Source organism: Melospiza melodia, chromosome 1, assembly GCF_035770615.1.
Source record: "Melospiza melodia melodia isolate bMelMel2 chromosome 1, bMelMel2.pri, whole genome shotgun sequence".
Lineage (NCBI taxonomy): Eukaryota > Metazoa > Chordata > Aves > Passeriformes > Passerellidae > Melospiza > Melospiza melodia.
In genome coordinates this window covers 145,393,009-145,504,340 of record NC_086194.1, presented here as the reverse complement: position 1 = coordinate 145,504,340, position 111,332 = coordinate 145,393,009, and the positions used below count along the sequence as shown (strand labels likewise).

General features: G+C 39.6%; 4 protein-coding genes across 5 annotated transcripts; 3 read left to right on the top strand and 1 right to left on the bottom strand.

Moving 5' to 3' along the window:
* Positions 1-32,608: 32,608 nt before the first annotated feature.
* Positions 32,609-59,465, top strand: SNX16 (sorting nexin 16). Of its 2 annotated transcripts, XM_063170935.1 has the most exons (8): positions 32,609-32,650; positions 37,169-37,633; positions 41,561-41,647; positions 44,991-45,139; positions 49,725-49,794; positions 54,284-54,420; positions 57,272-57,388; positions 57,650-59,465. In XM_063170935.1, the coding sequence occupies exons 2-8, from the start codon at positions 37,262-37,264 to the stop codon at positions 57,753-57,755; spliced, it is 1,038 nt and encodes a 345-aa protein (XP_063027005.1). In that variant the 5' UTR covers positions 32,609-32,650; positions 37,169-37,261; the 3' UTR covers positions 57,756-59,465. The 2 variants fall into 2 exon arrangements, with proteins under 2 accessions (XP_063027005.1, XP_063027012.1); XM_063170942.1 differs by lacking the exon at positions 57,272-57,388.
* An 8,610-nt stretch (positions 59,466-68,075) lies between these two features.
* On the bottom strand, positions 68,076-84,970 carry CHMP4C (charged multivesicular body protein 4C). Its single transcript, XM_063170923.1, has 5 exons — positions 84,716-84,970; positions 77,317-77,494; positions 75,997-76,111; positions 73,274-73,382; positions 68,076-71,110 (listed from the first exon to the last, which is right to left on the bottom strand). Exons 1-5 carry the CDS (start codon positions 84,909-84,911, stop codon positions 71,046-71,048), a joined length of 663 nt encoding a protein of 220 aa, XP_063026993.1. The 5' UTR covers positions 84,912-84,970; the 3' UTR covers positions 68,076-71,045.
* Positions 84,971-86,243: 1,273 nt separating this feature from the next.
* Positions 86,244-92,795, top strand: ZFAND1 (zinc finger AN1-type containing 1). The gene is made up of 8 exons (XM_063170912.1): positions 86,244-86,325; positions 87,347-87,389; positions 88,675-88,714; positions 89,077-89,204; positions 89,290-89,381; positions 90,171-90,295; positions 92,129-92,284; positions 92,428-92,795. The coding sequence occupies exons 1-8, from the start codon at positions 86,271-86,273 to the stop codon at positions 92,596-92,598; spliced, it is 810 nt and encodes a 269-aa protein (XP_063026982.1). The 5' UTR covers positions 86,244-86,270; the 3' UTR covers positions 92,599-92,795.
* A 4,146-nt stretch (positions 92,796-96,941) lies between these two features.
* Positions 96,942-106,818, top strand: IMPA1 (inositol monophosphatase 1). Its single transcript, XM_063170902.1, has 9 exons — positions 96,942-97,037; positions 97,136-97,217; positions 98,558-98,691; positions 100,593-100,697; positions 101,956-102,001; positions 102,145-102,253; positions 102,963-103,071; positions 104,491-104,642; positions 105,069-106,818. Exons 2-9 carry the CDS (start codon positions 97,155-97,157, stop codon positions 105,185-105,187), a joined length of 837 nt encoding a protein of 278 aa, XP_063026972.1. The 5' UTR covers positions 96,942-97,037; positions 97,136-97,154; the 3' UTR covers positions 105,188-106,818.
* The last annotated feature ends 4,514 nt before the right edge of the window (positions 106,819-111,332 follow it).

Sequence of the window (111,332 nt, the reverse complement as noted above, 5' to 3'; positions counted from 1 at the left end):
ACTCCTCAGAAATTAGCTGTGGTGACAAAACCAGCACATATTGCATGTATTAAAATGCTGCTGAACTTTCTGATTGCAAAGGAAACATTTTAAGATCCTCATTGAATCACATGCACCTTCATTGGAAAAGAAGGGAAAAAAGAAAAAAAAAAGAAAAAATACTCTCTGTGAACTGCTGCTATCTACTGGAAATTAAATAGAAAGGCATTTGGTTTATATATGACTAGAATAAGTCAAACCAAGGAAAATAAAGCAGCATACTCTCTACAATACTACCCATAATATGTGCCTTGCTGACTTGATCTAATAAGAAAATAGTTTTAGCTATTTGTGCTATTGCTTCAGCTAGATTCATACACAGATTTGTCTGAACTCCTGGGCTTTGTGGGCTTTATTTTTGAGTTTGTTTTTTTCTTAAATGGTCTCAGATGGTTTATTCCGATATATCACCTTCTCATCACTCAATAAACAAGCTGTTATTTATACTAGGTAGTACATTTATACTAGATAGTACAGTTCTTCAGACTACGAATATGCCTCTTTTTTTACAATACCCTGAACATCAAAGGTTCCAGCACATGGCTGAGGTAACACTTCAAATACCAAGAGATGCCCCTCACTGAACTCCAGCTGTCACAAAGACCAGCGTCAAGTTCAGTGTTACCATTGAGGCTTCTCTGCAGTCAATGGAGAAAGACAGACACCTCCAGAGCGTGATTCACCTCCTCTGTTCCAGGAGAGAGAAAGCACTCACTGGAAGTACCTGCCTCTCTCCTGAGGTGACCAGCCAGTCCAGAATGGATAGCTAACCCTCCGACACCTTCAGTTAAATGAGATGACTCCCACCCTGGCTGCCTGAGGCTGTACCTAATTACCCAGAAAAAAAACAGGGCTTACTCCAGGATTTTCATTGTTGATCTGGGATCTTCCAGGACTTTGCTTGGTTTTCCTTTCTGCAGAAATCAGAGCAGCGAGATGAAAGGAGGAAGCAGCCTCATGCACTCCAGGGTCACAGCCTGAGCAGGAGGCAGGATGCAGGCTCTGACAGCCCCTCAACAAGATTAGCAATGGCAGCTTACAGCTGTACAACCTTTCCCTGCTGGAGGTGTGCCTGCTCAGCGTGGTGCAGTGCTGCAGAGAGAGCCCCGAGGCTCCCTGGAACGAGCCAGTCCAGAAGCAAGGCAGCTGCCTTGACCCAGCCCTGTGTATCAGCTTTTCATCACAGCTAATTAGCTACTTTAATTCAGCACACTATCCTTGTTATACAGGCTCTATTCAGTTCAAAGACAGCTTGGTTATATCTTCATTTTGGATTTAGCCAGAATGCCTGGGAGCTCACACAGATTTAACTTACTTGTACTTTTAAAGGTGCCTCTGCAACTAAAGGATTGGAAACACATTTTCCCCACATGAAAATTTATTTTCTGGAGCATACTTCAGGCTCAGGGAAGATAAGGGAGGAGACCAGTACAAGGACAAGCCCTGAACTACAGGGCTAGAGACAGTCTTCAAAAACACAAGTAAAAGATATTTCCACATTCAGGAACCTCCACAATTCCAAGGTCAACCTATTCCCAGTTCTTATAGGCTCAGATAGGCTTATAAAGTAGAGGTGGAAAACAAGTGTCTCTATCTATTCCTTCAAAAATATTGAATGCTAAAAATTTCAATCATGTGTTACAACCTGGTATTATGTAAATTTTTTTCCTTTTTGATCTATGTTTCAATTAAGAGGTTTTGAGAGGGACCTTTGCAATCTCCAGCAATGACAGAGCCGCCACTCCACACTTAGGTCTGGATGGCTGAGGCATGGGCTCAGAATCACCAGAACCAGTGAGTTCTGTGCAGTGTCCATCCTGCACAGCTTGATTTCTTCCAAAAACTGGCATAAATAGTACAATTACCTAGGATAGTCAGTGAATTCAGTGCACAGTGATGGTATATATGCTGTAAGTCTTTCCCACACATCATCTCTTTCTTTTGTTGGATTTAGCCTGTATGGTTTTTGGGAAAGAAGGCTTCTGGCTCACAATACACCGAGTCAACAGTGAAATGACTTTTTTGGCTGGTTTTGTCTGGGGTAGAGTTAAATTTCTCCACAGTATGGGGCTATGTTAACAGTGTTGATAATTCAGGGAGGTTTTTGTTATTGCTGATCAATGCCAAAGCTTTCTATACCTCTCCCACTGCCCCAGCAGTGAGCAGGCTGGGCATGCATGAGGAGTTGTGAGGGGAAATAGCCAGGACAGCTGACTCCAACTGACCAAGTGATATCTGATACCATATGACATCATTCTTAGCATAAAAAGCTGGGGGGAAGAAGGAGGAATTGGGCAGATATTCAGAGCTGAGCTGTTTGTCTTCCCAAGTCACCTCTGTGCCATGGAGCCCTGCTTTCCTGGACATGACTGAACACCTGCCTGCCTATGGGAAGTGGTGAATTAATTCCTTGGTTTGCTTTTCTTGTGTGCACAGCTTTTGCTTTGCCTGTCACGCTGTCTCCATCTCAACCCACAGGTTTTCTCACTTGTACCCTTTTGATTGCCTCCCCCACCCCACCAGGGGTGAGTAAGCAAGAGCCTGTGTGGGGATTTATTACTGGCTGGGGTTAAACCATGACACTTTCAGAGTATTCATGAGCAGACATCAAAATTACATAGAACTTAACTTTGATATGTATATTTTTCTCAGTTTCTGAGGGCAAGGAGCAGTTTAATACATCTACAATATGTAAGGCCAAATGCTCCACTTCCACAGACATGTTCATAGTGTGAAGAAATGAGTTGTACATTCCTCCTTCTCATAACCCCCCAGGTAAAGGGAGCTCTCAGAAGAAACAGGCCCTCAGCATCACCTTTACAAAAGGCTCTAAAAACAGTGATGTGGACTGAGAGGAACACAATATCTCCTGGCAGTCTCCAGCTAGTATAGAAGATACTGCAAACTCATAAAACACTCAGCTTCAAGCTTCATATTGCCCCACCACCAATAATGGCAGCTGAGCAATCCTCCTTTTTTCTTTTTCCACACAGCAGAAGAGAATCCATTCCAGAAAGATTTGATCCTTTGTCCATTAGGAACAATAACAAAATTTGCTAGAGATAGATGTGGGCTTTTGATGGTTCAATGAAGTTATATCTGTGCAATAAAACTACCTAGCTTTGAATTCTGTGTTCTGAAGATGATTTGGTAGGATATGAAAAGGAACCAGTATTCTTCCATGGGTTTCTGAGCACAGTAATTCCACATTCTGAAAGTTTCCATTTTCACCATCACAATAAATATACCAGACCACTCACTGACATCCACTACTGAATATGTATAAGTCTTCAACAAAGTTTACTTTGCTGAAGCCTGATACACTGTGTCAATGAAATCCAAGTGCAGTTTATTCAGGACCTGTAAGAAAGGGTTCTGAGGTATATCAGCATGCTCTGACTCTCAGCACAAACAAACTCAGTCACTGAATAGAGTAGCCCAGTCTGCTAATACAGTCTTGGAAATAAATGTCAGGCATGCTTTCATCTACACTCAAAACTGAACCAAGTTGTCTAAAGGAGCTACATACCCTTTCCCATACTCACCAATCTAGAATGAAACACTTTCACCATGGTACATGAGACTAGGGAAAAAAAATAAGAAACTAATTCCAACTCTGAGAGGAACTCTTTTTCTTGTTTTGTTTTTAATTTACAGATTTTCACACATTACTCTCTCTGTTTAGTTTAAAATGTCTGATGGAAATTGGCTTCAGAGTTGATGACAAATCTTGATCTCATGGGACATAAGGAGACAACAGCTTGAGCTACAAATGAAAGTGCAATTAGAGTTACTTACATCATGCTTTAATTTTTAGTCACCCCACAGTATCAATCACACATAGTTTGTACTGGAAAATAAACACCAAGGAACTTGGGTTAAAAATGATGTAACTAAAAAGAAGTAAAAGGAATCATCAGTACCTTTCTACCCCCCCCAACCTTGGAGGGAGGGGCCTGATTCCCCCTGAGAAAGATAAATGAAGATGTGTTTACTGTCTTCAAGAAGGATGCCTTGCCCCACAAAGAGACTCGGTGCAAATCAGATTCAACACACATATTCCTTGAAGGAAACAGTCACCTGCACCAAATATAACTCAAATTTTCTAAAATACAGATAAGATTTTTTGAGAAGGGATATACAGTTTGTACAGTCTCTTCCCTGTACAACTAAAATATTAGCAGATTTTTATTTTTAATTAATTTGCTGTTTGGATAGTTCTAATTCTAACTACCCTCACATGCCTCCTACTAATCATTTATTGAGGAAAAACATATATTTATCAATTCATATTTCCTACACAATAATAAGAATCCTAGCTCCTCAATGTTCAGGAGAAATGCCTAAGAGCAAGCATTTTGTTTAAACACAATTTGGTTAAAACTAAACATAATGCAATTGCCCATAGGTGATGAAACAGCTAAAACAATCTCCAGCTCCCTTCTGGTGGTGGGGGGAGAAAGGAGATTCAAAATGAAAAATTAGTTTCAGATTTTAAAATGAAATTACGTGAGCCATCCAGACATAGTGTAAACACCACTGAACGTTAAGCCAAACAGATAATCCTCTGCTCAGGGAAGAAGAGAGAAATTCTATCTAAATTAATGTTCAAGCATGGGATTAAGTAAGTAAAATTACAGTCTAACCTCTGTTCCACCAACTCCAATCATAAGCAGCCCAGTTCTGCAAAGAAACAAGTACAGTGCTTTCACACTGAATGCCAGTAAAGCCAGTGTTTGCCAGGGCTGTATCTTGGGTTGTTGTTTACGCCATGTTCACAGTCAGCAGCGACTGGCAAAGACACCAGACCAGACCTGACTCCCAGCTGGGCTGTTTGCCTTACCATTGGTTTAGCAAGACAGAAACAGGGAAGAACTAGCTGTCTCAATTTCTCAGTTTCTGACAGTAGCTGCTGACTCCTCCTTTGCAGACAAGGGGACAAATTCCCAATTTAACAGGATTGCAGAGTAGTTTCACATGCAACCCTAGCAGAATCATGATGAAATCAAAGAGAGAGACCATAAATGAATCCTTCAGTGTGATAATAGGAATCTCAGCCCAAGCTCTAGGCACACTGTGGTAGCAGAACTGATGTAGGTCCATCATCCACTGTTCACTGAGGTGTGAAAGCGTTTGTGCAGACATGAAGAGAAATCCTTTTTCCAAAGAGAACCCAGGATAAAACTAAATTTCCTCACTGTGTGGTGATTATCCCAAGTGGCCTTGTACCAAACACCCTTCACAACCATTTGTACCACTCAAACCTTCTGAACTCTCTCTCCTTGCAGGTGCCCCTATGTAGCGTACAAGCACAGGCACACTCTTAGGGTGCTTCTTACCTTAAATAACCTTCAGTCCATGATCCTGGTCCAGGAAAGGATTTAATGGCATATATCTATGCTCTTTTAAGCAAAGCAAGAAACATGCATTTAAAGATCTGATTTATTGGCATTTAAGTTATGTGTAAACATTCTGCAAAATAAGCTTTTTCTAGAAGAAGAATGGGAGAAAGGATGAACTATCAACACTCCTCCTTTCTTTTACCAGACACGGAAGGAGGCTCAGGACCAGTCAAAATGTCTTTAGAAGAGCTCTTGGTACTAGTCTTACTGTTGGTAAGTTTAATAATTTTAACATCAAAACATTTTATGAATTAGAAGAGTAATTTTAGCATGCAACTGGATAGAAGAGTAGGCAATAAGGTGGAATGCAATACTACAACAATAAGAAACCATGCCTCCATCATTAAAAAAATGTGAAAGCCAATATAAATGTTTTACCATAATATACCCATTTTTTAAATGTGTGGCCTACTAATCAGATAGAAAAAAATCTTTCAACAGACCAAGGCTGTAAGAATTCAAAATTATCATTATGATCTGCAAAATATTACTAAAATATTACTATTTTTAAAATTCTGAATTATGATGTCAAACATCTGTACTGTTGTGTGTGTGTCAAGAAAGTGAAACATTCTTATCTGTGTCTCAGGTAAACAGAGGACCACATCCAAGGAAATGGCAAAACCTTCCAAGCACACCAATTAGTCCAGACATACTTTATTATTTTTTATTCCTTGTAACCTGTTAGTCAGGTTTTTGATTTTAAAATAAATTTTTTCTCCCTCCTTTCACTTCAAGAAAAATGGACAAAAAAGGTTCAACAAAAATTCCTTTGCATTTGTAAAATATATCTTTCCCTTCAGCTAGAACTCATAAAAGGACATTTTCCTTATGTCAAATTTTGCCACAAAAATGTAATTCTGGCTCAGTTACTTTAATTTCTCTTCTCACCTGCTTGATCAATTCAAATTATACAACTGGCAAGAGTTGTTAACTGAGCTGCAGCTTAGTTAGTTCAAAGGCAGCTGGGAACAATAGGTATCTTCCAGGACATGCCCAAAGAAGAGGACAAACCTTCACATTTTGCAGGGGAAAGTCAGACTACAAAAGTTTTAGAAAGAATTAAACTAGGCAGGAATAATGTTCCATTTTGCCAGATGCATTCAACATTTTTAAACTGGCAGAGTTGCAAGCTCAGGATTTCTCCCCTGCTGCCTGCCAAGCAAGTCAGACCTTCAGCCCTTTCTCTTTACTTCAGTCTACTTAATGGATGGCAACACAAGACAAAATCCCTGATTCAGTTCTGGGCCCATTTACAAACCATCAGTCCAAGAAAGAGAGTAGATCCCGAGTGTTTTGCTAATAAGCTAAACTCAAAATAAGCCCATCTTTGTCTTTAATATGCAGACATTAGAGAGAAGTGTCATTTTCCCAGGAAAAATACAACAGAGTTTTTTTAAATAACTGGTGAAGCTGCAATGAGCTTCTACATAATATATCATCAAGTCTCAACATCAATGTTTACATCCATATTAAAAATTCCAACTTTTAAAATCACAAATTATCACTTGTTTTTACCTCCAAAGACTCAGCAGATGCAAAATTCAGTTCTTTTGAAGACACAGGGCAGAGGCCTTACTCAGGTAAGGGGATGTACTAGCAAGCTAGGTGAAAAAAAAATGTTAAGCTAAACCTAATTTCTAATGAAACTTCATTACATGCAAAGATTTCCAGAATGAAGGATTTGTACTTTTCTGTTGGAAGCATGTCTTAGATTTGTTTGCAATGTTAGAGAACTGATGAAGAATGACCTAGCTGAAGTGCCAAATGGCAAATTGTATTGTGTTGATCTCAGAAAAGAGACAACTATGTTTAAGTCTTTATTTCAGGCCAAGGAAAGCAGAGACTTTTATTTACCATTATGTACTTTTAGTGTCCTAAACCCCTGAATAGTTCCTGTTCCATTATAGCAGGCTTTCACCTTTGTATTCATTATTGTCTAGCAAATTTCAAAGTATCTCAAGTGTTCCTTATGTTCAACCAAGGCTAACAAGCAAGGTTTATTTCAGATGGTGTTCTGTGCACTCAGAAGCTTTGCAAACCCAGCTCATAGCTCACTATACCACACTCAGCTCTGCATAAGCAATTCCATTGACTTGAACAGATTTGTGCCCAATTCCTCCAGGTCTGACTAAACAGTGATCTCTAAAACACTCTAGAGCAGACCTCAGAGCTGCTTCCATTTATTATTTTGTCCCACAAGCAGCTATTCTACTATCCAGCATTAACTTTAAATTAATTGCACAGCACCGCAGCCAGCTAGTTATCTAAATATACCTGAGGTAGGTAAGGAGTGAAGAGCACACAGAAGAAATTCATCACCAATTCAGATGGATATCAAAAAAATCTATAATCAGCAAGATACTGCATGAATATATAAGAACTTAGACCCATTTTGTGAGTTAATTCTCTTATATTTCATTATGAACAACTTTCAATCATTTCTTTTTCTCATATTAATTGGTTGGAGTGAACAAGACAAAAATTTTTAAATAGTGTAAGTCTGCGCACAGAGCCCATGATGTAGTCCATAAAAATCAGTGATTTATTTTTTTACTGTTCTTGACAGAATTATTTCAATGGCAGGCTCCAGCCAGCACCCAGACCATCTGGCAAATTTTGTCTTGGCTAGAGTCTAGGTGTGGATTTCACTGGTGAAACTCCCCACATGGATTTTCTCACCATCCTCCAGCCCATGACAGCAGCTCCAGCATCACAGCAGATCCCAGGCACAGGAGAGCAGATTGCACAGCACATCCAGACCTGGCACACAGCTTCAGGCAGAGCAGACCCTGGCAAGAGCAGCCAGCAAGTCACCAATAATGGACTGAGGAGCAGCAAATAAAAAGGGAGGGCTCAGAGGGACCAAAAAATGGGACAGCTCCAATGAAAAACCAGCACAGGTGGAAACTCTGATGCTGTTCTCAAGCCAGGCACTCTGAGAACGAGCTTAGAGATGTTGTGGAATAGACCAGGAACCCTGAGTGAATCTTGACAATTCATTTGGTATATGACATATCTATTAGATAATAAGAGCAGCTCAAGAGCAGTAGGAAAAACATGCTGAAGGAATACTCCTCATGATCCAGAGCAAGCCAATGAAAACAATAGGGAGTGGCTCCTTTTCTCTTATTTCAGCTTCCTCCCATGAGAGTTTTCTTGGGTCTTAGAAGCATTTGGATATTTATTCTCCTTATTTTATAGATGCAAAGACAGCTGGAGTTACAAATTCCTCTTATATACTGGGATTTCAATTTTGTGCCACACATGACTGCAGAAAAGCAAGTAATAATGAAAGACTGTGGAACATCTACTGTCAGTCAAAGCCTCAAATCCACTCCATTTGTACAGTAGATTGGTTTTGATGCTTCTTTTAATTTAAGGGCAATAAAAAGTTTTATTTTAGAATGAATAACATGCAAGGCTTTGGAGCTCTGCATCCAAACAAGGCTTTAGCAGTGAAAGCATACATTCATGTCTTATTCTTGCTATTATTACTATCAATATTACTGTTATGTGATTTTCTTTCCCAAAGCTTTGTTACCTGGGTGAGTTCTACCCTTATCTATCATTGGAATAATTTATCAGTCCCATACCCATTGGAAAAGGACAGGTCTTCTTTTCTTCTTCCTTGAATGTTGTCTGCTCCAAGATAAAATATAAGACCTGCTGTTTTCTATCAAATATGTATGAATAGGGGAAAAAGTAACACTATATTTGATATTGTACATCTTTGTGAATGTCACATACTTTTCCATGTAATATACAATTAAGCATACACACAAGAAAAACAAAACTAAAAATAAGGATCAAGCTAAGTCTGCTTTTCTAAGCAAAAAGAGAAGCAAATGTAGAAATTGGTCATTTTACAGAAGCTCCTGGCCCTACAGGTCAGCAGAGAGGCTTCTGATGGGTGCTGGGAGTTATCGGGAGGGCAGGGATTGGTGTGCTGCAATGCCCAGCCCACCCCACAATGGAGATCCCAGCCCTGTGGCACCTGCAATGAGCCAGCCTTTGGGCTAACACAGCCTCAGGAGTGCTCACTGACAGGGGTGCTCACCTCACTGTATGTGTTAATGGTGGATTTGATGCTCTTGGAGGTCTTTCCCAACCTTAACAATTCTATGATAAACAGTATCCATACCCTTTTGTAGCATGAGGGAAGAAAAACACTTTAACAGACACTTAAACAAACTAGAAAGGCCAGAGTGATTCTGGGGCTGAAGAAGAACTTTGACACATTTTGCATCCCATTTTGTCAGATGCTGGATCGTGGTGAGGATGCAAGTCTGTGCCTGTGCATGCACCCCACTTTCTTTAACACGCACAGACACACTCTGGTCCCCTGCAAACATCTGCTGGCACTGAGTCCTTGTGCCTGATGTACCAATGCCCTGGTGTCCTTGCCCAGATGTGTTTATTCCAGAAAAAACTGCAATCTTGAAGAGGATACTGAAAGCATCCCATAATTTTCCCGTTACAAACCATACCCTCAGCAAGAGCACTTTGATAGCAGAGATGAGCACAACTCCACCAGCACATCCATACCAGCAGTGTCTGGCCTGAGGTCCTGCATCTTGACCTCTCTTTCGTCTTCAGCTTTCACCTGTCTGAATTACCACCTTTCACTTTCTCTTACAGCTTTTTCCTTCAGCCTTGATCATCAATTTCCCTGCTGCACAAAGGATGCTGAGGCAGGATAATGTGCACTAAGATTTATTAGCAGGATGCACTGCTGATGACACACATCAACTCTAATAGACAAAGTAATCTTGAGGGAAAAAAACAAAAACAAAAGCAGAGAAGGGCAGAGAAAAGAACAGGAGAGAGGAAAATGCAGAGATGGAGAGAAAAAACTCCCTGACAGCCAGTTAGTAAGGGCAGTCATGAGGTCCCAGATGAGCCTCACCCTGTGGACAGTGTCTCCAGTGATGATGAAGGAGGAGGACATTTCTCCTCATCCTAAATGTTTCACTGAAACACACCTAAATTCCCTATGGACTGCTGCTGCTTATGATGGTGTTAGCACAGACCAGAGTACACTAATATGATTCAAGCACTATACATCAACTGATTTTTAAGTTTTTTTTCCACTTATATTATTAGATAATGTTTACTGAGCATTTGTATTACTATTATCTACTTGTTGTACAAAGTGCTCGTTTTCTCTAATATAAATTAAAGCCTATTCATATTTTATTGATTGTAATTATCTCACAGTCTTTCCTAATATTTCTCTCAACTTCTACTGAGGTAGCAATGCCAGAACTAGGCATCTGTCTGCAGATTAAAACAGAACAGAGCTTTCTGAGTTCCAAAGACTGAAACCAGAATTTGGACCATCCTATCCTTGAATTAAACTAGTAGGCTCATTACATTTCTAGTTATCACAGGCAGGGCAGGTTTGTATACAAAAACAGACTCCAAACCAGCAGGGGTGTCTCAGCAAGGAGGCCAAGGACTAAATGCACATGGTGAGTAAATTATCCTCTCATCTTCCAAACTGCTCCCTCTGGATGGCATTAATGGCATGCATTAGTTGTGTGCACCAGCACAGAAAAAATTGAGGCATGTTTCTGAATGATTAATGATCACTTTATCAAGATGGAACAGGTGGACTACATAGGATGGCAGCAGCTAGACAAATAAACCAAATTGTGAAATAAACAATTTGTGAACTTAATTTTATTTCCAAGGATTAGCTCTAATCACTCCATTTGGATTCTGTCCTCAGCTTCCATTACAGCAAGGTAAACTCACAAGTGTTTGAGATATGTGCAGCCTTGCTGAGCCACTGACCATGTTTCTCTGAATAAAGACAGGATTCTATTACTAGCATTCAAAGGTTAATAGGAGAAAAAAAGAAGACAGAAAATTACTCAGAAAGTTCCAGAAAATGCACTGAATGTCAAAGACTGCAATCCAAGCAGTTACTTTCTATCATAACATATGATTAGATGACTAAATCTACCTGTCAACATTACAGGTTGCTAAATATGGGAGGCGACCACTGAACCTGAAAGATCCAGAGCAAGACAAGACAAGGCAGACAAGCTTAATTACTCCAGTCCCTGAAAAAGTTACAAGTGATTTGCTGACATTGGCATAGAGGGAAGAATACAGGCCCACTACCCTGCATCAGGATAGTGTCTCAGCCCACAGGGCATCACCTGGGCACAGGGACAGGCAGTGACAGGCAGAGGGGCTTCCAAGAAGCCCACTCATTCCACAGAAGAAGGGAAATGGGTCAGTGCAGCCCATTCCCTGGGAAGCACACCTGTGCTTATCTGGTGATCCAGCCAAGCAAAGCACGTGCCACTCCCCAGAAACAGGGCCTGGAATCTCAGTTTCCCTTGATTCTTGTGCAGAAGATGTTGACTTTCAGTGTTCCCTGACTCTTATGGAAGATGGGTGACAATTCCAACACCAGACTGGAAATTAGGACCACCCTGTGTGTCCATTGGGATTCCTTTCTCAGATGAAACGTCCCAGTGCGAGTGAATTCCAGTCCACACTGGGGATGCTCCATTCCCTAGGCTGCCAGTAGAGAGAGGAAGGAAGACTTCACATTAGGAAGACTATATCCTCATTCAATGCTGGTGACTTTCCTTATGCCAATTTCAAGACATTTCCACCCTTACTTAGAATATTCAAAATTCATTTCCCAAGTGGTGATATTTGTAAATATTGATCTCCTGGGTTTCTTCTAAACAACCCAAACTAAACCTGATACAGCAGCACTCCAGCAAACGAAAATGCTTAGGTGATAGTATCTTTTTTATTTCATGAAGAATATATGAAGTTCATTTGGAAAAAGAACAAAAGACAGGACAAAAAAATAGGCCAGAAGGGTAATTTCAGAAAATTGGTACCAAGAAGCGAGTCTTTCAGCTCCCACAAACCCCATAGACACAAAACCATTAAAGCACATACTGTGGCAATGGAATAATTTGCCCTTCAGGTACCTATAAAAACTCAATTGTAAAAATATTGAATATATAGTATGCTGTTAACTCAGAGGATTACTTGTGTGCCATCTTTTACAAGAAGCTGTTATTCATTAAACAATAATACAGAAAATGGGACAACTGATTTATATTCCAAGAGGCTGTAGTTGCAGTTACAGATAGGATGGATGATCATCCTGTACTCTAAATTTCACCATTACAAAAGTTTGGTATAAACCAGAAAGTATCACCCAGTTGGAAAGTTTTATAAAGAAGTCTTGAAAAAGAATAAACATAAAACCATTTCCAAGAAGCCTCCAGGTCCTACTGAGATGTGCACTAACCTTTGGAGAATCAATCTACACATAGTCCTCAGCCACATTGTGCTAGTGCTTAAAACTAACAAACTCTTGCTAAAACTGTGATTTAAATTGTCCTGGGTTATCTTAAACTTCTCAGACAACCTCCTACTGCACAGCACCACAGGAGTGAATTGGTTTAAAGCACATGACATCCTCCAAGTACAGAGTTACCACCAGAGCCTTGTTCCTGACCCAGAAACTGAGACTGCCTTTTTGTTACAGAACAGATGGTAGCAGGAAATCAGCACTAATGCATGCATCTTACAATTGGCATTTAGCACTGTTTGTAGTTTCTAAATGTGGTTTTCCTCTAAATAAATGCAACCAAAGCATTGTGAGAATTGCATTTTTGTCTTCTTATAGATTTGCAGGTTAAATATCTCAATATACCAGCACAGTTACTTTTTCTTCTAAATCTCAGGCCCACAAATTCACTCTGGGGAACAGGAAGTCAAGCTGGGTTTTTTCCATCTTAAACATTACTACCAGAAATAAAGGCTTCACAAGACAAATTTAACTCTCAGCTGTGCTTCTGTAAATTCCCTACCTTTAAAGCAAGCTTCTAGTTTTGAACACCACATCAGGTTAACTTAAATCTTAGATGGTTCTCAGGGCAAATATTTAGGTTTTGGAGCTGAGTTTGGAGGGCTAGAAGTTATAGGAACACATCTAATGCAGGGACTTGGGACGCAGATGCATATTGTCCAATGAAGGGTCTCTGCTAGTGGTCAGCCCCACTCAGCACACTTGAGTCTCTGAGCATGACTTGTTGCAATGTCTGCTGGTTAGCCCTCAAAATCTTTTGGCCTTCAGACTCCTGACACACACAGAATACAGGATCAACTAGGCTGGAAAAACATCTAGTCCAGCCTAAGTGATGTAACACCACCATGTCAACTAAACAATGGCACCAAGAGCCACATCCAGTCTGTTCTTAAACACCTCCAGAGATAATGACTCCACCAGCTCCCTGAGCAGCCCATTCCAATGCCCAATCACTCCTTCTGTGAAAAACTTTTTCCTAATGTCCAACCTAAACTTCCCCTGGTGCAGCTTAAGCCTACGTCCTCTTGTCCTATTGGTGGTTGCCAGGGAGGAGAAACTGACCCCCCTTGTGTTACATCCTCCCTCCAGACAGTTGTAAAGAGTGACAAGGTCTCCCCTGAGCCTCCTTTCCTCCAGGCTGAAGACCCCCGGCTCCCTCAGCCATTTCTCACAGGACTTGTGTTCCAGATCCTTCACCAGCTCCATCATCCTTCTCTAGACACAATACAAAACATCAACATTCTCCCTAAATTTAGGAGCCCAGATCTGGACGCATGGCTCAAGGTGTGGCCTCACCAGTGCCGAGTATAGTGTAAGAATCACTCCTCTGGTCCTGCTGGCCATTATTCCTGATACAGGCCAGGATGCCGTTGGCCTTCTTATTGGAATAAGAATCCCAGTATTACCAGTTAGATTGTGCCTGGGCCAGTCTGACCCTTGCTGCTGGGCCAAAGGCGGCAACTGTGGTGTATCACCCCAGAGATACCTTTAGCTTGCTGGAGATTGCAGCTGGGCATTGAAACAAGTCCAGGCTTGCTAGGAACTCCGTTTACCTCAGGAAGAAGGCTTCAGGCGAATGGTGAGGAAGAAGGAGACGGATTCTGCCGGAGGGTAAATATCCAGAGCTTTATTCCATGGTCACAGAGGTCTGAATCTTGGTTACAGCTCCAACAGAATCCCGAGCACATGGTCTCATTACCTTTTTAAGCTCCTGGGGGAGGGGGAAGGAAGGGGCAGGTGAGCCACCAACCAGGTGAGAGGGGCAGGGTCTCAGGGGAGGATGACACCCAGACAGGCCAATGACCTCTGGGCATAGGGGCGTCTTTTGAACTTGACCAACCACACGACGACCTTCCTGGAATGTTAAGCCTGATTGACAGGACTCACTCAGCAAGGGGGCGAGTGGGAAGGGAGAGAGGTATAGGCACACCTGGGAAGGGACCCGGAAGTTTAAAACAGGCTATTACAACACACCGCAACACCTTCTGGCAGGGGACAGATGCTAAGCACAAGCAGGCACACCCATGCTTAGCTGTCCTTCCTAAGTGAACACTCAGCTCAGGCTAAAACTTTACACAGCTCAGTTAGTATTCTCCTGCACTCCTCAGAGCTTGTGGGAAACTGCTTCAGCATTGGCTTGGGCTCAGTGAATTTGGCAAAGTCAGTTTGGGATCAAGTGCAAGGTCTGGCCCACACTGGCAGCACATTGTAACCATTGCACTGAGTTGCATAAGGAACAAAGTCATTTCATGGGCAAGCAAGGAAAACTATTGCCAGACCTGCCAGTGTGGGACACTTCATTAAAACTAATTTCTAAGCTCCCAAGTCTTTAGTAAACCCCTTAGGTTTAGACCAGCTCTAAAACACTGCAGCACAAATTCCAGAAAGCCCAGAAATTCTTTGAAATAGCATCTTTACCTGTGAAATGCTTCCTAATAAAGCAGACAGTGTCTTGACTGAAGGGAGCCCCTTTTGAAGAGAAATCTGCTAGACCTCCTTACTTATTTGGATGCACAAAGCTCCACAGCAATATTGGTACATTTCTGAAAAAGCTTATGGCAAGCCATGTTTATTTATTTGTTCAGGTCTACAGGTTCAAATCGCCTCAGCTAACTTATTTGGAACTAATGCCATTATAAATATTTGTAAATGTCAGAGATTATCCTCCTGGTTGATTTTGTATTACTTCCTCTTCAGTGCTTTAAAATGATACAGTGCTGTCCTATTTAAAAGTACTTTCTCCAAGTACATGCAAATGCATCAAATTCAAGAGTTTCCTATTGTTTTCAAGTTTTTCAAACGGTGGCAAAAATCAACGACCTGATTCCATAAAGGAAGCTTCATTGTACTATCATTGCATTCATTTGTGAAAAAAAATGCAATAAATAACTTTGGACTGCAGAACTGGTAATGTTAAGGTTCTTATTGTCTATCAGAGAACAGACATAATTAAATATGCAAAACAGTATACACTAAAGATTTGCTGCAGTTTAACCCATCTACCCCAGAGTTATCAAAAGAGAAATGTAAACAGACCAGTAGCACTTACTAGGGGAGAAGCCAAGTGTTTGCTTTGAAAAGAAAAAATTCTCCCCACTATTTCATCTCTAAAGCCCCTTTTAGACAAATATTCAGAAAGGGAACGATTATGAAAATTAAGACAGAAATTACACCAAAAGTAGGCCAGGTAATAATACAATCAATCTTGTCATAACCAACACCTACCATCACATAATGGATACAGCTTCAGTGCATATTATGCTCCATTTTTATTTTTGAGTTTTAGGTGTACTATACTTTGCTTGAAATATAAATAAATAGGGACTAGAACTGTCTAAAGACACAAAATCAAAACTTTAAGTACTAAAAATTGCACACTTCTTGTGTACTTAAAATCAGCTTGACCCTTACTACTTACAGAATGGAGCTATATACAAGACATAACAATAGGAATTCATGTATTCAAAGTTTGTTCATTTTTCTGGTTTTGCTTCCTTTTACATTCTTAAAAAAGGCTAATAGTCATGGATGCATATCACTGTAAATACTTGATAGCACAGTAAAACACAACATTCTCATTTTAATCCTAAAATAATGTGAGCAATAATCTAAGGAGCAGCCCATGTATTTTTTCTGTCAGACCACTTAAAGAAAATCAGGTTTTACAAAAGCAAAAAGTGGCACTGGAACAAAGCAGCAAAGAAATTACTTTGAAAGAGCACATCCAGCAAAGCATTTCTATAACTTTCATTGCTCAATAAATTGCATTAATGTTTGGATTTATCAGCTAATGACTAATTTTGGTAATAACACTACATCCATTCTTGTAAGAGGAGTCTCACTGTTTGGAAAGGTGAATGAGGTAAAAGACTGAGAAAAATCAGGGGAAGTAACTTTGAAATTATGTATTTGCCAAGACCATTGAGTGTTCTGTATTGAGCAAAACAACCTACTAAAGCAGCCTCACTGCAACACATACTTCTTCCAAACTAGACACAGCTTATGCAAATCTTAGCACTGATATACTTTATTGTGTTCAGGAAGCCACTACATAGTCCATGGTAATTCCATATCTCTAAAATTTTCCCATTTGAAAATTATGTTTACATTGGCAACACTCCTAATCAAGATAACCAGATGTTAAAAAGAGTTTTTTGTGAATACAGTTAATTCCATTCTAAGATACAGATTATATTTTGATACCAAAAGAATTCTTTTCCTGGTATAATACATATCTTCCTTGGAAGACATGGGGGGGTTACCAGAAAATCTTTTAAAATGATAACAGAAAGCAATACTTCTGACACCCAAAAATGATAAATATGCAAGACACAAAATAAATTCTTTATTATCAACTTGCGAATGAACGAGAACATGAGGGTTTTTATATGCTGGATGAGTACAAGATATCTCCCTTACGGTTTATTTGAACTTTTCCAGAGAAGAAAAATTATTTGCCTGGCCACATTTTATTACTTATAGCACAGATTAGAGAGAATCTTCCCTCCTCCCCGAGATATATTGCAGGTCTCTGCCGATGTCTCCTGAACACCCTTCTTTTGTGGGAGTCTTTCTTCAAAAATGGCAAAGGTGACCCCATGTAGATGAGGGATGAGCTGCAACCAAAAACCTTAAGCATCATTAGCTATGGAGATCACACTGTTTTAGGCAAACTACCAAAGATGAGCAAGCAGTTTGCTGGAATGTTCAAAGTATTCTCACCAAATGTAAGGAGAGTTAGTGATACATCCATGAGAAATGCATAATGCAGGATCAGCACAAATGCACACCATGCATACCAATTCAAATTGCCTTCCTAAATTCACAGAAGAGCACCTTCCTCATTTGTTCCTCTGTACAAGAATTGTTCTATACAGACAATAACTGATATTAAGAACTTTCCTAGGGCCGCTAGATTCAACATATTATGTAAATGATGGAATCCATAACTTTTCTCCATCTAAAATGCAATTATAACTCTTATCTGTGATGTAGCAACAGAAAATCCTTTCCTGCAAGGAGATGATCCCAAGCAGGTTAACCTGAATTTTGACATTGATTTGCATAGAAAAAATATTGGGACTCTGACTACTTATGCATGAAACAGCAGTTATCTGCCTCCAAGACATTTCCTACATTGGTACAGATCTGTCACCTTGCATGACTCTCCAAGCTTCCAAATTGAGCTTCTGAAGTGGTCTAATTTTCATATCACTGTTCCAAAGTCAGCAGCTATTACCCATAACTAATATAATATGACAACACTCCTCAATGTCTCACTCTTCAAATGCCCTTAGTCATTTCCATCACTCAAAATTTAGAATTATGCATGCTGGGAAAATGTAGCTCAGAAGCGTAGAGTCTCTTATGCACAGAGATTCCTCTCAAACTTTTAGTCTCAAGTTTTCAGAGGTAATATGAGCCCTGTGGATGCAACTTCTTCTCAACAAATACATTTCAAAGCAATGTTTTCTTCTATGGGAAACATCCTTGAAAATACAATAGAAGACATTTTGATCAAATTGCCTTCTGTTTTCCTGCTACCAATCATACTCAGTTCACATTAGTTAAGCCATCCAGTTTACCTGGATGCCAGCAACCCACTAGAGCTAATCCCAAGCTCTGCAACCAATTTTGCCAACACAGCTCTATATTACAGAAGGGAAATATTGACAAATAATGAAGTATGATTACTGCTTGTGTTCCTCAAGGTGTGTTATCCTACTGACTTCTTCTTTCTCTCCCAGAATCAAACTTTTCTTTTATGACAGCTCTTCTTTCATAGCAGACTGAGTTAATATCCTAACACTGGGCTCAAGCACAAGTAACCCAATTTTGTCACCCCCTCTCACATAAACAGCACTTTGTTACGTAAACAAATACACTGACCCTACAAGCACTTTTACCTGAAATGAGTCAGGTGACAGAACCAAACCCTTCCTATTTAGAGGGGGCTTAACCTGTAGAATACACACCACCACTGCCTGTTCCACTGCTCTGGCAGTACAAAAGGGCCTTGAAATGAGTGCAAATGCAAATGTCAGATCAAAACCAGCACTGTCCATACATACTGCAGAGTCATTAGCAAGGCACAGAGTGTGAAAGATGGGCACAGGTGTTGTTCCTGTGCACAGCAGACAGACCACAAGCGACTGATGGGTGTGCATGGCTGAATAACAGGAATGAAAGGAACCCAACAGTCAGTCCTCCACCCCTTTATCAGAGGTTCAAATGCCCAGATGTAGATACTTGCCGAGAGAGGGGAACAAACGTGCCCTACAACAGCAGCAACTGCAACTCAGACCACCAGTGGGAGTCACTGAGACCACAGAAGCATTCCTAATGCTTTCTATTACAAACTTTATAAAAATCTATCATAAGCATTGAGACATGACTGGGGCCCAAAGAAGCATGGCTCAAAACTCAGCATGAGAAAGCCGTCATCAAAAAAAAGTAAGCACCACCTGAGAAACTCCCTCCGAAGGAAATTAGCTCATGTTCTAAGATTAGGTTAAAAGACTTAAGCATGAACTAAGTAAAAGGCAGAAATGTAAAAGTGGCTTTGGGCAAAAACCTATCTCCTAAAAAGACTTGTTTCACATCACCTGACTTCTTGGCACCTAAAGGTGAGAGAAAGCATTAACAAAAGCAACATTTTCCCCCTACCCTGAAATCTTAAGACTGTGATTTTGTCAGTCAACTGAGTGATCAACTTACCTTCCCCCCATCATCAAGTATTTGACAGGGTGTTATTTTATCAGTACTAAAAAGCCCTGATGTCTCAGTCCATTACAGAGTTTCTGAGAATAGAAGTCTTTTCAGCCTGCAGAAACATGTACAGAAGTGTCTAGAGAAATCTTTAAAGACTTTTTAAAAGTAAACCAGTCAATTTCATGTACTTGACTTGTGCCAAGTTTTTACTGTCGTGATCGTTGGAAGCATCCTCTGCATGAAGGATAAAAAGTAAAGAGTATTTAATTGTATCAAATGCAAACTTATATGTGTCAGTGCAATGACATACAATTTATTAATCTGCAATAAATAAAGTTTTTGGGTTTTTTCCCAGTGGAAATAATTTAATGGACTCAAACATATTGAAGCAAATTAAGTAGAAATAGAAGACAGTTCTCTCAGAACCAATATGAACCCATTTATTTAACAATGTCTTTTTCCTTTTTGGGATGCTAACCTAACTAAAGATCAGGTAAATTTTGCTTTGCCTTAGTTTTAAGGGTTAGAAAAGAAAGCAGGCAAAAATAGAAACAACAAATTTGTCAGACTATACTTAACTGAAAACATAGCCAAAGATCATAGCAAATGCAATCAAGAACAGAAGAGTTTTAAACTAAGCAAGCAGACAGCAATTAAATGGGGATAAATTTAGAATGAGACTAGCAACAAAAAAAAACCACCCCAAACTCTCTAAAATCTCAAAACTTTTTCTGCTGAACAAGAAAATACTAAGACAGGCCAACATGGAGAAAAAGATTAAAGAGAGCAATATACATTCCTAACAGTTAATGTGATGCCGTATTTTTTGTAGCAAAAAGGAGAAATTTGTTCTGTAAGTAGAACTAGTTAGTCAAGATTCAAAATTTTGCCTATAAACACCTATAGTTCATAATGGTAGTAATTTTAAAAAAAGGTGGAGACACTATAGGTGATATAGAAAGCTAAAGTGTAAAATAACTATGAACAAGATCTAAAAGTTTTGGAAAATTGTGAACTTTTTCCCCAGTGTGATTAAATTCAGTGATGATTAGTGCTAATTTTCCATTAGAAACCCTTTTTGAAAATGAATGATGGACAATTCATTACACATTGTTCCTCTTTTATGACTTCATAAAATAGATAATAAATGTATTGCCTTTTATTTTAAAAATCCTGTTGAAAACATACAAGGTAGCTTGTTACACCTTTCAGCACTGACTCAGCTACAGGAAGACAGCGGTTTTGTCACCCAGGAGAAGTGCCTGAATTATTGATCTGCTCTCAGTGGGGTCTAAGTAAATATCCCAGCAGTCATCAGCAAATCACACAGCATGCTCTATTCAGCACCTACCACTACATTATCTTTTAGGGACACACACTGAGATTCCATTAGTCCTATTTCCAGCTTTTAAAATTTGCATTCAGGGACTTCTTGAATCTTTTTTTCCTTTATGGGGATTCTTAAATTCAGATATGAGGCTTAAAGGAAAGCTCAAGTATGTTTGTAGAAAAACCTGAGGGGAGATAACAGATTTTTTCAGACCACCCAGAAAGCTGGGATGCCTCATCCTTTTCTTTAACCACACTGACTTAAAATCACACATGACAATAGGAAGTTAGCACAGAAAAAGATAGTCTTCTAATTTCACACAGCTTTGTGAGAGCATTATTCTTTCACTGTTGGAAAGCAGAAGGAAATGGCACCCATACCCATTGCTCCTGAAGAGGTTGCTGAGATATGTGTAGAGATTCACACAATTGAGACTGATGCTGCAAATTGCAAAACAGTATCTCACTGAAAAACATAATGAGCTATTTCAGGAAGCCAAAGTGGGAACAGAGAGTGTTTCAGTGCATTTATCTAAGCAATCACAATTCAGACTTCAAGGCAATAGAAGCAGTAAAATAAGTATAATCAAAGAAACTCACTTGTCTGGGTACATTTAATAAAAAAGGATGGATGTGGTCCTAAAGAAAGAGTGCTAATCTGTTGGTTGGTCTTCACCAGCATATTTTCTTCCCTAAGTCCTGGTAGTGGACAGGCTATATAATATTCTTTTCAATGTGAATAATTGTGAATTCTCTGCAATACAGAAAATACATACAGCTGCTAGGGGTAGAGGCAAAGATGGACCTTCACCCAGAAATCAATCATGTTATGGCTAGTTACCTCTTTCCTCATTAGCAGCACTGGCTCCAGAACAAACATCTGGTCCAGACACATGGATCTTTAACAAAACATGGCAATAATTTGTTTTTCAATTTCCCACAACATCCAAATATATAACCAAGAGCTCAGCTCAGAGTAACCCTTCTCCTCTGTATTTTCCCTCTGAAAATGAAAAAATAAAATAAAAAGAAAAAGAGAAAAGAAAAATTAAGGCAAAAAAGAAAGCAGAAAGCACAAGGGAAGGGTCAAAAGTAGCAACTGAAAAACTTAAAAACTTCTATCTTGGCTGATTGAAATGTGATAGTTAGGTATTTAGGTCTATAACACCCACTTCAAGAGATCTTGGTGCTAGTCTGGGCCTTTGAACACATACAGCACATACCTACCACTGTTGACCTGTAATTCAACACTGAATTCTTAAGTAACATTTTCTGAGAGAAAATGTTACTTCTGAGAGAGATGGAAAGTACTGTTTTCCCCATTTTCTTGACTCCAGAACTGAAACAGACACCTCAACAACTAATTTGAGGCCCCTGAAAGAAAAGTTATTACAGACAAGCTTTCACTGCAGAAAGTCATGGAAAGTCCATGCTCTTAAGTGACAGGAAACACTGCTTGCTGCCTTCAGAGTGAGTTTCATCACTAACATTTTCAGCATGAATATTTAACACTCACTAAAATGTCACATTCTCCTCTTTTGCTTTTCTTTTTTTAACAGGAAAAATACATAATACATCTTCTGTTCATCACTGCTCTTAATCTTGTAGCTCTCATGGAAAAGTTTAACCCAAATGTCATTTTCCCTGAGAGTTCTTGCGTGCATTTCCTCCCTGGCCATAAAATCAAAACTAAGACCCAGCCAACTGGAGAGCAAGATTTATGTACATGGAAACCTATGCAAAATGATCCAAAAAGAATCTCAAAGAAAGGTTATCTCAGAAAAACTGAAGTCCTCTGAAAATGCTTTTGTTTAGTGCAAGCTACTAGGGATATCCACTTTGAACAAAACTTTGTTTAGATGGCTAAACAAAGGTAAGAAGCCTTGTTCCTGAGAGGGTAGGAAAGATGTGACAGTAGACCAGATGGCACAAGAAACCAGTCAGCAAAAAGGACACATTTTCCCACCACTCTACATCACTCAACTTTTTCCTACATCACTCACTTTAATTTTTCCTAAAAGGACTGTCTACCATGTTAACTACAATTTTCTGTGCAATGAATCCTCAACCACTGCTTATTCCTTGGTATCAGTTGGGTGCTATCACTCCAAGCAATCTTTTTTTTTAATTCAAATATCTATCAGGAATGAGAACAAAACAATCAATTCAAATTCATACCAAATAGACCACTGAATCATCTCCTGAAGAAGCCAACTTCAAACCACTATTGATATGGCTGGAAAAGGACCCATGATTTAGATAAGAAGGATGCTTTATGATATTGGCAATCCTTTTGCCCTCTACTTGCCCCCACAACAATCTTTCTAAAACTTTCATCAGGGAAGGAGATTAAGGAAAGATGGCTTGTAATGCAGTATCAGATACAGTGCACCAAAAATTTTAGCTTCTAATCACATTCCATTTTTAATAGTCATATCCCAGATTATTTATTTTTCAGACAGCAGCTTAAGTTATTTGAACAAATTTGTGAGCAATTTCCTTTACCCCATTTCTGCAGACATTTGCAGTAATTTCACAGGTACTACCTCTTTACATTATTTTCTAGCTCATCACTTTTACTATCATTTTTGACTCAGAGCTCATTTCTTTGATGTACAATAATTTGTTGTGAGAGCACAGGATATCAAAGGACAGAAAGATCTTCATCATCTAATGTGCAGCATGATCTACATGTCAGAAAGAAATAGCAAGGTTATTATTTATGCTTCCTCTCAACAATCTCTCTTGCACAATAGTCAGATTGCTGCATTCAAATTACAGCACAAAATTCATTTCACACCAAAGAAGATCCATTTAATACCAGGCAAGGAGCCTTGTGGTGTAAAATCTTGTATTCTACATTGTACAGAGTAAGAAAAGGCCAGCTGCCTTTGTCCCAAATTGTTCACTGCTCTTTAGATTAACCTGCAACACCATCCAGAATACAGCATTTGGGTCCTATATGTAACATTTCTTCCTTTTTTTTTTTTTTTTTTTTCTTGCTGTGGTTTGTTTTTGTTCTTCCCTATTTCACTTTTTCTTTTTGGTGGAAATCTGTTTTAGCCAACCAAGACAGAATCTCTTTTATTTCATTGTCCACCCATGCCCTGAAAGGTGGTTGATGCAGGTTAGCCTGGGTTTTGAGCTGCATGCAGCAATGGCATAATGTACCTGTCATTCTAATTCATGAAGCTGAAAGATAAAAATCAGCATCAACAATAAAAAGTGCAACATCAGCTTTTGTTGTTTTCCTCCCTTTTATGTCTATTTGTCTTGTTTGGTTTCCAGCAAAATTATATCAGAGCATAAACTTGGGAAAACAATAGCTTTAATCCATTCAAGGTACATTTTCTTTTTCCAAAAAAGACATTTGATAAACTCTACAATTCTACCTTTAATATAGTTTAACTAGAAGAACTCCCTTCTAAAACATTTTTACATACAAAGGAAAGCAATTAGGGGATGCCAAATAAATGAAAACTTCTTACTTTTTATTGTATTACCTATTTTTACAGATTTTATTTTAAAATGTATCTTTTAAAATCCCACTTAAATTATACTTCAAATTTTCCAACTACTTTTTTTTCATACCTTAATTAAAAGATTAAAACACTTTGCAGTGTCAATTGTGGAGCTAATAAATCAAGGTCTTCACACTGAAACTTCACTATTGTACAGTGAGTGAGAATAACATGAGACCATTTAGGAACACTTACAAAAGTAACACCATCAAAAATAAGGGTTTTTTTTCAATTATGCCAATAGTATGCATTTATAGGGATGTGGGTATTAGTGCCTGTAGTGGTGAAAGGCAATATTGGTTTCTGATTAAAACCTGACTGTTCTAATATTGGCTTTGTTCCATCACATGTCTCCTTTGAAATACCCATTTACAGTTCTGACAGCAAACCTCCACCTAACATTGCTTACCTTTCTTACAGCCACCCTTGTTTTCTGCCACCTCACCCTACACTTACAACACCAGCCCTTCCAGCCACAGCAATGTTTTCATCCGAAAGGCATCCTAATGACTGCCTTCCTCATGGGCACATAAAGGATATTATTCACTCATACAATTGTCCAATTTCCCCCTTCATTTAAAATTGTTGAGTTTTGGGGAATGCTGCAATATGCCAGCAATCAGCTGTGTCTATGTTCCAAGGTGAAACTCTGCCCAGTCTTGGTGTGAGGCTACCAGCAAGGTGGGAGCATCCCAACTTCTGCCTCCCTCCCTTACTCTTACACTCATTGGAAATTAGGCATGTGGGCAGTTCAGAAGGAAGGTATTGGCATTCCAGACCCTGGAACCATGTCCAGATGACATCAAGACAAGTGATGCAGAAAAAATTGTGAGGCAGCCTTGCCTCACAGTTTCTGTGATTGGAGGCTTCCTACCATAACTCCTCGGTGAGACTTGACACAGCTGAGATCTGCTAAGGCATTCCCTCTAGAGCTCGTCTCTCCTAAGAAAAGTCTGCTCCATGTATTCATCCATCATAAATAAATACTGTCTGATAATAAATTCTATGTCAAGGCCTCAGGTAAGTGAATGATCTTCCTGTGATAACCCTTGCTCTCTCTTATCAGCTTGTCTGAAATGGTTTTTATCATCACTTGTTTCTTCCTGTTCAATATAAAGTTACAAATCCGTCCAGAAACTAATCATGTTTTTCAATGTCTCTGCAAATGTTTAGCACACCTGTGTGCTCTGCAAGATAACAGGAACAATAACCACTAAACAGTAGCCTCCAGTCCTAGAATAACCTGCAAATGTTAATGCTTAATTAACATGTCACTGTGCAACATATCCTTTAATTGCAATTCACAAAGAAAGGTAGAAACAGAAAAAGACCAAAAGGCTAAATAAACAGAAAACAATAGAAAGCAAAGTTCTTCTGAATAAGAGATTTTATTCTTCTTCAAAGCCAGAAGTCCAAATTATCTGCAGGGCTTTTTACAATAAATTAAGTACACTATTGTATAATACTCATCTAAAACTAACTCCATATTGCTACTTCACAAGAAAAAGATAAGAGTATGATTCTATCCAACTTTACATGTGTGGATGTCAGGTATAGCAGTATTATTTCAAACTCGACTTCTAGCACAGAAGGTAAAGCTGCTAGAATTTTGGCTGGCTGAACAGAATTTGAGCACAATGCAGAAGCTTACTTAAGTGTGGCAGTACTGAACACTGCCACCCTGGCACTCACTGAAGCACAGGGTGTGCTCATTTCCATATCAATGCGACACATGTTTCTCCTAGACAAAGCTGTTTCACACCACTGCAGCTATTTGAACTTTGGAAATAAATAGAAAGGTTTCTGCGTTATTGTTAAAAAAACAATGAAACTTATATCCTTTGTGCACAGGATACAGTTAAAGAACTCTGTCCTTTGTAGCGCTGTATTAGTGATTTTGGGCAAAAGGAACGCATTGTAACAGAGCTGTGTTGTGCAGGAAAGACAAGCATCACTTTAAATCAGAACACAGTGTTGCATAAGTAATAGCAGTGCCTTTCAGATTTAGAAGATTATATTCACTGCAACTTTGTTCATCTGCTGAATAAGCCTATAGCAAAACCTGGGAATCGACAATAAAGTGAAATTTAAGTGATTTGTCCAAGGTCACAGAGAAACACTGGAAACAATTAACAGTCTGTCCCACTTGTGTGTCCGTTCATGTTTTAATAAGACCAAGTTTCTTCTCCTTACCCCACAGAGAAAGAAATACTTTTCAGGCTGTCACAAATCAATACTAAAATACACTGTACTGTACAAAACAGTAAGCTGTAGAGCATTTGGAAGGAAAACCAAAACCTTCAAGAAAAGCTGTATCAAAGGACCAGAAGCTTTGTCACATCACATTAAAACCCAGGGTCTCACTGCATCCAAAAGGGTATTACAGGGAAAGAACCACATCCTCCCTGCAGTGAAAGCAAGCAAATGGTTCAATGCTGTAAAACCAAGACCATTTAAAATCACTACTTTTAGCTAAGAGCAAACTAACCATTTTTAAACTTGAAGCTTCACAGACATATAAAGAACTCACTATTGCATATGAATATGACTCCTCAATCTAAATGCCTGTAATCAATGGCACAATACTTTTATTTAGATTGAAAAGAAATCTAGTCTACTAATGTAATCTACTAAATTAACAACAATTCCTTATTCTATGCTCCCTGGGTTTTCCTTACAATAGTCTTTTCACAATGATTACAGGGAAGAAAAAAAGAAGGCGAGAAAAAAGTACTTTATTCAGAAAAAAAAGTATCAGAAAGTACATTTAAAGATTACTTGTCAACTTGCCACAAGTTGAATTTTATTTCATGACACAACAGCAAATGAGAACAATTTTTTCTCCCATGTTCTTTGAAGAATAGATGCTTTTAAGAAAACAGAAATAGAAATGGTGCTGGTACCTTTTTGTTCTTCAGCAACAGCAGGATGGAGGGTCTCTAAGCTCACAAAATCACAGAAGGGTTTCTGATGAAAGGAATCTCTCAAAATCTTCTAGTCCAGCCCCTGCTTAAAAGAAGGGTCAGCTAGAGCAAGTAGCTCAAGTCTGTGTCCAGTCAGGTTTTAAATATCATCAAGCAACAGCTTCTCTGGACAATTTATTCCAGTGTTTGATCACCCTCACAATAAAAATGTACTTTCTTATGTTCAGATGGAATTTTCTCTATTTCCACTTGTGCCCTCTGACTCATTTCCTGTCACTGGGAGCCACTGAGAAAAAGCCTGGCTCCAACTTCTTTGCACACTTCCATCAGGTATTTCTGCACATGGGCAAGGCATCCTCAAACCTGCTCTTCTCCAGGCTGAACAATTCCAGCTTTCCATTTGCAGATGAGTGCTTGCATGTCCTTGGCATTGGTGAGGCCGCGCCTCAAGTGCTGCGGCCAGTTCTGGGCCCCTCACTTCCAAAAAGACATTGAGGTGCTGGAATGTGTCCAGGAAAGGGTAGCAAGGCTCATGAAGGGTCTAGGAAATGAGTATTATGAGAAGCAGCTGAGGGAGCTGTGTTTGTTCAGCCTCAAGAAGGCTCGAGGGGCACCTCATCCCTCTCTACAACTCCCTGAAAGGAAGTTGTGGTGAGGTGGGGGCCCGTCTCTTCTACCATGCCTGAAGTGAGAAGAACAGAGGGAACTGCCTTAAGCTGAGATGGGAGATTCAGATTAGATACTAGAAAAATTTCTTCCACTGTTAAGGTAGCCAGGCACCAGAGTAGGCTGCTCAGGGGAGGAGGAGGAGTCGCTGTCCCTGGAGGTGTTCAAGAAGTGTCTGGATCTGGTGATGGATGATCCAGTTTAGTGTTAGGTGGATGGTAGGACTAGATAATTTTGAAGGTCTCTTCTAAAATTGATGGTTCTATGATTCTATTTATTAATGACACATCATTATTAGCTGTTGGTGATCAGAACTACTCGTGTATTTTAAAGCTGAAGCAAGATATACCCAGCCAGGACAGGGGCCAAAAATGCTAATGGTAAGGATAAGAAGGAAGAGAGAAGGACACAATTTTCTAGTAATTTCAGTAACTGCTACTGGCCAGACCAAATGTTATAACTCAAATTATTTTAAAGTTCACATTTATAGTTCATTTGTCTGAAAACTCTGCACATAACATCCATGAGTTTCTCTATCCAGATGCAATCCCTGAGAGAAATATTCCTTATAATTCAAAGTAGACTTAGCCTCTGGCAGGCAGAATTTTTTAACTCCCTAGAGGCTTTTGCTTTCTTACTTGAGGACTCCCATCTAAGAGAGAAGCACAGCAGGCACACCTGAACAGAAAACTGTTTAGTTCCATTCATAACTCAGTGAATTGCCCAGACTAATACACAGCAGCTGAACCCATTATTCCAAAAAAGACTACCAAGTCTGCCTTTATTCGATAAATGGACCATTATCATTATACCACATTGGAACCAATTTAGGTGTAGCAGGACATAAAGAGTAAGGTAAATGACAAGCATCAGAAGACGCTATACAGGTGTTGCCAGGCTGGGAGTATTCAGTGGGGTGCCATAGAGGTAATGTCTCCCACACCTGAAGTCATGGTCAGGGGTCAAGTCTGAAATTCAATACCTGAGCCAGAAACCATAAAGAACTACAGCTAATAAAAATGGACTTTGGGAAAGCCCAGTCCTCAGCATGCTACTTTAAACTCTGAACAAGACTGCAGGCTTCCAGGAGCCCACACTGCACAGGCAAGGTGCCCCACAAGGATTTCAAAGGAAATTTGAACGCAGTCAGCCACAGAGCAGTGAATCACAGAGGCAAACCAAACCTGCAAAGAACCAGCCCACAATGGAATCCAAATCCTATCTCTTACCTCTCCCCAAGGCTGGATATCTGAAATGGAGTACTACAACCTCCCAAGGACAGAAGCTCTCAAAGGATGTGTGAAAAAGGTCATGGCTTTTTAGCTTTTCAAAAACCAAGGTCCTTCTGAACACGTGCTGATATCGCACAGGCACAAGAATATTAAAATACAACATACACACACAGTGATACACCCCCTCTGAAGTGGAGACATTAAAATGACAGAGCAACTGCTGAAAGTAATTACAAGGATCACAACTTAGGATCTGGATGCCCACATGAAATTCCTGCTAGTACAAAATTCCCAGTTTCAATGCTTAAGTCTTTCAAAACATCCAGGTGTACATTTTTAAAATTGTGCAGTTTTTCGAATTTGGAAGGAATTAAAGAATTGCCTTTAGAAGAAGCTCCATCAGTTCTAACACTGAAGGCTCTACAGCTGAGAAAGAAAATTGGCTGTTTTGTCATAAAACAAATATCCTCCAAGTCACAGATTTCACAGTATCCTTACAGAGGAAGGTCCAAATCTCACTGGAATATAATGGGATTGAATGCATGCATTCTAAACTACAATGGAATTTAAGTGCCTACATCCAATTGAAGTGCAATTAAATTTGAGTACCTAAATCCCATAACCTGATTGAAAGTCTACCCTCAGTGTTTCACAGGATCATGGAGGCAGGTGGGACTTTGAAAACATACCACATTATGACTCAACTAGAACAAGAGAAGCTGCATTTAATTCAATAAGATTATTTCACCCTTCTCACATATAGGATTATTTTCTTGGGTTTTATTCTTTTACAACAGAAGGTGGCATTGCTGAACTACCAGTGTTACACAATTAGCAGATCCTGCATTCTCCTTCCCAGCAGAGAAAGTGCTGGGAAGTTCACAGAGGTTGCATAAAGTTGACTTACATTAATAAGCTTTCCTGATTCTGCAAGCCCAAGGTTAAAGTAAGCTAGTGGGCCAGCCAGCATGAGCAAAAATCATGGGTTTGGCATACAGGATTACAACGGCTGCACAGATTTTGATCAGGCCTATAATATATATATACACCAGTCCTTTGGAAAAATAAATAACTAGCAAACGGAGGCAGAACACACGACAGCTGGAACCAATATATGCCAAAAAAAAATAGCTAGGAAATACTTTCCACTGTTTTACACATTCAGGAACTAGTTTTGTCGTCCTCTCGCCTCAATTGCAGGGTATTGCCACAGGGTGGCTCATCACGCCTGCGATGGAGTCTCAGCCCTTTCTGCTGACACAAGCAGCCGGAGCAAAGCCGCTCTTTCTCCAAGCCGGATTGCCACAGACCGAGCACACAGGAAAAACAACTACAAAGAGAAAACCTGGAAAAGCACAGACCCAATTTTCATTCACCTTAGCCCCGCACAGCTTCTCTCCCGCCAGTGAGCCAACAATCATCCCTGATGATTTTACAGGGGGACAGAACCGTGTGACGCGAAGGCAATGAGCCCACATTCCTCAGCTGCCAAAATTCCCACTGACTTCCTTGGAATGTCCAAATGGCCAAAACGAGTCAGCCTCACGCCTTGTTCCTATACCTGCTCACTGTGACTAAACAGATCTCGTTCTCTTCAAAGGGCATGGGATAGGAATCCTGTCCGCTCGACAGTGCCATTATGGAAACTGACATCACTGTCACCTCGGGGCTGGTAAAAATTTGGTGTTAACCTCTACAATAAAACAATGAAAAAATTGGTGCTAACCTCTACAATAAAGCAATGTCACAAACTGTTAAGAAAGCAGACTAGCCAGCTGAAAAACGTGCACTTTTAACTATCAAATGATTCTAGATGTGAAAAAAACTTCATTTTTTTAATAAAAGGAGCTTCATACAGGTATCAAACTTAATAAGTAACTCTTTACAGTTAAATAAATTCAAACATGCGTATGCGACTAAATTATTGTAATGATCAAACACTATTGACTGCTATAACACAAAAGTGTTCTGAACAACTGGAAATTAGAATTCTCTTGTTTTTAAGTTTTTTTTTCTTTTTTTGCTGCTCTATGTTAAGGAATATTTTCATCCTGAGTGAAACAAAGTTTAAAGTTATTATGTACTTAGCATATTTGGTTTGGTAGTGCAATTTTCAAAATGCAATTTAATCAAATTCCTCAGATTTATATTTTATTCCTCAGAATAATAGCATTTTAAAACCTAGTGCATTGTCTCCTATCAGTACTACATATTTAAAATAGAATAGGATCCAAAAAAGTTCCCCATTGCATGGCTTCTGAACTAGTCATTCACAAATGCTTTTTGAATGTATTAATTCTATTCATGATGAATACGAGCTACCCTGCCAAATCTGAGACTATTTCCGAAAAGACTAACATCCAGAAAAACCACTAAGTTCAAAATTAATTCCAGACAGCCCAATGTGGGGCTGAAATAACATGACAGAGCAGGGGAAAAAAACCAAAAAAAAACCACTGAGCACAGAAAAAAATTTCATTAACATCCTAAGAATATAATCCCAAGGAAAGACTCACGCCGCGGTGGTAACATTGGCCCCCAGGGCAGTAATAACCCCGGGCAATGGGCAATGCCCCAGGCCAGTCGTGTTTGCCGGCACAGCCCGGATCCCCTTACAGCCGCTCTACTCTCATTTACGTGCCCGTGCCATGCAAACGGTGCTGAGTTTATGATCAACAAGCAGAGGAGCTGTGCAGCACAAACGAGAGGTGCAGTGTTTTCCAGAGCCATGAACACAGGAGAGATCTCAGGGAGCGGATATTGCGTTCTTAAGTTATGTATCAAGAATGTAAAACTCATGAAGAAAGAGTACTTTTTAACAAAAATTGTGCTGTATTCGACTTCTTCACAGCACCGCACTGCTGCTAAGGTACCCTAAGTCACTGTGAGGTACTGATTTATTCCCACCCTAAGTCACTGTGAGATACTGATTTATTCCCACCGCTATTTACGAACAGTGCTTTCCACCCCATCACCCAGGAAATTCCCAGATCCCTTCGATCCGTGAAATTTCACACGGCGCTCCACAACCACTCCTGCCGCGCTGCCCTGCGCACACAGCTCGCGGTTCAGCGGGGACAGGTGAAACCACATTCAGAGCCCGCAGAGGCTTTGGCTTTCCTGTGCCCTTTGGCAGAAGCCGAGGACTTTCCTTTGCCCAGGAATCGGGAATAGGGAGACCCCCAGGCCTAGCGCGCCTTCCCTCCCTGCGCGGCAGCGCTGCCACCTTCAGGGGGCGGCCGCACCCCGCAGGACCACACCGCCACATACAGAACTACAAGCCCTATAATGCACCGCGCCAGACACAGAAAAATGACGCTCACGTTAGCTGGTGGGGCACGCTGGTCTTTGTAGTCCCTGCGCGGCCCCGCCCCTCCCGCCGCTCTGGGCAGGCCCCGCCCCCTGCTCCGCCCCCCGCGCGGGGCGGGCCCGGCGGTGGCGCGGCGGAGCGGGGCGCGCGCGGCGGGAGCAGGTGAGCGGGGCCGCCGTGCGGGCGGGTGGGAGCGCCGGCACCGGGAATCAGGGGAGCGGGCAGGGAGGGCCTGAGGCAGCGGGCAGCCCGTGCGGGAAGGCTGGGGGAGTGGAACCTCCCCGCTGCCCGTCCTGCGCCGGACGAGAACGGCCCCCGCCGCCTCCGCGCAGCTGTCGCAGCTCCCGCGCACCTGTGGGAGGCGGCGGCGGGCGGTGGCACCGCGGGGTCCGGTCCCGCTCGGGCGGGACGGCGGCTACGGAACCACCCCGTTCCCCGGGGCGGGGCCTCGCCGCGCCTCCAGGTGTTTCCTCGGCCGGTTCCCGCAGCCGTGCGGAGACACCGGGAGGGTTCCCCGGGCCTGCCGGTGTCACGGGCTCGGGGCCGCCCCTGGAGTTACGTAAAGCGGCAGCGCTCCCCGAGCGCGGCCCCTCGGCGGCGGGGCCGGGCCGGGCCGGGCGCTGCCCCGGCGGTGCCGGCCGGTCTGCCTTGGGTCTGCTCGGGTTCAGAACCGCCAGAAGCGGCGCTCCCCGACGTGCGGGTTTGCTGCGAGGCACCCGCGGCTGCTTCCAGTTCCGTAACAGACTCTGCGGGGCAGGAGTTACTGCTCCGTGTGTGAGGTGTGATAAATAGCCCCCCCCCCCATTTTAGGTTCATAAGCAGGTAAAAAATGCTGTTAGGTAATTTGGCTGAAATCGGCACAAAATGATTATTTTACAAAATCATGAAACCTAAGTCTGGAAGTTTGTTTATATATTCCACTCGTTCTCTAGCCGACTTTCCTCAGTAGCACTTAAACCCTCAGAGATCAGCTTGTCTGCGTTGCCCAAACAGAGGCAGAATATATGTAACCAGATCACATATAGTATTGCATAGCTGAAAGTCTTATAAATCCAATTACAACTGTTAAGTACGGATTGTTTTGTTTCTAATCTTTTATCCTGGAATCGTGTGGCTTACATCTTTCTCACTGAATATACAAGCCATTAGTTTAAAATGGTTTGGATCTGCGATAGCTGCAAGCTGCAGGCAAACCCTTTTTAAGTGGTTTTATTACAGCCTATTTGCCTCTCCCGCAGAAAGGGAGGCGGCTGCTGTAAACACCGGGGTAAGTCGGTGTCGTGCTGCTCTTGCAGCATGTGACGGCCGCGTTCCCGGGACTGTCCTATCCTGTTTCAGATCCTGCAGTTCAGCCCTTCCAGCAAATGTTCTCTTCCTTCTCTTTTCCTTCTTAACTCGCACTTGGGAATCAAACTAAACAAAATACATGTCCCAAACAGGAAGCAAATTTCTTGCAGAAAGTCAAGTAAATAGCTAGACAAGAAAGTGCAGTGTCTGGGGTATCTCATAGGTGTTAGGAGGGATTTGCTGTTAAAGTTGGTGTGCTGCAATGATTATGCTGGTTCTGTGCAGCTGGGGTAAGAGCAAACTGAGCACACAAACCCTCCTTGCTGCACCGAGGTAAGTAGGGAGTGACTTGGTTTGTCTAAAAGGATTCTTTTTTTTTTTTAATGAAATTGTTCTCAGTTCCTTCTATTGCATGAATTGGCAGTAAACTATATTAGTAGGTAAGGCTGGATTCCTAGGGCTGTGACCCTTGTTTGAGCATTGTATTTTCTTCTAATATTTAGTAGCCTTCATAAAGTGCAGATTGATTTGATTTTGCACCTTGTTGTAAGTATTTTACATACTAGGAAATTGTGATACTTCTACAGTTGGATTTATGTATGTATTTGGAAATGTGTTAGTGAGTCTGGTAATATTTTTGTATATTTCTTTCAACTTTTTTACAAAACAATATTCAAGTTAAGTGAAGCTGTGTGCTATTTGCTCACTTGACCTGACGTTTCTGTTACTCAGAGAATACTTTCCTGTTACTTTTTAAAGTTAGAGGAATCTGTGTGTGACACAGGTAGCATCATCCCCTTTTATTTTTCTGTGGGGATGTTTCCTGTGTCAAATTGAGTCAAGAATGGCCTTCAGAAGAAAACAGTGTCATCATCACCTTAAATACTCATTGACTCACAATTTGGGGTGGCCTTGCAGGGAACAAAAGGGACTAAACCAGAAAATGTACCCTGGGAGCAGGCTTAGTGTAGAACAGCTGCTAATAAGTATCCAGGCCGTGGTACCGAATTAGAGCTGGTCTGGAGTGGAAGCTGCTGAAGCACACGCAGTGCAGGTGTTGGCCTCTCAGCACCAAGGGCTTTTTCCTCAGGGTGGGCTGTGGTGAGCTCTCTTGCTTGCCACGTTGGTGCAGCTGCTCAGAAACTCGTGTGCAGTTAAGAGTAATGTGTAGTAAGTAAACAAGCTCAAGATAGTGAGTTCTTGACTGGCATCTCACTTGAAATGAAGAAGTTCTTCTAGGAAAGACTGTTCACAACTATTGTAACTGGTGAAAATGTCATTGTGGGGTTTTAGGTTTGGTTCTTTGTGAAGTGATGAACAGCACAAGGTTTTTTTAGCATCTTAAAATTGCATAAACTCCTAGGTTAGCTTCAACAAATAGCCCCTGAGATGTGGGTTTATTTTCCACTCCAGGTACACAGTCATGCAATAGAGGATAATCACTTTTTACATATAGATAGATTTTTTTGTAGTCTAGACTCATTTAGGTTCTTCCTTTCACAGGAGTTTAATCCTATACCTCTCAATAACATATGTCCCACCCAATAGCTGGGTGGGACATTGTTTAAAGCCATGCTCTCAATTCCTTGTGCTGGTAGTATGGAAGAGTCACTGAAGTGGCAAGTGAAAAAGTAGTTACCTTTTTTAGTGTTTCATTTAGATATTGTTCAGAGAATATTAGTAGAGAAAATTTATCAGACAATGCTTCACACCTTGCATAAAGAAAAATTACTGCAGAGCTTATTGCTTGAGGCAGAAAATAGATTTTCTTACTGAGATGTGGGTGAAAAAAGGGATTTAGATGTGGTGTAGCTCCAGGAGAACATCTTGTCCCAGGACAGGTGTGACTCGCTTCTCTCACATGGAGTGAGGCTGAGGCAGGTCAGATGTCTGACACGTGGCTCCCCTCCCACAGCCAGGCACAGGGCTGTGCTGCAACAGAAGCTCTGGATGCTTCAAATCCCATCCCTGACCAGCTGAGTGAGTCAGCAGGGGTGTATGACACTGACACTTCAGCTCCCTCAGATGCTGCTGAGTGTTCAGCCACATTCCACAGTGAAGCAGAGATATTCATAAGAAATGACTGCCAGTTTGAAATTGTTCTCCTGGTCAAGTTAACTGAGTTTTCTGACCGGCAGTGTGTGACAACTTCCTGATGTAGCTGACTAAGTTTGTTTTTCCTTTACTCAAGGAATTTGTTCAAGAGAATTTTTCAGTCTTCCTCATGCTGGTTCATTTAAAATTTATGTCTTTATTCCTGTGCTCCAGTATTAATTTAGAGCAAGACAGGGGAAGCATCACTTCATACTCACAGTGAGGAATCTCATTTGGTTTTACTGCAGCAGGTGATTGATTGTCTGGTGTGAATCAGGTTGGCGGTTTCCCATTTCACAGCTTCCTGCAGCCTCCTGGTTGATTAGTTTATTCCTGGGTAAATGGATCATGGCTCAAATCCTGTTAATCCAAAGAGGTGGCATTTAATTTGCATCTTGTAAGAGCTCATCTTTGGGTACTTTGTTAAAGTGAGGAGATGGTGCCTTTTTGGCAGTTTCATACTGCTGTCTTACTTTTACTTTGCTTTTTTTCCAGAAATGTATACACATGCACACAAAAGACTCATTTGAAATGTTTTTGTTGAAGAAAAAAATACTAATTTTTTTTTTTTTCTGTACACCTTTTTTTTTCATTTTAATCTTCTGGAATGGAAAACTACCTGCTGTAACAACCCTGCTTCTGTTGTGCATGCTTGTAAAACTTAATTGCTGCAATTCAGACTCCAGAAAATGTGCACATTTTACATTGTGACAAATATCTGCAGCATTATATACAATAGAGTTGTTTTGAAAAAATATTTTGCATTGGAAACAGATCCACTGTACTTCAGTGAATGTGTAATATGCAAATATGTTTTCACCTAAGTTGTTTACTGTCATGTCTTTTGATTCATGCCGTGTATATTGTTGCCTGTGTGTTTGGCTTGCATGGTCTGCAGTGGATGTCTTACAGAACCAATTCTGTGAAAACCTTCTGTACTGCTTAGATAAAACAGTCACTGAAACTACTTCTTGTATGCCAGAAAAATTGCTGACTCTTTGGTTAAAACCAAATAACACTTAATTCTTAAAGGACAAAAGGATTTTTCTGTTTTGTAATCTTGCTTTACCTCTTTGCCATTTCAATAGCCGTGGAAGACAGAACTCCTGTAAAGCTGTCTGTCAGATGGGTGAGATATAACCTAAAAGCACCATTTTATACAAGCCAGATTCTTTGTGAAAGTGTTTTACCATCAATACTGCTAGGTACCATCTCAGAGCTAATACAGATTCTTTCCCAAAGCTCTTAGTGGTGCTTTGATTTCAAAATGACAGCAGTATTTTCTGTCCTTAATTGCAGGTGCTGTTCCTGAAAACAAGAGCAAACATGGTTTACACAGTGAATGAAGCTTAAATTCCTGGACCAAAAACTGAGGGCTTGTTTTCATGAAGGATGGCAACACCATATGTTCCTGTTCCTATTCCTATTGGAAGTTCATCATCCAGCTTTACAAACAGAAACCAAAGAAGTTCTTCCTTCGGGAGCATTTCAACGAGTTCGAGCTCCTCGAAAGGACAGCTGGAGGACTCTACAGTTGATGGTTTTAAAAAGATGAGTGTGCCTGACCAGATTGGTTCCACATCATCTGCATGTAGCAGTCCCCTTGTTAGGACTAAATTTACAGGTCTGGATACATCCATAGAATACAGTACTCAGCCTGTAGAAGAAATAGAGCAGAATGAAGATTCCAGGACCTGGGAAGATCGACCAACCACACCTACTATTCTGGGCTATGAGGTGATGGAGGAAAGGGCAAAATTCACTGTAAGTTTTGGGCATAGTAGAGTTGATCCTGTAATGACAAGATAGCAATTCAATGTGCTTTGCATTGTCTTTCAGGAATTAATCCTGCAGTTCAGGGATGTTACCAGTTTAGCTTTAAAGTACTTCCTGACAGGAAAATACCATTCTTGTTATTCAGGTGGGAAAATAGGGATTAGAAAGCAGTCTTTCCTGTAATTGTGTATGTAGAATAGAAAGAATTAATTCTGTTTCATGTATCAATTTCTGCTGGAAAAGTCAGGAATTCCTTGCAGCTACAATTCCTTATGAAATTGAACTTGTGTAAGTTCTGTGTAATTAAACTTCTTAAGTAAAATGAAACCTTGATGTTGGCCCTCTGTAGTTATAAGTAACTTAGAACATTCCTGTTAAAGTGCAAACATGTTGGTTTCACCTTCTTGCCCAGCTCAGTTTCTAGTAAGGGGAGATCTGTTCTGCAAACAGATTGGGAAGTTGCTTATGCCATATCTTGTGCCAGAACAGCAGCCTAACTGCTTTGTATTGATTTTTCTCAAAGTGCACTGTAGTTGGCAGTTCATTTTTTTTTGTCTGCCATAATTATATCAGTGTACTTCCACATTTGTTTCTCTGTGTGTTGTTGAAATATTTCTTTGAGTTTATACAATGATGCTTGTGGGATTGATGGCTGTTTGTTACTGATTATTAATTATATTTCTTGAGATGAAAAATATTAATTAGATAAGGAGAAGGAAATAGCTTTTTTTTCTCCTGTTTTCTTATAGATTAGAGAAGAGCAGAATCTTTATGACAGTTAGAATAGTAATGAAATCAAGATCTTTGAGCCAAAAGTTAAGTAATGATGCTTTTTAATTATTTTAGAATGATACCTGTCTTTTCCTGAGATTTTCAGCTTCTAACATTTTCATGCATGTTAGCATAAGAGAAGAGCAAAATTTTTTTCACAGGTAAATTTAAAAAATGTTTTAAATAATAACCTTCAAAACCAAAACAACAATTGATATTGCTATATGTACAAGGATTAGTCTGCAAATACCACAGAATCATTTAGGTTGGGAAAGACCTCTAAGATCGAGTCCAGCCTTTTTCACCCCCCTGACAACCAGATGATGGCAGAAAGTGCCACATCCACTCATTTCTTGAGCATCTCCAGGAACAGTGCCTCCACCACCTCCCTGGGCAGCTCATTGCAATGTTTAACCACCTTTTCCATGGAGGAATTCTTCCTGATGTTCAACCTGAGCCTCCCCTGGCACAGCTTGAGGCCTCTTGTCCTGTCACTGGTTGTCTGGGAAGAGAGACTGACCCCACCTGGCTGCAGCCTCCTGTCAGGTGGTTGTAGGTTGCCTCCTTTTCCCCAGGATAAATGTCCCCAGCTCCCTGAGCCACTCCTCACATGACTTAGCCTCTGGACCTTTCACCAGCTTGTTGCCCTTCTTGTCTTTCCTGAAGACATTGCCAAGACATAATGCAGAGTGCCTGTAAGGTGTTCTGTACTAACAGTGAGAACTTTGTCCCATTATTGTGTGTGGAAGGCCGGGTCACGGTACAGGTGAAACATTCTTCCATTGTAAAATGCTTGGATGCATTTTTGCTCTTCCTGATCTCACTTCTATTGCTGAGTTGGTTTCTGAAACCACACAATTAACTGTTTGTTTTCAGTTGCATGTTCTGCATGCAGGTTGCTCTTGTGCATTAAAGCCAGCAAGTAATTAGTCCTTAGAATTTGAGTTGCTTTTGCAGTGCGAAATCAGTGAGATTTAGAAGACAGCAGAGGACTGTGGAAAGCAAATTAAATCACTTGTAAAGAGAGGAGACCCAATTGCTGAATTTTTTGTTTACTGTTGGTTGCATCTCATAGTTTCCAAAAATAAGAATCTGATTTGGCTTAATGATGTCCAAGCTTCAGGAGTTAAAATGACAGTGCATGTTAGAGTACGTGGTTGCTGAAGGTTATGGGAGAGAAAACCTAGGCTGAAAAATATCTCCTTGTAAACATTTAGTCTTAAATGAATTTGAGGTCCTGGAATGTTCAATTAGCACTTCTTTCTTTTTCTAAAGCCAAGTAAAAATGATAATAAGATGCTGAATCAGCCAGAGAATGTTGCCACATATGGGTGTGTTTTCATTGATGATTTTTTTATTTATAGAGCAAAGCAATTCATGATTGAGTGGAGTAAAATGAATTTGTTGAATGAATTTGTGATTTTTACCCAAGATCTTGTATGAAGGAACTAAGAGGTGTTTTTTAGTATTCTAGTTCTTACTAATTGCAAACCTTAAAGAAAAGCCAAAAAACACCCAACCACCTTTTTTTAAACTTTGGCAGGAAAACCAAACATGTTTGTTTCAGGTTGCCCATAATTTTGAGGCCATTAATCATAAGTTGATTGCACTCCCTGTTACAGTTAAGTTCATTGTAATCGGTGAACTTTTTCTTTTAAGTTATCCAATCTTCACTTGGAAGTTACTCCTTTTTTTCTTGTATACATGTTTAAACAATGGTTTGCAGAACTTAAAGTAGAATACAAGAATAGAATACTGATTAGCAAGTAAATTTGCACGCATATTCCAAAGTTTCTTGTTCTGTGTTTTAATGTGTACTAGCAAAGAGTCTTCACAATTTTACATTCATTAATTTTATTTATGAAAATAAAACTGCTTATACTTTTAGTATGACAGTAAAGTAATAAAATATTTGGATAAGCATTTAGACATAAAATGCAAGGCAGAAAAAATATATTTTAATGCTGGTTTTGTAAGCAAGTCCTGCAGCTTGAATTTTAAAAGGTAATAGCTTTTTCCTCTGTCACAATCCATGACTTCCACAGATGATGTGTCTTTAAAGTGAAATTGTGTTTAAAACATAGATAAGAGAAGTACTTACTGAAAAATTGCTTTTGATTTGCACCATAGTTATCTGCAGTTTCTGTAATTATCTGGAAGTTAATATATTATGGAATACAAAATTGCTAGAAACAGTCTCAGACCTGTACAGAAGTTGGCTAGCACTGGGGTTATCACATGTTGGGACTGCAATAAGAAAAATACACTTATCAGCTGAGACAACCTGCTGTAACAGCATGAAATACTGCAGAAGATTTTAGTATGTAACAGATTAGAAAATGTTTTAAATAGGATTTGGTTAAATGAGGGATCATTTATCATTATGGTTCTAAAAATACCTTTTTCTTTCTTGTATTATATTTTTTACACACAGACTGGGAAAAATAACCCAGTACAATTGAGAGTACCTGTCTTTCCCTACGTTGGAGAAAGTAAGGTTATGACGTTAGACACTGTTTGATGTTTTCTAGTTGAAGTTGTATTGTTGGATTCATTGTGTTCAGGCATTGGAATATTAATCCTCCTAGAAAGTAATTTAGTGTTATCATTATCATCATTGTTTTGTTGCTTATCCATTTGTTTTTAAATAGGAGTATGGTACTGCTGTGCTGTTGTCTTGCTAAATCTGATTCAAAGTATCCATTGCTTCAGTTACACAGTCATGGTATCATCATTCTGGTGCAGTTTAATAGTGAAATCTTATTTGCCTGGAAAGACTAAACCTAATGTTCAAGACAAATGCAAGGGAGGATGTAATTTTACTCTGCATCATTTCTCCTTGTGAAACAAGTCAGATGAGACATTTTGAAGCAATATCAGACACAGTACCTGATGATTAACAATCACCTTAAAAATAGAGAGGCCTCCAGGATCAATGAGTAAAACTGTAATTTTGCAAAGGTTCAAGTAGATCACAGAAACACACTTCCCTTACTTTTTTGATAGCCCAGCCTTTTGTTCTGTTGGCAATAAATTCTTTCTTACAGACAGAAATAGTTATATGTATTTAGGAATTACAGGAACTCCTTCCAATGCAGCGTGAAGTTTTGCACATTTTTCTTATATTTCTGTCTTTCCACACAGGTATACAAAATACTGGTGAAAAGAAGTCCAGAGGAAAGCTGGGTGGTGTTCAGACGGTACACAGATTTCTCCAGGCTTAATGACAAGGTGGGGATTATAAACTGGTAAATTCTCAGCTGTCTTACCTCACTTCTTTCATGTCTTATATTTTTGTCACATCTTCTATTTTTTTTCTGATTTTAATGCACATAAAACACATACTGTATTAATAACTGGAAAAATATGATTCCTCACTTTTTCAAAGATCATTAAACAGCTGATGTAAAGAAGATGTAACAGCTTCATCTGAAGCTGTTAGTATGCTTCAAACTTTATATTTATTCCCAGTTTATATGATAAAGAAATTAACTCTTGAATATTTATCACCCTGCATGGAAATAGAACTAGGGGCTTGTATTCTCTTGCAGGAATGATCCAGTAGTTATTTAGGTCTTTTCTGTGTAACCAATTCTGATTTTGTTCATCATAAAACTGAAGTTTCGTGAACATAAATATGTTCTATGTATGTTGGTCAGTCTTCAGTTGTTTTCAGTGTCTTCAAAGTTAATAGTGAAATACTGTGTCAGATCTTTAAAGATGGAGGAAACACCAGATGAATAGGAATTCTGGGTCAACAATTTAATACTCTTAGATTACTTAAAAGGAAAAAATGCTTGTCTGAAAAGCACAGGTTTTTATGATTGGTAAATAGTATTTAGCTATCAAAAGTAGAGAAATAATTGCACTTCCTTTGTCCGCTGTTAACTCCTAACAATAATCTTTCGTTGCCAGTTCAGCACACTTTCTGCTAGAATGTTCTTTCATGTTTCAACATGAACCTTATTTCTTTACCCATTGTGAGGGATTTTTTGTACAGGTTATCACTTTGGATTTGTGTGCCTAATCAAGTGCCTAAGAGCTAAATTCGGCTGAGATTTTGAAAATGGTTTTGAACTTACAAATTTCTCTGTGTTCTTGGTTTGACCTATTTAAGTATCTTCTAGGCTACCTTTGAAACACCAGTGATGTCTAAGACTAAATTGCTAAATGTGAATTAGTTTAGAGATTTCTTTCTGAAGGAATTCCTGTCTTAAATACAGTCTATCTTCAATTAAAGAATGTCTTGATATTGGCAAAGGCCTAACTTCTTTTGAGAGAATGATATTGGTATTTCAACTCAGATTTTGGAAGTCAAGTCATACACCAATTTGCATTTTGATCACCTCCGTTGACTTAATGTGGTTGTCGGTGGTTTGAAAAATCAAAATGCCGAAATATCTATCGGAATAAATACTTAAATTTTTACTCATAAAGCCCTTAGTCTTTGCCATCAAATGTTTGGCTTTTACCATTATTTCTAGGTATTAGTATTTCTGTTTAAAGGGAAAAATCTGTATTTTTTAAAATTTGTGTCACTGTCTGAAGCTTTTTCACCTTTCAGTATGCATCTAAACCATTTATTCTTTGGTGTGTAATACATTTTACTTTTTATAGTATAGAAATATCAGCTCTAAGAGCTTAAGAGCTTAAACATACCACCATTCAGGAAATATTAGAGAATTACAAAATGGTAACATAATAATAGTTTGAAAACACATGGTGAAATGGCCATTCTTAAGAACCAAGAAGTTCACCATTTCTCCCCAAGACTGTGACTCATGTGATGTGAAATGTGTCACATGGTGATGTAGGAAGGAGTAGGAAATGTGCTGGATCCAAGCAAGCAATCATGGCCAGAATAAGTTGTCTGACCCATGGGTTTTCCTGATGTGTCTGAGGAGCACTCAAGAAAGAATGCCCCAGGACTGTGCTGTTGAAAATTATCCACTGACAGCAGCTGGGTCTTACCTTCTTCAGCCACAAAAGGAGTAACCTGTAGGTGTATTCTCTCCTTAGAATTAAATTCTGTGATCCGTGTGACCAGACAAGTAAAAGTTACCATTCAGCAAAATCTGTGTGTTTGAACCATTTCCCAGCAATGGTTGTCTGCACTCCTCTGTACAACGAACAGGAACTCATTTTGTTACATTCTGTGGGTTCTGTCCTATTCAGATACATTCTTATATATATGAAATTAATGATAACTTGGTAAGAGATGAAGGAACTTTGGAGCACCAAATATAACCTTAAAGATATAAAGAAGGGTCTAATATGAAGATGAAATTCAGTATCAGGAAAACATAGTTAAATAATTAAATTCAGAAATAAAGAGCAAGGCTTTGACAAAAAACCATTCTGTAAATAAGGAACCAGAATTTATCATAGGCTGTTTGAATAAACGATATTTGGGTTGTTTAAAACGTACCTCATGCTGTGAAACAATAGTTACATAAGCAAAGGTGATCCATTAATGTGCTTCTTCCTTCAAAGTGTGTAGAGAGATTCTATTTGAAGTGCAGTATCTGTTCTAAATTTTCTAAAAGTTAATCTGGTGAAAGAGCTGTCAGTTATAATTTTCTATCACTGCAACATTCATATTAATATAATCAGTGTACACAGAACATCTCTGACAGAAGCTGGCTAGATCCTGTATTCAGAAAAAATGATGAAACAATTCTTGTGGCAGCTGAGATATCAAATTTTATAAAACCTATTTGCTTTTTCCTGTTGGTTGTAAATCCTCTCCCAGATTTTAATTTGTCAAGCATAACTTTGAAAAATTGTTTTTTTATCAAAAAGTTAAAGTTTTTTTGATTATCATGCATATTAGAAGAATAATTGTCACTCTTGGAAAGGTTCATTGTTGTATAATTTTATGATTTCATTCGCTTTATGTTTTATTTCTGAATTCAGAGAAAAAAATCTGGGTATTTCTGATGTCAGCTATACCCCGTTGCTATTTAAGGACCTGAGAAATGCAGTTTTGCATGTTACTAGGGATTGAGCCATACTTGCATATTGAAATTTTATTATTCTGGGTATACAAAGAACTACTTTTTACAAGAAATATCTCATGCATGTGTTGTAATTTATTCTTCTAGCCCCCCGAGAAAGACAAGTTGCAGAGTTGTACATCTGTCATGGGGTTTTATTCTATATATGTGTATATGTAGTAGTTTTTATCCCTGAATACTTTAAAAGAAATACCACTGAAATTATTTTTCATTGATTTTTTTTTTTACAGTTTTCTTAGAGATACAGTGTAGAGACTCAAAGGTTTTAAATAGCAGACCCAGACATTAAATAACAAAGCAAAGGTTTTCATTCCTATTTTTATGTGTTAAATTTGAGGAAAAATACAAAGCACTCTACTGCATAAGGCAGCAAGTGACAGAACTGTGTCTGCAATTTAAGTTGTAATTTGGATTTTCCTTATGGTTGCGACTTGTCTTGTGCTTGAACTTTACCAGAAGTCAGAAATGTCTTATAAATCTGAGTAAAGTCAGTGCCTCTGGCAAAATTAGTATTTTTCTCAAATTTTTTCTTTTTTTGTCTTTAATTTCAATTCCAGCTAAAAGATATGTTTCCAGGCTTTCGGTTGGCCCTTCCGCCAAAGCGCTGGTTCAAGGATAATTACAATCCTGACTTCTTGGAAGATCGACAGCTGGGGTTGCAGGCATTCCTCCAGAACCTAGTAGCTCACAAAGATATTGCTAACTGGTAGGTGATTAGCCTTTGCTTGTTCATTTGTGGCTTTGTTCCTGTCCATACTCCTCTTGTAAAGCTCCTAGACTCCAGCAGTGTACCTTCGGGCAGTGTGGTGAGGGATTTCAGTAACATTCATGCTGTGCATTTGGTCATTATGTCAATTATTCAGTGTCCTTTTAAATTAGTCCCATCTTAGCAAAAAAAGTGGAACTGCAGTATTTTGTATAGGGATAACTAAAAGCTGTAATACTTAAAATGTTAGAATAATCCCATGTTTATTCCTAAAACATTACTTCTCTGTGTATAATGCAGAATTGATAATATTGTTAATTTATACTAGGTGTGTTAGGCTTTCATAATGTAGAGTACGTACACTATTATGCAATTAGTTCTTAAAATGTGTATTAAACTAGAGGTTTTTATTGACATGGCATTAAAGGAATTTACAGATTCCTGTACATAAGTAAATGTAAACCACAAATCAAAAAAGTCTTAATAGTTTAAAAAACATAATGTGTTTAGGCCAGCAAAGTGCAAAGATTTCTTTCAACAGTATCTTTTTTTGTACAAAGTGGGAGATTCTTCCAAAGCAGGAAAATGAATAGAATGTAATTCTGACAAATGAGCTGTAAAATAATTTTCTTACGGACCAGAAGAGAATTTAAGTAAGCAAATTGCTAGAGGCAAAGCAGTTCATTTTAAAACCTTTGCCAGCATTAGAATTAAAAAAGGTTTTAAGGTTGCTATACTAGAGATTCTTTTAGGAATGAGTCTGAGAACCTGTCATCATCTGAAGCTTCATTCAAAACAAAGAGTAAAAAATGTTCTAAAGCAAACCTAATTCCCTCAAGACTTTTAAAGGAACAAAATGTTAAAATTTTCAAGTGCTGGTGTGGGACTGTGAGACCATGTAGTGCTCATAGCTAGTAAAAGGGGTATTATTAGTAATACTTTTACTTTTTAGTAAAAGGGGTATTATTACTGCATTTGACATGTTTTTATAAGGCATTCAACTGCTGAGTCTGGAAAACAGGGATTTGTACATTAGTCTGACTTTGGTACTTCTTGTAGCAAAAAAAACCCAAAGCAGGTAAATAAAAATGATATAATGTCCTCTGTAGAGACAAACTAGTAGTTATGACAGGGCTCATATGAAATAGTTAAAAGACAAGGGGGAAAGGATTGATGGAAATTTAGGGGTAGTACCAGTGGAATGTTAGATCACAGTTGTGGACACTGATGTTCAGGATTATCTGGAGAATGGAATGAACAATGAAAGCACAAACTATTGTAGAAGGATCCTGAGGTACTGAGTGACTTACATCAATTTTTGTGTCTTGAACTGGAAAGTGACAGTAAGTACACCCATACAGATTCATGAACTCAGCTAATTTTTCAACTTGGAAAATAACTATTGGTAATGATACCACTAGTTTTCTGAATCAGTTCAGTACTCAGCAATAGTCAAAAAAAATTGATTGAAATTATTAGAGGAACTTAGGAGGAGGAAAAGAAGTTATTGCTCTGGGAATCTGAACTGTACTTTCACATAGTTCAGTGCCAAAACACAGCATTCCATCTCAAAGGAGGTGTCTGTCAGAGGTACAGAGAAAGCAAGGAAGAGCAGAGGAAGCTGCAGAAAAACTTCCTGCAAGAAGTGTTCTCTTTAGTCTGTTGTGTTAGGTGAGCAAACAGGGTGTGTGAAATCATCAAAGGGGAGAGGGAAGGTGAGTAAGGAGTGTTAATATTTTGATGATTCATAGTCATCCTGCAGTATGTCATGCTGAGTGGCAAAGCTTTGTTGTGAGATGTCAGAGACAAAGCTTAATAGGTTTAAAAAAGAAATGGGGCTCAACTTATGAGTTTCTGTGTAAGTAGCTATTAAATATGATTATATGGGTGAGGTATGCAGCTGAGAAGTTTAAAAACTTCCTAATAATTAAATTACATAATAATAGGTGTGCTAAAAAGAATCAATCTCATCCCTAAATGTAACTTTTGTTATGCTGCTGCAGACAAACTAGTGAATGGAATGGACTTGCTTAAATAGATCTAAAGTCTTTCTGCTTCATATTGTTGCAGCTAGTCCAGCATTTCAGCTGGCTTGTTTGTATCTTAGTGATGATGGACCATGTTGGACAAAATAGTGTTTGTCATAGTTTAAGGCAAAAAATTCCAAACTCTAACTTGTTGACTGTGTTGGGTATCAGATACAAAAAGGAATTAAAATGTTTGTGGAATCAGTTTGTCTTTTGGCTCATGAAGAGATGGTTAACTGAAATGTGGTTTCTAGAACTTTTGTCTGTGTAGGGCTCTGCATGAAGACAAAATTTTTTAATAAATTTTATAATCTATTGATATGGTTCTAAGGTTTGGATCTGTGGAAGGTGTGAATTCTTCAAGAAGCGATTAGAATGAAGGAGATTTGACCATCTAATGTATTTACCCATTTATCAGAGAATAAATTGACAGTTAATGGGAATTAATACTTGTACCTCACATGAGCAGTGGTGAGCATTTCACCCTGTTTTGTCCTTTAAAACTCACCATTTACTTCTCCAGTTTTGCAAGTAAGTCAAACTGCTTGAGTCAGACCTAAACCAAAAAAGCCTTTTTTCTTTGTAGAGAAGTCTGGTTTACTTCTCTTCATACTTTATGTACTGTATTCACAGTGGGAAATTTGCCCTTCAGGGATAGGAAACCTCATTTGGTATACCTGTTTTTAATAAAACTAGATTCACAAAGTATTTTAAAAATAAAATGGAGGATAATATATGCAGGTGGCTATATTTTTGTTTGTGTTTTATAGACTTCTTCTCTTGTTTTATGTTGTATTGAAGATTCAGTGAAAGATCAAATTGAAGTCCACCCAAAGAGTTAAATAGTGGTCAGGAAAATTTCATACAACCGGTGAAGTGGGTGAAAGAAATTTAACCTGCTAAACAGAATCTGGCTTTATATAGATGACAGAGCTGTCCTGTCTCCGCCCTGTGTAAGAAGCTTGGAAGGGAGGAACTTGGCCAGCTTGGAGTCAGGGATGCCATGTGCTGCACTGCCCCTTGCTGCCCTCCTGAGTGCTGGCTCTGCTCCTTTCTGGAGGGGGATGGCAGCCTGCACATGTGTACAGCAAGCTCTGTCACAGGACAGAAAAGATCCCTGTGGTACTTCAAAGGCAGAATCTTCCATTCATGAAGTGAAAGGAAGAGGTGTAACACATGGAGAGGAGAGCAGGGTCAGAGCAAAGCTAGGCTGTGAATAAATGTTCATGCCATCAGGGGCCTATTTTATAAAGAAAACAACAAAGTAAATGTTCAATGTATTTTAGATAAATGTTCTTTAGAGTCTTCTTAAAACTAAAAGTGATAGTATAATGAATGATGGTTGTTTGAAGAAGTTTCTGCTCATTTTGCTTGCCAACCTGAAGCTGGTTGATTAGGATGGTAGCTGGATGAAAGTTTCCTTTCTTGTGTTTGTGCTTTGTGAAAACCTCAAGTGCAGAGAATGGGTGGAAAGCAGAAAATTACTGCCTTTTGCCCTCACATTTTCCATGGGGCCCAGGTGGGAAGAAGAGACAGAAAATTAAGTTTGGATTCCCATTTTTCATTTTTGTGCGCCCATTGCAGTAGGAGATGATTTAAAGATATATAGTAGTGAGTGCAAGCACAGCATTGCTCCTAAGTTACTGCTTGCTAATTAATTGTGAATACAGTGTTCTAATTTGAGATTCCTCAAAGAAGAATGAATTCAACCGAGCAGGAAAGTCTTAAAAAGGTGGCTGAAGGGACATGTTTGGAGATGTTTAGGAGTTCTGTGAAAAGTAATCTAAATTTGGAAGACAGAATGAGACAGATGCTTAAAATACTCTGTAGTAAACCACAGGATTACACCTACTTCTTTCTTCTGGTCTTTGCAAAACAACACACAGAGGGGGATGGTAACTGTTACACAAATCCAAATGGAATGCATTAGTTTGAAATGTCTATTCAGAGATGGCTATGTAGTAGATCCATGGTACATTGTCTTCTATCATTTTATAACTTATTATTTATATAAAAATACACACTGTATATGTAAAAATTATATCATGTGTATGTGTCAGTGGATTATGATCTTAGCAAAAGGGAGACAGGTGAACATGTTTCAGTGCTCATAGTTAAATCCCCTGATACTACCTGAAGGTATCTGCATATGAATTTTAACAGTATACTTTTCATCTATTGCATAATACTAATTTTATAATACTTACTTTTCTCCAGGAGAATTTTTCAAACCTCTTCAATACCAAAGTGATAAACTTGCCAATTGTCATGTAGCTACAAATTCACTGAAAATTTTAAAAAATCATATAAAACATGTTCTAAAATTGCTTAAACATCTTCATAAGTTGCATTCTAAATACTATCCCTGGTCAACACGTACAACTGAGATTAAATAGTTTGTTAACCATTTATTTGTTAATTGTTGTGAATACTTGGGAGTAAATTTGAGGATGTAACTTTTTGTGTCACTTAAAGAAATACCTCAATTTTTTGATAATTTTTAAGTGTTGTTGCTTGTTTTGTACTTCCAGTAATTCATTCTCTTTTATTTGGTAAAGCCTTGCAGTGAGAGAATTTCTTTGTCTGGATGATCCTCCAGGTCCTTTTGACAGTCTGGAAGAGAGCAGGGTAAGTAGGATAGAAACAGAATGCAAAAAGCAGGTGTTTTTAGAGTATTGTAAGATCTGTATAATGATATACAGAATGAAACACTTTTATTTCTGTTTTTTGACAAAAACCACAAAATGTTGTGTTTCTAGAATGGGCAAAGTCTGATAAATGGTGCACACTGATTGTCTGACTGCTGTACTTCATCCCTGTCCCAAAATATATCTTCTTTTTTGCCTTTTTTGGGCCATGGATGAAGTTTGCTTTGTAAAGCAACTACTTATATAAGGCACCTACTAAATATAAGGAGAGATTTTATCAGTTTATATTCAGCAAATTGTTACAGTGCTTATACCTTAGACTTCAGGCCTTTCTGGGAAATGTTTCTTGCTATAAAATCACAGAATCATAGAATGGTTTGGGTTGGAAGGAACCTTAAAGAATACTTATTTCCAACACACCTGTCATGGGAAGGGATGCCTTCTCATATAATGAATGCAGTTAAATTATTAATTCTCACGACCAAAATTAGTGTTCTTGCAGAAAAACTAAGCAGTGTCAAGTAGTGTTGTAAACCAGCAGCCTTTCAACATTTATATGAGCACACTGAAGTAATAATACTGTGTGTTTCAGTCTATTCTCTTAGAAATAAATTTTAGTGACATGAAGGGCCGTATCAAGGTTGTCTAGAGCAGATGATCTTAGTTTCCTTACTTTATAGAATAACTGTTTTCAAATTGTATATACATTGTTAGTCTTGCAGAAATCGTGAATGTTAAATGATGCTCATTCAACTAAATTTATATTTGCCAGTTTGTTTTGTTTTGCATGTTTGTAGGATTGCCTTGGTTCTTGTTACATTGCTATTGCATGTGAAAGATTTGGTTTTTTGTCACAAGCTCATATTTGATTTCCATACAATCCCTTTTCATCACTGATATTTAAACTGATGATTTTTTTTTAAATTACCATAATTATTTGTACAAATAATTTAAAAAATTTAAGTGCCTTCTTCATTGAAATTTCAGTTGTGCATGCTGTGGTTAAATCTGTGTTATTCTTCCACTGGAATTTAATCAAACCATTAAAACAGCTGTGCTGTTGTAGTTTTAGCTATTACCCATTTCTGTGAAGTTGTTGAGACAGCTGTTATAAAATTCTCCAAGAGATACCACACCTTTATGGAGTGACTGGGCTTGGAAGGGACTTGTTGAGATCATCTATTCCAGCCCCCCTGGCTCAAGTAAGCTCAGCTACTGCAGGTTGCTCAGGTCCATGTCCAGTCAGGTTTTTAATGTTCTGCAGAGGAGACTTCACAGCCTTTCTGTCCAGCCTGCTCCAGTGGCTGACCACCAGCACAGCACAAAGGGGCAGCCTCTCAGCTCTCATGGACATTAGTGTATCCATTTTGTTTAAGTGCTCCCTGATCTGCTCTTCTCCCACTGCAGGTGAGTTTGTCTTGACCTTCCTTTCTGGCTGCAGGGAAAGAATTACTCAAGGCTGTTTTTTCCAATCAACACAACAAGTCCATGGTTTCCCATCTTTCTTTTGTTGATGATGCACTTGTAGAATTCTTTTTTTGTTTCTTTCACATGCCCTGCCAGATTCAGCTCCAGGTTGTCCTTCACTTTCATAATCCTGTCCCTATAAGATTAGACAGCAGCCTTACATTACTCCTGTGTCATCTCTCCATGCTTTCACCCCTAGCAGAGTTGCTTTTTATGTCTGAGCTCAGGAGACCCTTGCTCATCCACACAGGCCACCTGTAGCCTTTGCTTGTTGAGCTGTACTTACTGACCCTGCAGGTGGTGATCCTTAAATACCAGCTAGCTCTCCTGGACTGCTCTTTGCTCCAGGATGTTTTCCCATGGATTCTTTCTTCCAAGCAGCTTTCTGAAGAGATGTGAAGTTGGCTCAGCCTGAAATCCATGGTTGTGGCCATGCTTTTTGTCTTGCTTCTGATTGTTAGGAGAAATCCTAAATTCCTGCATACTAAAAGCATCTATATCCATCCTTAATGTTTGTTGTTTTTTTTTTTTTCTTTCCCTGAACTGCCTTATACAGGAAAAGCACTGAGGTTCATGTACTTATTCCTGGAGTTCATTTTTAAAGATATCTCAAAACTTACTTCTGTTTTGCCTTTCTATTGCCATCCAAAGCATCACAGAAAAAAATCTTCTTGTTTTCCTGATAATGGAAAATATGGATATCTTCTATTTGGTTTATATCTGTTATCCCAAGGACTTGCCAAAACACATTTATCTTTTCCAGGGGAGAGAGACAGGTACCTGCTCCATTAGAAGCTGATTAGGCCAAGAAATTCAATCACAGAAAAGTAGGCAAAGCATTCACTAAATCTTTTTTTTTTGTCATGTCCTTGGTAGTTGTTTCCACAGATCTTTTCTCAGCCATCTCTGTTTCATGATCTGAAGAAGGAAGCAAAGCTGGTTGTCCTTTCAGAAATTCAGGAATAATTAGTCCAACCTGGGTATTAAAACTGTTCCAGACTCCAAGTGTCCAGCTGTCTAAAGAACAAGACAGCTCATTACACACTGTTCCCTTTCTCAGCTTTGGTTCACTTTTCTGCTATTACAGCATCCATCAGAATATATTGATGTTTTCTTACCCAGTTTCAAACAGTGCCTGTGTTTGCTTGGACAGCTCATACCCAGATTGCAGATAGAGATGAGTTTTTTCCAAAGGCTTTACTCAGTTCTCAGAACAATGAAACAGTTTTCAACACTTGTGCAATATTTTATCTATTTTGTGTATAGGAAAATTTCCATGTGCATACATCTAAAGGTTGAAATAATAAATTAAATTATATTCTTAAGGAAATAATGTTTAATTTTCAGTTAGGGTATCAGCAACCTTGAATATTTTTACCAAGAGCAGAAAAATTTACTTAATTGGCTTGGCTGAAATGGGATGACTGCTTAACCACAGTGATAGCTAAAGCAGTCACTATAAATGCTGTGTCAAGAGTGAGTTGCATGACACATGCTCTTGGCTTTAGTATATATGAATAAACCTATTGCTTAACTCATGACTGGTCTTCAAGTGCCTGTCAGCAAAGATAAATTTGCTATCTGAGTCAATAAAATAAACTAAAATTCCATGGAAAATTCCTGGGTTATTGAATTGAAAACTCCTCATTTCTTTGTGTTGTATCATTACAGGAAAACTTAATATTTTAAAGATCATGAGTCTGCTTCAGTTAAAGCAAAGGATAGTGTATTCTTGATGTTTGTAGCCTGTTTTAAAACTCTAGGACAAACAGTATCCTAACAGGATTATTCTTAACCGAGCTCATATTAAATGTTTATATTCAGTTTATTTTATACTCAGACTCTGAGTTAGTGGTTAGTTGCTGGTAATATCAAGCCAAGAAAGCCTCCCATGTGGGGCTCTTATTTATAGAGCACATGTAAATTATTAAATGAGAATTGCACATTGCTGTTGGAAGACTTGTGCTTTCCAGTAATAGATGAGGAGGCTCTGTGCCAGCTCTTCTGTCACTTCCTGCATTCGGAGGATGTTGCATTAGACACGGGCTCTTCACGTTGGGTTTTGTGATTGCTCAGTGACAGATCCATCAGGGTGTGTGATACAGACATGCCATGCTCAGCAGGGGAGCCCAGCATATTTGTCATGGCTGAGTAGTTAGTGTTCACAGCATCCTATTAAACATTTTCAAAATATTTTTTTACTGGTCTTCTGATTGTCATGATTTCATATTTGTCACAGGTGTTTGGTACAGAACTGTACAGCTTTGTCTTTGTCCTGGGTAAGGAAAGAATAGGTACTTAATCCAAATATTCTTCGCATCCTGGAAATATATAGATACATTGAAACTGACTTCTAAGTCATGTGGAAACAAAACTTAATGATGAGAAGAGGAAGCAGGGAGTTCAGTTTATGTTCCATATAGGCAAAAAGGTTCCAAATCAGGAACTGCTCTTCTGGCATCTCTGTCATTGTGAGACAAACGATATTGATGGTGGTCACACGACTGACAGCAAAATGGGAGGCAAGCATCAGCACTTCATTACCCTACAGTAAAATTCATACCTTTCCTCTGTGAATTCCCACAGACAGCAAGACCAACTCCTTCCTCTCTCCATGACCTGCCAACCAGTCTTTTAGAACACACATCCCTATTGGACACAGCTGTGACCTATTAAGGGCAAGGTTGCTTCTACTCTTTGGTAATTAGTACAGCTGCAATTCATCAGGGAGAGGCTGCCCACAGCACCATCTCCATTCTCTTATAATCCATTCTCCCACATGATATGATTAAAATATTTGCATTGCAGTTTAGCATAATAAGTTCATCATTAAAAGCAGCATTATTAAGATAGGAATTTTTTTTATTTATGTAGCTTTTTAAGGTAATCAGTCTTAAGACAAGCAGCTATAATACTGTTACAGGTTGATATTTCTGAGAGAAAAGTCAATAAAGGCAGTCCACTGAAGTTAAAATGAAGATGCACTTAAATTTGTCTTTTAGGCTTTCTGTGAAACTCTGGAGGAAACAAATTATCGCCTACAAAAAGAACTGCTTGAAAAACAAAGGGAGGTTGAATCACTGAAGAAATTATTAACGGAAAAGCAACTTCAAATTGATGCTGTTGAAAGAAGAATTAGGTATGTAGAAATTTTAAGGGTTTTAAGAAGTTATCTCCATGAAAGCATTTTCTCTGTCTAGTCACAAGTACCAGCTTTAGCTGTATCTTGGAAACCATTTTCCCTACATAACCACATACAAAGCAATATTTTCAGTAAGCTCTTTCTCATATGCTGGCTAAAAGCTATTTAGTACAAATGACTGAGAAGCTTGACCTATCTTTTCCCTCTAAAGTAACTGTGATTGTTTCCTAATCCTTTAAGTCCTGTAAAGATAGAGCAAGATTTTGTTCTGCTTTTGAAATGTTGAAAATGTGAAATGCCCTGCTAGAGATGAGTGGGAAAATTGCTTTGAGTTATAAAATTCTCTGTATACTCAAAGCTTTCACAGAGCATAGTGATCAAGCAGTTGTATATCTATAATAGTTTAATTTTGTTCTGAATTGGTTGGAATGAGATGCTGCAGGTACCATTTAAATAGCATGGGAGTCCACTTAAACCCAAGGGAAAACAGTACCTGTCTGCTAAATTCTGAAACAGGAGCTGAGGAATTGATGTTGTGCTATCTAGTGTCCCATTAGAGCTGCTGAGTCAGTATTGCAGCGTTTCCTTAGCAAAAAAGTGAATTCCTGTGGTCCCATTTGAACTTCATAGAATTATAGATCATCCAGTTTCTGCTAGACCAGGTAGTTCAAGGCCCCATCCAACCTGGCCTTGAACACCTTCAGGGACAGAGCAGTCACTTGTCTGGGCAACTTGTTCCAGTGCCTCCCACTCTCACAGTAAAGAATCTCTTCCTAACATGAGATCAGATGAAAAAAACATTCCCTCTGCATGTGTGTCAGACCAGAGGCAGTGAAGAAATTTATTTTTAAAAAAATTAAAATAACTTTTATTTTAATACTGAATGGGTTGCTGAGTCCAGCATATTCAGGTTGACTAACAAATCACACCTTTAAATGTTCTAGTGAACTACCTTTGGAAAAGGCTTTAAATGCAATTATGGTGGCTGACTGAAAATTCTGATCAGAATACCATATTCAGGTTGTTGCTCACTCCTGAAGGCAAGTAATTACATCTCAAAGATCCTTCCCCTGTTTGATAAGAACAGCTGCTGCCTTAAATAGTGAAATAGTCAGGAAAAGTTAAGTAAACTTGCATTTGGTTAAAACGTCATGATAGGGAATTCTGTGTGACAGAAAATAAAAAGGTGTGAATAGCAAAAAGGGACTTGATATTTTAGTGTTTTCCCTGAAGATAGATTATGTTTTTTAAATACTCAAACACACTGCAAGTTTCCCAGACATATAAAATTAGTGAAAGTCAGCCACATAGTGTCTGAAGTCCTGATGAAAAATAACTTCTGTGACTTCTGGCTGTAAAAAAACCAAGATCACAAGTATTTTCAGTCAAGAACTTCAGCTTGTCTGATAGTAAATGAACCCAAAAGAAATGTGTCTGTCATTGGCCTTGTTGAAGTAGAATTTTTATTTGATGGCCTAACAAGAATTAAGCATCTTATGCCTGCATGCTTTAAAGGCCAGGTAACTACAATGGATGTGAGACAGAAGGGAACAGCTGGACAAGTCCTGAGACTTGCAAGACTATTATTATTGTTATTATTATTGTTTTGCTGGATTTGGCTCAGACATAGGCTGGTAGTCATGTTACAGAATGCTTTTAAGACTTTATGTAAAATGTATGCATTAAAATAAAATAACAACAGTAGTTAGAGCAATTTTAAAAGGGAAAGAAATATAGTAGTATAATTTTAAACACAAAATGGATCACAAGCTTTTGTTTCCAATTCAATGCTAAATTGATGCATGTTTTCCACATAGAGAAACGGTTTAGAAAAAAGGATTTCTTTGGTCAATCTACATGACCATGTTCCCATTTTAGCTAAGCTAGCTAGACCATTTTCTTGTTTTGCCATTAAGAAAAAAACTGTCTTTATCACTAATGGAAAAATGCATTGCTTTGTGTGTGGTTTTGTAAAGTTACAGTGAGAAACTTGAGGAACTGTTGAAGAAATCTTCTTGTCATTCTTCTGTCTTCCTTTTGACTATATTTTGGTTATAATCCTTCTGCCATTTAGGCAAAATGTGTGTGGCTTAGTCTGAATGTAATTTTTCACTTTAAGTCATACACACTTCTCTGGGATTTGAATTTTGTGAAGTTACTAAATTGTCATGCAACCAGAGAATGATGAATTGGCCTGGGTTGGAAGGGACCTGAAAGATCATCTAATATCCACCCCCTGCCATGAACAAGGACACCTTCCACTAGACCAGGTTGCTCAGAGCTCCATCCAGCCTGACCTTGAGCACTTGAAGGGATGGGGCATCCTCCACTTCTCTGGGCAACCCATTCCAGTGCCTCAGCACCATCACAATAAAGATTCTTTTCCCTAATATCCAATCTTAACCTCCCCTCTTTCAGTTTGGAGCCATTCTCCCTTGGGGAACAGTCCTGTCGCTACAGGCTCTTGTAAAAAGTCTCTCTGCACCTTTCTTTTAGGTTCCCTTCAGGTACTGGAAGGCTGCAATTAGGTCACCCCAAAGCCTTTTCTTTTCCAGGCTGAACAATCCCAATTCTCTGAGCCTCTCCTCATAGGAAAGGTGCTCCATCCCTCTAATCATCTTGGAGGCTCAGGGATTTAGAGGACTGAATTCAGTTCAGGAATAAGCAGCTGGGGCAAATAAACTGTTTAAATACTACTAGTTAAAGAAATGGGGCATGCAGGAGTGAGATTGAAAGGTTACTTTCAGTCTTTTTGCAGAAACTGCCAGGGCTAAAATGAAACAAACAGTTCTTCAGTGACAAATGTTTGCTGTATGGATTGGTGGTACTCTGTTCTTATCTGTTGTAGGGATTTATCTTTAGGAAAAATGACTCGTCAGATGTCAGGAGAAGAAAGTGAGTGCAGTGGTGAGGTGGAGTCTTCTGCAGTAGAAGCAGACCAGGGTACCCTGGGTGAGGACAGCTGGTAAATACTATTATTTTACTTGTATTTTAGTTATTCTTGAAGTTTGTGTTTTCAAATGTTTAGTCTTGCATTAAATCTGCACAGCTGAGAATTTCAGCATTTTACTGCACCTCTCTGCTGCATAAAGGCCCTCAGGATAGATAATTTTAGATCTGGAATAAGAGAGAAGTTAAAAAAGCTTTGTCAATGTTTTGTGGATTGTCTGCCTAAAATGGCTCTAGAAAATCATACCTGTTTCCATTTATTGATGTGTCTTTGCAGCTCAGACAAGGAGAACCATGAGCCATGCTGGAGTGGCTCTTTGGCTGGAAATTCTGTGCCAGAAATTGAAGTTGCTGAAGTAGCCTATACCACAGATGAAGAATAGCTGAGCAGCAGCAGCTGTTACCTGGGAAAGGTTCATGTTAAGGGTGTCTCTGTGGGCAGGATCATAGAGGAGCTGTGAAGAATTCACAGCAAAGAGCAAGAATGCACATATTGAATGTTTACATAAATCCTTACAAATTATTAATGTAAGAAATATATCCAGTGCTGCTTTGATTTCAGTTTTTATCTAGCCTTTATATATTTAATATATTGAAGTCTAATAAGGGCTAAAATCAGCTAAAGTTTAGATAGTGTATATACACAATTTGGCTGACTTTCCTAGCAGAATGACAAAAGTTTCACAGTAAATCATGGAACACCTCTAACTCATATGACATATATTGCCACTGTTGTGACACATTTGATGTGTTCATCTGTTTGGTATTTGTATAGCCATAAAATAATGCTTGCTGAAGTAAAGATGGACTCATTTGTGTATAGGAATGGAGAATGTGTTGGTTTTACATTCTAAAGTTGAAGAAAGTTTCTCTGGAAGTTTTATGCAATGCAATAGGAAAACTTCCAGTACCAAGAGCAAAGTAGTTACAGCTTGGAATCATAGTTGGACATTGTAAAATGGTCATTTTTGCTGAAAGAACTGATCTGAGACCCCCAAAACACTGTGTATTTTCATCCCAAGATAGCATGCTGTAATATTTTTTGTTCAGTAATGCTGCTTTGAAAATCTGGGATACCTTTGTTATATACATGTAACACGTAACAACAAAATCTGTAAATTTGCCTTTTACTCAGAACACTACCTCTTACCACCTTGCTAATGCATTCATGTTTGTTTAAAAATATTCCAGATTATATGGAGGCTATTGAAAGACTTGTAAAGAAGCCATATTTTTTTCCTGCACAGTTCATAACTAGATTGAATCTAGTCGCAGTGTATTTTTGTTTCAATATATTGTACACATGGGGATGTTGGTACCTATGTTGTATAGCCTATTTTTCAAAATGTATTAAGACAGGAGATGCACTTTATAATTAAGACTCCATTGTGCCAAGTTCAGTTGGCTAATTGGTTGAGAAATGGGAGTTGCAGGGAGAGGATTATGTAGTGCCTTTTTGTATTTTACTTGTTCATTACTGCAGAATTTTGTTACAGTGCTCTGGGTCAGTTCTGTGGAATCTTTGATACAGCATTTTTCTGTTCTTCCCTTATTTACTGAAAGTGCCTTGTTTTATTATGCTTTTCCAATAGAAATAATGCTGTTTTGTTTTAATTTTTTTTTTTTTGCCCTATACCACCCACATTGTTGTTTAATGTTGTCAATATGCAGTGTCTTTGTGCTGGAGTTTTCAAAGGGAGCTTTGTACTTCAGGCTATGCATACAATGACCTTTATGCAGAACTGTATAAACCTTCCTGGTAAAATAAAACTATGGACAAAACACCTGTCTTCTTTTTTGCATTGTAGAAAAAAACAAACATTTAATCCCTTGTCAAGTAGAAGGATCAAATACTGAATGAGACATTTCTTACCTCAGAGATTTCCTGCACTTACTCAGGCTTGGTCTGAATCCTATTTTTACCAAAAGTTGTCTGCATGAAAATGAATGAGAATGCTGTGACACCAGAAACCTTACTGTACTTCTGTTGAAGGTAAAAGTAAAAAAGGAACTGATTTTTTTTTTTTAATATCCTACATAAATCCTCACAGATGTTGAGTGAACTCAATAAACTTTTGGCACATTATTGAAAATATATGAAATCTTGTGTCCGATGTCACTTATATATTTGAAAAGATTGAACTTTGTCTATTAAACTATTGTTAGGTTTGCAACTATAAAGAGTTTTAAAAATATTGAAAAGGTACTTGGATCATACATGCCTGGGATTTCTTAAATACAGGAGGTAAATCTGAAAATCTAGACATTAAAGAAAGCATTAATATAATTTACAGTATAGTCATGGGAGGGCAAAGGAATGAAAACCTCAAGATTTAAAAGATACTTTGCTAACCCAAAGTATTTGGTATCCTATGAACAGACATTTTGGTTTAGGGGGAGCTTGTAACTAAACTGAGCTGGAAAAAGTGAATTTGTTCAGCAGCAGTGTGGTATCACTTCAACTCTGTTACTGGTTACTGAAAGGTTATCATCCCTAAAGGACATGCAGAATTTGAGGTGGACAGCCCATTGTGGCCTTGAACATCTTGATCAAGGTTTATTCCAAGTCAATCCCATAGTGAATTTATTTCTGCTGCACTACTTACATCCATTCTGGCACTATTTTCCATGTGTTTCTTTCTTTTTTCACTCACTGCTGCAATTTCAGTACAGAAGAAGCCAAATTTCCAATATTTCATTTGTAAGAATTGACAGTGGACTTCTGTGCCCTGCTGAAAGTGCAGAGAAATATTCAAACTGGAATTGTAGCAGAGTGAGCTCGTTACAAGAATAACAACCCGTAAGAGGTTGTTCTTTTCTGCTGTAGGTGATTGCCTTAATAGCTCAGCCACTGATGTACAACAGGGTTTTCCCCTTTGTTTTGGATTTTAATACATAGTGGGTAGTTTAATCTTCCTGGGGCCTTTTTTTAATACTGCATCTTGTAATCCTGCAGGATTTTTTATCCTCCAAAGCACATGCAGTCTGCCCACACCACTTCTCTGCTTTTGATTTGTGTACTGCTACATCAATTAAAATGCTGACTAGTATTTAATCAAGAATGAGTCCCTATAAACTCCCACCCCATACCTTTCCCACTGACAACCATTAACTGGGTGTAGAACATTCAACACAACAGTTTACAGTTTTACAATTAAAGTGGAAAGGGCCCAGTAAAGTTCCTGTTCTAGATGGTATGTCTGCCCTAGATGGGTTTTACTCTCTGCAGCTCAATAGAACACTAAGTAATTTGACTTTTTTTCTCTGCAGTTTCTAATCCTTTTTTGAAATGTAGCTAGAAAGGAACAGCATTTATTTTACTAGAAAAAAAATTGAGTAGAACTTTCTGTAGGAAATTTCATGTGGTTTGTTTGTAGAGGAGTTTTTCCTGTCCTAGCTATGGCAACTGATACATGCTGGGTGAGTGGTGTGGAATTCAAAAAAGTTATGTTCTGAAGTCGCTGCTACAATCAGGGTTTTTTTAGAAATGTCAGATAACACAAATCAATAGACCAAGGTCACAAACCTACCAAGGAAGGGAAGAATCCCACAGGAAACACTATAGAATGCCAGGTCTTAGGGGTCTTTCTTCCTATCATTCCTTCCTATATTTCAATTAAGTCTTGGTGCAAGAGATCAGAACGTTCCGATTACTAGACAGTTCCAACACTCCAAACTAGATACACATTTTTCCTACAAAATACAGAACTTGCTTTAAGGGTTGCTTGGGTAACTGAACTGTATCCTCACATCCATGTTTGTTTGAATCTACCTGTTGGTGGTTCTACACTATTATGATCTTCAACACATTGTTAATGCATAGGATCTTAACCTCCTAGGTGAAAGATGAGAGAGAATGGAAAAGACAGAAGGTAAAGAGGACAAGAGAAACTTGTCCATAGATTACACCTGAGCATTTTTCCCCTTTGAAAGTAAAAATTTGTTCACTCATTTGTTGATCAGGACTCCTCCACTAATTATTAGTTTCTGTGTTGTGAGTGGTTTAGGCTCTGTGTCAGTTGTAACCCATTCAGGATCACCTTCTCCCACAGCACTGGGGTTTCTTTGCCAGCCTCACTGTGCTAACCTTTATCCCAGCCTTATTTCAGAGGACAACTTTTGTGTTCAGTCCTTCTCAAGGTTGTGCATTGCAAAGAAAACACTGAGCCCAGGGTTTCTGGTCAGTCCTTTTGATCTGCCCAGGTTTTATTTACCTTTTGTTTCTGATGCAACTATGTGGATTCAGAGGAGTGGAAAAATAAGGAAAATAGTAAACATTTAGCATAAACATGTTTTATGCTAAACAATAAAATATTAATGTATCTATAGATATCCTTATTTTGTAGTAGATACAAATGACAAGCATGTCATCCTCAGAGTAACAGTGATTTGGTCAGTCCACAGCTTATTCTCCAGCTGGGTATCTTGAGTGTTACACTGGAATACAAAATGTTTCTCTTGAAATTTCTCCTTGGGTTGATGAGTTCAGAACCGTTCTGATGGTTGTTCTAGAGTCAGGAAAATGTTGTCATGTGACATGTCTAAGCATAACTCTGTGCCACATAAAAAGCATCTTTTTTCTTCTGGTGGGCATGTTTAAAAGCCCCAAACTGCAGGTTTATCCAGCATCATCAAAACAAAGTGATGTTAGGATTGAAGAGTCCTGTTTAACAAGCGTCAGGCAGAGTTTCACTGATGCTGCCCAGAGCACAGGATGTGCACAAGCAGGATGTTTCCAAGACAAGCATTTTTCACTGTCATGTAGCAGGAAGGCTGAAGGAGCTCTGTAATTGGCTGAGTTCTCAAATGTAATTCTGCTTAGCTGGATAAATCAGCCTGATGTGTATGCTATTCTTACTTAAGAAAATGAGAATTTTTTACATGAAGTCTTTCTGCAACAGAACAGTGCTTGACACTGAAATTAAAATTCAGGAAAGCTAGTGATGTTCTAACTCAACTGGCAAAGCTTCTCTTTGTCCTTTTATACCCTTAACCTCCTCCTGACATTGAGAAAAATGGTTTTCAGTGTAATTCTCTTGTGTATAACCCAGATCTTCACTGTTTTCCTGCCCCTATGTGTATGACTTGTGCCTTTTCTGTCTCATTAAGCACATCAGAACATCTAACCCGGGCTGGAATTCTGGTATGGCTTGCAAATAGCACAAACTGGAAAGCAGGGCAGCATGGCTCTGGAGAAAGAGGAGGCATGGATGTGGGAGTGCTGAACTTGGAGTAATAATTTCAGTCTTCTGAAGTCCCTGCTAGCCAGAGCTGAACCCTTTGGCTTTGGGAGACAGGGACCTCACCTGTCACATGCATCACCTGTCAGGAAGAGATCACTCCCCACAATGCAGAAACCCTCAGCATGGGTCTTCCTTCTAGCAGAGGCTGATCAAAGCACTGGCCTAATAAATGGGATTCTGAGATCAACTCTCAGCAGTGGCCAAGTCTCATCTATTTTAAGGGAAGGTAAAGGTTCTGCACCTTAACCCTTTGCTAAGCCTTCAAAAGCAGTGCTCCAACCTGTTTTCCTGGTTTTCAACACAATCTTCATGGAGACCTTTCCCCTTTTTAGCCCTTTCAAGCTCTTCATGGAAACCCTAAAGGCTTGCTGATTCATACTCAGCACTTCTTTGACTTGAGGATCACCAGAGTGCCAAATGAAGTTTGTCCCCACTTTGTATCTGAAGATAGGTATTGCATTTCCTTCTGCTGTGCAAACAAGGAACCTGAGGAAGAAAGCAATTACATGATTCACCCTAATTGCAAAGTAAGTCTGTTGGTGCAATCCTAGGGTTACTGCTGACCCCCTTGACTTGTCAGCAGGCTAAAATTAGATTATTTGCTGATCCAGTGAGACTTTTTGCCTGTACAATACAGGAACTTTTTCTTGGGATATCTCAACTGGATTTCAAGTAGTTTTAAATACCCTTCCTTATAAATTATTCGCTGCTTCTAGATTTGTGATATTCCTTTCTTCTAAAAGTCAAATTGAACACACTAGGATGCTTTCATGTTTCATGGAGAAACAGGTCTCTGTTTTCCCAATCACATGTGGATTAATGTTTTTTCATTGAGAAGAAACCACAGCTGCCACAGCTTTTTTATGGAAACGCTGAGGATGGTTGGTTGGTTGGTTGGTTGGTTGGTTGGTTGGTTGGTTGGTTGGTTGGTTGGTTGGCAGTCAACGTGGGTTTGTCAAGTATTGTTTATCCAGCAAGAATCTACTGGGATAAGGTTATACATTGACCTTTCAAGATCTCATTATTGCTTTGCACTGCCTGAAAAATCAATAGATGGATGGATGGATGGATGGATGGATGGATGGATGGATGGATGGATGGATGGATGGATGGATGGATGGATGGATGGATGGATGGATGGATGGATGGATGGATAGATAGATAGATAGATAGATAGATAGATAGATAGATAGATAGATAGATAGATAGATAGATAGATAGATAGATAGATTAGATAGATAGATATAGAGCAAGGTTAGGAAGCAGCTGCTACATGTGGCAAAACAACCGGATCTCTCCTCCCAGATTTCCTATGGCTCTTTCTAAGCATTTCTGGTGACCAAGTTATGGGGTGGATTGTTTGTGGTGTGATGGAGTCTCCCTTTCCCCCTCATTCTGCAGGATAAACACACCTGTTACACGGACGAGCAGAGGCAATAGGCAAGAGCTCTACCCTATTACAGCAGCTGCTTTGTGCATTTAGAAGTCTTGCCCTGAGAAGTTTATTTTTTTTTTTGTGCGTGGATGTACATTAGGAATTTAGAAATCTTGCAGCACAGCTTGTGGGATAATTGTAAACTTAACAAAATCATCAGGAGCTTCCTCTTAGATTTTAATTTGTTAAGGAGATAATAATTTGCATCGGAAAAAACAGATGAGAAAACTGTCTCACTCTCTGTAATCTTTTGACTAAGATTCAGTGAGATGTTTGTGTGCCTATAGAGACATTGCTCCTGCTTAAGTGTACAAAAGCAGCCCAAAGAATGTGTTTCTCATAGAGATAACTGCAGAGAATGACCAGTCATATTTGACTTAGTTATTCCTACCTAGATGGGCCATTAAAATTAATTTAAGAATGCAGCAAAATGAATGTGCAAAATAATGGATGATGAAAGAGCATTAAACAATCAAAAATTCAGCTCAACTTTGCTGTGACAACCTGAGAAACAGAATGTGCAAATAATTGCTTTCATCTATTTTTGCTGTCAGCATGCTGTAGTTCACTACGGGCATCCTCTGTGAGACAAGTTTCACATCTGAGTCTAGAAAACCACGGAAAGAACATCTCAACTCGTTCACTTTTCAAATGACGTGCGTTACACAAGACTCACGATTATCCAAAGGTCACAGGACAAGATCTCTTCTCTCAACAAAGAGGCTTCTATGCTCTGCTCTGGTGTAGCAGCTGTTGACTCAGATTTCAGTTTATTCAGACACAATATGTGCTCTAGACAGATTCTCAGGCTACATAAATTAGTGTCTCAACTTGTTATCATTTTCCCCCATCATTTTTTCTCTCCTATTGTCTTCTTTATAAAATTTAGTCCTTTGTGTTCAACCACAAGTGTCTGCTACAATACAATAAGATCTGTTCTCACGTTGGTGCTGTTACAAACCTTTTCCAGAACTACTTGGTTCACACAGGGGGATTTTTTTTTTCCTAGCTCAGTAAACTGAGTTGACTAAAATATTTTGCTGACTGCCTGCAAAGCATTGGGAGCTGAAGGTTTTAACCTGAGAAGTGCAAGGTGGTATCTCCAACCTATGTTTATCTATGAACTTCTGAAACTGCATTACAGCTGTAAGAGGGTGTCAGTTCAGATGGAATTTCCTGCGCCAAATAAACCCTCTCCTTGGTAAAGCTACCTTTTAAGATCCAAATCCTCAATAAATCAAAGTGATTACTTTCACACATGAACATCAACAGCCTCAAAACCAGCACTGCAATACCTGCCTGTAGGCATGTCCCACATGCTCCCCCCTCACCCAAAGCAGCACTGACATTACCTCACAAGGACTGACGTGCTCTGAACCCTCACAGGGTCTGGGAGACAGGCTTGACTGAGAAATCCCTCTCGCAGTTCAGTGTCCTCAATGTGTTCCAATGACATCCAGCTTGCAGCTGGTCACTGCAAGGCACAATTCACTGACCCAGTATTAAACTTTTTCAAAATGAGTATTTTCAACAGACTTAAACCTTTGAGGTTGGTCTTAGCTCTTTGTCCTGGCCTGAGTGTGTAGAGAGGAGGCTGGTAAACTGCTGCATGATGATCTGCTTCTGAGCTCCTGCATTAGTCCAGAGCAGGGAACAAATCTGGGAGCCCAGGTGGCCATAGACGGGGAAGAGAACAAAAAAGAAGCCAGAGAAGCAGCCAAGAAGGTGGGTTAGTATTTAAAAGAGCATTTTAGCTCTGAACAAGTGGGGATTTGTGACAGGAATGAGAAGAGTGGGAGGGTTTCACCCCTGGTGTTTGAGCAGCACTTGCAGGCAGGCCATTTCCACCAGCATGAGCAGTAAGACTGAAATCAGGTCCTGTGAGAAAACTGCAGCTTTCCAGCCTGCTGGAGTTTCTTGCTGTATGCTGAACCCAGAGCTCCTCCTGGAGGTCTGCAAAGTCCCAGCCCCGGTGCTGATGGACTCACCACTGCTGCTGGGCAGCAAAGCAGCCACACCAGGCACTCCAACATCCCATAAACACACAGGGTACAGACAATAGGTGGCTATGGGGTAATACAACAACCCTACACATGCCTATGCACCTACAGTCCCAGCTGAGCTTAGTTTGTTCAGCAGCTGCACCAAGGTCCCTTTAGTAAGCTGAGTACAAAAGTAAAGCTAAGAAATAAAGCTGGATATATTTATAAATTAAATGTACCTTAACACTCCCTTTACTCCTAAAGTGCAAGTTTAATTTTTTTGAGGAAAGGATGCTAAACTCAGGGTAGAGTTGGGGTGTCCATATAAATCCTGTTTGAACCCACAAAAGACTCCTTTCCCCATAAGACTTACATGGTGAAAGCTGATGTCACAGCAATGGGAATGGGAGGCACTGACACCACTTCCATGGGAGCAGACCACCAGCTCAGACAACAGGCATTTAATCCAATACCACCTATTTGATTAAATTTAGCTCAAATCACAGATCCTCAACTTGCCATTCAATCCTAGGAGAGCTGGATGCCTGCCCTTTGAGAAAGCCAGCTGAGGGGTACCTACGCTGCCCTGCTGCCCTAAACACAGCCTGGGTAGCAGTGGCTGCTGAGCCAGCACAGGCTGGAAGGGGCTGCCTAAGTGTCAAGCCCAAACTCCCCAAGATGGTATTTGCCCAAAGTTTATCTTGGTAAAGAGCAATTTGACAGTCAACTGTAGTAAACAGCAACCAGGGAATTATCAGAAGACTTCTAGCTGCAGGGGGAAAAGTTAGCCAGCATATATACAAGCAAAACAGGAAAACACAAGTGTAGTGTGCAGGAGAGGAGGGAGCAGGGCAGCACAGGGGCTCTGTGACCCTGCCAGACACAGTCATCTTAGGTATGCAAGGTTGTTCAGAAATTTCTAGGCACATATTAGCATTTCATAACTACATTATCTAGTTTGATCTGCAGATATTGATCCTAAGAGTGTAGTTCAGTGGTGACCAGGTAATCACATGCTGATAACAAAACAAACCATTTACACTATGATCAAGGTCACATAAAGCAGCTATACTTTTCCTACACAATATACACCTGACTCAACAGTGCTATGAAGGTGGGTCTCTGCAATGGGGATAGATGAGAGAAAATATGACAGCTACCTGAAATTATACTACTTGTAATTCTTAAGATGTGCTGCTAAATAATTTTTGAGACTAAGTTTTTCTCCTTATGTTTCTAAAAAAATGACATAATTAAAATAATATAAGCTCTACATCATGAAAGACAGTGAGATTTTCTAAATATTCCCCCCGCACACTCATCCTGTTCTTCCACCCCCCACAGCTTTAGATAGTAGTGCTTGTTCCACAGCACTTCCTTGGCGTTTTGTGACAAAGCCCTTAGGACTCACAAAGAGGAAAAGAGAAGCTGCCCAAGCAATTGGAACCTTTCCACACCAGAAAATGAATGGTGGTCCTAAATCACTGCTCCAACATTTCAAACATACATGTAAATATATGTGTGTGTACAGTAAAGGTGAGACACTATACATACAGACTTTAAAGAGATTCTAATAAGGTGAATGAAAAAAATGCCTTTTGGATTTGTCTTCATCCTTGCCTATCATATTTTTTCTTTTTTATTTTTAAAAGACCTGATCATTCTTCCTTTCAAGTAAGGCCTGGAAAGTGAAAAACACATATTTCTGAAACAATGATGAGATCTTCAGGTCAGAGGGAAGGAGCGGGAGGTGTTTTGGATATATTAAATTACAATAATTTCTTGCAACACCATGGTTAAATGTGAAGGAATGCAGCCCAAACACCACAGCTTACACTGAGGTGGGGTTTTTAGTTGGATGTTTTTTAAACCAAATCAACTTCAAAGAATTCTTGAACTATAACTACCTGCTGAAAGATTAATACATCAAAAAATGTTTCAGAATATTCTCATATCCTTTAAAATAGCACTATATCCTAATGACAATATAAGGAGGGTACTTACAGTTTTGCATGATAGGAAAAGAAATTTAACAAAATCATGTAACACAAACATGACACCAAAATATTTATTTACAGTGTGTATATATATATACATACATGAATTATATTTACTTTTTATTAATATCTTTCTCCTTTTTTAAAGTTATCCAGGTTAAAAATTTCTAAGCTTGTTAGGAGAAAAGAAACAATCTCAGAACAAATAAGCAACAAGAAAGGAAGTCAGTTATAGTACACCATCTGCTGCACAGTCCTCCTGTAAAATATGTTCCAGTTAATAGGGTACATTTACAATAACACATTGACACTACTCACTCTCAACTGCTTACATACTAAACAAATACCATCTTGGCATGAAGAGAGGCATATGTTCAGTAAGAAAGAGCCATTTGTCCCACTGTTATCTGAATTTACACAGGAAAGAGCCACTCCCTCAGCTGAATTAAATCCCTACAACCCTTTTCCCTTGAAGAAAACTGGTGTAAAAAAATATGGCAACAAACACTCCAGTTACAGAGATCCAGGGTGCATTTTCCTTTCTGTACATCACTACAGTGTTTCTGAGTATAATTTCACCAACCTCACAGCCTGGCCTGTGAACTGGTACATGAGTCTGTCTTTCAGGACTATACACAAGCTTTCAGAGCAGCTCATCTGAATATTCAGTCTCATTTCTTCACCTTTCAAAAGTTTTGTTTTTAAAGTGCTTGGTCTGAACATTAATAAGCTGAACACACCTGAAGCTTCTTCAGGATCAGCAATGGGCCAAAACATTGCTGGTGGTCAGCAGTCAAATGCTGGTTTGAAAAAGAGAAGATCTCTACAGGATTATTTTGTCTCCACTGAGGGGTGCTCACATGGAAAGTTCTTATTCAAAAACAGCAGGCCTACATTTTCCAAAGCAGACTGAAAGTCACTTTAGTTCCAAAATGGAAGCTTAGAGACCCATTAGGTTGTAGAGCACTTTGAATATGCCAAGTGCTACCTACATAAGAGCTAAGCATTGTTAAACTACTAATTCAAACAAGAACAGAGGCTGGGAGCCAGCTTTTCCAAACTAACTATGGGACTGTGTTGGCATGGCCTCATATTTAGAAATGCCAGAAGTGTCCACAAGCACACTGCCAGCCTTGCACAGTCACACCCCCAGTGTGTGCTAAAATGTTCTGTACACAATTCAGAGACCTGCATAAACTGCACACCTTGAACACAGGATTCAAGCCAGAAGGGTTAGCAAATGGATTTCCAATAACTTTGAATATTTGCTATTTTACTAAATATTCCTGCTTTCAGGTAGCATCTCATGCTGAATTTCAGCAAGGATTAAAACCAAGTAGCATTTTGTTAGTATTTGGTTTCCTACTCCTTGAGAGTTCAAAATTTATTTTTAAATTTAAGGCAGCAGTGTCTTTCTTTTTTTTTTTTTTTTTTGTTTTTTTTTTTTTTGTTTTATTTTGTATTTAAAACAAAAATTAAGTAATTCCAGATTTCCTCTACTCTCAACGAAATGGGACAATTTTCTTGGTACCTCCGAATTTTAGGACAGAATAAACACAACCTGTTTTATCCAGTAAGAAAATTATCTGAAGTGGCAAGGCTTGATTCAGCTCTCATACAGATACAATCCAAAAGCAATTCCTCCACAGAGAATGAAAGTCCTGAAAAATTCAATCTCTCCACAGGGTTTATACATCTTGGGCTTCATCCATGGGGCTCAACTTGAAAGGCTCTGAGCAGACCATGTCTAGAAACATGTATTTGCTTATACTTAACCTAAAATCCACTAAGCTGAACGTTATTGAGGCGTGCAGGAGAAGGGGTCAGTCTTCTGTTGCTAAAGATCTACAAAAACCAAGTCCACCACTATTCCCCAGGTGGTTCAGTCATCACTAAATTTAAATTAATTTGAAAGCAAGAAACCTAGACGAAGGACTCTGCTTCCTACACCCCTAGGAACTCCACACTGTTCTACGATTTCCTTGTGATTGACAGCAGGCTACTAGCACACAGTTTAAGACTTATTTAATGCTTTGTTAATACAAAGCAGCCTATTTAATTTTTGGGCTGTATTTGAACAGCCATCTCTCCATATATGTAGTAGCTTAGCACTTAAGAGTGGCATTTTTTCCTTAGGCTAAAACACTGTCAGCTGGACAGTAACACACCAACTTTACAAGTAAGCCAGAATCAGCTTTCAACCAGGGTTTAAAAAGGCCCTGCAAATACAACACACTGGTAATATTTCCATTCACAAACTGAGTAAGAGAAAAGAACCAGATGCTCAGAAATTAAAGCTATTTTGAAATTGTGTAACTAAAAATGTGTTGTTAATTTTCCTTTCTGCGATCACTGTAATTCTGTAACCTAGTCAGAAACAGTCCAAAATAAGTTCACGTTGACCTATAGAAGTGCATGGGACATTTAGGCCAGTTAAAACAAAATAAATAACACATTCCACTTCAATAAGCCTACAGAAGAGCTTCCTCTTAGTATCTAGGACACCCTAAGTTGCTCCAGGCAGACTGTTTGAATCTTCATGTCCAAATGAATAGTTATTAGTTCTTGGGCTCAAAGAACTTGCAAGTGAGGACACGTATTAAGCTGTTTTGCTAATATTTAAATAGTCTGAACCAAAAAACCCTCTAGTTATAGAGCCCTGATGATTTACTTAACTTTCTCATTTCAAAAATGAATCCAGCTGTGAGCATAAGTGAGGCACATGGGTTTTACAAACCAAGAGATATGGTAAGATAGTGCCTATTAAAAACTGATACTAATAATAAAACAAATCTCTTGACGAGGCCGAAAAAAAATTATGCCTGAAGGTTTAGGCAACTATTTAATTCTGGTTTTTAAGCTAATTTTGTAATATAGCAGTAACACGAGTCTCGGCAAGATGTACCATAAAAAACCCCAGCCTGTATGAAATGCAACCATAGTGTGGTTATAAAACAGCAGTACAGCTCCTTACATTCTGCACTGTAATGTTTGGTGTTATAGAAAGACCACGCTCTTATGAAGCCCAGGCAGCCAGTTTCTTCATTTCATCTTCATCCTCTGCTCTTTTCCTGGTTGATGCTGCAGATAAAGAGACAATAACCATAAACTAATGTAACAATCAGAACCATTCTATCTGTTAGCATGAGGACCTGCATAGTGCTTTTCTGTTTGAAGATCTCAGACCAATTTACTGAGTAGCAAGCTGAACATAAGTAATGCAGGAATGAAGCTCATAAGAGATGTGACTATTTTGCCCCATCATTATTTTGTATAGAACCCTAAAGTTCACAATATAGGTCTGATGTCATTCCTACTGAAAGACACAGAAAAAGTATGTAATTTCTAAAAGCTGTCACAGCCAGAAAAGGTCCCCAAGAATACTGTCAGTTCTCTCACCACCATGTAAACAAGAAAAGTGAACTATCCTGGCCAGCTGCACACCCTGCTACGTTTCCAAATAGTGCTGAGAGGTTCTGCACATGCAAGTCTCTGGATGAACTCACCTCATTTTAATGGGTGGGGTCATTTATTAAATGGAAAAAGACATTCCTGAACTTGCTTTGCTCAGGTGACATCAGTTAACTGCTGTGGTCACTACAACAACAATTCCCAGCTCTGTGTCAGGTCCTACACACACTTTGTACCCAAATCTCCTATCCCACATCATCTGCATTCACTACACTAAGACCTCACCCAAACTGTCTTCATTGCTGACCTGCAAACTAGATGCCCAAGAGCCAAGGTTCAGCCTCAGGCTGCCTCCTCCATTTGTGGGCTGTGCACATCAGGACTGGCATCTCTCCACCCACCAGTGAACACTGTTGGTGGGTCCAACACCCTCCTGTGCACCTTAGAGCAGCCAGCTGGCTCCCACCTGAGGCAGCCACGGGGCCAGGAGCCGCTGTCTCAAGGGAACTGCAACTACCACCTTCAGGGACTGGGGCTGGGAGAAGCACCTGGGGGACCACAGCTTCAGTCCCTCTTCTGCAAGAGTCACAGGTTCACTGTGTGACTGGGGAAGGTCACTACACCTTGCTTCATTGCAGTTTCCTCATCTTCAAAATCAACATGCATGTCCAATTAGAAGCATTATAAATCCATCAACTGGTCTGACTTTGCTGTTGCTGTGTAACACTAAGCATGAAACATAAACCAGTTTTTCACAGCCTTGAACTATATAATTGTAACCAGCTCATCTTGCCTAAAGCAGCCATACAGATGGATGTAGAAAATTAAAACAGTGAGAAGCACATGGAGATGGTCTGGGTTTAATAAAAATGTCAACTGGCACAGCTGGATCTGGATCTGGAAGACAATGTATGAACAAATCATAAATGGCCAGACTGAATTTTCACTGTTTTTCTAAAACCCTTTTTTTTTACTAGCTGTTCTGCAGCTGAATTCAGTACATGAGGCCACAGTCTCAGCTTGAACATTTAAACTGCTTTTCAGGATCTAAGTGTCATCTGCCAAAACACATATCATAGTATCTGAGTTGAGCTGGCCTGAGTAACCTTTTCTGTAGCAGAAACCATAAGCCACCTGTGTCACATGTGTGCTGTCCTTACCATCAAGTATTTATATTCTTTTACTAATGTCAGTACACAGCAAGTCTTTCAACTGACAGTGAAAAGTGTAGTAAAAGTTGACTGCCTCTGGCTGAATTCAAAATGAACACAGAGGAACTACAGAAAAATAAAACTACAGCTTAATACCAGGAATAAGCCTGTTCAGTACAAAGAAAGCAAATGAATTAACATATGCCTTTAAAAATGTACTTCCTGATGCCTCCTTCATTTCTAATTAAAATTCCAGTGGAAAATATCAAACCACTACCCTGCAAAGCTGGATCTTTATGACATAAACATTTGGAATCTAGGTCAGACTCTAAGTGAAAGACACTAAGGATTTAATTGCCAAAAAGAAGAAAAAAAAAAGGCACATTCCTCAATGATCTTACTACACTTCAGCAGGAGACACATCAGTATATTTGCAAGGTCAAGTTCCCCAAGTTTGTCACCCCAAATCTACAGAGAATTTGGTCCTAAATGCTTTCACAGAGCAAAATGGAATCCCACTCTGCTTTTTCTGTTAAGCAGATACAAAAAAAGGAAAAGGAATTTATAACATTTGAAAAGTTATAACAGAGTTAAATACATATCTGAAACCCTCTCTTCCTCTCCCCTGTCTCCCAGCATGGCTTAACCATGAGAAATGTAAAATGGCAAGCAGGCACTTTACCAGGGCGAGAAGGCAGCGATGTGGACGGAACACTTGGCAACCTGACATCTCTCATTCCCTTGTTCAGTTCTTCTTGCTCCAGTTCTTCTAATTCTGCCATCAACTCATCCTAAATTCAAGGAAAACATTACTTACAAATTCTGACAGTGATTACACATAAGGGCACATTAAACCACCATGAAGCAAAGTACTACTGAAAAAACAGTTTTCACCTGAAAGAACATATCAAGAAACAGTATATTAAATGTGCAGTTTTTATAAAGTATGGGCAATTAAGTAAACCTTAACTGAACACTGAAAACAGGACAATGAAAGTTAGAAACAGGACAAGGAATAAGCTTAAATACAAAACTAACAGCAGCACAGTACATGCTAAAAAGTCAAATACAGGAGTAAAAAGCCTCTCTGTTCTCCTCAGGTTTGTTCCTAATCTACAGCCTGTACTCTTCAGTGGATTCTAACTTTAATGTGCCATTTCTCCTATTTTAAAAGGCAAACATCTTCCACTGGTTATAAGGCAGATTGTCATTAAACATTATGCTTCAGCCCTCTCATGTAAGTCCAGGATTATATGTGATTTCAAAGCAGCACTGGAACCAAAACTGTCCTTCTGGGTCCTGTTATTCACTCTTGAAGCACGCAGCACTCGTGGGCTTTTAGGTGCAGAGGCTGATTTGGACAGTGATCTAATCCACTTGTACAATGCTAAAAATAAAAAGCCTGTATGCTTTTTAAAAAAGCAAGGAACTTATTCCTCAGCTGAAGTTTCCCAAAGAAAGGAAGCTAAACGCTACATATATATGGAGAAACAGACCTTTGCCACGTTGATACAATGGTTTAAAAGAAGCAATGGGCAAAAACAACAGGAGAGGGGTGGGGTAAGTGTCAAAAAAGTAGTAAAGAGCTATTAGATACTGAAATGGGCTTTGCCTACACATTTATACATTGTTTATCACCAATGTAGAAGTTAAAATGATAATTGCATAGCCACCACAGGACTTTACACATGCATTTACTTTCTCATGGTTTTATAATTTAAGGCAAACATACACTGTGCCAACCCAGGGAGAAGGAACTCTTATGATTCTGTGTCTGCCTGGAGCAGGAGAAATCACATGCTTCCATGGTCTCCTTACAGCCACGGCACATATGTGAAGAGAAAATACATCCAAATGCATGGAAAAAACATCCTTAAAAAAATGAAATTAAATATTACCCTTCAACATTAACCAGCTTATATCCCAGCAATTAAGTCATTGATTCTAGCACTCTTAAGGTGCAGTAGCCTGCAAACCAGGTTTCCTTGTTACTGCCAAGTGCTCTAAGTATTACACTCCTACCAAAAGCTGGTACAAGGATGCTCCAAGTGACAGAGGCTTATTTCCCAAACAGGAACAATGCACATCAGCTTCAACTGGATCCCTTAGGAACTTCCAGGTCAATCTCCAACATGCTTACTAAGCCTAGACTCCAAAAAGTTAAGCACTGTTGAAAAGTAAGACACTGTACAGATGTTTGGGGTGGGAGGATGCTTTTCAATTGTTTGAAGTTCAGGCCAAATCCCATTCCTTGTGCCAGTAATGCCTAAATGTTTCTTGGAAAGTCTATTTACATTCAAAGGGGAAATACAGGAAAACAGGTAATGGGAACAAAATACAAAGAATCATTATTTTCAACAAATTAGAGCTGTTGAATGAAACTTCTTCTTTCCTCCCAGTCAAGCAAGTATGTGCAATATAGCCTTCATATTTTCCTTTGCTGTCCATTTGGGAACATAGGAACAAATTAGTTGGGAATACAGTGAATGGTTTGAGTATTCAGGACATTCTTCAAATGATTCTTAGTGCTTGGCCATTTTGAAACAAAATTGAAAAACAAAACAAAAGTGGTTGTGATATTGAGCTTGACACCCATCTCTGCAGATTACAAGAATTTTGAGCAACCTTGGCCCATGAGTCCTCAACTATGGTTGGATCAGAAATAAATTATATCCTGTTTAGATGTACAAAAACAAATCTGGGAGCACTGGATGAAAGCTACTGCAAAAAATTTTGAGAAGATCCTAAATGCCTTGGGGGGCTTTCAGGAGAAAAGATCTTTAGAATGAAGCCTTTTTGCCTCCAAGAGGTATTACTTCTACCTATCAGAGCTACTTCTGTAGTCTGGGCAATAGGGAAAGGATCTGCATCTCCAGTCACCAAAAATGACCTTTAAAAAATGGTCCAAATATTCAGAATTATGAACAGCAGCCTGTCCATGACATAGGGACATGCACTCAAGTCAAATGGATGTCTATTTGGAGCAACAGAAAATTATATGTTTCAGTGTCCACTTGGAGTAGCACAAATTACATGTTTTAGTGACCTTCTTCTGGGGCTCAAATGAGAACAATAACTACAGGAATGCAGTTAAAATGCTTTTCTTAAAATTTATACAAAAATAAAATTTTTTTTTCTATTTTTACATTTACAGATTTTTATTTAGTACATTATATGTCTTATATATAATGATTTTATTTAACTTTTATATTTATAATAAATTATATATAATTTATTTTATATATAATTATTTTATTTAACTTTTATATTTATAATAAAATTATACAATTGTCCTAGATAGGGTAAGCTAGAACCAAGGAATTTCACATCCATACTTCTTGAGAAACAAAGCACTGCACAGTAGAATAATTATGAACTTAAAACTCACAGGCCTGAAGTACTAACCTCATCAAACTCATCACCAAAGGTGCCTCGGTTTGAGATAGCATCTGAAATTTCCTGGGCAACATCTTGCTGTTCAGTGATATCTTGCATCAAATCATCAATTTTGTTCAAATCCCTGGCAAGGTAACATGGAACCATTTTTTAAAAGATGTATCATTCAAATCCTACAAAATACACTCACTTGAACAGACCCTGTTTTCTTTTTATGCCCATGACTACAAACAGCGGAATTCACGAGGAATAATTTTCCTCACCCACACCCAGTCCAGCTACTTCCATGTTGGGATTACAACAGAGGTAAAACTGCAGCAGAGTGTGTCTCTCCCTCTCTGTGCTCCTCACACCTCTGCCAGCCAGTCACAGCCCATGGGCAGATCCCCCAGGTCAGCATCTTTACAGGCCTTTTGGTACTTAAAGGGCCTTTATAAGAAAGATGGGGATAAACATTTACATGGCTTGTTGTGAAGAGCAGAGGGTAACAGCTTTAATCCAAAAGAGGGGCAATTTAGATTTGATTGAAGGAAGAAGCTTTTTACAATGAGGGTGGTGAAGCACCAGCACAGGTTGCCCAGAAATGCTGGATGTCCCATCACTAGAAACATCCAAGGTCAGGTTGGATGGACCCCAATCTAGTTGAAGATGCTCCTCTTCACTGCAAGGTGTTTGGACAGGATTATCTTTAAATGTCTCTTTGAACCCAAACTATTCTATGATTTTATGGATCTGTTTTGATGTTAAGCTTTCACCAGAACTAGGGAGAACTTAACAGAATTGTACCCCATTTAAAGGTTTCCCTTTATTGTTAACTTCGTTATTGTTTCAGTTCCTGTTTATTTCTCCCAGAACAACCCTTCTGATTTAACTCTGTTTATTCAGGCAGAAAAACACCCCTTGAAACAATATTGGACATACGGAAAAAAAAAAAGAAATTTTTTGGGGGGTGGTGGAGAAAGGGGGTGCATTTAATTAGTACTTTGAGTCCCACAGTCCAGCTTATGGATTCTGAAGAAAAGTGTCCACATAGTTTCTATGACTAGATTTTCTTCTAGACAAACCAAGGGCAGAGGCCACTCTCCACTGCCAAGACAGACTGAAAAAAACAGATCTCACCCGTTAAGTGAACTTCCTTCTAGATTTACTGTTAGGAAAAGATATTTTTCTGCCAAATATAACACTGTAGCACTAACAGCATTCCTGATATTCAATGCCTGAACCAAAAATGAAGTCAAAACTATCTAAGTTGATACAACAGTCTGTAGTAATGGAATAATTTGGAAGTGGTCAGTAAGTTCAACTTGGAAGCTACTAGAAAACACTTACATATTTTCATGTACTTTTTTCATAGCTTGTGCAGCATAACCCATATTCTTGAGCACTTCTGTGTTGGTGTGGGAATTTTCCAATGCCTCTCTCTGGAACTCAATGGTCGAAAGTGTCCCATCAATTTGATTCAACTGTTTCTCATACCTCTTTTTTCTCTTCAGTGCTTGTAAGGCAGCTGGAATGGGAAGAGGCAAAGTGCATTGTGTGTTTTCATAGCAAATGCAAGAACAAGTAGTTCAGCACCAAGCTGACCTGCAGAATTTATAATTCTCACCCTCCTACCTTACTATGAGGCAGACAAACTTTGACCACACCAGGTGGGCAGCCTGTTAATCACCAACAGGCTGTTGCATGAACATGCTGGAAAGCCTCTTTTAGATTAACTCCTTTTAGCATCACAAGGAAAAGCAGCTTCTTCCTCCACTGTGGGAGATCTTGAACTCCATCCTGTGCACACAGGCAAAGCAGGGAAGATGGGAAGGAAAAAGAAAAACATCAGAGAGAAGTCAGAAGGGAGGAAGCAGAAGAGAGAATAAAAGAATAAGCTGCAAAATGTAAGTAAAACCTAAAGAAGACAGTGTAAGATCTGCCATGAAAACCACAACTCCACCAATGGCGTTTTGTAAACTTTGTCTCCGCAGCAGTAACTGTGAAGTGCAACAGAGGGCTCAAATGGCCCAGCTAGGCAGAAGGGTTAGATCAGAGGAGGATTTGCATTTCTCCAGCTTTTAGCTCATCTATTTCTTAGCAGTCACTTAGGAACGTGATCTTTAAACCTTAGAATTTAAAAACACTAAGAACTTTGTAGACATGGGCACAGTCAAATCCAGCTACAGCTCATTATCTTTGTATATTGTCGAGATTAGTCTTTTATATTCACCAAGTTATGAGCTGTGTACTCTGCCCAGAGTAAATCATTACCAGAATAAATGCACGTGACAAGAGTGAGGAGAAAAGAACTTTCTCTTGGCCTCAGGGTGTGGAACACACACAGTTTTGCCACAAGCATTTCCTGATGACAGTCCTTTCCAAACTACCCATGTGCCAGGCTAAAAATCCCACCAACCAAAACAAGAGACTGAGTTAACCCATTGTTTGGCTTTCAATGCTATTAGCACCCCCATTCCTTCCCTTGCCTCCTACATTTAATTTTTTTAGCAGATTCAGAGCCTGCCAGCCCCAGCAGTGCTGCAACCCCCCAAACTCAACCAACAGCAGCAGCTACTGTTCCAATCCTGTATTTTAATCCTGTATTTTATGCCCATGTGTAATAACACTGAAACTTGTCACTGGGGTACACAACTTTTCAAATGAAATTAGGATTCCCCCAAGGAGGGCACAAATATTTATGAATAGTAACAGCACACTAAAAAAGTTAATGCTTTCTTGACAAATGCTTGAATCAATATGATCAATATTGCTCATCACGAGCTGCTCAAGGACAGGCATTCACACGGGCTAAGATGCCTTCCACCACCTGCAGTGAGATGTTTCAGGACAGCAAACCACAATCCCAACAGATTAATCACAGCACTTAAATCCAAGATTTTCCCAGGTTTTGGGGGATGGTTCAAAGATCATGCATATTCTGAAGATGTTGCACAAATACCAAATGATGTAATGCACATGGCAAATGTAACAATTGTAAAATTCTCACTGGCAATTCTAAAATACTTAATTTTTATTTAATCCCAAACAATGCTTACCTACTTATAATTTCCTTACTTAATTATGCTTAGTGTTGGGAGAGTTAAGACACCAGCCACTTCCTTAGCTTCCACTGGATCATCTGTAACCTTGGACTCTTAGGTTAGGAAGACAGAGGTTCCAGACAAATGTAACAGTCTGAAACTCTGCATAACACCAGCTGGGCCAGAGAGGACTCTGAGGACCTGTGGACACTGAGGAGCACTCAGCTGGAACAGGCATCTGCCATGGGGCAGTCTTTCTAGTCAGTGCTCCTCAGAAAAGGGACTCTGTAATGGTGCTGTTATTATTGGCTGCTCACAGAGAAAATGGATTTCCTCAGTTACACACAAAGCAGTTTTCAAAATCCTGAAGATCATCTAATTAAACCACACCCAAATCAAGAAAACACAGGAGAAGCTACGCTCTCTGCTATTTCAGCTATTCATAAGCAGCTGTTCCTAATTATTGTGGTGCAAGATATTATCTTCATTCTCTTTGGTTTTACCAGTGACTTACAGAATAAAGCAGTCCATAGGAAATAAATTAATTCTCCTTCCTTATCAACCAAAGCAGTATAAATTCTCATACCACACTTTATGATTTTCGTGATGCGTGTTAAATGAATGCCCTTTATTGCAGAGTATTTTGCTCCAGTAGCTCCTTATCACTTAATAATGAGAATTTCCTTGTTATTTGAAATCTATTTTTCTATGTTTTACAAAGTACCTAGAATTTTTAGTGCTTTTCTACTGCATATTAGAAGCATTTTAAAACTTGTGTGCAAGTTTTACAGAACTGAAATGCTTCTGTTTTATAATGCTACCACATTCTAATTACAAAACTGGAGAATAATGTATCTATTAAAATATAATGAAATTGAGTAAAGAACACAAACTCACTTCACTGAAGGTCTAAGAATGGCACTGAAAAATGGTGTTCCCCATTCCAAAGATCTCAAAGAAGGAAGACAGCCTGGAGAGGATGAGTTTGAGCAGAGGTAGAGTCTGAGGAAGCAAGTGTAATTAACACTAATTCATTCAGGAAGAGGTGGAGGACTTTTCCAGAAAAAAACAACACAAAAGCAGACTCATACACTTTTTCTTTTGTGTTCCAAAAAAACCAATTCAACTCCTGAATTTTTTAATGTCAGCACTTGGCTGGGCTTTAGCACATTTCCTGAACTGAATCCGGTAAGCAGGATATAGCTCATAGATTAGGAATCACTGTTTTTAATATGAGTTTTTATTTTATAGTCAAGGTGTCTGGAACAAAAGGAGACTACAATGTCAGTTTAAATTTGCATATTAATGAACTCCTTTTATTAACATACAGAAGGGTGCTCTTCCAATATTGCTACAAGGCTGACACTTTATTAAGGAAGCAGAAATGGCAAGCCGGGCAATAAGTATCCTGGCCACAATGAATATCCAAATTTCAAAAGGAAAAACAGAAATAATGGTATAGGAAAAGTTGTGCACCCTCCTCATGGTTTCATGCCAGATCAGACTGAAAAGCAACAGTGCAGTAATACAACCTTTACCTGTCAAGCACACCACCAACACCCATCAGTACAGAAAGCACCAACAATCTCATCATCTTCTGAAGCAGAAATAAAACAATTGTCTAATAATCCTTATAATTCCCATGAGAAAACTACTGAAGTAGGAAAAGAATAATTCTTCTGAAGATGTAACACCACTGTGAAAATACCAGGTATCACTCTTGGATTCAGTTCACACACCTCCACCACAGGCCTGCAAGGATTCATGGACTGCAGCTTCTGATCTCCCTCACTCCAGGGACTACCAAAGGCAATGCTGCTGAGGCCATAAAAATCATAGGACCCTGATTAGGCTCATTATCAGTACTCATAGTCCGTAATGCCTTGTGGAGGAAGCCACAAGCCGTTACAACTGAGGAGCTAAATCAAGAATAATACAGAGCTGGACCAGTTATAAGTATTCCAGTTCATGGCAAGACACTTGAAAATTGATCATGAAAGTCAGGAACAATCTCTGTAACTCACAGAGCAGACACACCAAGGGCTTTCCCTTAGATCCCTGCCAGAACCCTCCTTCCCAGGCCTGTCCCACAGCCAGAACCCTCCTTCCCAGCCTGTCCCACAGCCAGAACCCTCCTTCCCAGGCCTGTCCCACAGCCAGAACCCTCCTTCCCGGCCTGTCCCACAGCCAGAACCCTCCTTCCCGGCCTGTCCCACAGCCAGAACCCTCCTTCCCGGCCTGTCCCACAGCCAGAACCCTCCTTCCCGGCCTGTCCCACAGCCAGAACCCTCCTTCCCGGCCTGTCCCACAGCCAGAACCCTCCTTCCCGGCCTGTCCCACAGCCTGCCGTAGGCGTGGCTGTCCTGTCCCCCACAACACACACCTACCCCACCATTGCTTGGCTTCCACCGCCTCCTGGTCACACCCAGCTCATTCAAAAGGAATGCTACACGGCTACATCAGCCCTGCCCAATCCTAACACACAACATATTTAGCAGCATCTACTTGTGAAACCCTCCCTGTTATTCCCACTTTCTTCATAGGTTTTGTCTTCAGTAGTAACTATGTGGTTCTTTATGGATAAAATTCAATCCTATTCTGGATGGCTTATTTTAACTTAATTATTTTTTAATTTTTTTTATATATATTTTTAAGGTCTGTGAAACAACGCACATTCATGTGTATGTTATTTTCACAATTACAGGCATGCTCCAGAAAACACACTTCCTTTTAAACAAAGTTTTCAGATATTCAGTATCACTTCCTGTTCTTTAAACTTTCTTCTATGTCCTTTAAAATAATGGATAAGAAAAGCCAGTATATAGATGGAGCTGGCAGCTATGCATTGGCTGAAACTGAGAAACCCCCCAAAAAAGCAGAGCAAGAGATTTTAAAAGTTTTTTCCTGGAATGAAGAGACATTAGAATTCAGTGCTAACAGTGAAAAAAATATTGCTTCTCATGACATAACCTCTTCAGGAGGAATTTCAGCATACAAAAAACCCTGACGTGGTCTAGCTAATCTTAGATATTAATGGGGAATGCTGGAAATACATCACATCAAAAGTAGAGCTAATTTCAGATTAGGTACAGGAACTGCAGAGATACTTCATAAAGGAAAAGCCAGGAGTATTTCAGTGATGTTTCACATCTATGGCATAGCTAATGCATTACAGCTTTTAAATCAAGTTAAGCCTACTGATGTCACATGAAACCCATTCAAGAGTCATATGAAGTCATGAGAAATTGCTGGTGCTTGAATCTGCTCTCTCTTGTGTTGGTGCAACTGACTCAGACTCGTACACCTAAAAAATCAAGTGAGATCATGCCAATTTGCTAATTTTCTATCCCTAGATACCTCTTGCTCCAGTTGCAGACAGCCCTATTTTAGTTTCCATAGGCTTCTACACAGATGCAACAAAGAAAAAAAAAACTACATTAAAATTACCAGTGATGTCCCTCCAAAACACTCAATTCAACAAGGCAATGTAGATTAAAACCTTTATTCTCTCACTTGTATGTGTGTTTACATAATGTTACAACAGGTGGTGGTTAGCACAGATTTTCTCTGAGCTACACAGTACTGCACACTAGCTAATATAATGTCAATGTAAATCAACAGTAATTAAACTGTAAAGCAATTGGCATATCAAATGAAGATAAATTATTGGGGATTTAAGTTCACTGACTATCCTGCTAAATTTAAGCACTTTGGCACAGCAAGGTTATATTTTAAACAATATATGGTTCATATTGTTTCTCCTCTGACTGTACTTAGGTTACCCCACTTTGGTTTTAGAACCATTTTTAGCATGAATAAAAACTGCCCCACTGCCCTTTCAGCCCTACTCTTGCCTCTTTACTGTTCTTCACTGTAGGTCCCCAAGCAAATGACAAAATCAAAGGCACTTATTTCCAACCACAATCAGCTCAACACTACAATGTGTAATATGACTCCATGAACAATTTAATAGATAAAAGACTAGGGCAATGGCATATTGAAACAACAATCTTCAGATATCAAATGCTGCATGCCTGAAGCAAAAGGCCAACACACACCTGAAACCACCATCAACCAGCTGAGTTAAAGATGAAGCAGATCCACCTTTTCCCAACAAATTCTCGTTCCTGTCTGTGCCCCACTCTCTCCTTCCTAGCACTCATGTAGCTACCATGTCAACTGGATAAGTGGACCTTAAACCATCCTGGGTAAAAAGTATAACCTAGACAAAGAAAACCACACTATTTTACAATACCTAGCTTTCTGAAACACACCCTTCAGGGAGCTCTGCTAAGGGAAAGGAAGGGAGCAGCACAAGGGCAGGAGCGAGGCAGGAAATGCTGCTTCTTTCTGCAAATGTGCCAGCTTATATTTCAGGTTTAGGATGAAGTTCCAGAGCAGCATGTCTGGATTTAACCAGGAATTGCTACAGTCACAGTAACCGACCTGTTTGCTTGTACCAGCCCCGCAGCTCAGGCTTTTGCACAGTGAATTCAGCCCCAGGAGCCACCTGGTCACTTTGTCCCATAGCAGAGTAGCTTTCAGCTGGATCACCTTCCTGAACTAGCTCACTGTGACAGTACAGAGGGGCCAATACCTGGACAAAGGACCAAGAGACACTCCAGCTGAAGCCAGGGGAGTAGAAAGTGACAACTGGGACAATTGTAACAGCTCCCATCCTCTTGAGCAGCTGTCTCAGTTAAGCTCTCAACTGACTTTAGTCCCTCGACTGTGGCCCATCTTGACCCACAATTTTAAATCCATTTTAACTAAAAGTTAGTTAGTTAAACTGCCTCTTGATAATAATTATTAAATGCTAAAGTATTACAAATACATTAGAGGGCTAACCAGGACACCTCTAATACACAGCTCCACATAAGTTCAAAATTACAGGGCATTATTTTTTAAAATACTGATTAACAGAACAAGCAGGCAAAACACCTACTTTCTTGTTACATCACAAATCTTTACTTCAAAATATTCTTCTTCTATTATTAAGCATTTAAATTAAAATACAGCTCAGGCAAACAGGCCTCCATGCGACTTCAGGAAGTAATTAACTTGTTTCTCTGAGGCCTGTATATCCCCAAGACACTGACTACCATCATGTGCTTCCCAGGGGTGACAACATCAGCATACATAGGAGCCAGGCTTTCTGACCCCTTAGCTAACAGTGTCCCAGAGCACTAGTCACTAATGCTCTAAGCTATCATTCTTTTTTTAGTTGCACATATACTTCTTACGTTATTTGGATAAATCAGCAATGGGGATAATGTGCATTGATTTGTGAATATGCAGGAGATCCACACATCCTTCACCTCGTTCACCACCTGCCCAGCCAATGCTGAGCTCCCAAACAGCGATTCCCTCCAATGCTGAGCAGCAGCACTTTGCCCTCCGTGTATCCAACCAGTACCGTGCGGTACAGAGCACGAACAGGAGAATCGCACAGGAAGCCACAGACAGTAAATTTGTGAGGAATAACAAATTCCCATTCCGCTATATGAATCCACAGTTCATCAAACACTAATCGATGCCAAACCACCATCCCGCCTGGCGTGTGGTGATACTTGCTCGGAGCCCAGGGCCGAACCGCACTGCACACCTGCGGTGCCGGGTGACCCGGCCCAGCCGAGTGCTCCCCGTACCGAGGGCGTTCCAGCCCCGGGAGGGATTTAACCGCGCGGGGCCCGGTCCGCACTCACCTCGCTTGTTCTTGGTGCCGTGCTGCCGGGCTAGCGCCAGCTCCCGCTCGATCCGCGTCTCCAGGTACTCCTGCTTCTTGCTGAGCATCTCCTCCGTCTCCCGCAGCCGGGCCAGCGCCTCCTGCGGCGAGGGACCCCTGCGGCCCTTGGAGCCGGCCGAGCCGCCCCCCTTGAAGAACTTGGAGATCTTGCTCATGGCGGCGATCCCAGCTCGGCACCCGCCGACGGAAAGGTCCGGCCAGGCCGGTGCTCAGGAGCCTCCCTGCGCAGCACACGCCGTGACAGCACTTCCTCGGCCCACGGGCGGCGGCGGCGGCACCGCACCTGGCGGCGGGGCGGGCCCGGGGGCGGCTCCGCGGAGGCCGAGCTGCCGCTGCCCTCAGCCAGCGCCGGGCAGGGCGGCGGGAGGAGCCGGCGAGCTCCGCGGGACAGCCGCAGGGTCCGGGGCCGGACCGGCGCTGCGGAGGCGGCTGAGAGTTTGTGCTTCCCCCCTACTTTTTTCCCGTGTCACAGAATGGCAGAATGCACAGTGGGTCATCTGGTGCAACCTCCCTGCTCACGCAGGGTGATCCTAGAGCACATGGCACAAGACTGCATCCAGGCGGCTCAGTATCTCCAGGGAGAGAGACTTCACAACATCTCTGGGCAGCCTGTTCGATTGCATGGCCATCCACACAATAAAACTGTTCTTCCTCGTATTCAGGTGGAAATTCCCGTGCATCAGTTTCTGCCTGTTGCCTCGTCCTATTGCTTGGCACCACGCAGAAGAACCTGCCCCAGCCTCTTGGCACCCTCCCGTAAGATGCTTATAGGCATTGGTTATGTCCCCTCCCAGTCGCTTCTTCTCAAGGCTGAAGAGGCTCAACTCCCTCAGTCTTTCCTTCGAAGGGAGATAATCAAGTCCCTTGGAAAATGTTGTAGCTCTCTGCTGGATCCTCTCCAGGAATTCCAAGTCTCCTGCTGAGGAGCCCAGAATTGGAGACGTGCCGCAGGAAGGTGTTTCGGGAGAGCATCACCCTCGGGCACAGGCGTGCACGCGGGTCAGGGCTGGGAACATGACACTGAAGTCTGAAGGAATGTGTTTTTTTACAAAAGTGGTGGGTGCGCCGCTGAGGAAACCTCAGTGGCACCAACAGGTTGCAGAATGCACGAAGTGCTTCGGAAAGCCGGGCTGCCTCCTCTCTGCCTCCGGAAACAAGGCACTGCCCCAAGGGACGTCGCAAATAGCGACACAATAAGACACAAATCATGCCCTTTTCCCCCTGGAACAGCCCGAGGAGCACCAGCCGCGGCTCTGGGCCCACTGAAGGCTGAGGCTTGGGCCGACATGGGCTGCTCAGGTTGCCCTGAGCCCGGTGAAGCCGCCGCTCCCGCCGGCATCCCCGCAGCTCCGAGCTCGCGGGGCGGGCTCAGGCTCAGGCTCAGCCCTGCGGGGCGGGTTCCCACCGGCCCCGGCCTCGCCTCGGCCCCGCCCGGCCCGGGGCGGTCCCGCCGGCCCCTCCGCAGCGCGGCCCCGCCCGCCCCGCCGCCTCCCCGCCTCCTGCGCGCCGCCGCCATGGCGGAGCTGGAGCTGGGGCAGCACTGCGGGGTGCCCGAGTGCCGCCAGCTCGGTAAGGGACAGCGCGGCGGTGCCGGCGGAGACGGGGATGGTGGGCCGGGGACCGTGCGGGGTTGCGAGGGGTGTCCCCCCCGATCGGGGAATGCTCTGTGCTGCTGCAGCCCTGCTCGGTGCAGTGCCAGCGCCTGTCACCTCGGTTGCCTCACCCGATGGTTAACAGCCCGCTTGCCCCTTCCTCACACTTGGTGCCTTCAGTGATCTCGGAGAGTGTGACTGGAAATGAAACCTCTCAGAAAGAAGCAGCAGAACGGCCTGTACAGAAAGCTTTCTGAGGGACCACTCGGAGATGAGGGGATCGGGATGATCGTGACCTGAGCTGCGTGGTCTGTCAGCATAAAATCCGAAGGATGGAGAAGCAGAGTAGTGGGCTGGACCTGGCATTTGCTGCCATTAATGATGTGGTGGAGTTCAGCAGACAGTGATGTGATTTTATGTGTAAGAATTTATGTGGTAGGCAGGGGATGTGTACAGAGGCTTAGGAAGTGTGTGCAATTTTAATCACCCAAGGACAGTATGTATGATATGATGTGAAGAAGGGGCAGGATCATTATGACTGTCCAGTGGAGGAGATGCTTTCCCTTCCAAAGAGTCAGCATCTCCTCCAGTTGGCAGCCCATAAAAAAATATAAATCATCCACTGTCAGTAAATAGTATTCTAAGTGGTCTCACGATAAATTTGGTTTTTAACATAACTAGTAATTTTGATGGCTAGCCATATGTTCCAGTGTCATACCTTGATATTGAAAAAAAATTTAATTTAAAGCCTAATTCCAACTTCTGGAATGTATATAAATATAATTTACCTGCTCATATGTTTTTCTGTAATATTAATTAGGGGAGTTAACAAAAGCCACTTCTAGCTAAAGTGTAGATGCAGTTGCTAAGTATTCTTATAAATATACCTACCCTGTGATGTTGGTAAGCAAAAGTTAATTATGTGAAAATTAAGCTAGAAACTATTAACAAAACAACAATCATGTTGTCTTAACTGAAAACAAATCTCTTTGTTTCAGATTTTCTTCCCTTTGTGTGTGATGGCTGTTCAGGCATCTTTTGGTAAGTTCATAGAATCACAGACCACCTCAAGTTGAAAGGGTCCCACAGGAGTCAACAAATCCAACTCCCTACTCCTCACAGGACTAAAACTAAAGCATACTACTAAGTGTCATACAGACAGTCCTTGAACTCCAGCAGGCTTGGTGCTGTGACCACTTCCTTGGGGAGCCCGTTGCAGTGCCCAACCACCCTCTCTAAGAACCTTTTCCTAATGTTCAACCTGAACTTCCCATGACACAGCTTCTTTCAATTTCCTCATGTTGTACGCTTGGTCACCAGGATTTCCTCATCCTGGGTGAAGAATCCTGTACTTGCTCTCATTAAATTTCATGCAGTTAGTGAGTGCCCAGCTCTCTAGTCTATCAAGAATCTCTATATGCTCCACCCTCAAGGGAATTGACAGCTTTTCCTGGTTTAGAATGGTTGGCAACCATAGCGTGTATCCAGATCATTTATAAAAATACTAAAGAGCACTGGCACTAAAATTGAGCCCTGGCTAAATCCACTGTCCACCAGATTGAAGGAATTGGCATTAACTGTGACTCTCTGAGCCCAAACCATCAGCCATTTGCTCACCCATAGTACTACAGACTTCTCTAGCTGTGTGCTGGACCTTTTTGTGCAGAAAAACACTCTGAGAGGCAGTGTCAAAAGCTTTGCTAAAATGCTAAACACATCTGCTGGCTTCCCAGTGTCAACTGAATGGGTGACCTTGTCACAAAAGGAGGTGGCTGATTATGTTTTCTTCTTGAAAAAAATTTTGAGGTTTCTTGCAAGGTTGAAATCAGGGTCTGCACTTTGATTTACACTTCAGATTAGCAGAGGGCAGCTGAGAGAAACTCAGAGATTGGGGGCAGATTTCACTTCTAACATATCAGAAGACTTCAAGGGATTTCTGCCATTATGGAAGAAATTTGAAAATCCATTAAAATAGACAAGCTCTTGTTGCTTTGAACTGAACTCTTAAGCATGCTAATGTCTTCATTCTCTTGAAATGGTTTGTTTATCTTCATTCTCTTGAAATGGTTTGTTTATCTTGAAGCATAAGTTCCAAAAGCTTAATGTTTACATTCTGAAAGAATGTAATGAAAGAATATGATCTATCCATTCAAGAAGTGAAATGCATAAGATAGAACAAATTTTGGAGAAGATTCATTACCTAACTGAAGTTTTTCCATGATGAAACTTGTCAGATTACTCTTTAAACACTTAAATGTTTTCACATGCAATTGTTTTTTCCTGGAACGTTGATAACAGTGTGATATTTTCTTCTTTTTCCACAAAGCCTTCAGCACAGGAGCCGGGATGCTCATGGGTGTTCTGAGGTAATCTAATAATATATGACAGCCTTAAATTAAAATTCCATGCAACTTAGCTGTGTGTTTTCAGACTAGATGAATGCATATGGTATATAAATATGAATTATTTAACTCAGAATGTGAAAGGCTTAAAAAATGAATCTACTCTTTTTCTTCCCCTCAGAAGTAAATTGACTTTGAGTAGGATGATGGTTCTTTTTCAACCTCTGAGCTAAACATAACCAGGGCAAAAGTAGGAGAGAATAGCTGGACCAGGTTTGCCCATAAAATGGAGAGCTGGCACAGATCTTTGAGAAAGCTGGGTTGGTAACTTATATCTGTTGCCTGTATCTGTTTATTTACACAAAATATTTTGTACTTACTCCTAGGTGAATATAAGAAACAATTCTCTGAAACCTGATCAGCACAGATCTTACCCATGCTCATACAAGGACTGCAACGGAAAGGAGCTTTTGCCAGTGTTATGTCCTTACTGTGGAAAACATTTTTGTCTCAGGTGAGCAGAACAGAGTGTTTAAACATCGATATTCATTTAATAATGTATGGAAAACAGAATAGAAGTTTTACTTTGTTGTTTACAGACATCGTCATCAATCAGACCATGAATGTGAGAAGCTGGACACTCCAAAACCTCGAATGGCTGCCACCCAGCAGCTTGTTCAACATATTATAGGCAAGTACAGAGGCATATATATTCTTTTTCTTATTTTTTTTTCAGGATACTATTTGAGTTTCTGACCTCCTTTGAGGGGTCAGGTTTGACCAAATAAGAAGAAAGAATGGGAGTTCCTTGGTTAAATAGCTCTAAGCTTACATGTCAACATTTAATACTGTTCATCTAAACTGAACCAAAACAACAGTACAAGGAGCATCTAAAGAATAAATAAGGCACAGGTTTCTTTCAGAATTATTGTCTTGTTGCCATTCTACAAGTACTATACTATAATGAATTGTACCTAGCCATTATTACTTTTGTATTAATCCATGTGCAAATAATGCAATTGTGTTGGATGAACATGTCAGTCTGCTGGGATCACACCTAAATAATCAAGATGCCCAGAAAAGTCTGATTCTACCATGTAATGTTTTGCAGGTTTTAAACAAGCTCTAGGATGGGCAAGAGAATAAACATCACTGCCCAGCTGGACAGGGGGGTTATGTGTAGAAAGGGGGACCTGAAATGTTGCCATATGAATGCTGTGGTAGCCACAGATGTAGAAGCTCCAGAATTTGTATCTATTTGGCTTTTGCAGCCTGTGTTTACATGGTGATAGTGTTCATCTACCTTTCAATGGAAAGGAATTCTGCTAGAACTAAAAATGCTGATACATCACTTTGGGACAATATGAACAGATATATTGCTATTGGCAATACAATGAGACCCAACAGACTAAGGTCTATGGCATATTATGCTCAGGAAACTGTCAGAATGATCACACCAACAGTATAATATTGTTATCAGATTCTAAGAAGAGTGACGAAGTGAAAAGCAAAAAACGTAAAGGAGCAAAGAACAGTGAGACAGCAGCAAAAGTGGCATTAATGAAACTGAAAATGCATGCATGTGGGGACAAGTCCTTGCCTCAGGTCAGTGATGTTTGTTTTCAATAATTGAATTCTCAAAGGAAGTGGAAAGATTACTAAATTGTTTGATCTTCATCGAGTTTCCTCGGTTCCGTGGTTTTGGATTTAATTTTTCAAGACCACAACCCCTTAAATGTACATTTCAGCCTGGAAAGCCTGGAACACAAAAGCAATCTCACTAGTCTTATGTCTGTTATGTCTGTGTGGAGTTTGGAGCAGGGGAATCAAATTCTATTACTTCATAGCAGAAATGTGTTTGCCTGCCACGTGGCTGTCACATAGCACTGCAGGGACAAATGGGGTCTTTTGGAGATTCTTGGCAGAAAGATGACAGCACTAAGTTTATTAAATCACATTTTAGCAGAATTTGATGATCAGCAGAGCATAGAACTTCATTATTAGACTAGAACAGGATTTCTAGAATCACTGTAGCAGAATTTTGTAAGTAGTGCAGCACAGAATTTTGTAGCACATCTTAGCTTGTGGTTCTTTATCACCTGGACCCTTTTTGCAGATAATATCAAATATTAATACTTGGCTAGCAATATCAATATTTCAGATCATCTAGCCCTGAAACATGTAATTGCTTGGTTTTCCCACCAAGACTGAATTCATATGTTGGGGCATTACAGTGGACAATGTAGTCTTATTATAAGAATGTGCCTTAAACATTTGAGTTTGCTAATTTTGAGAGTGTAGGGGAATGAGTATGCCAACTTAGATTGGTACCAAGATGTTTCAGGTGCAGATTCAGCTACTCACCCAGAATTAGCACCTGAAGATTGAGGGTGTTGTATATAAACAAAAACCAATTGTATGTGTAAAAAAACCCACGTGAGAAATTATTTTCATAAACTGCATAGGACAATTATCATCCCATTCATGATGGAGGAAGGAGGTACAGATAACCTTCAGTACAATACACTGGGTGCTGTGATCATATTTTTGCAGCTGAGGTTTCTGTGAAGGTGAAGTGATGATTCCTTGGGCATACTCCAGGTTTGTTCAGGCAAAAAACATCTGTCCAAGTTTTACTCATTTCCTGAAATGATAAGAAATTACCCATTCTTGGGAATTATCCAAACTTCTGTGAAGGTAAATGGAGTCCCCATCTAGAAACAGTTTGTCATGTGCCCTTTGCTTTGGGAGTTAGTAGAGGGACAGACAGGTATTTTAAACTTCATAATGGTAGTGGTTAATAAGAACATTGTCACCCTGAAAAAAGAGAAGGTCCGACACTAGGGGGTTTATTAGACATTTTACTGTTGGAAAGCAGGAGAATGAGCTTCTTCCACTGGGCATCTGGTGAGTGTCTACTGGTTATTTTAAACATCAAGCAGCTCTAAGTAGGGCTTTACCTCATTTTCCCATAAGGAAACTTTGCCCTAGAGCTCATTTTAGTGGACCATCCCATTTCTTGACAGCACCATTACTTTGAGGACAGGTGGAACACCCAGGAACTCCATGATTGTCCTAGGATTCCTGGAAGTTTTTCTTTCTTTTTAATGAATGTCATTGTGAGACTGCACAGTAGAGGGCATGAGAGTGTCAGCAAACTGCTGATTAAATCCTGCCAAAGTGGTAAGACCATCAGCTTTACCGCAAACAAAAGCTTTCCCTAAGCCTTCCTTATTTTATCTCCATTAAGGGTGTAACGCCACCCCTCGGGTGTTCAGGGGAGAAGTCCAACATAATTAATTTGCCAAGTGAACCAGGGGGCTTATTTCCTCCCACAATCCATTTGGTCCCCAGAAAAGGTGACCTCTGGTGTGAGGCCCTGGCATTGTGTCTTCATCGATTGTTTTAATGTTTGTCTTCTTTTTCATGTTTTTCTAGACAGAAAGAATTTACTTTCAAGTATTTTTACCAAAAGGGAGCAAAGAGAAAAGCAAACCCATGTTCTTTAGCAGTAAGTGGAGTATTGGCAAAGTAGTAGATTTTGCAGCTTCCTTAGCAAGCCTTAAAAATAACAACAACAAATCAACATCCCAGGTAAGTCAGCAATAACAAACATTTTCCAGGTTGTTGCATTTTGGTTTCGGTTTTTCTTCAGCCTTTTGTGCCTCTACCACCCCACTTCTTTCATCTTAGATAGGCAAATCTTGGTGTTAATTTCTGTCCTGTTTGTCTTACAGAAACTGAGATTATGCCATACTGCCTCTGGAGAAGCCTTGCCATTTGAGCACACACTGGAAACATGGCTATCTGATAAAGACTATCCACTGTACAATGGAGGGAATATAATTCTGGAGTATCTTGATAATGATGTTCTATTTATAGAAGATACAGAATCCTACTTTAGTTAGTCAGTAAATTTCCACAAGCAAAAAAAAAAAAGCAGTATTTTTTAGAAGCATGGTATTAAAGCAAGTCCAGTTTTCTTTTTAAATCACTGGTATGCCAGAATGTCTTCCATTGTAAAGACACAATTCCCATCAATTTCTCAGTTGCTTGACTGACAGAAAAACTATGTCCTTCCTATAAAATTATAATTAACATTACAGATATTTATATTCTTGAATAAATTATTGCTCTATTGAGCTGTATAATATCAAGAAGTTTTTCTTAAATTTGGTGTTTATTTTTGTGTAAGGGGTGGGAACAGTATGTCTTAATAAATAATGAAAACATAAACTTGCAGTATGACAGTTTTCTGAAGGAAAGAAACATAGTATGATAATGCAGCATCTTTTCTACATCTACACAAACAGATGTGATTGCATTTGGGAACCAGCACTGTCCATACACCAGGTTCACATTTTCTTCTTCTAATAGTTTAATGACATTTAGGAGGAAAGCTTTATGAAGCAAAAGTAAGCCTGTCACTTATTTTACTTCACACAAAACTGTAGTTTTGACATTACTTAGGTATGAATAAGTTGCTTTACTGGATGTTTTGGGGATGTCATGCAAAGGAAGATGGTTTTGGTTTCCATGAAGGAAATGGTTTTCAGTGGCTGGATATTTTGGAAATCTTTGTCTCCTGTCAGTGGAAAGTGCAGGAGCATTTTTCTGCTTTCCCCTGCCTGTCTCTCCAGCTGTTATCTTGCTTTCCAGTACAAGAGGAACAGTTCCCTTTTCCCTTGTTTCTAGTTTTCCTCCCTTTCATCTGCAATTGTCTATTCATCTTTCTTTTTATCTTAGGCTGCTGTGGTACAGAATATGCAGTAAAAGCCCAACCAGCACTGTGGAACCAGTGAGCTGGGAAGAGCCCAGCTCTTTCCCGCTCTGTTTCTACAAAAGCAAGTGAAAAATACTTTTGTGCAACAGGGTCATTTCCCCTTTTTTTAGCAGAAAATCTTCTGCTAAATCTTCAATAATTTTCTGCTTACACCCTCCTGCCCCTGCAGGCAGACAAAATAACTGAAAATAGCATTTGCAGGCAAAATAACTGAAATAACACTTTTTTGTGGATAAAGAGAAGATAGACTTGGGATGCAGGAAGTAAATCTTTGGGGAGACCTCAAAGGTTTTACCAGCATGGTTGCTTTCATCAATTGCCAGTAATGGCTAAGGTCTATCAGCCTGTAAATGACAGTACAAACATGGCAAGTCACAGTTGATAGGACTCCAAAAAGTTTTCACTATCATCTTATTCCAGGAATGTGTCTAGGATTGTACACAGAATCTCATTCCAGGTAGTTTTCAGAAACGGAGAAGCAAAACCAAATTAGTCTGACAGATAAATAATTGAGAAGAGATGAAAACTCCACCCTAAACAATGGTCATTGGAACAAAAGCAGAAACTTTTCCAGACCTCCAGGATCTTGCATAGGTTAGAACTGCTCTCATTTTACCTGTTTAGATTCCAACGTATCTTTACTTAGCATTTTGTTTTGTTTCATTTTTTTAAACTCATTGTCTTAGCACATTTTCATACAGAAAGTTCAGCAACTACATTTGAAAAAAAAACCAAAACACTTTGGAGGAGTCAGTTCTCATTTGAAACCACTATTTATTTTACAGGCCTGTGTTTAGAAGGTGCTGAATTGTTTCACTTCTAAGTTAATAAACAAAACTTTAACTTCTAGTAGATGCAAAAAAAAGTATGTAAAGTTAGGCAAGCAAGAAAAGGATTTTATCAAAAGAAATACCTCCTGATTTTACAACAAACAGTACTTTCAGCCAAACTACAAAAATAGGTGAATATCAAGCATTTTAGTTGTTCTAGCTGTAATTTTAGAGAATTCACATGGTCAAGGATTTACAAACATTTTGTGAGATGCTGTGCTAGCAGCTCCTGGCCTTGTTCCAGGTTCAAACATTGCTGCAAGGTTGGCATGTGTTTGTAATATATGCATGTAATATATGCAACAGTTTGGAAAGAGTTGTATTAACAGCAAGAGTTCAATTCTGCTTGGACATGTGACCTGTTAGATCAGCTGTACTAAACAAAAAATAATATACCACACTAAGACAGCAGGCAGTAATCTCTCATACTTTTATTTTCACAATTTTCTATTTCTCTGTTTGTTTGGGAAAAGTAGGTACCCTGGGGTGTGATCAGTCCGGTTTGCAGACTTTTTTTATCAATACATCACCTCTGTTCATCCAGTTTATCAGGTGACACTTAAAAATACACCTTGCAGCTTACTTTTCCTCCTAGTAGCCTCATATATAAAATACAAAATTTCATTTCAGCTGGAATAGAAATTGTAGTTTGGATTAGGAAAATTCTTATACTTGTTAGGAGAGAACTTCAGGCATTCCTGTTTTACTTCTGTTGATTTTAAGGTGAATGCAGAATTTGAAATCTCCTGTAAAGCCCTTGCTGTAATGTTAAGTATACATTAATGACGTCAAAAAAGCCATTTTTCATAACACTCACGCAGTCCTATATAGATTGCACTGAGGCATGTTCAGCTGCTTGCCTCAACAAAAATCAAATCTGAGCCAAAGTGCCTCTTTCAGTGGTCTGTGTGCTTTTGGTATAACCTTGTAAAGAATGACTTGCAAAATAATCAGTAAAAACACAACTTATCATCTCTGTAGTTCTTTAATTACTGTGAATACTTTAAAAAGCAGGCTGATTCTTGTTTATGAGATGGGAAGGAGGAAATGTGGAATTGTACAGTGACTTGCCCCACACAACAGATTCAGTGAAAGAGTGGAAACTTGTTCAGTGATGTGGAAAGGACAAAACTAACCCCCTTTGGCCTAGCTGTGCCTTGGGCTGGCACTGGGGCAGTGGGGTAGGACTGCTTCTTTTGGTGTGGTAGACATTTTATGGTTATTTAAAGTGTAAAGCAAATTGCAACCCTTAACCTGTTTAGCCAGATCGCCATTTTACATAGGACAGTCAGTTATATCAGCTGCAATTTGTGAGAACAAAACAAGCCCTCAGTGTTTTGTCTTTACCTGATAACAGAACATATGCTCAAAAGACAACAGGGGGAAAAATTACATCGGTATCAGTCAGGCTTGGAAAGTTTTTTCCTCTATATGATTTTAATTAATGTTGAAGATGCATCAGTTGCACTGCAAATTGCTTTCAAAAACCGCTGAACTCTGTGAACTTGCCCTCCGTGAGGGTTCCAAGGCACTGACACGGGTGTCCCAGAGATGATGTGGATGCCCTGCCCCGGGAAGGGAACAAGGCCCGGTTGGATGGGGCTCTGACAAGCTGGTCTAGTGCAAGGGATCCCTGGCCACGGCAGAGGCGCTGCTTATGATCTTGTGAAAAACGCCAATCACTTGTTTTTAAAATTTTTAAAAGTTTAGTAGTAATAAAATAGTTAAAAAGAATAGTAACACAATTAGAGTAATAACAATTTGGACAAATTAAATTAGGACAATATGAGACAATAAAAACAAAGAGTTACGGACGTCCGGGTACCTTTTTCTGGCATCACGAGCCTGAAAAAGGACCCCCGTTAACAAAGGATTAACCCTTAAGAACAATAGCCTGTTGCATATGCATACACTTCATACATGATGCATGAATTCCATTCAAACACAGGATTCTGTCTGGTCAGCGTCAACTTCTTCCTTCTAATCCTAACAGCGCCTCCAAGCCGGGAAGAAGTTGGTTTCTTCTGATAAGAAGGCAATAAATTCCCTTTCTCTGAAATATTTAGGTGTCCTGTGGCTGCTATCTCGCTGCAAGCCCTTTCTGTTAAACAAAGCATCCTACATAGCATCATTTCTATTTTAACAATTTTTATAACCTAAAACTATATTTAACACAGTACTTAAGAAAATTAATACAGCATTATTTTCTAACACAATACATATAATATTCATTTTAAAATTTGCGAAAAGCCAATCATAAAATACATGCATTTTTCACAACCTTTAAACCAACTGCCAACCCAAACCATCCTTTCAATTCTATGATAAACTTCAATCGCGTGCTCCATGGGAGAGCATTTACGGTATCTCCGCCCTGCCACGTCTAATTAACAACAAGAACTCGACATCAAAGCCTAATTTCACCACCTCCCGTGTACATTTGGACAGCGCCGGCGCCGAGGCGGCCTCGCCCAGCCCCGGGCTCCCTCACACGCAGGCGCGGGCGCCACCGAGCGGCGGCGGAGGGGGGGGCGGGCCCGCCCGTGGCCTCGCGCGCGGCGCCTGCGCCCGGCGGCAGCGGCGGCGGTGAGAGCGGCGCGCGCGCGGCCGCCATTTCGGGCGCCGTGAGGGGCCGCGCGTCCGGCAGCGCTCGGGACGCGTCCGGCAGCCCGGGGCGGGCCGGGGCGGGGCGTGCGCGCTGCCTGTTTCCTCCTTGGAGCAGTACTTAAACCAGGTGAAGGAAAAAACGTCGAATTTGTAAAAATAAATTAAAAAAAAAGAAGAAGAAAACAAGCCCTAATAATTTTTGGTGTTAATCTTTCCTTTTGCTAGGCTCTTTATCTCGGGAAAGATGGCAGATCCCTGGCAAGAATGTATGGATTATGCAGTTGGTTTAGCAAGGAAAGCTGGGGAGGTATGTATAAGCTCTTTATAAATAATAAGGTGATTTATTGAGTCTAATATGTATATACCTTCTGAAGGAGGTTGATGTTGGAATTTCTTTTGGGTAGTGTTTTGTCAAAAACCTAAATGGGCAGAATAGTTTGTGATGTTCAAGTACAAGATTAGAGTGTCTTTTATGTTTGAAAATCTGTTAACTCAAGAAAACAACTTTGCACTTTTCCTTGTCTTGGAGTCCGATTAAAGACTAAGGAGTAGCTTCTGTTCCTTGAATTTGATTTAAAAAATAAAATTCAGAATTGCGGTAAACAAAGAGCATGTCGATTTTCACCCTTAAACTACTCCTGTCTGCGATATTATTTTACCACCTGAAAGCTGGTGACAGTCTTTTCTTGGGGACACCTCAGTGAGCTTTGTACCGGGACTCGTTGATGGCGCTCAATGCCATATTGTGTTCCCTCTGTCCTTGGAAGTGTCCAGGGCCAGGCTGGACAGAGCTCTGAGTCTGCTCTAGTGGAGATGTCCCTGCCCGTGGCAGGAGAGCTGGAGCTAAATGGTCTTTTAAGCTCCTTCCAACCCAAACCAGTCTAATCTGTGATTGTTTCTCTTCATGAAGACTGCTTTGCTTCTGTAAATAAGAACCATCCCTTACAGTGGTGATATTTTGCCATATGAGGTGTGAGATGGCTTAGAACAAGAAAAGGTTTGTACATCTTGGCAAAGCCTCAGCACAAGTGGTTACCAAATGTTTTGGTTCTTAGTAGTTCTACTTAGTACATTTGAAGGCTGTGGCAGGCAAACAAGATGGCACATGTAACAATTCTGTCCCCTGGAGCTGCAAAGTCTGTGGAACATTGTCTCTGCAATGCCTCATTTAATAAAGTCTTCCGTTAGAAAATCTTTTTGAGTTACAGTGAAATAATTCTGTGGGCTGTGAGACATGGGTTCTTGCTTAAGCTGATGCTGACAGTTTTAAGATCATAAATGCCAGGTCTGGCTAATAATACCTGACTTGAGCTCAGTGTTAGGTGTTTTATTCAACTCTGGTATTTAAATTTGTAAATCTAAAATTTGTCCTTACAAAAGGGATTCCAGTTGCATCTACCTGGAGATCTTCCTTTTGTACTTAGATTTAAAGCTATGTAAAACTATGTACTGAATGGGAACTAGATATGCAAGTCCCAGCTCCTGCAGTTAAATCCAGGTTATGTCACTGCTTGTGTTTTGTGTGTGCAGTACAGAAAATGATTGTAAAAATTATGTTAGGTTTTTTTGAAATATTTATTTGAAACCTAATATTTTCCATATTGCTAACAATGAAAGATATTTTTTTATTTGTTTTTGTTTCAACAGATAATCCGTGGAGCACTCAAAGAAGAAATATCTGTTATGACTAAAAGCTCACCTGTAGATCTAGTGACAGAAACTGATCAAAAAGTAGAAAACTTCATTATTTCTTTGATAAAAGAAAAGTATCCTTCTCACAGGTATGGCTTGTTGTATGCTTTTGACAGAAGAAAAATGGAAAGTTTATGATTTTGCTTGGCAGAGTTTTATTACAGCTGGCATGCTGGCAAGTTGTAGCATTACCTTCAATAAATTAAGTATTTTAGAGTAGTAGTGGGATGAAGTTTTGCCCAGGGCTGTAGTAACAAAACAAGGTGTCCCCAGGTTTACTGTCATGAGACAAAACTTAGGCTGAAAGTCACTTCCAGTTGAGAAACTTCCTGGTTATTGTGTTGGAAATTGAAAGGTGGCCCCAGGAGACCTAACCCCCAGATTTCTTGTCTGCTTTTGAAACTAGTGTGCCTTTGCTGTCTGTGTTGGATAGGTCCTGTGGAAATGAGTGTGCAGATCTCATACAGTTTTACAACATAAAATATCCTTAAAAGAAGACAGGGTCTTCTTCTGCATGACAGAAAGACTGTCATACAAAATACTGGTTTTCTTATTGCTCTTCCCCTTTTTTCCCCTTCTTCCATCTCCTTCTTCCAACTTTTTTCCCCTTCTTCCACCCCCTGAGAAATGTACTCTTGAAGGGTAATCTGTATTTTGCTTACATGGGTCTGTCTTTAGCATTTTGACATAATGGCTCAAGCTCAGTGCAGTTTCCTTAAAGTCAGTTTGCTAATTTTTCTTTCATTTTCTTGGAGATTTTGTTATTGTAGCTATGTAACATGAAATGTAAGAAATTGATGTAGAACTGGAACAGCTGAGGTGGTGCAAAAGTTCAGCAACCAAATTAGTGTAAGCATACAGACTTTGTGGAATGACCTTGAAGTAACAGTTTCTGTGACATTGAAGAGCATTTCAGAATATTTTAGCTTCTTTTTATTTTAGGTAACCAGTGTCACATTAGACATAATGGTGCTGAACTTTCTAGTGAATTACTCATCCACCTATATTCAGTCTCGTTTTTCTGAAGGTCTGCTGCTCTTTGGAAACATGCTGTTTCTCTCTGATTAGTCATCCTCACTTCTGTAGTTAATCATAAAACTCCCAGTCAATATTAAAGAGACCTCATCTGTTTCCTCGCAGCAGTTATTTTACGTGGTTTTGGAGGAAAGTGTGTGTTTGCTGCAAACTTTTCATAGGTTGAGTAATGTGTGATAAATTGTGACAACCTGCAAAAGGCCTCAAAGAGAATTCCTCCCACTTAGATTCATTCTAATAATTTTGCAGTCTGAAACACTTTTCTGAGTAGCAAAACTTGTGGAATTTGGGGTGCTGTGTCCTGGGGTTTAGTACTGTGGCTGAGCATGCACTCACCCATCTTCTTCAGGAACTCTGGTTTGAATTTCATCCCTTTATCATGTTACCATTTTGTCATGCTTGTAAAACTAAACTTTTGAGATTAACAACTTTCTGTCAAATTTGGGTTGAAATCAGTCTTCAAATTTAACAGTTGCTGCATGTTCTAACAAGGTATGTAAGACCACAGAGACATTCTTCACTGAAAACACAAACTGTAAAATAATGTTGTATAGCACAAATAAGCTGAAAGGTGTAAACAGTTATAGCTGTTTTGAACAAAATTTGATGATGCTGTTATGGAAATAAGTTACAAAAACATCAGTGTTCTGAATTCTAAATTCCGGTATTATTCTAGTATATTGTGAATGCTAAATTCTGGTATTGTTTCTATGTTGAAACACAAAATTCTTTTCCCCACATATTGTGCTTATCCTTGACATCATAAATACTAATGCAAACCTGGTCAGATATGGTTGGTGCTTTTTGGATAAATACTGTATTTGTCAGCTTTTTGCATACGATCACTGGTGATACTCAAAGCTTCATCTCACTTTTAAGAATTTCAATGTCAAGGACAGTGTTGTAATTCAGACATTTTAAACATTTTCTGTCTTTAAATGTGTTTCTACTCTAGCTTTATTGGCGAAGAGTCTGTTGCAGCTGGAGAGGGCAGCATTCTGACAGATAACCCCACGTGGATTATAGACCCTATTGATGGAACCACCAACTTTGTACACAGGTCCACCTTTCATTTTTTTTATGTTAGCAACCTCATCTGATTACCCTTTTTCTTTCTCCAGTTCCATGAAAGTGAAGTTGTTCTTAATTTTTAAACTGTTTTAAAAGAGATTCTATGAACTTGTTAATAGTTACAAATTGCTGCTTATTGAGAGCCATTGGGCAGTCTTTGCAAGCATTTTGATATTCCTGTGAGTGTTGTAATAGTCTTGCTCTGTTACCTACATCACCTGTTCCATACGAGGCCTGTGTTATATAGCAGGGGTCAGCAGCCTTTGGCATGGATTTCAAAGATAGATGGGCAGATTTCAACAGGAGCAGGATACAGAATAAGAAGTTGCAGCATCTTCAGAAAGAAAATAACAGCTTCAGGTGCTGATTTCTAAGAAATTTCAAATCCTTTGAGGTCTAGGAGCCCCAGCTATGAAAGAAAGCAGGATATCACCAGTAATTACCAATGGTATTTCACACCCAAGATGAGGAGGGGACTTACAGTGTAATGCTGAGAGCCTATTAATTACATCTTTTAAATGTGATAGATTATGGCCCCAGTGAGCTTTTGTGTGTCTGCTTGATTTCAGTTTTGAAATGACTGCTGCTATGTGCACAATGGCTTTGAAACACCTTCTGAATCCTGCTGAATAACATGTTCAGAAAGTTATAGGGAAAGAACGCATTCTGCTGAATCCACAGGCTTAAAAGTTGGCATTTTTTGCAGAAAGAATAAAAGCAAATGTCTAGGAATTGAAAAAAAAAGTAAAAATTAATTCATTGGTTGTTTGTTTCAAACTTGGACTGAGATGCAATCCGCCATGTCTTACATAGTCCCACTCTCTTCACTCTTCCTGCATTCTTCAACATCTCTCTTTGTCATGGCTTTGGTGGAGAAAGGGGAGGTGGTGGGAGAGCTACCTTGGTTCTTTCTATGAGACCATTTTGGCCAGCTTGTTCCTTCTGAGAAAGGTTGGTAGCATAGAGGTCTGTTTGCATTCTTTGGCTGCAGAAAACAGTCCCTAGGCTAGGAACAGCTCTAACAGGAATGGCAGCCCCAGTGGGTAGAAAACTGTGTTTCAAATGGTAACCAGTGTTGTTGGCTCTATTGTCAGCTAAATTGTGCAAATTGCAGAAAACTCAGTTCTGTATAGTCCAAGATTGTTTTTGAAATATAGATTACATTTAACTGTCTTTATTAAGAGTAAACATGGTAATGAAAGGAATTTAGTATCTACTATAAATTAGTGAAATGTTTTGTTTTGTAGGTTTCCATTTGTGGCAGTTTCAATTGGCTTTGTTGTAAACAAAAAGGTATAGTTTTTATTACTTAATATCTAATCAAATTCAAATTAATTGCTTGCTTCTAGTTACAACTAAGTTCTGTAATTTCCTATTTCACAGGAAATAGGAATAAAGGGAAAAACCCCAGAAGGTAATTTTCCTTTTTCTTGCAGATAGAGTTTGGAATTGTGTACAGTTGTATAGAAGACAAGATGTATACTGCCAGAAAAGGAAAAGGTGCATTTTGCAATGGTCAGAAACTGCAAGTATCAGGCCAAGAAGGTAAGCTGAACTGAGGAGCTTCTTTCTGGTAATTGCCAGATTGCAAGTGGGACATGAGAAATTTGGGGCCTGGGCATATTGATATTTCTTAGCTCATAGTTTTGTTTTGCAAGACTTTCTTTGGCCATGGGCTGTCTAGTTTTAAGAAACAACTTTTATGTTCTCTTTGGTGTATATGATGTGGTCTGTGCAAAATCAAGGCTTGGGAATTGAAGATTTTATTTCCCATGTATTGTGGTTTTGTTAGTTTGTTTCTTTGTCTTTGATTCCCTATGTGTCTGCAAGCTGTTTGAGATGTTTCTTTAGAGTGAAACAAATCTGCCAAACAATTCAGCTTCTCCCAGGTTGGTTTAAGTCAGTACCACTCTTCTGTATTTACAACCCTACATCAAGTAAAATCCATGCTTCAAATGACATCCTGTAATATCTGAAGACTTTTTTAATTTTTATAGCAATAGAATTCTGTTTAGTACTGGCATCGGTTAATGTATATGCTCAGTTGGAGCAGATCATGCTTCTTTAATTGTATTTTTTTCCTGCAGTTTTCCAAATAATGACAGATTTTTATATGTTTGATATATGTACTATTTTATTAAGATACTTCATACTTTTATTCAGTCTTATAAGAAAGCAATGAAGTAAACTCTGCTAGTTACTGTGGCTATTTAAGTTGTGCTGTTGGAAAAGTGAGGTTTTGTTTCTTTTCCAGACATTACAAAATCCCTTTTAGTAACAGAATTGGGGTCAAATCGTGATCCAGAGGCTATAAAAATAATTCTTTCTAATATGGAAAGACTTCTCAGTATTCCTATTCATGGGTAAGATACTTCCTATTTCTATGAATATTTATATATACTGGTGGTTAATATTGTAAATACAATAATTTTTAGAAAGCTTTGGTTGCATTATATTTGACACCTTAAATATGAAATATGATTTCAATGTTTCTGTCTACTAGCTTCCACAGAGAAACTGTATTTAACTTTTTCAAGCTGAGACATGCAACAGAAAATGCTAACAATTAGTCTTGGGAAGCAAAGCATGTTTGGGCTTGCAGGACTACAAAGTGTTGTATTTAGTAGTTAAAAAAATTAAATACAATTTTGTGCCTTTTTTTCCCCAAGATAAAACTGGATGAACAGAAGCTATATGACATTTCATAATTTCCTTTCCTTGTAGTAATGAAAATTGTTTTTTATATATATATAAAAGACAAAAGTAGATCTCCCTTTGCTCTTTCAAAACTATACAATTTTAATCTGAGTAGTTTGAATTGTCCATAAACTTCTCCTATTTTGTTTGCATTCCCTGCTTTTTCTCCTCCAGATAAGCCAGTCTACATTTCCACAAACCATCTGGTATAAAGTTGTTTTCAGTAGACAGTTCTTCATTACTCAACCATATCTGTGTTCCTGATCTAACAAGTTTTATGCTGAGATTCTCAGGATTCTTGTTTTGACACTTAACATGTAGTTTTTTTCCTATTTTCAAGAAGTCTTCTGGTGTTGCTAAATGATTTATGCTAAGATGTAAGTAGGAAATACATTTTAGATGTGTTGTGAGTTCAACTTAGCAAGTGTGACTTGTACTAAAAACTGCAGTTATTTCAATTAACAGTAAACTGTACATTAAATTGTTATTGATAGCAGCTAAACTATTGCAAGATGCAACTTAAATCAACTTCAGTCTCAAACTATTGTTTACAAATAAAATGCCAGAAGAAACTGGAATTTGTGACACAAGGGTTTGGTAAAATTATCCAGACCAAATTTATGCTGTGTAATTTATTTTTTATGATTACTGTTAGAGGGTTTGGAAGGTCAGAGATGTTTACTGAGTATCACCAGAGAAACAAAAAAAAAAGTTTTCAGCACTGAAAAGTGTACACTTTCCTTGAATTCAGGCATTCAAAGAGCAGAATAGACTGTTACTGTTTCATGGGAAATGATCTTCCATAATATGTTTTAGTTCAAGAAATTATTTAAAATGTGTTTAAACAAAAATTTATTAACAGAATTTTGTACATGTAATTTCTACAAATTTGCTGTATTTTGAAAACTCTCCAAAGTAACACTTCATTTCCATTTTTCATGTTTCACTGCAGCACTTCATCATGCTTGCTCTAGTTCAGTTCACTTCCATCATGACAATTCTGTGTTCTCTGTATTTTCTATTACAGACAATGTAACTTTTTGCAAACTCTCCTCTGTTAAAACATCATCTTGTCTCTCCTGTAGGATTAGAGCTGTTGGTACAGCAGCTGTGAACATGTGCCTTGTGGCAACAGGTGGAGCTGATGCCTATTACGAGATGGGGATTCACTGCTGGGATATGGCAGGAGCTGGAATCATTATTACTGAAGCTGGTGGAGTGCTGCTGGATGTAACAGGTAAATGCATGGGCCTGCATGATACTCTCTTGTCCTTTTAAATGGCTGATGGGGAGCAAAATGTAGCTGAAATGAGAAGGCAAGTTCTTTTCAGTCCTCTTTTCAAGCTACCACTACTGAGCAGTTCCCAGCCTGTTAACAGATGAGGAACAGGTTAATTGTATGTTCTTGAGCAAGATGACAACCTTTAGTCTCTTGGCTGGACTCCTGGAAAAGTGAAGAAAGACAGTAAACATCCATTGAAGAGAATTTAAATGCAGCTCGTATGAGATACTTGTTGTGTTAAATGCATTTTGTCCAGAGGAAAAATTTGATCCTAAATAATAATGTATAATTTACACTCAATTTTTTTCAGTGCTTATTTTCATACCAACTTTTAATTTTCTTCATACATAAGCTGGTTGCTTTGTTTGCTTTGCTTTTTAGGTGGACCATTTGATTTGATGTCTCGGAGAATAATTGCAGCAAGTAGTCGAGCTATTGGGGAGAGGATAGCCAAAGCCCTTCAAGTAATTCCTCTGAGAAGAGATGATGCAACCAACTGAGCACCAAAGCTGCACCATAAATGTCCTTATCCAATGTTGTCTCATTTTCCCACATGGTGGTCGTGCTGCCTTGAATAGATGGTAGTCTTTCAGTACTGGTGTGGCTGCTAAGTAGAGCTTTGAGGTTGAACAACATTCTAAGTAAGCTGTAACTGTTGAGTATTTTATTTAACATCACAATTAGATAAAATCTAGAAAAATAAGTAAATATATGCAACTAGTATTTTCATGTTTTATACTATACTGGAACACATAGCAAGAGACTCTGATGTCTAGATAAATAAAGATCTCTAGTTCTGTCAGTGACAGAAACAAAACCCACTGTCCTAACACCACATCATCACATCTGATCCTGAACCCAAGAAGATGAAGGCATTACTGTTTATGCAGTCTTTGTCTGGTCTCCAGTGTATCCATTTCCTTACCTCATTGCAGTTTTTATAGAGGTGGTTCACACATTTCCAGACCTGTTTGTTGCTTGTAGTTTTGGCTGCAATTTAAAGCCTTTATTACTTGCATATCATTGGTGTTGTAGTCATCATTCTGTCTTTCCAATTGTAGATAGACACAATCTCTTTAGCCTCGTTTGTGGCCAGTGCACTTGCAAATCCATTACAATTTCAAAAGTAATAGTTATTGTGCCAGAAAATATGTTCACCTTCCAGAATCAAGTTCTGAGCACACCTATCACCAAATGCACTTACTTGAAATTAAGATGCAGTATGATTTTAATTTTAATTTTGATTAAGTTTCTTCATGGATGAGTGTGTTTCAAAGTCTAAGGAATCATTAAATCCAGGAGAGTTTTCAGTACTTCAGCTGGCAAAAAAAATAAGCCCATAGTCCATATTTTTTACATAATTTTCTAATTTTATCGTAAGCTACAAAAGCAATGCACAACCAGGACCAGGTTTCCATTGTGTTTTACAGAATGTACACAGAGGAAGATGTATACCTGAACGTTAAGGGCAGTGATTTAATTCTAGGTGTCAGTTGTTGTAAACTTTAAAAATTATACTGTTTCTCTTAATTTTTGTATTTAAGATTGTTAAAAGCATGAGTGCACTGTTCAGATAATTAATGCACTTTAAAAAAAAGATGTCACATCAGTTTTTAGACTGGTTTTTTTTCGTGTTGAAAAGAAAGTTGTCTCACTGGTTGTTTAGTTAAGACACAACAGTGCTTTGGAAAACCTGACTTTATGTACTACTGTCCCACTATTTTTACTTGGAAAAATGGTATATTGAATTTTCATGAGATTGCATATTATAAATGTCAGGTTCTTATGTCAGTTGATTTATGCAGATTTTTCAGAAACACTTAATTTGATGATGTATGTAATTCCAGGTGATTAATGTTGGCAAGGTCAGCCTCCTATTTGAGACACTCTTAGAATTACTTTACTTTTTAAATTCCTGTTGACAAGGATGTAAACCTTCTGAGCATTTCACTGTAACTTTATTGCTGTAAACAATATGTGTGGGATCATGGTTATTTTTGAAATGTCTTCTGTACCATTTCTGTGGCTTTTGTATAACAAAATCTGTATAACTTTATTTGTGAAATGGAGATATGTCTAAAAAGTACTTAAGATGGGAGAACATGTTAGAAATAAATACATCTTAGCAGCAGTGGCTTTAGCTGTGCTTCCTTTCTTAGCATTCATCAGGTCCAGTGCTGTGACCCATCAGGCTGGATCTGGGGGCCTCAAACTGTTGGAGTTGAACACACTTCTTCTTGGCCTCTGATGTGCTCAGGTCATAAAGTGTCATGCCTTTTGATGCAGGATTATGTGTGCACCTGCAGTTGGGTTTTGGAGTGAATATTTCAACTTCAATGAGATCATGGTTCATTAATCATCTCCAACCTCAAACTTTAGACTCAAACTTTATGGGTTATCTTGCCAGTCATTTGTGCTGGAGGTCTGTCAGCTCGTTGAAGCATGTGGCTTTCTCATTGTTAGGTTTCCCAGTAATGTTATCTGAGGAAAAACTTGTTATGATTCTTAACTTGGCCCTCTTCACTCTCTTTGTGTTGGAAACTAGGCATTGTCTTCTCAGATACCTCTTCAATATATGCCCACTTCTTTTGTCACGTGAAAGGACACTGAAATGTAATTATTAAGTTTAAAGACATTTTGTTTCTAATCTAGCCTGCAATTTTGACAAGTTTCTGTAATAAAACAGAGAAGTCAAGATTGCTGTGTATTCAAAATGCTTTTGAGAGTTTATATACGAGCTGGTACCTGGATGTTCAAAACTGTAAGAGGTGTGGTTTTGTTGCTTTGAAAGATGGAGTGGCAGAATTAATCCTCTTAGATATTTTGAAAATAATTTTAAGATACGTTTATATATTTACAAGATAGCTTTTGCTGGGCAATGAGACAATTGGATAGGAAGGGCAGTTGCCACAGATTGAACAGACTTAACTGTCAATCAGGAAGGATTGAGTGTACAGGAAACTTTCTTGCTTAGCTTTTCAGTGAACAAAACAGGACTTCAGCTGGAAAATTCCACTGTGGTTTGAACCTCAGCTCTGAATGAAGAACACTCAAAATTTACAGGTGAAAGAAGATCAAGTGAACAGAGTCAGCAACTGGAGTGAGTGAAAAAAATTTAAAATACTACTGGAAATAAAAGCAAATAGCAAATTTAAGCAGTCCTTTTGCTTTTATTTTCAGAATTTAAATGGGCAAACATTGTCACTACAGTTACTACAGAGCCTACTGCTCATCTTAACAAAGGTCTTCAAGGAGGGGACTGATTTTTAGCCTAAAACACTGAAACAAGTAGTACTACAAAATGGGTAATAGTGACTTCTAGCACTGCTGTGTATGCAGGAGCCTTCATCTACTGTCCTGGCAATCATCCATTGCTGGTGCTCTCCATTTATTGATTTTCTGATCAGTTGTGATTGTTTCCCATGATGGCCTGCAGAGCCTTGCTCTAGCTGCAAAGCAGAGTATTCCAGTAGATGCAATCCTGCAGAGCTCTTCCCAGGGTGAAATATTGCCATAATCACGAAAGGCTTCAGGCTCTTGTTCAGCCCTCTTCAACAGCCCTGCAGAAAATCCCTCATCTGCCCCCCTCCCCTTATGGAATATGGACTATCCCTCATATCTGTGACCTAAGGCTGGGTTTAATTTTGCTTAGTCTAATGTCCATGGGAGCTAGGCATTCTGACTAGATATAAAATGCCATCTTGTGGCCTTGGTAATGAAGCATTTTAAATAAGGAACATCTCTTTCTTTTCCTGAGATTCTTCCCATCCTCTCAAAGCCAGCTGCTGATTCAGTTCTATTCACTACCTGTGAGGGAGGTAATTGCTTCCTTCACCAGTCTGATCCTGTTGCTACAGTGCTGGCAGGCAACTCTCCAGCAGCACATTGGTTTTGGATCTACAGCAGCTGGCATGGCTGCCTTTTTTGCACAAACTCCAGGCATCACAAGGATGTCAATGATGTGACACCTCAAGAGTGTCAGCCAGATCTTGTGAACAGCAAAATCCATTACACCTCTGGATCACTGCTTATCCAGCACCAACAGCAACAGTGAATGTAGTCTGTCACATCATGCTCCAGTTTGCACAATCTTCACACAAAGATCTGCAGCTTCTTAAAGGTCAGTGGGAGCTTCTGAAATGTCCTCAGTGGCCACTATCTGCTGTCTGTCTGCTAAAACAACAGGGCAAAGAAAATCTGACACCCTTCAAAGCTGTGTGCATTTGGAACAAACAAACTGGAGGACTGCGCTCAGCCGAGAGCACATTATGGCACTGTATGAAAGAGCTACAAACTCCTGCCTGTTTGAGGAGGAGAATGGATTAAAGAATGGAATGCTTTCTTCCAAAGCAAAGCAGAACTATTTTTCTAGCACAGTTCAAGCTATTAAGATGCTAAAAATAATGAAGAGTGTAGATCCTGTTCCAGAAGCTTATAGGCTCTTTTGATGGTTGGTACATTGCCTGCATACACTGTGGCATACTTACTCTTGGTTTGCACAATCCCAGGGATGACTTTTACACTGAGGTGATTCTCTCTATACAAAAGTTGCTTTAGGAGGGAATTGGGCTTTCTGCACTCCCATTAAAATGGAAGGAAAAGAGGAAGAAAATACAGTAGCAATGGCTGTGCCACAGCAATAGGTAAGCCACCCTCCCCTTTTCATGCAGTGAAAGATTAAGGTTTGCGTTGTTATGTCACTCCTTATCTCAGCAGAGACTACGTTTACAACCATGTGAATAACTTCATTCAGAAGTGCTTGTACTGCAAATACTTGAGAAATAATTTCATAGAAGCTCTTCCTCAGCTTTGTGGTTACATCTTCCTCTGCTGCTGAGCCGGGAGAGGCGGTTCCGTGCTGGGTGTCCTGCCCGTGGATGCAGGCGCAGGGCGGTCTCGGGAAGATGCGCAAACCCGCAAAGAGCCGCGCCCCTCACCGCTCCCGGCACAGCACTAGAGGGCAGCCGGAGCCAGGGAAACACCAGGAGCGTGTTCTTTGCTTTAGAGAACATCCCCTTTCCCATGCATCCCCTCCACCCTCCTGCTCCCTGTAGTTAATGTATAACAGAGCTATTCGGAAGAACAATGCCAAAATTTTGTGAGGACTTTAGCCTTTTGGGTTTTTTTTCTGACCTGAGGAGTGTGAAACAGTATTTGTGCCAGCAGAATTAATGTTCCCTCCTTTTCAATATATGTTGAAAATTGTGTTATGAATCTCAGAAGATCAGAAATCAAAACTCTAAAATAAGATTAAAACATACAAGTCATTAGATTTTACTGCATTTGGGGCTGTAATAATTTCCTCTGGGTTTTTTTGGGGTTTTTTGGGGTTTTTTTTTTTTTTGCTGTCATAAATTAGGACATGTCTTTTTAAAAGCCTCTCCTTAAGCCTACCAGATAATCTTCTGGGCACGCATGTATTAATCTTGATGCAGATACAGCCCTGGAACAACAAACCCTGACACAAATAAGCTGATCTCTGAGTTTTGAGATACAACTGTTTTATTTTCCAAAGAGGAAACAAGCTCAATATTTTGCCTCCAAATGTGTTGAGATGATGTAAAGGAACATTAGTAGCTGTCTGCATTTTACCTGTACAATAGTATATTCAGACTATATTTTTCAGGATCTGCTCGACCATGAGCAGATAACACATCTGCTTATTTCAAGGCTTCACGGTCTCTGTGCTGCATCCTGTAAAAAGTTTATTTGTATTTATGGCCTTGCCTACGAAGGCAGTGTCCTACATGTTAAGTGCCAATGCATTACTGACAAAAAGTTCAGTTTAACTCAATGTGTCTGTTGAGAGGCACTGCCTCCCTCGGAAAGACTTGTCTCAGAAAAAGACTTTCCTGCCCTCCCTGTAACATGTCTGGAGGTGCCGTGCCAGGGCACACCACACAGGGCATGCCCAGCATAAGGACATTACCAGGCACATCTCCACAGGCTGTTGGGAAGGCCCCAAGGTCTCTGCTTCCAAAAAGCAAGTACTGAAAGGAGAGATGTGTCCTGTACTGTCTGCAATGCCCTTTAATACAGGTCAGGGTGAATTAAAATAAGTAACTCCAGTGAGGATCAGCATGGTACATCTCTTTTGAACTATGCCTTCTCTATGGTGTTGTAAGACAGCTACACTGCCCTTCCTTCCTCAGTTTCAAATTTCTCTTTGGACAAGAGAAAAGCTCCTAATGCTGTTTCTGGTGCTGGGGGTCTTGGCCAAGGACAAATAGCTGTGGAAAAGGGATCCCAGCTGAGATGTGCTGACCTGGGGATTGCTGTAGTGTGCGATCTTGGGGAAGGTAGGAGAGGGACTTGGCCAGAATAGACCAACAGCAGGAGGGACACGAGGTCCTAGTTTGGTACCACTTTTTATTAGTACCTGCAGGGATTTTTTCTAGTTTTAGAAATGTCATTCTTTTCCAGCTCTCATAACAAACAGGTATGATGACATCTATAGAGGTATATAGAAAACCTCTGTAGGGATTTTCAATTTTCTGTCCTTTCTCCAGAATTAAAACAAGTAAATTCATGTGTAAAAGTTCATCAGGATGACTTTATTTATTATTAATGGCATAAACCTCCACTTTATTGGATGTTTGCATTGGCCTATTGTAGGCAAACAATCACCTCACTACTGAAAGGTAA

Coding starts and splice junctions, on each gene's coding strand:
- SNX16 (XM_063170935.1), top strand. CDS start 37,262: ATGGCAACACCATATGTTCCTGTTCCTATTCCTATTGGAAGTTCATCA. Junction 41,648..44,990: donor TCTCCAGGCTTAATGACAAG/GTGGGGATTATA, acceptor TTTCAATTCCAG/CTAAAAGATATGTTTCCAGG. Junction 45,140..49,724: donor CACAAAGATATTGCTAACTG/GTAGGTGATTAG, acceptor TATTTGGTAAAG/CCTTGCAGTGAGAGAATTTC.
- CHMP4C (XM_063170923.1), bottom strand. CDS start 84,911: ATGAGCAAGATCTCCAAGTTCTTCAAGGGGGGCGGCTCGGCCGGCTCC. Junction 77,495..84,715: donor CGGCACCAAGAACAAGCGAG/GTGAGTGCGGAC, acceptor TTCCCATTCCAG/CTGCCTTACAAGCACTGAAG. Junction 71,111..73,273: donor ATCGCTGCCTTCTCGCCCTG/GTAAAGTGCCTG, acceptor CTTTATCTGCAG/CATCAACCAGGAAAAGAGCA.
- ZFAND1 (XM_063170912.1), top strand. CDS start 86,271: ATGGCGGAGCTGGAGCTGGGGCAGCACTGCGGGGTGCCCGAGTGCCGC. Junction 88,715..89,076: donor ATGCTCATGGGTGTTCTGAG/GTAATCTAATAA, acceptor ACTTACTCCTAG/GTGAATATAAGAAACAATTC. Junction 92,285..92,427: donor ACAACAAATCAACATCCCAG/GTAAGTCAGCAA, acceptor TTTGTCTTACAG/AAACTGAGATTATGCCATAC.
- IMPA1 (XM_063170902.1), top strand. CDS start 97,155: ATGGCAGATCCCTGGCAAGAATGTATGGATTATGCAGTTGGTTTAGCA. Junction 103,072..104,490: donor CTCAGTATTCCTATTCATGG/GTAAGATACTTC, acceptor TCTCTCCTGTAG/GATTAGAGCTGTTGGTACAG. Junction 104,643..105,068: donor AGTGCTGCTGGATGTAACAG/GTAAATGCATGG, acceptor TTTGCTTTTTAG/GTGGACCATTTGATTTGATG.